Source organism: Somniosus microcephalus, chromosome 23 (genome assembly GCF_052327205.1).
Source record: "Somniosus microcephalus isolate GS21.2 chromosome 23, FLI_Smic_1.0, whole genome shotgun sequence".
Taxonomy (NCBI): Eukaryota; Metazoa; Chordata; class Chondrichthyes; order Squaliformes; family Somniosidae; genus Somniosus; species Somniosus microcephalus.
In genome coordinates, this window is record NC_141009.1 from 3,886,309 (window position 1) to 4,025,195 (window position 138,887).

At 53.3% G+C, this 138,887-nt stretch overlaps 1 protein-coding gene across 3 annotated transcripts; it reads left to right on the top strand.

Annotated features, from left to right (window-relative positions):
* Nucleotides 1–29,499: 29,499 nt before the first annotated feature.
* Nucleotides 29,500–120,421, top strand: sec16a (SEC16 homolog A, endoplasmic reticulum export factor). 3 transcript variants are annotated; one of them, XM_085965231.1, is made up of 32 exons: nucleotides 29,500–29,688; nucleotides 49,373–49,501; nucleotides 53,689–57,124; nucleotides 60,413–60,549; nucleotides 62,904–63,001; nucleotides 65,226–65,364; nucleotides 68,078–68,270; nucleotides 69,171–69,342; nucleotides 70,160–70,302; nucleotides 74,189–74,250; nucleotides 77,431–77,569; nucleotides 79,356–79,592; nucleotides 79,681–79,778; nucleotides 82,607–82,688; nucleotides 85,926–86,043; nucleotides 90,089–90,200; nucleotides 92,231–92,336; nucleotides 92,451–92,591; nucleotides 97,575–97,688; nucleotides 97,811–98,024; nucleotides 99,373–99,642; nucleotides 101,810–101,901; nucleotides 103,366–103,413; nucleotides 106,773–106,952; nucleotides 108,898–108,969; nucleotides 110,437–110,493; nucleotides 111,550–111,667; nucleotides 112,714–112,848; nucleotides 114,294–114,382; nucleotides 115,325–115,390; nucleotides 117,941–118,015; nucleotides 119,171–120,421. In XM_085965231.1, exons 3-32 carry the CDS (start codon nucleotides 53,753–53,755, stop codon nucleotides 119,237–119,239), a joined length of 6,948 nt encoding a protein of 2,315 aa, XP_085821357.1. In that variant the 5' UTR covers nucleotides 29,500–29,688; nucleotides 49,373–49,501; nucleotides 53,689–53,752; the 3' UTR covers nucleotides 119,240–120,421. The 3 variants fall into 3 exon arrangements, with proteins under 3 accessions (XP_085821357.1, XP_085821356.1, XP_085821358.1); XM_085965230.1 differs by lacking the exon at nucleotides 49,373–49,501; XM_085965232.1 differs by lacking the exons at nucleotides 49,373–49,501; nucleotides 103,366–103,413.
* Nucleotides 120,422–138,887: the final 18,466 nt, after the last annotated feature.

Sequence of the window (138,887 nt, forward strand, 5' to 3'; positions counted from 1 at the left end):
AGTGATAGCATTGGGGGTTGCTCATTTGTAGGTGATTCCAAAATTTGGTGGCTCTTTTTTGGATAGTGATTATTAATGGATATTGGCCTAGTTCCGCCCTGCATGCATTGTTTACTGTTTTCCTTTGAGTCCGGAGGATACTTTTACAGAATTCTGCATGTAGGATCTCAATTGGGTGTTTGTCCCATTTTGCAAATTCTTGTTGTGTTAGCGGTCCCCATACCTCACTGCCATAGAGTGCAATTGGTTCAATTACTGATTTGAAAATTTTGAGCCAAATGCTAATTGGGACTTCTATTTGGATTGATTTTTTGATGGCATAGAAAGCCCTTCTTGCTTTCTCTTTCAGTTCATTCACAGCCAGTTTGAAGTTTCCCGTAGAACTGATTTTTAAGCCCAAGTATGTGTAGTTAGTGGTTTGTTCAATTTTGGTTGTTCCTAGTGTGAAATTTATTTTGGGTCCCTGATGTTTGGATCTTTGCTGGGACACAAGGACTTTGGTTTTTTGGGGATTTATTGTCAGGGCCCAAGTCTGGCAGTACGACTCCAGCAGGTCCAGGTTCTGCTGTAGACCCTCCTTAGTTGGTGACAGCAGAACCAGGTCGTCTGCATAGAGGAGGAATTTAACCTTGGATTCATATAGGGTGAGGCCGGGTGCTGTAGATTGTTCAAGTAGTTTTGCCAATCCATTTATGTAAATATTAAAGAGTGTCGGTGAGATTGGCGAGCCCTGCGTCACCCCCTGCCCCTGTGGGAAGTATTTTGTTTGTTTGTCTCCAATTTTAACTGCACATTTGTTGTTTGTATACATTGATTTAATTACATCATATGTTTTTCCTCCTACCCCGCTTTCGATAAGTTTCAGGAATAAACCGTCATGCCAGATGGAGTCGAAAGCCTTCTGGAAATCTACAAAGCATGCGTAGATTTTGCTTTTGTTATGGTGAACGTGTTTGTCAATTAGGGTCTGTAGGGTGAAGATATGATCGGATGTTCTATAGTTTGGCCGGAATCCAATTTGGCTTTTACTCAAGACATTGTGCTCCTCAAGGAAGTTTATAAGTCTTTTGTTTATGATGCTACAGAATACCTTCCCCAGGTTACTGTTTACACAGATGCCTCGATAGTTGTTTGGGTCGATTTTGTCCCCACTTTTGTATATGGGCGTTATGAGTCCTTTGTTTCAGATGTCAGGGAAATAACCGACACTCAGAACCAAGTTGAAGAGTTTTAGGATAGCCAGTTTCATTTTGTCGTCTGTGTGTTTAATCATCTCGTTTAGTATGCCGTCTGTCCCGGAAGCTTTTCCTGTTCGCAGGTCCTTGAGTTTTTCAAGAAGTTCTTTTTCTGTTATTATGGCGTCTAGTGGGTTTTGGTTATCTTTTATGGCCATTTCTAGCTTTTCCAGTTTTTTGCATATTTGGTGTTGCTCTGGTCTTAGTGTGTTTTTCTGGTATAATTTTTCAAAGTGGTTTACCCATGTGTCCCCATTTTGAATGGCCAAATCGTCGTGTTGTTTTTTGTGTAGTGTATTCAAGTTGTCCCAGAAACAATTGGAATCAATGGATTCCTCCATGGAGCTGAGTGTGTTCTTAATATATTGCTCTTTTTTGGTTCTGAGTGTGTTTCTGTATTGTGTTAGTGTCTGACAATAAGTAAGGCGTAATTCCTCGTTTTCTGGATGTCTGTGTTTTTGGTTTGATATTTTTCTAAGTTTTTTCCTCATGTTATGGCAATCTGGGTCAAACCATTTTTCATAGTTTTTTGTTTTGGGTTTGTTCTTGCGAGCTTTCAAGTTTGCACTTGTTGCCAAATTATCAAAAATATTGTTTAGGTTAATAACTGCCCGGTTTACGCCTTCTTTATTGTGAGTGTATATGTTATCCAGAAAGGTGTCTAAGAGAGCTTGAGTTGATGCATTGCTAATTGTTTTCTGGTATTTTTCCGTGTCGTTTTTGGCCCATCTGTACGATTTTTTGGTGTTGTACAGTTTACTGGGTTGTGTTTCTATGTTGTTTGTTTCTGTCTTTTTGAGATACATAGTAATTTGACTGTGATCTGACAGTGTTGTTTGTGGTTTGACTGTGAATGCTTTGAAAGAGGATGGGTCCAAATCTGTAATCATATAGTCTACTGTGCTGCAGCCAAGAGGTGAGCAATAGGTCAATCTTCCTAGGAGGTCTCCTATGAATCTACCATTGACAATGTACAGACCCAGGTTTCGACAGAGCTGTAGTAGCTGTTTTCCATTGGTATTTGACTGCTTGTCGCAGTTATGCCTGTATGGAAGGGAAGGGATGTCAAAGTGGTTATTCCTGAATACGTAATTGTTTCCCTGATTATTGGTGAAGTCTGGTTCTTCGCCTGTTCTTGAGTTGAGGTCCCCACAGATCAACACGTTCCCCTGGGCCTGGTATTGGATAATTTCCCCCTCCATGTTGGAGAAGGTGTCCTCTTTAAAGTACGGGGAATCAATTGGAGGGATATAAAGTGCGCAAATGTAAACATCTTGGGTGTTTGAGGTAATCTCCCTCTCAAGTTTGAGCCACATGTGGTTTTCGCCCTTTTTTATAAATTTGATGTAATTCTTAAGTTCTGTTTTAAACCAGATCAGTATGCCTCCGGAGTCTCTGCCTTGGGTTACACTTGGTAATTTATTGGAGGGGACCACCAGCTCAGTGTACCCTTGGGGACAGCCAGTGTGTCCTTTTCCTTTATACCAAGTTTCCTGTAAAATGATAATATCTAGATCTTTAGTTTCATCTATGAACTCAGGGGTCCTACTCTTCACGTCTAGCATCGAAGAGCGTAGACCTTGGATATTCCAGGTCGAAATATATAAGGATTTCATGTTAAGTTTGATCTTTTACTATGATAGGTTAAAGAGTGGTACGTGTTTGTCGTGTCTAAGTGTGGGAAAAAAAGATCACTTCAGTTGTCTATAAAAGTTAATACTATTTGGTTACAGTTCTTTCTATTAATTAGTCCTTGATCCATAAGGCGGAAGTAGATGCTACTGCACATCTGCTTATTGTCTCTTAATGGATTGTTTCTGTCTGAGGTATTGCGTACGTCCTGTGCATCTCTCCCTCTGTCTGGCTGGGAGCGGTCCTGTTCACTCTCTCTGGCTATCTCTGTCTCTCGCTCTCTGTCTATCTCTGTCTGTCTCTCTGTCTGTCTCTCTGTCTCTGTCTATCTCTGTCTCTATCTCTCTCTCTCTCTCTCTCTCTCTGTCTGTCTCTCTCTCTCTGTCTACCTCTGTATGTCTGTCGGTCTCTCTCTCTGTCTATCTCTCTCTGTCTCTCTGTCTATCTCTGTCTCTCGCTCTGTCTCTGTCTATTTCTCTCTCTCTGTCTATCTCTGTCTGTCTGCCAGTCTCTCTCTCTCTCTCTCTGGCTATCTCTGTCTCTCGCTCTGTCTCTGTCTATCTCTGCCTGTCTCTCTCTCTGTCTGTCTGTAGAGGAGGACCAGGGGCGAGGTAGTGTCGATCTTTGGGGCGTGTTGGAGTGAACTATGAGAAGCTCGTGCAGATGTACTGAGTGGGCTGGGACAGATGTGAGTGGAATGTGGAGAGGGCAGTACATAGAATTACACAGAATGTACAGCACAGAAACAGGCCATTCGGCCCAACTGCTCAGTGCCGGTGTTTCTGCTCCACACGAGCCTCCTCCCACCCCTCTTCATCTCACCCTATCATCATATCCTTCTATTCCTTTCTCCCTCATGTGTTTATCCAGCTTCCCCTTAAATGTATCTCTGCTCTTCACCTCAACCACTCCCTGTGGGAGCGAGTTCCACATTCTCACCACTCTCTGGGGAAAGAAGTTTCGCCTGAATTCCCGATTGGATTTATTAGTGACTCTCTTATATTGATGGCCCCTAGTTCTGGTCTCCCCCACAAGTGGAAACATCTTCTCTACGTCTACCTTATCAAAACCACAGAGTTGGAATAAGGGGAGGAGATGGTGAAGGAGGATTGAATGGTCAAGTGTATCGAAGGCCTTGGAGAGGTCAAGGAGCCATTATACACCATGGTTGTGGTCACAGAGAATATCACATGGATCTTATGTCCAGTGTTCTCTGCAGCCACGACTGAGAGTTCCGAAGGTTGTGTTGCCTGCCTGGTGCCAGGGTTAAAGACATCTCCTCGCGACTGGAGAAGAACGTGGAGGGGGAGGATCCAGTTATCGTGATCCATGTTGGAACCAACGACCTAGGAATGAGGTTCAGCTGAGGGAGTTTGAGGAGCTTGGATCCAAATTAAAAAGCAGAACCTCAAAGGTAATAATCTCTGACCAGAGTGGTGTGGGAGGTTGAGGTTTCAGTTTATGGGGCACTGGCAGCAGTACTGGGGAAAGAGGGAGCTGCTCTGTTGGGGCGGGCTCCACTTAAACCAGGCTGGGACCAGTTTCCTGGCGAACCGAATAACTAGGGCAGTAGACAGGGCTTTAAACTAATGAAAGCGGGGCGGGGGGATTCAGGAAAGAGTAAATTTAAAAGCAGCGAGAGAAATGTCAAGGCTCTAGAGCAGAGTAGAGTTTTAGGTAAAAATCAGCAGAGTGGGTCAGGAAGAGACAGAGGGAGTAACACAGGTAAAATAGAAATAAGTCAAAGCTAAAGGCACGATATCTGAATGCGCGAAGCATTCGCAACAAAATAGATACATTAATAGAGCAGATAGAAATGAACAGGTTTGATCTAATAGCCATAACGGAGACGTGGTTGCAAAGTGGCCAAGGTTGGGAACTAAATATTCCAGGATACTTAACTTTTAGAAGGGACAGGCAGAATGGAAAAGTATTGCCCCTCCGACAGTGCGGCACTCCCTCAGTACTGCCCCCCCGACAGTGCGGCGTTCCCTCAGTACTGCCCCTCCGACAGTGAGGCGCTCCCTCAGTACTGCCCCTCCGACAGTGCAGCACTCCCTCAGTACTGCCCCTCCGACAGTGCGGCACTCCCTCAGTACTGCCCCCCCGACAGTGCGGCGTTCCCTCAGTACTGCCCCTCCGACAGTGCGGCACTCCCTCAGTACTGCCCCTCCGACAGTGCGGCACTCCCTCAGTACTGCCCCCCCGACAGTGCGGCGTTCCCTCAGTACTGCCCCTCCGACAGTGCGGCACTCCCTCAGTACTGCCCCCCCGACAGTGCGGCGCTCCCTCAGTACTGCCCCTCCGACAGTGCGGCACTCCCTCAGTACTGCCCCCTCCGACAGTGCGGCATTCCCTCAGTACTGCCCCTCCGACAGTGCAGCGCTCCCTCAGTACTGCCCCCCCGACAGTGTGGCACTCCCTCAGTACTGCCCCTCCAACAGTGCAGCGCTCCTTCAGTACTGCCCCTCCGACAGTGCAGCGCTCCCTCAGTACTGCCCCTCTGACAGTGTGGCACTCCCTCAGTACTGCCCCTCCGACAGTGCGGTGCTCCCTCAGTACTGCCCCTCCGACAGTGCACGCTCCCTCAGTACCGCCCCTCCGACAGTGCACGCTCCCTCAGTACCGCCCCTCCGACAGTGTGGCACTCCCTCAGTACTGCCCCTCCGACAGTGCGGTGCTCCCTCAGTACTGCCCCTCCGACAGTGCACGCTCCCTCAGTACCGCCCCTCCGACAGTGCAGGGCTCCCTCAGTACTGCCCCTCCGACAGTGCAGCGCTCCCTCAGTACTGCCCCTCCGACAGTGCGGCACTCCCTCAGTACTGCCCCTCCGACAGTGCAGCGCTCCCTCAGTACTGCCCCTCCGACAGTGCAGCGCTCCCTCAGTACTGCCCCTCTGACAGTGTGGCACTCCCTCAGTACTTGTACCGTTCTCCGCAGTCTGTGTCTTCTTATACACGGACGTAACATTGGCGACGAGGCAGGTTCGAACCTACCTGCAACTCTGCATCACCTCCCGGGGATTCGTTCCTGGAGATCAGTGGATTGGAGGTCAAGGCCAGAGACTCGGGCGTCGACCACGGGCAACCGCCCAGTCATCCAGCAGAGACTCGAGAATTGCGGGGGAGGCTGTCGAGAGCCAGGCTTGGCTTTCCAGTCGAGGTGGTCCAGCGAAACGGGCTGGCAACAGGTAGTGCGCAGACCCTTCCCGGACAGCGGCAGGCTAGAGCCCGACCGAGCGGCTCAGCAAAGGGCCGAGCAACGTCGACGGGAGAGAGAGAGGGCAGAGCGCACAGGGCGCAGCCGGTGTTCAGGGGCCGAGCAGCGTCGGAGAGAGGGAGAGAGAAGCGCGCGAAACCTACAGGGCGCCGCCATTGCCACGCGAACCGCCGGGAGCGGCGTCGGCAGCAGCGGGGGAGGAAGGAAAGCACGGGAGAAGCCATTTTAAGCCATTGGGAGATGCCATTTTAAACCACACACAAAATGCCGAAGAGTGGCAGTATCACCGCATTTGACAATGAAGTCGAAGATTGGACTACATATGTCGAACGAATAGAGGTGTACTGCAAGGCAAATGAGGTGTCAGATGACAAGAAAGCGTCGGTATTGTTAAATTTAATGGGTGCAAAAACGTATGGTTTATTACGAAATCTAGTAACCCCAACGAAGCCAATGGAAAAGAGTTTTGAAGACATAGTAACTGTTGTGTCGGTACCTTTCTACCTAGACACAATTTAGGACTCAGAACTCAGAGATTCAAACATGAAGTGCTTTATTGGAAGGAAAGGAAGTTCTGGAGCGTTCCGAACAAAGAGAGCTAAACTTAACAGAAAACACCCAACCATTTATCGCCTGTGACAGCGCCACCACAGGTGGGAGGAGAACACACAATAGAACACACAATACATAACATTTCCTCCCCTCTTAAATGGAAGGTCCACATTATTTCTCAACAGGTAAGTTACTTTCAATGCACTCAACGAACCTAGGGTAGACTGCCTCAAACCCTGACTTTACCCTGGGGTTTATTCTGCCCCAGTCTTGTGGGTAAGTCGCTAAGCCTACAGATCCAAGCGTGTTGGAGGCCGCCGCTCTCTGACAGGATACCAGCGGTCATCGCTGGCTTCCACAGCAGTAGGCATTGACACAGGCCTGGATGGAGAAGGTGCCTGTGTCAGTCGAAAGTCAGGAGTTTGCACAGGTGGAACAGTCTCTTTGACTTCCTGTGTTGGAGAAGAGCACTGTGGCAAAGGATGCTGGTTTGCGGTATCATCCGGAAACAGTTCAGGCCAACCAGCCGTTGGAGCCTCTGTGGCTGTCTCTGCTCCTAGCAACAGTTGATCTGTGTGTCTTCTCCAGACGACGTCCTCAGCAGTCTCAACCGTGTAAGACACAGGGCCCGTCTGCGCGATCACCGTAGCAGGAACCCATTTCGGTCCAGTGTTGTAGTTTCGAGCTAGGACGTGCTCTCCAGGGTGAAACCGTCTCTCCTTGGCTCTTTTCTCTCTCTTTTCAACTTGAGCTTGTTGTTGACAATGGACAACCTGTTCTGCCCTTGGAGGTTTGAGTAAGTTAAAACTTGTCCGCAATTGCCTCTTCATCATGAGCGAAGCGGGGGAAGTTTTGGTTGTGGCATGCGGCTCTATCCTGTAGGACAACAGGAAGCTGTTCAGACGTTGGTGGATTGAGCCCTGACCTTGCGATGCCTTCAAGGCGTGCTTCAAAGTTTGCACAAACCTTTCTGCCTGGCCGTTAGTAGAGGGATGATAGGGCGCAGACCTGATGTGTTGGACACCATTCACATGCAGGAAGGTTGCAAACTCCTGTGACACAAATTGTGGACCGTTGTCACTTACGAGTTGTTCCGGTGAGCCATAACGGCTGAACATCTCACCAAGTTTCTCAATTGTTTTCTCTGCCGTGGTAGACCTCATCACAGCGACCTCCGGCCACTTGCTACGAGCGTCCACAACCACCATAAACATCTTCTCTTCGAAAGGACCGGCGAGGTCCACATGTACTCGCTGCCACACTTCTGCAGGCCAATCCCAGGGGTGTAGGGTTGCCAGCTGTGGAACATTCCGGACCCTTTGACATGGGGAACATGTTTTGGCTTTCTCCTCAATATTCCCATCGAGACCTGGCCACCAGAAGTAGCTTCTTGCCATTTCCTTCATCCGAACCATCCCACTGTGGCCTGTATAAAGTTGTTGCAGTATAGGTTCCCTCAGAGGTGGCGGAATGATGACACGGCGTCCCCAAAGAAGACAACCTGCCTGGATGGAGAGCTCATTTCTTTTTGAAACGTAAGGTTTCAAACTAGGAGAATCTCCTATCGCTCTCCCTCGAATGACATCGTCCATTACCTCAGACAGGACTGGATCGTTGCGGGTGTACCTTCGCACCTGAACTGCAGTGACAGGTGCTCCCTCCACTTGTCTAAAGTAGAAGATGTCTATCTGACGAGGCTCTGGGGGAGTAACAGGCAAGGGTAGCCTCGAGAGACCGTCTGCGTTGTCGTGCAAGTCTGATTTGCGATATTTGATGTCGTATGTGTGTCCTGACAACAGTAAAGCCCATCTTTGCATCCTGCTTGCAGCGAGAGACGGAATTCCGGTGTGGGGCCCGAAGATTGAAGTCAATGGACGGTGGTCCGTCAGGAGTGTGAACCTTCTCCCAAACAGGTACTGATGAAATTTTCGAATTCCAAAAACGATTCCCAAGTCCTCGCGCTCGATCTGCGCATAGTTACTCTCGGCCTTGTTCAAGGTGCGTGGTGCGAAGGCGATAGGTTTCTCTTCACCCGAAGGCATGATGTGGGATATGACTGCTCCCACACCATATGGTGATGCATCACATGCTAGCTGCATGGGTAGCTTTGGGTCGAAGTGTGTCAGGACCTCCGATTTCAGCAATGCTTTCTTTGCTTGGGCGAAAGCTTCGTTGCACAGTTCAGTCCATTTCCATATTTTGCCTTGACATAGCAACTGATGTAACAGCTTCAGCAATGTTGCTAAGTCTGGAATAAACTTCCCATAGTAGTTAAGTAGCCCCAGAAATGAATGTAACTGGCTCACATTCTGGGGTGCTGGGGCCTCCACGATCGCCTTGACCTTTGACGGCGCCTTATGCAGGCCAGTAGTGTCAATCACATGCCCCAGGTACTCAACTGAAGACTGAAAGAATTCACATTTGTCTTTACGAACTCTGAGTCCGTACTCTTTCAGTCGTTGTAGTGTCGCATCCAAGTTCAGAAGATGATCCTCCCCATTTGTCCCAGTGACAAGGATGTCGTCCAGGTAGCACTGGACTCCTGGCAGTCCACTCAAAATCTGATCCATTGCCCTTTGGAATAGAGCAGGGGCCGACGTAATTCCAAACGGAAGGCGGCAGTACCTGTATAGCCCCTTGTGTGTCACAATTGTCAGCAGCTCCTTTGATTTGTCATCAACATGCATTTGTAGATAAGCCTGGCATAAGTTTATTTTGCTGAACTTTTGTCCTCCGGCCAGGCCCGTAAAAAGATCATCAATGAGGGGAAGAGGGTACTGTTCCACAGACAGCACTGGGTTAATAGTCACTTTAAAATCCCCACAGATTCGAACAGATCCATCCTTTTTCAGGACAGGAACAATGGGTGTGGCCCATTTGCTCACGTTCACAGGCTCCAGGACTCCATTCTCGACTAAGGCCTCCAAGTTAGCCTCAACTTTTGGCCTAATTGCATAGGGTACAGGTCGGGCTTTGTGAAACTTCGGCTTGCTGTCAGGTTTAATGTCCAGTCTCACGCTGATCTTTTTCATGCTCCCAAGTTCCCCATTGAAGAGTTCTGCATGTTTGTTTAACACTGCAGTCAGACCTGACTCCCCTTTTGACATCATGCGGACTGCAGGCCAGTCCAGCGTGATTTTCTCTAGCCACGCACGTCCCAGTAGCGATGGGTAATTTCCCTTTACCACATATAGTGGCCAAATGTAAGAAGTCACACAACACCAGGTTATTGTCCAACAGCTTTATTTGAAATCACAAGTGTAACCCCTTCACGGTTCTTTAGATATATGTGAGATGTGGTCTCTGTTGTAGACAGTATTCTATAGTCCAGTAAGGAGATCACTACTACAGTGGCTTAATTCTAACTATCTTACTTTATAGTTTTAACGTCAGACAGTATAAGAAGATTACAGGTCAATGAACTAAATTAGACATTTGCATACATTAGAATGACTCTAGACATAATAAACATACATTCTCCATTTACATGGATTCAAAGGACTGTCCCTGTGTCCAAATTCGAGTGCACTCTTTCGTTGGCGCGCTTAAGTTGGAGCTCATGGTATGTATAATGTCTGCAAGACTTATGACTCCGAACCCCTTCGTTGAATCCTCTTCACGATCACTGAATCCCACTTTGAGTTCTGGATGCAGAGCACACAGCAGCCGCTGGAGTTGGTGACTCTCTCTCTCTCTCTGCAGCTTTTCCAAGTAGCTCCCCATCAGCACGAGGCAAGCAGCTCTCCCCAGACCTCTGCCTTGCAGATCTGGGTTCAGACGACGATCCCCCGGTACTGGTGACTTGCAGCCAGCCAGTTCAGGATGCAGTGCTACTAATACGAAGGGCGGCGGCCGAGTTTGGAAGCCCGGGACGGGATGCGGCAGCCATTTGCCTCCTGAGCCCTCTTTTCAGAGCTCCTGCCCTCTCCTCTTCCAGTCGCTCTCTTTTTTCCCGCTCGAAACCCCGACTCCACCCCTTCCTCCTGGGGTTTCTGCCTGGAGACTGCGCAGCCTCACTGTCTGCAACAGTTGATACTGGTGCAGAATTATGGAAAGTCTGCTCTTAGTCACATTGTGTCCTTAAAAGTTCTTGCCGCACCTTCACATGGCAACTTTAACCCAGGGATTTATAACAATGATAATACAGTGTCTAAGTTAAAGATTGATAACCATACTTAGCGTACATAACATTTCCAGTGGGTATTACACTCCCCCCCTACCAAATATAGGCATGTCCCCATGACTAATGAACTTTACACATAAGTGGTTGCATGCTTCCCAACCATGTATAAAGGGAGGTAACATATCGAACCATAGGGGATATCATTACACTTGGCACTCCTAGTCACTTTGCATGTGAAACAGAGGAGCAACTCTTTTAGGTAAAGTCTTTCTCTGGACACAACGTGCACAGGGCTTGCAGAACTCCTCAACCGCAGACTTCATACACGGCCAATAGAATCTGTCCTTGACCATCCCATAGGTCTTATCTACTCCCAGATGACCTGCGTCATCATGCAAAGACTTCATCACTATTTCCCTGTACTTTTCAGGCAGGACCAACTGTGAATGACATGGTTTAGTGGGTGGGTGAGTGATTCTACACAACACTCCCTCTTTAATTTCCAAGTGGTCCCATTCTCTTAGGAGCAGACGACAGTCAGGATGTTTTGATTTGTCGATCTGTGTAATATCACCCAGACGGAGAGCTGAAAACACCTCATGAATACAGGGATCCTCCTGTTGTACTTTGGATATTTCAGATGAACACTGAATAGTCCCTGTTCCTGGGACTAGGGACAGGGTCACTGGCAAGGCTTGGAAGCTAAGCAGAGCTAGGCCTGGTTAGTACCTGGAGGGGGGAAGACCAGGTGCAGAAGGTCACGGAAGGAGCCCCGAGGAGGGGCGGTTGGTGAGAAGGTCATGGAAGGAGCCACGGGAGGAGCGGCTGGTGAGCAGGCCCGGGCGGTGAGCTGAAGATTGTCGGACAGGAGGAATGGTGGAAATGGAATGGCAGCGCACACCGACGCAGCAGCTTTGCTTCTCCCAGTCATGGGAGCTTGCAAGATCACATTTTGTTGTTCATGTACTTGTGCAATGACAATAAAAGTTGAATTATTATTATATTATTATTAACATGGGTAAGTTTTGTACATCCAAACTGGAAAGGCTGCAAAATGCCTGGGGAACAGCATGCACCGACGCTCCCAAGTGGTCAATCTCTCGGGCATGAAATGAATTCTTTGGTCCAGATACCACCGACATCTGACACATTACTTTCGCATCTGCTGAAGCAACATCTTTCCACTCTGGTTTCTGGTAGTGTGGGCGACGAGACAGAGCATCTGCGTCAATGTTCTGTTGGTAATTACGTGGTGGCCCTCGGCGGTGAGGGTTGTAGCGACGGCAACGATTTCGGTCCGCGGCATATCGGCTTCCTTGAACTGGAACTCCACCTGGACCAGTGACGTTTGCCGCCTCTGCACCCTTTTCACCTTCCACTACGTCAAACTCCACAGTTTCACCGTCACCAACACTGCGTAGATATTTCCGTGGGTTATTCTTCTTTATGGCAGTCTGATGTACAAATACATCTTCCTTTGTATCATTCCTGTTGATGAATCCATAGCCATTTCGTATGTTGAACCACTTTACTGTTCCAAGAACCTTTGTTGCGATGACTTTCTTCTCCCCTTGTCTATTATTGCACTTAGCGGAACGTGTCTTAACTACAGGGACAGCAGGCCGTTCCGTTACTGTGCCCCTTTGTAGTTTCCCGACTTCTTGGTAAGTTTTATGAGACGGTCATTTACTTTTTTTAGATTTTCCTCACTTCTACATTCTCGCTTGAAATGTCCATCCTTTCCACAGTTATAACAAAAGACTCCAGGTCTATCTCCTTCATGGGGATATCCTTTAGAGGAATCATTCATTTTGCTGTTAGACTTCGCAGGGTGTTCAACCTTTTGCACCCGTGCGTCATCCCTTTCTGTGTTGGGCTTAGACCGAAAATATGCCATCTCGGCTCTCGTGACATTTATTTCCTTCTTCAGCTGTTCCATCTCAGGGTTGACATCACCCTTAGGAGTAGGAACTGTAACAGGAGTCACAAGCTTGGACATCACAGCACTCTTTGCTACATTCTGGGCCTGAAGCATATCCTCCTCCTCTCTGACTTCCCTTAGCAGCTCAGTGAAGGTAGGTGGATCTCGCAACTTATGGGTCATGCGTATGCGAAGAGCAGTCACGTCTTCGAGCAATGCACCTCACACAGCCTGTTCAATGCGGAACCGATTCATTTCAGGCAACTCAATCCCTCTTTTCCGTAACATACAATGCAGCAGTTTGTCTATTCTCAGCAGATAACTGGACAGCTTCTCTCCCTCACACTGGAATGTGCTTCTGAATCTGACCATCAAATCTGAAATGGTTTCAGTAGTTCCAAAGGCAGTTTCTAGAGCCTGCATGTAGTCAAAGGAAGTAGCAGAGGTGTTCTGCGCCTTTAAGAATCTTACAATGTCAGCAGCAGGACCCTTAAGGCTTTCTACTATTCTCTGCCTCTTCACATTGTCACTGCACTGCCATTCCTCTAGCAGAGACAGGGTCTGCTCAGCCCAGGCGTCGTACTCCTCTTCCCCACTGGGAGTTGGTCTCACCCCCGGGGAAATATGGAGCTTACGGTATCCCTGAGCCTCGAAGGGCAGATTGGTGCATTTATCCACCAGAGAACTAATGGCACTGACCAACTGAGTGTTCATATTCAGGGCCGAAGGACCTATCAGACCTTTGACATCAGCAACAGTCTTTCCTTCTTGTCTCAAGAATGACAACAACTTGGTCTGAAACCCTTCTTCTTCCTTAATAGTAATAGGGACAAACTGAACTGGCCAGGGACCAGCCTCTTCAGAAAGCCCAACTGCCTCAGGTAAACCATGACCTCTCAGGTTCTCTGATGTCTGGATCAACACAAACTGCTTCTTGGTAGCTGTATCCAAGCAGCGCTCAACTATCCTAACCTTTCCAAAGGCTTTGACACAATTCAGAGCCCTTAGCAAGACATCATCAGGGTCATCGTTAGCAACACCATTCAGCACAATGGCATGGGTAGTAGCTATCTGCTTCCGTTTGCACCAAGCTTCAATCTCAATAACATCCATCTTTTATGCTCAAACAGCCCAGTAGAAACCACAAACCACTCTCTTAGCAATGAGCATTCAATACTGTTAGTTTACTGACATAAATAGACCACAATCCCGGACGAGCCCCCAAAATGTAACCCCTTCACGGTTCTTTAGATATATGTGAGATGTGGTCTCTGTTGTAGACAGTATTCTATAGTCCAGTAAGGAGATCACTACTACAGTGGCTTAATTCTAACTATCTTACTTTATAGTTTTAACATCAGACAGTATAAGAAGATTACAGGTCAATGAACTAAATTAGACATTTGCATACATTAGAATGACTCTAGACATAATAAACATACAGGCCTAGAAATTCGGTAGGCTTAGTGCCGCATTTGAGGCGCTAGAGGGCCTAGCGCCGGAGTTATGGCCAGTTGAGAAATTCCCTGGGGCCCTAAATCGGCGTTGCACCGGTAGCGCTGCGCCGGCACCAATTACGTCATCGGTGTGCGCAGCGTCCCGGTTGCCGAGGTAACCCGGCCCCAAGCCGAAATTCAGTTGCGCCCGCCTCGCCCGTGGCAGGCGCAACTAAGACTCTGGCAACAGAGTCTTCCCCCAGTGTGCGCCGGCGCATAAAGGTGGAGCGGCGGCCGCGTTCCCGGCGGCCGCCTGCCCGCACCTCCCTTCCCGGACTCCTGCATTCCCCCCCCGCGGCCCTGATCAGTGTCTGATGCGAGCCCGGCACTTCCCCGAGGTGCCGGGCTGAGATGCCGGGTCAATCCGCCGGACAGTTGTCGGCTGCAGGCAGCTCCTCCTTAACAGGAGGAGGGGGCCTGCAGTTCCCCCGCCTGCCGCACTGCATCGGGTGCCGCAGCGGGGGATTAGTGCCGAGAAACCCAAGTTCACGCCCGTTTTGAGGTGCTAAAGGAGGGTTTTAGCGCCCGCCGCCGTCTGGGCTCGGCGCACCCGAATTTTCGTCGCGCGCTGCCGCATTACCGCTGGCGCAAACTTTCTGGCGCTACAGCCCTGGCAAGACCAAAACCCAATTTCTAGGCCACATTCTCCATTTACATGGATTCAAAGGACTGTCCCTGTGTCCAAATTCGAGTGCACTCTTTCGTTGGCGCGCTTAAGTTGGAGCTCATGGTATGTATAATGTCTGCAAGACTTATGACTCCGAACCCCTTCGTTGAATCCTCTTCACGATCACTGAAGCCCACTTTGAGTTCTGGATGCAGAGCACACAGCAGCCGCTGGAGTTGGTGACTCTCTCTCTCTCTCTGCAGCTTTTCCAAGTAGCTCCCCATCAGCACGAGGCAAGCAGCTCTCCCCAGACCTCTGCCTTGCAGATCTGGGTTCAGACGACGATCCCCCGGTACTGGTGACTTGCAGCCAGCCAGTTCAGGATGCAGTGCTACTAATACGAAGGGCGGCGGCCGAGTTTGGAAGCCCGGGACGGGATGCGGCAGCCATTTGCCTCCTGAGCCCTCTTTTCAGAGCTCCTGCCCTCTCCTCTTCCAGTCGCTCTCTTTTTTCCCGCTCGAAAGCCCGACTCCACCCCTTCCTCCTGGGGTTTCTGCCTGGAGACTGCCAGCCTCACTGTCTGCAACAGTTGATACTGGTGCAGAATTATGGAAAGTCTGCTCTTAGTCACATTGTGCCCTTAAAAGTTCTTGCCGTACCTTCACATGGCAACTTTAACCCAGGGATTTATAACAATGATAATACAGTGTCTAAGTTAAAGATTGATAACCATACTTAGCGTACATAACATTTCCAGTGGGTATTACACAAGCTTTCGGAGCGCTGCTCCTTCGTCAGGTGAAGTGGAGAGATGCATAAAGACACAGCTTATATAGTCAGAGAATAATGTCAGATGTTTACAGGTAATCTTTCCAACTGCCATTTATCACACCTCGGCAGAGAGATAATCACAGCAATCAAAGGTGTGAATGGTGTCCAAACAGGTCAGTCAGGAAAACATTACATCAAAGAACAATGAGGTGGGGTCACAAGGGGTCAAATATTGCAAATGCTGGGGTCTGTATGAAAAACAAAAAAACAGACAAAAAACATTTTTTTTGCTGGAAATCACAGCAGGTCCGGCCGCATCTGTGTAGAGAGAACAAGCCAATGTCGACTCGAGTCTGGATGACCCTGCGTCAGGTGGGGTTACATGTAGCGTGACATGAACCCAAGATCTCGGTTGAGACCGTCCTCATGGGTGCGGAACTTGGCTATCAGTTTCTGCTCGACGATTTTGCGTTGTCGTGTGTGCCGGACCTGCTGTGCTTTCCAGCAAAAAAAATGTTTTTTGTCTGTATTTTTGTTTTTCATACAGACTCCAGCATCTGCAATATTTGACCCCTTGTGACCCCACCTCATTGTTCTTTGATGTAATGTTTTCCTGACTGACCTGTTTGGACACCATTCACACCTTTGATTGCTGTGATTATCTCTCTGCCGAGGTGTGATAAATTGCAGTTGGAAAGGTTACCTGTAAACATCTGACATTATTCTCTGACTATATAAGCTGTGTCTTTATGCATTTCTCCACTTCACCCGACGAAGGAGCAGTGCTCCGAAAGCTTGTGATTTCAAATAAAGCTGTTGGACTATAACCTGGTGTTGTGTGACTTCTTACATTTGTCCACCCCAGTCCAACTCCGGCATCTCCACACCACATATAGTGGCAGTTTTGCAGTCTGTCCGTTCAATTTAACTGTCACCTCAATGACGCCTCTCATGGCCACAGGTTCGCCGGTATATGTCTTTAGCGCTTGTGTCCACCTCCATCCGCACTGATTGTCCCTCCACCAGTGGTGACACCCAGTAGCCATTTGAATCACCTGCAACCGTCAGTATGTGCACCTCTTCCTCCTCAGAGGTGTCGCTCCCTCTGTTTTGCTTGTTCCATCATACTGCACTGAATGAACACTCTTTTTCCTCTCTTGTCCAAATACAGACATTTTGCTTCCATGCTTCCCAGCTCTGTCTGTTCTTTTTTTACCTCTACAGGCGCGTTCAATGTGACCCTTTTTGCCACAATTTCGGCATTCCAGCTCCGTACACCAGCAGTCATTAGCGTGATGGCCCGTTTTCCCACAACGGTAACATGTGCTGTTCCGCGCACCTTTAGGCTCAGACGACACCTTGTGAACTCTCCCTGTTGAACTCAACTGGTGAGCCTCCTTTTCCGCCATCTCCATGGAGACACTAACTTCAATGGCCTTTTCAAGAGTAAGGTTGTCCTCAGTAAGAAGGCGCTTCTGTGTGGCTGCATTTTGCAGACCACACACAAGTCTGTCTCTAATGGTGTCATTCAGCACCTCCTTGAACTGGCAGTGTTCCGACAACCTTTTTAAAGCAGCAATAAACATCATCACTGATTCCCCCTCCTCTTGATTCCGTTTGTGAAATCTAAATCTCTCAGCAATAACCAGAGGTTTTGGTGAAAAATGTGCTCCAAGAATTTCCACTAGTTGCTTATATGTTTTAGTTCCTGGCTTATCTGGCCGCACAAGGCTGCAAAGTAAATTGAATGTCTTCGGCCCGATTACACTCAAAAAGGTAGGCACGACCTTTTCATTTGCCACCACATTCGCCAATACAAAATAGTCAAAACGTTCCGTATATGCACTCCAATGCTCCACATTTTCATCAAAATCACCGATGTTTCCTACTATAGTAGCCATCTCACGTTTCAAATTAAATTTTCTGTTTACTCACTGCACCCGTAACGTACGCAGATTCATCCCATCCTCGTCGCCACTTGTTGTGTCGGTACCTTTCTACCTAGACACAATTTAGGACTCAGAACTCAGAGATTCAAACATGAAGTGCTTTATTGGAAGGAAAGGAAGTCCTGGAGAGTTCCAAACAAAGAGAGCCAAACTTAACAGAGAACACCCAACCATTTATCTCCTGTGACAGCGCCACCACAGGTGGGAGGAGAACACACAATAGAACACACAATGCATAACAGTAACGATACTAAAGGAACATTTAAACCCCACACCGCTGCTGATAGCAGAAAGATTCAAGTTTCACAAACGGAACCAGCATAAGGATGAAAGCAATGCTGATTATTTAACAGAACTGCGCAAACTATCGAAACACTGCCAGTTTGGCGCGGGACTGACAGATGCCTTAAGGGACAAGTTTGTGTGTGGGCTTCAAAGTGAAGGAACCCAGAAACAGCTTTTATCTGAAAAGGACCTTAAGCTAGAAAAGGCTTTCAGCATTGCGGTATCATATGAAGCAGCAGCACAGGGCGCTGCAGAAATACAACAGAGACCGCAAGAATATGGCACAAATGAAATGTCATATAGAACAGAGAAGTGCTATCGCTGCGGCAGAACAACACATGGCCAGAATGATTGCTGGTTCAAAGGCAAAGTGTGCAGACAGTGTGGAAAAGTAGGACACATAGCACGAGTCTGCAGGTCGGGAAAGAAAACCAGCAATAAGAAACCTACCAAAGAAAAGTACAAGAAGGTACATAAGATGACGGAGAATAGTTCAAACGAACAAAAGAGTGATAACGACTCCGAAAGCAGGGAACTGAGTTGTCTGAAACTACATAATGTGATCACAACGGAGGATCACCGAACCATTTGGGTCACTCTCAAGATAGCAGGAGTCCAGGTAAAGATGGAATTGGACACAGGATCAGCCCTAACAGTCATAAACCGATGGGACTACGAGCGGCTATTCTCACACATACCCTTGAGAGACACAAACATTATTTTGAAGACGTACACGGGGCAAAAAGTCTACCCCAAAGGAAAAATAAGGGTGACCGTTATATATAACGGTAAGGAAACACCAAAACTAGACCTGTATGTATTGCAAGATGGAGGACCACCATTACTGGGACGTGAATGGATCCGGAAAATACAACTGGATTGGCATTCCATACAGGCACTGACTGTGGCTGACAAAAAGGATGACGACGTCACACCTGGGCGACTGTCAAAGATCCTAACTGACGCGAAAGAAGTGTTCCAGCAAGGACTCGGAACACTAAAAGGCATGACAGCGATGATTAAAATTGAAGAAAACGCAAGCCGAAAATTTTTTAAGGCCAGACCAGTACCTTATGCGATCCGCCCAGCCGTCGAAGCAGAGCTGGAGAGTCTGGAACGTTCAGGTGTACTGTCCAAGGTAGACTGGAGCGAGTGGGCTACACCCATCGTCCCTGTGATGAAAAAGTCGTTGAGCAGCACGCCTGGGGAACCAAAGAAGGTTCGCATCTGTGGGGACTTTAAGGTAACAGTGAACCCGGTCCTTCACACCGTACAATATCCACTTCCGCGGATTGAAGATATTTTCGCCTCGCTATCTGGAGGGAAACGCTTCACTAAGATTGATCTGGCCCAGGCGTATCTGCAAATGGAGGTAGAAGAAGCATCAAAAAAATACCTCACAATCAACACCCATAAAGGTCTCTACCAATACAACCGGCTGGTATTCGGGGTAGCATCAACTCCGGCTATTTGGCAGAGGGCAATGGAACAAGTCCTGCAAGGGATCCCAGGGACCCAGTGTTATTTGGACGACATCCTGGTCACGGGCGAAAATGACAGTGATCACCTTGCCAACCTGGAGCAGGTGCTCACTAGATTGCAGGAATATGGGCTCCGAGCTAACCGCCCCAAATGCGAGTTTTTTAGAAAACAAATCTCGTATTGTGGCCACGTTATCGATAAAGAGGGGTTACATAAGTCCCCAGAGAAGATTGAGGCAGTAGTCAAGGCTCCAGCACCGGAAAATGTGTCACAACTGAGGTCGTTCCTCGGGCTGGTAAACTACTACCATAAGTTCTTGCCAAATTTGTCTACAATACTACACCCACTGAACACCCTACTGCAAACTGGGGTGCCATGGAAGTGGAGTGACGAATGTAGACGAGCTTTCCAGAAGAGCAAAACACTAATCACATCGAAAGAGGTATTGGCCCATTACAACCCAGCATTACCAATTCGGTTGGCATGTGATGCGTCACCCTACGGCATTGGAGCGGTGCTGTCGCACAAATTCTCAGACGACTCAGAGAGGCCAATAGCCTTTGCGTCACGATCACTAACCTCAGCCGAGCGTAACTACGCCCAGATTGACAGGGAGGCCCTCAGCCTAGTGTGGGGAGTGAAAAAGTTCAATCACTATCTGCACGGGCAGAAATTCACCTTGCTGACTGATCACCAGCCTCTTGTCTCCATTTTTAATCCGAAGAAGGGCGTTCCGGTGATGACTGCGCAACGACTACAAAGATGGTCACTTTTTCTAGGAGCGCACCACTATGAGATTGAATATAAGGGCACGAAACAGCATGGAAATGCTGATGGGCTATCACGCCTGCCACTGCCCACTGCGGAGGAAGCACCAGCAGTGGATCCTGTCGAAATATTCCATTCGACTATAGTTGAATACCTACCGGTAACTAACGCTTGTATCGAAAAGGAAACCCGAAATGACCCGACACTGTCTCGGGTATATGATTTGACGGTGAAGGGATGGCCAGCACATGGCGACTCACTGTTGCCAGCATTCTCGACAAGGAGAGAACAGCTGTCAGTGTGCCGGGGGACCTTGATGTGTGGATCCCGAGTGGTAATTCCACCCAAGTTAAGGGATAGAGTGCTCAATGAGCTTCATGAGGGTCATCTGGGAGGGGTAAAAATGAAAAGCCTAGCCAGGGCTTATGTGTGGTGGCCGGGAATTGATAAACAAATCGAGGACCTGACCAAGAGTTGCTCAGGATGCCAGAAAGTCCAAAATGCACCACCACAGGCCCCTCTACACCCATGGGAGTGGCCCTCATCTCCATGGCAACGGGTGCATATTGATTTTGCTGGTCCATTCATGGACTCAATGTTTTTAATAGCCGTGGATGCGCACTCGAAATGGCCTGAGGTCATCAAAATGTCCTCCACCACCACGGAGAAAACTATTGCAGTCCTACGGACCATTTTTGCCAGGAATGGCTTGCCAGAACAGATTTGCTCCGACAACGGACCACAGTTTGTGTCCGAAGAGTTCCGGATGTTCTTGAAAAAGAATGGGGTAAGGCATTACACATCCGCCCCGTATCATCGAGCCACAAATGGATTGGCTGAGAGGTTCGTACAAACCTTTAAGAAGGCAATAAAGGCTATGTACAATGACAACATTCTGCTGCAGCACAAGGTGGACAATTTCCTGTTCGCCTACCGGAATGCGACACATGCAGTCACCAACCAGGCCCCAGCCATGATGTTCTTTAACCGAAGGTTAAGATCTCGCCTGGATTTGCTCAGACCAAACGTACGAAGAGATGTTGAGAGTAAGCAATTCCAGCACATCCATGAGAAGCCAACAAGAAGCTTCAATGTAGGGCAACCAGTCTTGGCCCGCGACTACCGAACAGAAAAATGGCAGCCAGGAACGATATGCACACGGCAGGGCTCACTAATGTACACAGTGGACGTTGGGGAGAGCATCGTGAGACGCCATGCTGACCAGATCCTAGAGTCACAGGAACAAGTCAACCCCATGCCTCACCCATACGTACCTGGTGATGAACCCGACGTACAGGTAGCATCTACCCCAGAAACAGTAGCATCGGAAGCTGATGAACCAACCGACGACAGGGGGCCAGAATCGCCTCTGCACCAAGAGCAAGACACTCGGGAAAGGCACTATCCAGAAAGGATCAGGAAGCCTCCCCAAAGACTGAATTTATAAATAGACTATTTTCAGCTAATGTTGCATGTTAAAAGTGTTAATTGTAATTAGTTTGATATTTAATTGTTAAATGAGTGTTATGGTACTGTTAATCTAAAAGGGGAGGAATTGTAATGTATGTACCTTTAAGGGGGGGAACTACTTTTTACAGCTCATGTATACTGTAGTACCGGCAGTGACCGCACCTGTATATAACGCTGTGTAGTAATCTGTACAGATCAGTTGCAGGCTGAGCCACGTTGAGTAAACACCTGTTGTACCGTTCTCCGCAGTCTGTGTCTTCTTATACACGGACGTAACAATTTCCTGTGCTTTTTCAGTCTTGACAAAGGGTTTGACCCGAAACGTTGACTCTATTTTCTCTCCACGGATGTTGTCTGGCCTGCTGAGTTTTTCCAGCATTTTCTGTTGTTAGCCCCAATAATCTACCTGTTTTCTTCTTTCGTATGGTGGTAGCAAAGCAAATCAAATGTCAATATCTAAGTGAGATATCCAGGCCGAAGCTTCCGGTGTAACAGCGTGGATATCCTGTAGGCTGCCTGTGAATTTCCTCTGTGCTCAATGATGTGCTCCAGGGTCTGATCAGGAGCTCCACAGTCGCACGATGGAGATGGTTTAATCTTCCATCGATGGACAAGGTGGCAGCATCTACCATGGCCGGTTCTGAGGCGGTCGATGGTTGTCCACTGTTTGCGAGGAAGGTTTGATCCTTCAGCTTGTTCTGTGGGGTCCTCCATAAGGAATCCATTCGGTATGTCACTGTTCTTACAAGCATTTCGCCATCGGTCATTAAGGCTGAGGGGAGATCGCTGAAGGGCTTCCTGTAACGAGTAGTGATCCTGTGACCTACTGAAGTTACAGCCAGAACCCACCCCTGCACTGCACGAGGTGGGTCAGGCTCCCCGGTCGATGCCATGTTTAATGGGCCCGCTCCCTCTCCCCATCTCCTTGGACTTGGGTTCCGTGGGAAGGTGATGACACTGAGCCGGTCTGTACTTGGGCTTCACACATCAAAACCGGCCGGTGCAGGCCCACCTGAGCCAAGCCGAGAGACCCCGCAGAGGGCAGTGGGCTCAGTGTTTGGACCACGCTCGATCAGCTCCGATGGACGGGTCACATTGTCCGTATGCCCGATATGAGACTCTCAAAACAAGCGCTCTACTCGGAGCTCCGGCACGGCAAGAGAGCCCCAGGTGGGCAGAGGAAATGCTTCAAGGACACCCTCAAAGCCTCCTTGAAAAAGTGCAACATCCCCACCGACACCTGGGAATCCCTGGCCCAAGACCGCACAAAGTGGAGGAGAAGCATCCGGGAAGGCGCCAAACACCTCGAGTCTCTTTGCCGGGAGCAAGCGGAAGCCAAGCGCAAACAGCGGAAGGAGCGCACATCAACCCAAGCACCCCACCCACCCGCCCCTTCAACCACCGTCTGCCCCACCTGTGACAGAGACTGTAGGTCCCGCATTGGACTCATCAGTCACCTGAGAACTCATTTTTAGTGTGGAAGTAAGTCATCCTCGGTTCCGAGGGACTGCCTAAGAAGAAGAAGAAGAAGTTTGGGGAACTTTTCACGGGACACATCATCCTAAACTCAGCTCAGCACCAACATTTCTAAACCACTCCCTGAGCTCCGACTCAATGAAGGGGAGTTTACACGGAATGATAGAAATTACAGCACAGGAGGCGCACTCTCCTGTAACCCCATTGCCCCCAGGCCCTTTTATATTCCCCCTTTGCAAATATAAAAACATAGAAACATAGAAGATAGGAGCAGGAGTAGGCCATTCGGCCCTTCGAGCCTGCTCCGCCATTCAATGAGATCATGGCTGATCATCCAAATTCAGTACCCTGTCCCTGCCTTCTCCCCATATCCCTTGATCCCTTTAGCCTTAAGAAATATATCCAACTCTTTCTTGAATATACTTAATGAACTGGCCTCCACCGCCCTCTGTGGCAGAGAATTCCACAGGTTCACCACTCTCTGGGTGAAGAAATTCCTCCTCATTTCAGTCCTAAATGTCCTACCCCTTATCCTTAGACTATGACCCCTGGTTCTGGACTCCCCGGCCATCAGAAACATCCTTCCTGCATCTAGTCTGTCCAGGCCTGACAGAATTTTATAGGTTTCGATGAGATCCCCTCTCAATCTTCTAAACTCCAGTGAGTATAAGCCCAATCGACACAATCTCTCCTCATACGTCATTCCTGCCATCCCAGGTATCAGCCTGGTGAATCTTCGCTGCACTCCTTCCATGGCAAGAACGTCCTTCCTCAGGTAAGGCGACCAAAACTGCACACAATACTCAAGGTGTGGTCTCACCAAGGCCCTGTACAACTGCAGCAAGACATCCTTGTTCTTGTACTCGAACCCTCTTGCTACGAAGGCCAACATACCATTTGCCTTCTTAACCGCCTGTTGCACCTGCATGCTTACCTTCAGTGACTGGTGTACAAGAACACCCAGGTCTCTTTGCACTTCCCCTTCTCCCAATCTATTGCCATTCAAATAATAATCTGCCTTCCTGTTTTTGCCACCAAAGTGGATAACCTCACATTTATCCACATTATAGTGCATTTGCCATGTTTCTGCCCAATCACCCAACCTGTCCAAATCGTGCTGGAGTTTCACGACATCCTCCTCACAGCATACCCTCCCACCCAGCTTTGTGTCGTCTGCAAATTTGGAGATTTTACATCCAATTCCCTCGTCCAGATCATTAATATATATTGTGAACAGCTGGGGTCCTAGGACCGATCCTTGCGGTACCCCACTAGTCACTGCCTGCCACTCGGAAAACAACCCGTTTATTCCAACTCTTTGCTTTCTGTCCGCCAACCAGTTCTCTATCCAAGTCAATACCTTGCCCCCAATCCCATGTGCCTTAATTTTGCACGCTAATCTCTTATGCGGGACCTTATCGAAAGCCTTCTGAAAGTCCAAATACACCACATCCACTGGTTCTCCCTTATCTATTTTACCAGTTACATCCTCAAAAAATTCCAGTAGATTAGTCAAGCATGATTTACCTTTTGTAAATCCATGTTGACTTTGTCCGATCCAGTCACTGCTTTCCAAGTGCTCTGCTATTACATCTTTTATAATGGACTCTAGCATTTTCCCCACTACCGATGTCAAGCTTACCGGTCTATAATTCCCCGCCTTTTCTCTACCACCTTTTTTGAATAGTGGGGTAACATTAGCTACCCGCCAATCCATGGGTACCGTTCCAGAGTCTATCGAGTTTTGGAAGATGACCAGCAATGCATCTACTATTTCTAGGGCCACTTCCTTAAGTACCCTGGGATGTAGATTATCAGGCCCTGGGGATTTATCGGCCTTCAGTCCCATCAACTTTCCTAACACCATTTCCCTACAAATACTGATTTCTTTCAGTTCCACCCTTTCATCAGACCCTATGTTCCCCGGCATCTCTGGGAGGCTATTTGTGTCCTCCTTTGTGAAGACAGAACCAAAATATGTATTTAGTTGGTCTGCCATTTCTTTGTTCCCCATTATAAATTCCCCCGATTCTGACTGCAAGGGACCTACGCTTGACTTCACCAATCTTTTTCTCTTCACATATCTAAAAAAGCTTTTACAGTCAGTTTTTATGTTCCCTGCAAGCTTACTCTCATATTCTATTTTCCCTTTCTTAATTAATCCCTTTGTCCTCCTTTGTTGAATCCTAAACTGCTCCCAATCCTCTGGATTATTGCTTTTTCTGGCCAATTTATATGCCCTCTCCTTGGACCTTATGCTATCCCTAATTTCCCTTGTTAGCCACGGTTGGGTCACCTTTTTTGTTTTATTTTTATGCCAAACTGGGATGAACAAATTCTGTAGCTCATCCATTCGGTCTTTGAATGTTTGCCATTGCCTATCCACCGTCAACCCTTTGAGTGACATTCCCCAATCAATCCTACCCAACTCGCTCCTCAGACCATCGTAGTTTCCTTTATTTAAATTGAGGACCCTAGTCTCCGAGTCAACTACTTCATTCTCCATCTTAATGAATAATTCGATCATATTATGATCGCTCCGACCCAAGGGGCCTCGTACAACAAGATTTGCTTTTAAATGATGTTCTAGTCTCAGCCTCAGTAGTGCTGAAGCATCTCATGATCTAATAGCTCTCAGTGCAAAAACCTTCCTTCTCCCTTCCAGTCAGAATCCTCAGTATCCGTCCCCAGGGGAAACAATCTGTCATTGTTTTTTATTCATTCACCGGATGTGGGTGTCGCTGGCAAGGCCGGCATTTATTGCCCGTCCCTAATTGCCCTCGAGAAGGTGGTGGTGAGCCGCCTTGAATACAACTGAGTGTCTCACTAGGCCATTTCAGAGGGCAGTTAAGAGTCAACCACATTGCTGTGGGGTCTGGAGTCACATATCGGCCAGACCGGGTAAGGGCGGCAGATTTCCTTCCCTAAAGGACTTTAGTGAACCAGGTGTTTTTTTTTACGACAATCCGATAGTTTCATGGTCACCATTACTGATACTAGCTTTTTATTCCGGATTTATTTAATTGACTGAATTTAATTCCCCAGCTGCCATGGTGGGATTTGAACTCGTGTCTCCGGATCATTAGTCCCGGCCCCTAGACATTACCACCAGTGCTCCCGAGCCCCGTTTACCCACACTGATGTCCCCAGGTTTCACTCAGCCCTTTACTGGAAAAACCCAGCTCTGCAGGAAATGCTGGTCCCCGACCCCCGACCCCCATTCCCCAGACCCCCTCCCCCCACCCCCATTCCTCAGCTCCCCGACCCCGCACTCACATTCTCCAGGCCCCCTCCCCCACCCCCATTCCCCAGCCGCCCACCCTCGACCCCCATCCCCAGACCCCCTCCCCCCACCCCCATTCCTCAGCTACCCTCCCCCAACCCCCCTCTCCCACCCCCATTCCCCCGACCCCCCAACCCCATTCCTCAGACCCCCTCCCTCGAACCCTCATTCCTGTCTCCCTCTCTCCCCCAAGACCCCATTCCCCAGACTCCCTCTCTCCCCGAGCCCCCATTCCCCAGTCTCCCTCTCCCCCCGAGCCCCCATTCCCCAGTCTCCCTCTCCCCCTGAGCCCCCATTCCCCAGTCTCTCTCTCTCTCCCCGAGCCCCCATTCCCCAGTCTCCCTCTCTCACCTGAGCCCCCACTCCCCAGTTTCCCTCTCTCCCCCCCTGAGCCCCCATTCCCCAGTCTCCCTCTCCCCCCGAGCCCCCATTCCCCAGTCTCCCCGAGCCTCCATTCCCCAGTCTCCCTCTTCCCCCGAGCCCCCATTCCCCAGTCTCCCTCTCTCCCCTGAGCCCCCACTCCCCAGTTTCCCTCTCTCCCCCCCTGAGCCCCCATTCCCCAGTCTCCCTCTCTCCCCCCCTGAGCCCCCATTCCCCAGTCTCCCCGAGCCCCCATTCCCCAGTCTCCCTCTCCCCCCGAGCCCCCATTCCCCAGTCTCCCTCTCTCCCCCAAGCCCCCATTCCCCAGTCTCCCTCTCTCCTCTGACCTCCATTCCCCAATCACATTCTCTCCCCTCCATCCTCCAGCCCTCATTCCCCCTCTTTCTCACCCGAGATCCCATCCCTGTACCCCAGCACCTGGTCTCCTTCTTTTGCCAACTCCCAATTGTTTCCGGCACACCAGTCGGTCCCGGGGATGGGTTGACGGGGTGGGCGGGGGGGGGGGTCTGGTGAAGGGACGTGATGTCACAGAGTGGGGGTGGGGGTGCTGCAAGCAGTAGTGACCGGAAACCCAGGCCCCATTCTGGGAGGGTTGGCAAACATAGCTGGACAGAAAGTGGGCTGAAGGGGTTTAGATAGGAAGTGCTGGGTGGAGGACCCCAGGGAGGAAGGCGAGATTATGCAGATAGTCCGAGATAAAAGTAGACTCGGAAAAAGTCGGGAGACTGCATGGAGAGGTACTCTGCCCTGGGCTCTCGGACAGAATGCAGGGGAGTTAATCTGTTTAAGTTTAAGGTGACCCACTGAAGTGAGTTAGTGTAGCGTGTTCATTATTTTTATATCATTATGAAAGTAACGTTCACTGATAGAACTGTTGCTCACTATGTCCAGCCTTCAGCTGCCTAGACCGTAAGCTCTGGAATTCCCTCTCCACCTCCCTCCCTCTCTCTCAACAACAACAACTTGTATTTATACAGCGCCTTTAATGCTGTAAAACATCCCAAGGCGCTTCGCAGGAGCTATTATTGACAAAATTTGACACCGAGCCACATAAGGAGATATTAAGACAGGTGACCAAAAGCTTGGTCTAAGAGGTAGGTTTTAAGGAGCGTCGTAAAGGAGGAGAGAGAGAGAGAGAGAGAGGTGGAGAGGTTTCTCCTCATCTCTGTCTTAAATGGGCGACCCCTTATTTTTAAACAGTGACCCCTAGTTCTAGATTCTCCCACAAGAGGAAATTCCAGAGATTAGGGCCCAGGCAGCTGAAGGCACGGCCGCCAATGGTGGAGCGATTAAAATCGTGGATGGACAAAAGGCCAAAATTGGAGGAGCGCAGAGATCTCGGGGGGCTGTGGGGCTGGAGGAGGTTACAGAGAGAGGGCAGGGGGCGAGGCCATGGAGGGGTTTGAAAACAAGGATGAGAATTTTAAAATCTCTTCCTTTTTACAGACTCACTGACCAGATTTCCTGGTTCACCTTATCGAAACCCCTCAGAATTTTGAACTCCTGTATCGGATTTCACTTAGCCATCTTTCAAACAATAATTTCAAAATTATGAGGGGTTTTGACAGAGTAGATAGCGAGAAACTGCTTCCACTGGCCGGAGGGTCAGGAACCAGAGGGAGAGATGAGGAGAATGTTTTTTACGCAGCGAGTTGTTGTGATCTGGGACGCGCTGCCTGAAAGGGCGGTGGACGCAGATTCAATAGTAACTTTCAAAGGGGAATTAGATAAATAGAAACATAGAAACATAGAAGATAGGAGCAGGAGTAGGCCATTCGGCCCCTCGAGCCTGCTCCGCCATTCAATGAGATCATGGCTGATCATCCAAATTCAGTACCCTGTCCCTGCTTTCTCCCCATACCCCTTGATCCCTTTAGCCTTAAGAAATATATCCAACTCTTTTTTAAATATATTTAATGAACTGGCCTCCACCGCCCTCTGTGGCAGAGAATTCCACAGGTTCACCACTCTCTGGGTGAAGAAATTCCTCCTCATTTCAGTCCTAAATGGCTTACCCCTTATCCTTAGACTATGACCCCGGGTTCTGGACTCCCCAGCCATCAGAAACATCCTTCCTGCATCTAGTCTGTCCAGGCCTGACAGAATTTTATATGTTTTGATGAGATCCCCTCTCAATCTTCTAAACTCCAGTGAGTATAAGCCCAATCGACACAATCTCTCCTCATACGTCATTCCTGCCATCCCAGGTATTAGCCTGGTGAATCTTTGCTGCATTCCTTCCATGGCAAGAACGTCCTTCCTCAGGTAAGGCGACCAAAACTGCACACAATACTCAAGGTGCGGTCTCACCAAGGCCCTATACAACTGTAGCAAGACATCCTTGTTCCTGTACTCGAACCCTCTTGCTACGAAGGCCAACATACCATTTGCCTTCTTAACCGCCTGCTGCACCTGCATGCTTACCTTCAGCGACTGGTGCACAAGGACACCCAGGTCTCTTTGCACTTCCCCTTCTCCCAATCTATTGCCATTCAAATAATAATCTGCCTTCCTGTTTCTGCTTGAAAAGGAAACATTTACAGGGCTTTGGGTGAAGAAGCAGGGGTCTACTTGGACAGCTCTTTCAAAGAGCCAGCACAGGCTCGATGGGCTGAATGGCCTCCTCCTGCGCTGTGTAATTCTGGGACATGGTCCCTTTAAGAGGCCGAACTTCACTTCGGCAATTTTCGTCAAGGAAACCCGAAGCTATCAACCTTCTTCTTTCAGTTAAAAAAAACCATACTAGATTTATAAATAGATGGCGTAATGTAAAAAAAAAGTAACGATAGCTAAATATGTGGAGAAAAATAAATAAATATTTTAAAAAGAGGATTAACGGTCGAACGTCTCTCGTGTGGCGTGTGACGTCAGGATGTACACGTCGCCGATCGGCGGCTGAAGATGGCGGCCGGAGCCCGCTGACCCCGAGAGAGCGAGCAAGTGGCCGGAGCCCGCTGACCCCGAGAGAGAGAGAGCGAGCGGGCGGCCGGAGCCCGCTGACCCCGAGAGAGCGAGCGGCCGGATCGGAGCGGCGCGAGGTGAGGCGAGGCCAGCTGCTGTCCGTTACCGGGCCGGTGAGGTGCTCGGCGGCCGCCTCAGGACCGGCCCGGCCTGACCGGGAGAGGGGAGGGGAGGGACGGGATGGACTGGGAGCCCGGGGGCTGTGGAGCCGGGGCCCGGTGTGGTGGGGGAAGCTTAGGCCGCTGGAGAGGGTTGAGCTCAGTGGGGTGAGGGGATGTCTGGGGTGGGGTGAGGGATGTTTGGGGTGAGGAGATGTCTGGGGTGGGGGTGAGGGGTGGAGGAGGAGATGGGCTGGCTGGCTGCTGGGCAGGAGGCTGAGCTGAGGGTTGGGGTGAGGGGGAAGGAGTTGGAGGTTAGTTGGGGCTAGGGGCTGCAGAGTTGGGGTCTAAGGGGATGGGGGCTGGACTAAGTTGGGGTGTCTCTGGAGTGGGTCTGGGAGTCAGGGCTCGGGTTAGTGGCTGCAGGCTGGGCTTATGGGGGAGCCTCAATCCCCTCCTTGGAACCCTTTAATCCCATTTTATTCCTCTCTGATTATTTAGTAATATCTCCCTTTGCCTTTTGCTTTGTGCAGCTGATTTGTTCCACAGACAGCGATTGAACCCTGTCCACCTGCACAGCGCGAGCCTTTCCGAGGGGCACAGCCTTTTTAATGGCACACTAGTACTGAGGGAGCGCTGCACTGTTGGCGGATGAGATTAAACCCCGTCTGCCCCCTCGGGTGGATGTAAAAGATCCCATGGCACTATTTTGAAGAAGAGCAGCGAAGTTCTCCCTGGTGTCCTGGCCAATATTGATCCCTCAACCAACATTACTCATTGATTTATGGGGTCTAGTGTCACTTGTTTTTCCTCCCTCATATGCTACCTCTACTGGTTAAACATCCCACAAATATAAACCAGGGAGACTCTTAACTAAGATGATACAAAGGAGACCTTAGTTTTCATCAAAGCTGAGATTGCAAGATGTTTGTTAGGCAAGGAATATGGAACCAAGGCAGGTAGAGGGAGTTAAGAGACAGATCAGCCATGCTCTAACGGGCTCGAGGGGCTGAAAGGGCTACTCCTGTTCCTAAGTTGCTAACAACAAACCTACTGAATACTTGAAGCAGGAAGTGGAGGGGCGGGGGATTTTATACGGTGAAATTTTGATCAGAGGGGGTGCGGAGTTCCTGACTTTCATATTCGGCGGAAGGAGTGCACTGTCTTGAAGCTTTTGGTTCTTGGCCCCTTGCTGAAGACTGTGACTTGTGCTGGATTTAAGTTGGTGCCGGCTGCCCTCTGATACCCTGCCCAAGTGTTATTAGCAATGCTGGGCATTGCGTTTCAGCAGGGGCGGGGCATCACGGGCTTGCCCAGTGCCCCCGCCTGCCCCAGCAGTGTCAGTTGGGAGCGGGAAACCTGTCTGTGCTTTTTGTCAATTGTAGCACCCGAACTTGAGAGCTGCAAACTCCGCACAGACTGTGGATTCTCCCGGTCTGTCTGCCTCAGTACCATACCGATCAGGGCATTTATCTCATTAAAAAAAGACAGACTTGCATTTCTCCAGCGCCTTTCACCACCTCAGGGCGTCCCAAAGCGCTTTACGGCCAATGAAGTACTTTTTGAAGTGGAGTCACTGTTGTAATGTAGGAAACGCGGCAGGCAATTTGCGCACAGCAAGCTCCCACAAACAGCAATATGATAATGATCAGATAATCTGTTTTTTAGTGATGTTGGTTGAGGGATAAATATTGGTCAGGACACCAGGGAGAACTCCCCTGCTCCTCTTCGAAATAGTGCCCTGGGATCTTTTACGTCCACCTGAGAGAGCAGACGGGGCCTCGGTTTAAAGGCAGCTCCGACAGTGCAGCACTCCCTCAGATCTGCACTGGAGTGTCGGCCCAGATGATGTGCTCCTAAGAGACCATCCTTTTTTAAAATTTTTTATAAAGTGTTTGTTCTTGGTGAACTTTCATCCCTCCTCATCTAGTCTAGAACTGTTGTTTAATTTATTCTTGGGATGTGGGCATCACTGGTGAGGCTGGCATTTATTGCTCACCCCGAGTTGCCCTGAGACGGTGGTGGTGATGGTGAACTGCTTTTTGTAGTGCTTGTTTGCACAACTTCCTGGGCCACATTAGTTAACGAGGATCAGACCGGATAGGGATGGCGGTTCCCTGCCCCTGACGGACATTAGTGACAATCCGGCAGCTCTCGGATTCAGTCTTGCCCTGGTGGGATTTGAACGTGGCCTCTAGATTGCTAACTCCAGTACCGTAACCACTAGGCTACCGTCCCCTTAACTGTTCAGCTCGCTCCAAGACAGAATTCATGTAAAGAAAGACTTTGCATTTCGATAGCAACTTTCACGACCTTGGGACTCCCCAAAGTGCTTTACCCCCAATGAAGTACTTTTTTTGAAGTGTAGTCACTGTGATAATGTAGGAAATGCAGCAAGATCCCACAAAAGAGCGATGTTCTTTATTTCCTATCCACTTTACTTCCTTTCTGCCCACCATCATGAGCTTCCTCTCAATCTACTTCCTCTAACTTGTCTTTGGTGACCTCTCCTAGCTCTGGTCAGTGCTGGGTTCCTCCCCCACGCTGCCAGGAGTGTGCTGCCTGGTTGCCCGTGGCTGGGAGTGCTAATAGAGTAAGGAGAAACTGTTGGCGGATCACGAATGTCTGCGGACGCATGTGTGGGCGGAGACAAGTGGAGAGATCTGACTCTGGGCACCACACTTCAGGAAGGATGTCAAGGCCTTGGAGAGGGTGCAGAGGAGATTTACTAGAATGGTTCCAGGGATGAGGGACTTCAGTTATGTGGAGAAGCTGGGATTGTTCTCCTTGGAGCAGAGAAGGGTAAGGGGAGATTTAATAGAGGCATTCAAAATTATGAAAGGTTTTGATCGAGTAAATAAGGAGAAACTGTTTCCAGTGGCAGGAGGGTCGGTAACCAGAGGACACAGATTGAAGGTAATTGTCAAAAGAACCAGAGGGGAGATGAGGAGAATGTTTTTCTGCAGCGAGTTGTTGTGATCTGGAATGCGCTGCCTGAAAGGGCGGTGGGAGCAGATTCAATAATAACTTTCAAAAAGGGAATTGGAAAAATTTGCAGGGCTATGGGGAAAGAGTGGGGAAGTGGGACTAATTGGAGAGCTCTTTCAAAGAGCTGGCACAGGCACGATGGGCCGAATGGCCGCCTCCTGTGCTGCGTGATTCTATGCTGCCTGGCACATGAAGAAAAGACTATAGTATTATAGCTGATTGAGGGAGTCTTTGTTTGTACAGTAACAGTATAAATGTGAATTCAGCCAAGGTGCAACTGCAGTTAAAGTGGGAATAAGCACATCTGTCGCATCGAAATATTACTTGCCTCCTGTTTCCTAACGACGCTGACAGGACTGCGAGAGCAGGGTTTGCCTGGAGGCTGTACCAGGTTTTCCCATGAAGCCAAAATCCAGCGCACATTGATCTCTATTACTGAGTCCACAACAGACCCAGACATGAGGCGAGGAAAACCCCCAGTGGTGGAGAACTTTGAGAACCTTGGGTCCAAAGTCCTCCCGAGCTCGCTGCACTCGCCGCACATCCTGTCTCAAATTACTCGGATACCGTGTCCAAAAATGTTATTTTGGATGCTGCTGGCTCCGTTTATTTTAGTGGGAGGTACCCTGTTTGCATTCAGGCCTTCACTCTGGGAGAGCTCTTCCATATCGAACTGGATCACCTACCTCATCCTGGTGTATGTGCACACACACACGCCATCTGTGCTGGGGGCGATTCCTGGCTGAATTACTGTTCAGGATATCCGGCATGCCAGCACTGTGTTAAATGAGCCAGGGTGGCTCGAGCTCTCAGCGACGGCCCTTGCAGCTGGCGGCTTCAGTCCTTGGTCTTTGTAACGGGGGCAGATCATGCTTGGCTTCAGAGAGAGCAGGGTTCCTGCTCCTGATTGCTATCCAGTGATGTGCCCCTCCCCCTGCTGTATGTGTGTAAACATCATAGACTTGATGGGCCGAATGGCCGCCTCCTGTGCTGTATTATTCTATGATTCTAAGGTCAAGTGAGGTTGGGCTCAGCTGGGATATCTAACTCCCAACACCCGCTCGCCCCACCTCGCAGCATGGTGGAATAGCCTGCATGGGGTTACAGGGATAGGGTGGGATATGTGTCGGTGCAGGCTCGATGGGCCGAAATGGCCTCTATCTGCACTGTAGATTCTGTGACATTGGGAATAGGCCGTTCAGTCCCTCGAGCCTGTCTATCAATCCACCAGTCTCAGTCCTGAAAGTTTCAATTGACCCCAGCATCCACAGGCTCTCACATGATTAATTCCCATTACACTAACAGCGAGTTGCATTTATATAGCGTCTTTATAAACATCTCGGCGCTTCACCGGAACGTAAATCAGACAAAATGGACGCTGTGCTAAAGGAGGTGTTAGTACAGGTGGTAAACGGGGTGGGTCTTGGTGGAGAGGCAGGTGGAGGGGTTTAGAAGCAAGGTATGGGGAGAGTAAGCTGGTGCTTATGGCAGCTCTATCCCTGGGGTTGATATTTTCAGGACAAGAGGAAAGACTATTAGTTTGTTCAGTTGTTGTAGTTGATTCTGAATTCTGGGTCTGTCTTGGTTCTGTGCCTTCCCATGTCCCTATGCAATCAAGGCCAGGTTAACGGTGCTCTGTAACACTGCCGTTTAGGGTGGGTTACAGAGTTGGGAATCTGGGAAGTGGGAGCACTGCTGACAGTCAGATGAGTGGTTCCGGGGACTCCGAGGTTCGAAGGTTAGCCAGTCCTTGCAGTGTAAGGTGCATTGTATTATTGTGCCGGTGCATTGTCAGAAAAAGAGAACGTGCTCGAAAATGAAAGACTGACTTGTGTTTATATAGCACCTTTGACGACTTCAGGACATCCCAAAGCAGTTTACAGCTAATGAAGTAATTTTGGAGTTTTGTAATGTAGGAAACGCGGCACCAAATTTGCACACAGCGAGGTCCCACAAACTGCAATGAAATAAATATCCAGATAATCTGATTTAAGTGTTGGTTGAGGGATAAATATTGGCCAGGACACCGGGAGAACTCCCCTGCTCTTCTTCCAATAGTGCCATGGGATCTTTTACGTTATTTGAGAGTAGACGGGGCCTCCGACAGTGCAGCGCTCCCTCAGCACTGCCCCTCCGACAGTGCAGCGCTCCCTCAGCACTGCCCCTCCGACAGTGCAGCGCTCCCTCAGTACTGCCCCTCCGACAGTGCAGCGCTCCCTCCGTACTGCCCCTCCGACAGTGCGGCGCTCCCTCAGTACTGCCCCTCCGACAGTGCGGCGCTCCCTCAGTACTGCCCCTCCGACAGTGCGGCGCTCCCTCAGCACTGCCCCTCCGACAGTGCGGCGCTCCCTCAGCACTGTCCCTCCGACAGTGCGGCGCTCCCTCAGTACTGTCCCTCCGACAGTGCAGCGCTCCCTCCGTACTGCCCCTCCGACAGTGCAGCGCTCCCTCAGTACTGTCCCTCCGACAGTGCGGCGCTCCCTCAGCACTGCCCCTCCGACAGTGCAGCGCTCCCTCAGCACTGCCCCTCCGACAGTGCAGCGCTCCCTCCGTACTGCCCCTCCGACAGTGCGGTGCTCCCTCAGTACTACCCCTCCGACAGTGCAGCGCTCCCTCAGTACTGCCCCTCCGACAGTGCGGTGCTCCCTCAGTACTGCCCCTCCGACAGTGCAGCGCTCCCTCAGTACTGTCCCTCCGACAGTGCGGCGCTCCCTCCGTACTGCCCCTCCGACAGTGCAGCGCTCCCTCAGTACTGTCCCTCCAACAGTGCGGCGCTCCCTCCGTACTGCCCCTCCGACAGTGCAGCGCTCCCTCAGTACTGACCCTCCGACAGTGCAGCGCTCCCTCCGTACTGCCCCTCCGACAGTGCGGTGCTCCCTCAGTACTACCCCTCCGACAGTGCAGCGCTCCCTCAGTACTGCCCCTCCGACAGTGCGGTGCTCCCTCAGTACTGCCCCTCCGACAGTGCAGCGCTCCCTCAGTACTGCCCCTCCGACAGTGCGGCGCTCCCTCAGCACTGCCCCTCCGACAGTGCAGCGCTCCCTCAGTACTGTCCCTCCGACAGTGCAGCGCTCCCTCAGTACTGTCCCTCCGACAGTGCGGCGCTCCCTCAGTACTGCCCCTCCGACAGTGCGGCGCTCCCTCAGTACTGCCCCTCCGACAGTGCGGCGCTCCCTCAGTACTGCCCCTCCGACAGTGCGGCGCTCCCTCAGTACTGTCCCTCCGACAGTGCGGCGCTCCCTCAGTACTGCCCCTCCGACAGTGCGGCGCTCCCTCAGCACTGCCCCTCCGACAGTGCGGCGCTCCCTCAGCACTGCCCCTCCGACAGTGCGGCGCTCCCTCAGTACTGTCCCTCCGACAGTGCAGCGCTCCCTCAGTACTGTCCCTCCGACAGTGCAGCGCTCCCTCCGTACTGCCCCTCCGACAGTGCAGCGCTCCCTCAGTACTGTCCCTCCGACAGTGCGGCGCTCCCTCGGCACTGCCCCTCCGACAGTGCAGCGCTCCCTCAGTACTGCCCCTCCGACAGTGCAGCGCTCCCTCCGTACTGCCCCTCCGACAGTGCGGTGCTCCCTCAGTACTACCCCTCCGACAGTGCGGCGCTCCCTCAGTACTGCCCCTCCGACAGTGCGGTGCTCCCTCAGTACTGCCCCTCCGACAGTGCGGCGCTCCCTCAGTACTGTCCCTCCGACAGTGCGGCGCTCCCTCCGTACTGCCCCTCCGACAGTGCAGCGCTCCCTCAGTACTGTCCCTCCGACAGTGCGGCGCTCCCTCCGTACTGCCCCTCCGACAGTGCAGCGCTCCCTCAGTACTGTCCCTCCGACAGTGCGGCGCTCCCTCCGTACTGCCACTCCGACAGTGCAGCGCTCCCTCAGTACTGACCCTCCGACAGTGCAGCGCTCCCTCCGTACTGCCCCTCCGACAGTGCGGTGCTCCCTCCGTACTGCCCCTCCGACAGTGCGGTGCTCCCTCAGTACTACCCCTCCGACAGTGCGGCGCTCCCTCAGTACTGCCCCTCCGACAGTGCGGCGCTCCCTCAGTACTGCCCCTCCGACAGTGCGGTGCTCCCTCAGTACTGCCCCTCCGACAGTGCGGTGCTCCCTCAGTACTGCCCCTCAGACAGTGCGGTGCTCCCTCAGTACTGCCCCTCAGACAGTGCGGTGCTCCCTCAGTACTGCCCCTCCGACAGTGCAGCGCTCCCTCCGTACTGCCCCTCCGACAGTGCGGCGCTCCCTCCGTACTGCCCCTCCGACAGTGCGGCGCTCCCTCAGTACTGCCCCTCCGACAGTGCGGCACTCCCTCAGTACTGCCCCTCCGACAGTGCGGTGCTCCCTCAGTACTGCCCCTCCGACAGTGCGGTGCTCCCTCAGTACTGCCCCTCAGACAGTGCGGCGCTCCCTCAGTACTGCCCCTCCGACAGTGCAGCGCTCCCTCCGTACTGCCCCTCCGACAGTGCGGCGCTCCCTCAGTGCTGCCCCTCCGACAGTGCGGCGCTCCCTCAGTGCTGCCCCTCCGACAGTGCGGTGCTCCCTCAGTACTGCCCCTCCGACAGTGTGGTGCTCCCTCAGTACTGCCCCTCCGACAGTGCGGCGCTCCCTCAGCACTGCCCCTCCGACAGTGCAGCGCTCCCTCAGCACTGCCCCTCCGACAGTGCAGCGCTCCCTCAGCACTGCCCCTCCGACAGTGCAGCGCTCCCTCAGTACTGTCCCTCCGTACTGCCCCTCCGACAGTGCAGCGCTCCCTCAGTACTGTCCCTCCGGCAGTGCGGTGCTCCCTCAGTGCTGCACTGGGAGTGTCGGCCTGGATTGTGTGCTCAAATCTCTGGAGTGGGGCTTGAACCCATGACCTTCTGACTCAGGCGAGTGAGCTACCCGCTGAGCTACAGCTGACGCTTGGAAATGAAGAGGTTTTTAGTGCCTCATGTAACACGAACAGTCTGACAGTTGCCTCAAGTGTGGTGTGTGTTTAAAAGTGACATCTTAGCAGATGAAATTCAATGCAGAAAAGTGTGAGCTGATACAGTTGAGTAGGGAGAATGAGGAGAGACAATACGCAATCAATGGTACAATTTTAAAGAACACCGAGACCTGGGGGTGTTTGTGCACAAATCTTTGAAGGTGGTATAACAGGTTAACAAAGCAGTTAATAAAACACGTGGATCCTGGATTTATAAATAGAGGCAGAGAGTGGAAAAGCCAGGAAGTTAGGCTAAACCTTCATTTAAAAAAAAACTAGTTTGGCCCCAGCTGGAGTATTGTCAATTCAGCACTTTAGGAAGGATGTCACGGCCTTGGAGAGGGTGCAGAGGAGATTTACCAGAATGGTTCCAGGGATGAGGGACTTCAGTTACATGGAGAAGCTGGGGTTGTTCTCCGAGCAGAGAAGGTTAAGGGGAGATGTAATAGAGGTGTTCAAAATCATGATCGAGTCAGACAGAGTAAATAGAGAAACAGATTCCAGTGGCTGCAGGGTCGATAACCAGAGGGCTCAGATTGAAGGTGATTGGCAAATGAACCAGAGGGGACATGAGGAAAAACTTACACAAGTGGTTAAGATTTGGAATGCGCTGCCTGATAGGGCAGTGGATACAGATTCAATAACAGCCTTCAAAAGGGAATTGGAGAAATAGTGCTGGGGTATGGGGAAAGAGCGGGGGAGTGCGACTAACCGGATTGCTCGTTGTCAGAGCTGGCGCAGACTCCATTGAAATCCATTAAAGAAGCGGTATCAGGGCACTGTGAAAATCATAACCTGATTCGGCAGAGTCAGCGGGGTTTTATGAAGGGGAAATCGCGTTGGGGAAATCGTGTTTGACAAATTTATTAAGAGTTTTTTGTGGATGTAACTAGCAGGGTAGATAAAGGGGAACCAGTGACTGTAGTATATTTGGATTTTCAAAAGGCTTTCGATAAGGTGCCACATAAAAGGTTATTACACAAGATAAGGGCTCATGGGGTTGGGGGTAATATAGTAGCATGGATAGAGGATTGATTAACGGACAGACAACAGAGAGTAGGGATAAACGGATCTTTTTCAGGTTGGCAGGCTGTAACTAGTGGGGTGCTGCAAGGATCAGTGTTGGGGCCTCAGCTATTTACAATCTATATTAATGACCCAGATGAAGGGACCGAGTGTAATGTATTCACGTTTGCTGATGATACAAAGCTAGGTGGGACAGTAAGCTGTGAGGAGGACACAGACTCTGCAAAGGGATATAGATAGACTGAGTGAGTGGGCAGTAAGGTGGCAGATGGAGTATAATGTGGGGAAATGTGAGGTTATTCACTTTGGTAGGAAGAATAGAAAAACAATAGTTTTTAACTGGTGAGGAACTTTCAAATGTTGGTGTTGAGAGAGATTTGGGTGTCCTCGTGCAAGAAACACACAAAGCTAGCATGCAGCAAGCAATAAGGAAGGCAAATGGCCTTTATTGTAAGGGGGTTGGAGTATAAGAGGAAGGAAGTCTTGCTCCAATTGTACAGGGCCTTGGTGAGACCACACCTGGAGTACTGGGCACAGTTTTGGTCTCCTTATCTAAGGAAGGATATACTTGCCTTGGAGGCGGTGCAACGAAGGTTCACTAGATTGATTCCTGGGATGAGAGGGCTGTCCTATGATGAGAGATTGTGTAGAATGGGCCGATACTCTCTGGAGTTTAGAAGAATGAGAGGTGATCTCATTGAAGCATATAAGATTCTGAGGGGGATTGACAGGGTAGATGCTGAGAGGTTGTTTCCCCTGGCTGGAGTGTCTAGAACGAGGGGGCACAGTCTCAGGATAAGGGGTCGGCCATTTAGGGCTGAGATGAGGAGGAATTTCTTCACTCAGAGGAGTTGTGAATCTTTTGAATTCTCTGCCCCAGAGGGCTGTGGAGGCTGAATCGTTGAGTATATTCAAGGCTGAGATCGATAGATTTTTGGACTCTAGGGGAATCGAGGGATATGGGGATCGGGCGGGAAAGTGGAGTTGAGGTCGATGATCAGCCATGATCTTATTGAATGGCGGCGCAGGCTCGAGGGGCCGAACGGCCTCCTTCTGTGCTGTACTGTTCTGATTAGCACGATACAAGGCTGATGTAGCTAACGAGGAGATTCACTGTGCCATGCAGCACACTGCGTGAAGTCTGTCGTTTGGTCTGTGCTTTCTTTTGAAGGTGCTTATTTGTGCAAGTGTAGCCGTTCTTCATTGTGTGCACTTCGAGTGTTGGCAGGCTTCTCGGCTACAGTGGGCGTCACAGCTGAACTCGACCCTGTCCTCACCTGTCCATGCATGCAGATCCAAAGATGGTGACCAAGACCGGGTACCCTGGCTGCTCGTTCCCTCTCGTCAAACAAACCCAAGCCCACCTCTATCTGAAAATGTTAAAGCACCGGCATTTATTTCTAGGGATATAGAATTCAAAAGTGGTGATGTTATGTTAAACTTGTACAGCACCCTGGTCAGGCCGCACTTCGAGTACTGGAGAAAGTACAAAAGAGATTTACAAGGATGTTACCAGAACACTGAGATTACAGCTATCGGGAAAGATTGAATAGGTCGGGGCATTTTTCTTTAGAAAAGAGAAGCCTTGGAGATCTGAGAGAGCTCTTTAAAATTCTGAATGGGTTGGACAGGGTAGATGATGAGAGAATGTTTCCACCTGTGGGAGAATCCAAAACTAGGGGCCATAAATACAAGGCAGTTACTATTCAATTTAATCGGGAAATAAGGAGAAATGTCTTTACTCCGTGGTGAGAATGCGAATCTCACTACCACAGGAAGTGGGTGAGGCAAATAGCTTGGATGCTTTCAAAAGGAAACTAGATGAGCACACCGAATCATAACATAGCACAGCACAGCAGGAGGCCATTCAGCTCATCGAGTCTGTAGCGGCTCTTTCGCAGAGCAATCCCGTGAGAAAAGGGAATCGAAAGATATGCTGAGATGAGGTCGATGGGATGGGAGGAGACTTGTGTGGAGTGCAAACAGCAGCACAGACGAGTTGGGCTGAATGGCCTGTTTCTGTGCTGTATATTCTGTTTAGTTCTACGACTCTCTCCCATCACTCCGCGCAGACCATGGGTCCTTCCTGCTCGATCTGGCTGTGTTACGCACAGTATGGGGGCCTTTACCTTCTTGGACACTGGTGGGGCTCAGCCTCTTAAAGTACATAGGGCTGTATAAAAGCTGACTGGCGTGGAATGTCAGATTACTGTTGGTGCAAGCATTTAACCAAAAAAAATCAACAGCTTCATCGACGGGGCACTGATGTAGGGAAGCTTTGAATTGGTGAGGGATACAGTGCAGTTCACTGCAGCCACTGGGGGAGAGAGAGATTTACTGTAACTTGTGTGTAAGCTGTTTGGGGGGGAAAAAAGTTAGTTAGATTGTAAAAATAGAAATAGTTATAGGAGATCACTGGTTCGGCCTCAGCTGGAGTATTGTGTCCAATTCTGGGCCCCGCACTTTAGGAAGGATGTCAAGGCCTTGGAGAGGGCGCAGAGGAGATTTACTAGAATGGTCGCAGGGCTGAGGGACTTCAGTGATGTGGAGAGACTGGAGAAGCTGGGATTGTTCTTAGAGCAGAGAAGGTTAAGGGGCGATTTAATAGAGGTGTTCAAAATTGCGAAGGGTTTTGATTGAATAAATCAGGAGAAACTGCTTCCAGTGGCAGGAGGGTCGGCAACCAGAGGATCCGGATTTAAGGTGATTGGCAAAAGAACCAGAGGAGAGATGAGTGTTTTTCCGCAGCGAGTTGTTGTGATCGGGAATGCGATGCCTGAAAGGGCGGTGGAAGCAGATTCAATGGTAACTTTCAAAAGGGAATTGGAGAAATGTGCAGGGCTCTGGGGAAAGAGCAGGGGGGAGTGGGACTAATTGGAGAGCTTGTTCAAAGAGCCGGCACAGGCACGATGGGCCGAATGGCCTCCTCCCCTCCTGTGCTGTAAGATTCTATCATTAAAAGCCGTCAGAAAAGTGGCGATTAAACCCTGGGATTTACGGCCCATTGTTTAAACGTGAAACTTCTGCTCAATCTGCCATGATGGGCTCGAGACACTGTCCTGATGTCGAATCGTAGAAATCTGCAGCACAGAAGGAAGCAATTGGGCCCCTCATACCTGAATCAGTGCAAGCTCTCTACTCTCGTCCCAGTCCCTGCACCCTTTTATAATATCCTCATCCCAATCCCTTTTAAATGATGTTACAGCCTCTGTCTCAATAGCCACGTGTGGTCAAGTGTTCCATCTTCCAGCCATCCTCTATGAAGATAGTCCTCTCGTCACTCTCCCACTAGTTAGCCTCTTGAGTGAGCTGTCTAAACTGAGTTACTGTTGTGGTGAAACTGGCTGTAAATGGTTTTTTTCCTTTATCCTCCTAGGATGTGAAGGGGCTGTTTGGCTGTGTTACTGCACTGTCCAGGGTGCAGCACTGCGCTGTTACTGTACTGTCCAGGGTGCAGCACTGCGCTGTTACTGTACTGTCCAGGGTGCAGCACTGCGCTGTTACTGCACTGTCCAGGGTGCAGCACTGCGCTGTTACTGTACTGTCCAGGGTGCAGCACTAGCTGTTACTGCACTGTCCAGGGTGCAGCACTGGCTGTGTTACTGCACTGTCCAGGGTGCAGCACTGCGCTGTTACTGTACTGTCCAGGGTGCAGCACTGCGCTGTTACTGCACTGTCCAGGGTGCAGCACTGGCTGTGTTACTGTACTGTCCAGGGTGCAGCACTGCGCTGTTACTGTACTGTCCAGGGTGCAGCACTGCGCTGTTACTGTACTGTCCAGGGTGCAGCACTGCGCTGTTACTGCACTGTCCAGGGTGCAGCACTGCGCTGTTACTGCACTGTCCAGGGTGCAGCACTGCGCTGTTACTGTACTGTCCAGGGTGCAGCACTGCGCTGTTACTGTACTGTCCAGGGTGCAGCACTGCGCTGTTACTGTACTGTCCAGGGTGCAGCACTGGCTGTTACTGTACTGTCCCGGGTGCAGCACTGCGCTGTTACTGCACTGTCCAGGGTGCAGCACTGCGCTGTTACTGCACTGTCCAGGGTGCAGCACTGCGCTGTTACTGCACTGTCCAGGGTGCAGCACTGCGCTGTGTTACTGTACTGTCCAGGGTGCAGCACTGGCTGTTACTGCACTGTCCAGGGTGCAGCACTGCGCTGTTACTGCACTGTCCAGGGTGCAGCACTGCGCTGTTACTGTACTGTCCAGGGTGCAGCACTGCGCTGTTACTGCACTGTCCAGGGTGCAGCACTGGCTGTGTTACTGTACTGTCCAGGGTGCAGCACTGCCTGTTACTGTACTGTCCAGGGTGCAGCACTGCGCTGTTACTGTACTGTCCAGGGTGCAGCACTGCGCTGTTACTGCACTGTCCAGGGTGCAGCACTGGCTGTTACTGCACTGTCCAGGGTGCAGCACTGCGCTGTTACTGTACTGTCCAGGGTGCAGCACTGCGCTGTTACTGCACTGTCCAGGGTGCAGCACTGGCTGTTACTGCACTGTCCAGAGTGCAGCACTGGCTGTTACTGTAGTGTCCAGGGTGCAGCACTGCGCTGTTACTGTACTGTCCAGGGTGCAGCACTAGCTGTTACTGCACTGTCCAGGGTGCAGCACTAGCTGTTACTGTACTGTCCAGGGTGCAGCACTGCGCTGTTACTGCACTGTCCAGAGTGCAGCACTGGCTGTTACTGTACTGTCCAGGGTGCAGCACTGGCTGTTACTGCACTGTCCAGGGTGCAGCACTGGCTGTTACTGCACTGTCCAGGGTGCAGCACTGGCTGTTACTGTACTGTCCAGGGTGCAGCACTGCGCTGTTACTGTACTGTCCAGGGTGCAGCACTGGCTGTTGCTGTACTGTCCAGGGTGCAGCACTGGCTGTGTTACTGTACTGTCCAGGGTGCAGCACTGGCTGTTGCTGTACTGTCCAGGGTGCAGCACTGGCTGTGTTACTGTACTGTCCAGGGTGCAGCACTGGCTGTGTTACTGTACTGTCCAGGGTGCAGCACTGCGCTGTTATTGCACTGTCCAGAGTGCAGCACTGGCTGTTACTGCACTGTCCAGGGTGCAGCACTGCGCTGTTACTGCACTGTCCAGGGTGCAGCACTGGCTGTTACTGTACTGTCCAGGGTGCAGCACTGCGCTGTTACTGTACTGTCTGTTGTATCCGTGTGTTAATGGAGACATGGAATGCAGGAGTTGGTTTAACAGGTGTTTACTGAACAAAGTCTGGAGGTGAACTAAAAGATACAAGACACTATACAGGCTTATATACCCGAGTGGTCACTACCGGTATTACAGTACACAGGGGCTCTTAAAGGTACATACACCACAATTCCTCCCCTTTTAGATAACCAGTGCATAACATTTTAAGTAATCATTAATTAACATGTTTACAAGAACAATAATCTACACATTTGCTGCAGTTAATCAGTTATAAGTCAGTCTCTCTGGAGGCTTCCTGACTCGGTCCGGATAACGCCTCGGTGGTGTAGTAGTTTTCGGTGGTGTAGTAGGTTCTTTTGGCAAGGTCGATTCGGCTTGAATGCCAGTGTCGGGTTCATCTGGTTCCAGTATCACCGGATCGGAGGTAGATACTATGGGTATCTCTGCTTCATCATTAGGCGTATAGAGTTGTGGTGTAGGTTGTCCCTTTTCGGATGACTCTATGATCTGGTCAGCATGGCGCCTTATTATGCTTTCTCCAATGTCCACGGTATACATCAGCGGTCCTAGTCGTGTGCAAATAGTTCCAGGCTGCCATTTCTCGGTACGGTAGTCCCGGGCCAAAACTTGTTGACCTATCTGGGAGGTTCTAGTTGGCCTTTCATTCATGCCTTGAAATTGCTGGTTCTCTACGTCCCTTCTGATGTTTGGCTTGATCAAATCCAGCCGGCATCTTAGTCTTCTATTGAAAAACATCATGGCGGGAGTTTGGTTTGTAACCACGTGTTGCATTCCTGTACGCCAACAAGAAGTTATCTACCTTATGTTGTAGATTTATGTCTTCATTACCCATGGCCTTTATGGCCTGCTTGAAGGTCTGGACAAACCTTTCAGCTAATCCATTGGTGGCGGGATGGTATGGGGCGGATGTGTAGTGCTTAACCCCATTGTTTTTTTAAGAACTTCCTGAATTCTTCGGACACAAATTGCGGTCCATTATCAGAACAGATCTGTTCAGGCAGCCCATTCCTGGCAAATATGGTCCTTAATACTGTGATGGTTTTTTCCGTGGTGGTGGAGGACATCTTTATTACCTCCGGCCACTTGGAGTGTGCATCAACCGCGATTAAGAACATTGAGTCCATAAATGGACCAGCAAAGTCGATATGTACCCTTTGCCATGGAGATGAGGGCCACTCCCATGGATGTAGAGGGGCTTGTGGTGGGACGTTTTGGACCTTCTGGCATCCTAGACAGCTCTTGGCCATTTCTTCGATGTCTCCATCGATACCTGGCCACCACACAAACGCTCTGGCTAGGTTCTTCATTTTCACCCCACCCAGATGCCCCTCGTGAAGCTCCTTTAGCACTTTATCCTGGAGTTTGGGTGGAATCACCACTCTGGATCCACACATCAAGGTTCCTCGGCACACTGACAGCTGTTCTCCTCTTTGCGAGAATGCTGGCAACAGTGGTTCGCCATGTGCTGGCCATCCCTTCACCGTTAAATCGTAGACTCGTGAGAGAGTCGGGTCATTTCTCGTTTCCTTTTCAATGGTAGAATTTGTTACTGGTAGACATTCCACTATGGTTGAGTGGAACATCTCCACTGGGTCCACTGTAGGTGCCTCTTCTACCGTTGGCAACGGTAGGCGCGATAAACCGTCAGCATTCCCATGCTGTTTTGATCCTTTTGTATTCTGTCATATTGGTGTGCCCCTAGGAAAAGGGACCACCTCTGTAGCCTTTGCGCTGTCATAATGGGAACGCCCTTTTTAGGGTTGAATATGGAGACGAGGGGTTGATGGTCAGTCAACAAGGTAAATTTTTGTCCGTGTAGGTAATGGTTGAATTTCTTCACTCCCCATACCAGGCTGAGTGCTTCCCTGTCGATCTGGGCATAGTTACGCTCAGCTGAGTTCAATGAGCGTGACGCAAAAGCTATCGGCCGCTCCGAGCCATCAGGGAATCTATGCGATAATACCGCTCCTACGCCGTAAGGGGATGCATCGCACGCCAGTCTGATTGGCAGTGATGGGTTGTAATGAGGCAACACTTCCTTGGACGTGATCAAGCCTTTGCATTTATGGAAGGCACATTTACAGTCTTCGCTCCATTTCCAAATTACTCCCGTTCGTAGCAGTGCGTTAAGAGGGTGCAGAACAGTTGACAAGTTCGGTAAAAATTTATGGTAGTAATTTATCAATCCCAGGAACGACCTTAATTGTGAGACATTTTCAGGTGCTGGGGCTTTTATGACTGCTTCAATTTTTTTCAGGTGACTTATGCAACCCTTCTTCGTTAATTATATGGCCACAATATGATATTTGTTTCTGGAAAAATTCGCACTTGGGCCGATTTGCTCGTAGGCCCTGTTCGCTCAGCCTAGTGAGCACCTGCTCCAAATTGGCAAGGTGCTCGTTGTCGTTTTCTCCTGTTACAAGGATGTCGTTTAGGTAGCATTGAGTCCCCGGAATCCCTTGCAGGACTTGCTCCATAGCTCTTTGCCAGATAGCTGGAGCTGATGCTACTCCGAAAACCAGTCGATTGTACTGGTACAGGCCTTTGTGTGTGTTTATCGTGAGATACTTTTTAGAGGCCTCATCAACGTCCATCTGTAGATATGCCTATGCCAAGTCAATTTTGGTGAAACGTTTCCCTCCGGATAGTGAGGCGAAAATATCTTCTATCCTCGGAAGAGGATACTGTACTGTGTGAAGGACCGGGTTTACAGTCACCTTGAAGTCCCCACAGATGCGAATTTTTCTCTCCAGATTTATCATTATTCAACGTTTTCTTCATGACCGGGACGATGGGTGTTGCCCACTCGCTCCAATCTACCTTGGATAACACGCCTGCCTTTTCCAAATTCTCCAGCTCTGCCTCGACTGCTGGACGAATTGCGTATGGCACCGGCCTTGCCTTAAAAAACTTGGGAATTGCCGCATCTTCCACTTTTATTGAGGCGGTGACGCCTTTCAAGGTTCCTAGTTTCTGTTGAAACACTTCTTTGGCGTTGGCCAAGATGTCTTTTAATCGTTCAGGTATGACGTCATCATTTTTTTTCTTACTGGTCACCGTCAGTGCCTGAATGGAGTGCCAGTCTAAACGTATCTTCCTGATCCATTCACGTCCCAACAGCGGTGGACCACCATCTTGCAGAACGTATAAATACAACTTCTGTATTTCCTTGCCGTTGTATACAACAGGCACCCTTATTTTCCCTCTGGGGTATACTTTCTGCCCCGTATATTTCTTCAAGGTAATGGATGTGTCTTTCAAAGGTATATGCGGAAATAGCCGCTCGTAATCCCGTCGACTTATGATGGTCAGAGCTGATCCTGTATCTAGCTCCATTTTAACTGGGGACCCCGCCATCGTGAGGGTAACCCAAATGGTCTGGTAATCTTCTTTGGCAATTACATTATGTAATTTGAGACAGCTTAGTCTCTTGTTTCCGGAGTCGCTATCGCTCTTCTGGTCTTCGGAGCTACTGTCCGTCATCATTTGTACCTTTCTGTACTTTTCCTTATTGATTTTTTTTCTGTCAGTGGATTTTTTGTTTCCAGATCAGCATACACGTGCAATGTCCCATCTTTCCGCATTGCCTGCATGCTTTGTCCTTGAACCAGCAGTCCCTCTGGTCATGGGTGGATCTGCCGCAGCGATAACATCTCTCGAAACCCCGTGTCATTTCATGCGTGCCGAAGTCATGTGGCTTTTGCTGTATCTCTGCAGCTCCTCTTGCGGCTGCTTCGTATGATACAGCCACACTGAAAGCCTTGTCCAGTGTCAAATCTTTCTCAGAAAGTAGCCTTTTCTGTGTTCCTTCACTTAGGAGGCCGCAGACGAATTTGTCTCGTAGAGAATCTGCCAGTCCTGCCCCGAATTGGCAGTGCTTTGACAGCTTTCTTAATTCAGTGAGGTAATCAGCGTTACTTTCATTCTTGTGCTGATTCCTCCTGAAGAATTTGAATCGTTCCGCTATCAGCAGCGGTGTTGGGTTTAAGTGTTCCTGTAGGGTATCAACAATCTCCTTAAAATTCTTGTCCATCGGTTTGGCTGGAGTGATTAAGTTTCGTAACAGCCCGTATGTCCTTGCGCCCATCAGATTTAGAAGTACCGATGCCTTTTTATCATCCTCTACTTCATTCGCTGTGCAATATACCTCCACTCTTTCCACATATGTGGTCCAATCCTCTATATCACTATCGAAAGCAGTAATATTGCCAGTCTTAGGCATCCTGAAAATCAAAAATGGCGCCTCCCGCGCTTTCTCTTCTTCCCTGTCGAGTCAAGATGGCGCCTCCCGCGCTCCGCTGCCGCTGCTGACAACGCTGTTCTCCGCGGTTTTTATTTATACAGATATTTTTAATAGTTGGAGACTCGTTCCCGCCAGACTCTCTGGGACTATTCCCTCCCTCTGCTTGGTCCGAACGCCGACCTGCTTTGCAGCGTCGGCCATCTCCCGAGTGCTCCACCCTCCGTCTGTTTGTCTCTGCCTTCTGACTCGCTGCTCGGCCCCGCTGCAGAGCCACCCGATCGAGCCCCAGCCCGCAGCACAGGAAGGATTAGTGCAGTACCTGCCACCAGCCCGGCTAGCTGGTGAAACCACAGTTTTTTTTTTTGTTTTGTTTTCCTTTCTTCGACCTTCGTCTGAGGAATCGATCTCCTTGAGGTGCTGCCGAATTGCAGGTAAGTCCGTTTCCAATTCGTCGCCACTGTTGTATCCGTGTGTTAATGGAGACACGGAATGCAGGAGTTGGTTTAACAGGTGTTTACTGAACAAAGTCTGGAGGTGAACTAAAAGATACAAGACACTATACAGGCTTATATACCCGAGTGGTCACTACTGGTATTACAGTACACGGGCTCTTAAAGGCACATACACCACACTGTCCAGGGTGCAGCACTGGCTGTGTTACTGCACTGTCCAGGGTGCAGCACTGCGCTGTTACTGCACTGTCCAAGGTGCAGCACTGCGCTGTTACTGCACTGTCCAGAGTGCAGCACTGGCTGTGTTACTGTACTGTCCCGGGTGCAGCACTGCGCTGTTACTGTACTGTCCCGGGTGCAGCACTGCGCTGTTGCTGTACTGTCCCGGGTGCAGCACTGCGCTGTTACTGTACTGTCCCGGGTGCAGCACTGCGCTGTTACTGTACTGTCCAGGGTGCAGCACTGCGCTGTTACTGTACTGTCCCGGGTGCAGCACTGCGCTGTTACTGCACTGTCCAGGGTGCAGCACTGGCTGTGTTACTGCACTGTCCAGGGTGCAGCACTGCGCTGTTACTGCACTGTCCAGAGTGCAGCACTGGCTGTGTTACTGTACTGTCCCGGGTGCAGCACTGCGCTGTTACTGTACTGTCCCGGGTGCAGCACTGCGCTGTTGCTGCACTGTCCGGGGCGCGGCGCTGCGCTGTCCGGGGCGCGGCGCTGCGCTGTCATGCTTTGTTCAGAAATCCACTAACTGGTACAAGTAACTTTAACATTTAACTCGTGTGGCTTTGTTGATTATTTTTTAAAATTAATCCTCAGGCTGTGGGCGCCACTGCCAAGGCTGGCATCTATTGCCCATCCCTGCATGGGTTGCTAGGCCACCTCACAGGACAGTCAGTACGAGTCAACACGTTGGTGTGGGACCGGAGATACACAGGCCCAGACCGGGTAAGGATGGCAGGTTTCCTTCCCTGAAGGACATCAGTAAACCCGTTGTATTTTTACGACAATCCGACAGTTTCATGGTCACTCTTACTGATCCCAGCTTTTTATTTCCAAGATTTAAAAAAAACCTAAATTTGGATTTTCAAGCTGCCCGTGGTGGGACTTGAACTAGCGTTTGCTGGATTATTAGTCTAGTAACGTGACCATTGCACTTGATCAAATGATGTATTTAAGGGAAGTTGCTGTTTGAATTGCTGTAAGATGCTTAACCATGCTGAAGTGGTTAGCTTGTGTCCTGAGCCCAGTGGGTACAACAACTTACATTTATATAGCACCTTTAATGTAGTATGATGTCTGAAGGCACCTCACAGGAGCTTTATTAAACAAAATTTGCCACATAAAAAGCTATTCGGACAGATGACCAAAAGCTTGACGATAAATATTGGCCCAGGACTCCGGGGAGAACACCACAGCTCCTCTTCAAAATAGTGGCTGTGGGATCTTTTACATTAATTTGAGTCAGCAGACGGGACCTCGGTTTAACATCTCATCCGAAAGACGGCACCCCAGACAGTGCGGCACTCCCCCAGCGCCGCCCCTCCGGCAGTGCGGCACTCCCCCAGCGCCGCCCCTCCGGCAGTGCGGCACTCCCCCAGCGCCGCCCCTCCGGCAGTGCGACCCTCCCCCAGCGCCGCCCCTCCGGCAGTGCGGCGCTCCCCCAGCGCCGCCCCTCCGGCAGTGCGGCACTCCCCCAGCGCCGCCCCTCCGACAGTGCGGCGCTCCCCCAGCGCCGGCACTGCGGCGCTCCCCCAGCGCCGCCCCTCCGGCACTGCGGCGCTCCCCCAGCGCCGCCCCTCCGGCAGTGCGGCGCCGCCCCTCCGGCAGTGCGGCGCTCCCCCAGCGCCGCCCCTCCGGCAGTGCGGCGCTCCCCCAGCGCCGCCCCTCCGGCAGTGCGGCGCTCCCCCAGCGCCGCCCCTCCGGCAGTGCGGCGCTCCCCCAGCGCCGCCCCTCCGGCACTGCGGCGCTCCCCCAGCGCCGCCCCTCCGGCAGTGCGGCGCTCCCCCAGCGCCGCCCCTCCGGCAGTGCGGCGCTCGCTCTGTACTGGTACCAGGAGTGTCAGCATAGATATGAATGCAAGATGTTTTTGTAGTGGGGGGCGTTCTATATGACCCAAACACTCTGACAGTGGTTGCGACAGGGCTTGAATGGCCCATCACAACACACTGACGTTGCTCTGTGTGCGGTACTTGCCTTGTGCAGCTTGACACTAACTGGCGTTTGCCGAGATTTTTTTCAGCTGCCTAATTTCCTAAAGTGTCAGATTCTGGCATTGAGATACAATATAGAACGTTCTGCTAGAAGGCAGTGGAAGGGGAAGGGCGGACGTGTTTATATTTTTTGCACAGATCAAATTCCTTGTTTTTGTGAACTATGGATATTGGTTCAAAGGTCTGGCCAACTCCCAATGGAATAAGTAGGAGATTGGATGTCCTTTGTCCATCTGTCTGAGTGCTGAATGCAGACATAGAAACATAGAAGATAGGAGCAGGAGTAGGCCATTCGGCCCTTCGAGCCTGCTCCGCCATTCAACAAGATCATGGCTGATCATCCAAACCCTAGCACCCGGTCCCTACACCGACCGCCATCCCACCCAAGCCCTATCCCCGTAACCCCACGTATTTAATCCCCCCTAACACTAAGGGCCAATTTTTATCATGGCCAATCAACCTAACCCGCACATCTTTGGACTGTGGGAGGAAACCGAAGCACCCGGAGGAAACCCACGCAAACACGGGGAGAATGTCTGTGTGGAGTTTGCACAGTCACCCGAGGCCGGATTTGAACCCGGGTCCCTGGCGCTGTGAGGCAACAGTGCTAACCACTATGCCACCGTGCTGCCCGTGCTACAAAGTGGGGATAGACTGCCGGTCAGGATGCCTAGCCTGTGGCTGCAGGGGCTATATGTGCCCCCACCCCAGGCCCTGGTGATCACCGAGATCTCTTGGTGCCAGCAGCGGGATACCGGGAATGGACGGGGATTTAAACGTTACCCCGAGGACCCACGGTGCGCCCACCTGTGCTCGAGGCGCCCATTGTCGAGGGTACTGCCTGACACCTCCTATCTCGAACCCTCCCCCTGCTCTGTCACCCGATGGCTCGGTAGGTACGTTCCCCAACCACAACTTGCATTTATATAGCGCCTTTAACATAGTACAACGTCCCATGGTGCTTCACAGGCACCGTTATCAGACAAAATTTGACACCAAGTCACATAAGGAGAAATTAGGACAGGTGATAAAAAGCTTGGTCAAAGAGGTAGGTTTTAAGGAGCGTCTTAAAGGACTGGAGGAGGTTAGAGAAGGGAGGGGGGGGACTGTAGGAGCGCAGAGATGGCGGGGGGGACTGTAGGGCTGGAGGAGGTTAGAGAAGGGAGGAGGGGGGATTGTAGGGCTGGAGGAGGTTAGAGGAGGGGGGGGTTGTAGGGCTGGAGGAGGTTAGAGAAGGGGGGAGGGGGGGACTGTAGGGCTGGAGGAGGTTAGAGAAGGGAGGAGGGGGGATTGTAGGGCTGGAGGAGGTTAGAGGAGGGGGGAGTTGTAGGGCTGGAGGAGGTTAGAGAAGGCGTGGGCGAGGCCATGGAGGGATTTGAAGACGAGGATGAGAATTTTGAAATCAAAACTTTGCCAGACCGGGAGCCAGTGTAGGTCAGCGAGCACAGGGGTGAGGGGTGATGGGTGAACGGGACTTGGCGAGCGTTAGGACACGGGCAGCAGCGGGAGGAGGAAGGTGCCCAGGTCGTGCCCCTTTGGTCTGAGCCCAGCTGGGGCAGCCCTCTGGGTGCAACGATTGGCCTCTGCAGGTCAGAAAGGTGGTTGGGGGAGGTGGGCTGCAGGTTTTTGCTTCTGCTCACTATCCAGCCACCCCTGCTGGAAGGTGTACGAGTCCGTGTTGGGTGAGTACAGGATGGGGTTCCATTGTAAGGCCCCCATGGCCGGAAAACCCATGACATCCAGGCTTGCAGATCAGATAGTGGAAAGCTCCCGTTCACTCACGGCACGGGGAGGGGAGAGAAATTTGGGGGTGGGAGTTCTTGCCTCTGACTCAGAAGGTCGTGGGTTCAAGCCCCACTTCCGAGACTTGAACCCATAATCGAGGCCGACACTCCCAGTGCAGTACTGAGGGAGCGCTGCACTGTCGGAGGGGCTGTACTGACAGAGCTCTGCACTGTCGGAGGGGCAGTACTGAGGGAGCGCTGCACTGTCGGAGGGGCTGTACTGAGGGAGCGCTGCACTGTCGGAGGGGCTGTACTGAGGGAGCGCCGCACTGTCGGAGGGGCTGTACTGAGGGAGCACCGCACTGTCGGAGGGGCTGTACTGAGGGAGCGCTGCACTGTCGGAGGGGCTGGACTGAGGGAGCGCCGCACTGTCGGAGGGGCTGGACTGAGGGAGCGCTGCACTGTCGGAGGGGTGGTACTGAGGGAGCGCTGCACTGTCGGAGGGGCTGTACTGAGGGAGCGCTGCACTGTCGGAGGGGCTGTACTGAGGGAGCGCTGCACTGTCGGAGGGGCTGTACTGAGGGAGCGCTGCACTGTCGGAGGGGCTGTACTGAGGGAGCGCTGCACTGTCGGAGGGGCTGTACTGACGGAGCGCTGCACTGTCGGAGGGGCTGTACTGACGGAGCGCTGCACTGTCGGAGGGGCTGTACTGACGGAGCGCTGCACTGTCGGAGGGGCTGTACTGACGGAGCGCTGCACTGTCGGAGGGGCTGTCCTTTGGATGAGACGTTAAACCGAGGCCCCGTCTGCCCCCTCAGGTAAAGATCCCACAGCACTATTTTGAAGAAGAGCAGGGGAATTCTCCCCGATGTCCTGGCCAATATTTATTCCTCAATAAACATCACAAACAGATTAACTGGTGATTATCATATTGCTGTTTGTGGCCGCGTTTCCTACATTACAACAGTGACGACACTTCAGAAGTACTTCATTAGCTGTGAAGCGCTTTGCGAACTCCTGAGGTGGTGAAAGTCGCTGTACTTTAAACATCTGGCAATTGAATGTCGTGCCTAGTTTTCTATATCAATGCTTTGAGGGGGGTGCCAGTTTTCACCAGCCTGTGACCGGGAAGCTTCGAGACGCCTGTCCTGGGGCGCTCCCTCCTGTAAAACTAACCGTCTGTGTCTCTCTCCAAAAGGTACCGTGCTCGAGTGGCAGCCCCGCCAACTCCGGAGATCGTCTTTCACCGACTGCCAGCATCGATGCAGAGCCCGGCAATGCAACCGCCGCCACCCCGATCCTCACCTGGATTCGGCAGCACCGCTGGAGCCCCACCGAGCGGGGGAACCCCCAACGCTTTCCGTCGCAACGCCCCCTTCAGACGGCCCAACACCCCACTGTCGGGGGCCCCCGCCCCTCCGCCACCGGTCACCGATCCGTTCGGCCTCGGCCGGCCCACCCAATCTGGCTGTTCACCGTCACTGCAGAATGCCGCCAATGGAAACCCGCTGCCCCCTCCGCCATTCCCGAGCCGGCAAGACGGGGGTTACGTACTGCCTCGGTGGCCTGCGGACACTTTGCGCGGCGCCCAGGTGGCGTTTCCCGGGCCACCGGGGGAACGCTGCGAACCGTACGGCGCGCCGGCCCCTCTCCCCGCGCAGCTCGGCGAGGCCGGGCGATTTTCCCCTGCGCCCCCGACACGAGGAGCTGAAGCCGGACCAGGCCTGCCTCCGGAGCCCTCCTACTTCCACACGGGGCTGGGGCCAGGGCCAGAGAGCTGTGAGGCGGGGCCGCGCCAGGGCTCGGCCCCACCACACGCCAGACCCACCCACGGGCAGGAGGGGGGCCGGGAGCCCCTTCCCTTCCCTCCCGGCGTGCCTGCTTTCCCGCCGCAGTTCCAGCAGAACTCCTCCTCCCAGTGGGCGGCGAGTCACGGCAGTCGGCCTCCCTCTGTCCAGAACTACTTCCAGCCCAGCGACCCCCAGACGCAGGGGTTCGGCGGTTACTGCGCTCCCCAGCTCCAGCCGGTCCTGCCGCACCAAAACCAGGCGGCGGGCGGGCACTACCAGCAGCAGCACCCGCCGGAGCCCCTCGCACAGTTTGCCGGAGCTGAGCGCCAAGATGGCAGCCACGCAGCTCCCTTCCAGCAGCCCCCCCAGCAGCAGCACAGCTTTGCCAGCCCCAGCTTGGCCCGGCCGGAGGATTGGCTGCCCAGCCCCCCTCGGGAACCCTGCCAGCAGCAGGCCACGCTTCACCTCGGGCACCGAGTGGACCGCCCCGCCCCGCACTCGGGCCCGCCCCCAGACTCCGATCCGGGCACCGTCTCCATGTTTTTCAAAGGGGGCGAGGTGGAGAATGAAGAGACCCTGGTGGCCGAGGGGCGGCTTGGGACGTGCGCCGCGATCGGCGACGCCTTTCAGCCCAGCTCCGGGCAGTTCTTCAGTGCGCCGCCGCTGCCCGATCCGTGCGGCGCCGTGGAATCCCGGGGCTTCCTCCCACACCTGCCCGCCCCGTATGGCGTTTACAGCCAGGGGGGCGGGGAGCCCGGTGGGGCCACCGACCCCCCTCTGCCCCAGAGCGAGGGGCCGGCGCTAGAGAACGACGAGAATTCCGAATTCGTCCAGAACCAGGAGGTCCTGCCCAGCGAGCCCGACCGGATCCCCGCAGGATTCCAGCCCGTACCTGCGCTGGCAAACCAAGGGCTGCACGTCGCCAAAAGCCTCGGCGGAGCAGGGGGGGGGCCGCCGCCAAACCTGGAGACCCCTGACTCCGCGCCTCACCCGCTGCGCTCCGACAGCATTTCCTCGAACCACAGCAGCAGCGCCAGTCACAGCAGCGGCTCCAGCCTGAGGCGCTCCCAAGCCCCACCGAGCACTTTCATCCAGCAAGAGAGTGCGAAGCCTCCCGCCGACTCCCCCTCCCGCTTCTTCGAGCAGATTGACTCCTCCCCCCTGGGCCGGGACCCATCGCACCCGGGCAGGGAGGCGGAAAGCGCGGGAAGGGCGGTGTACTACAGCCAGCTGTCTCAGCCCCCCACCCCCAGCGCTCCCAAGCCCATGGCCACCTTCCAGGCCAGCGCCAACAGCTCCTTCGAGCCGGTCAGGTCACACAGCCAGCTGGTGGTCAAAGCTGCCGAAGTGGACCAGGCGAAGATGGTGATGGAGCTGAGCCAGGCAGCGGTGAGCTCCGCGGGGCAGCGGCAAGGAACCGGCGCCTCGGATGTCTCCCCCGGCAATCTGGAACAGCCGCCGGACAACTTGGAAAACATCCGCGCCCACCGGCCTCGCCTGAATCTATACGCCGGCCCGGGGGCCCCCGAGAACATGGCATGGCCTGCGTCAGAGGTGCCCGAGAAGCGACCATCCTCTAGAGCACACGGCGCCCGGGCAAAGTCGGAGAGCCCCGCCGCTACCCTTTGGGCGCAGAGCGAGCTGCCGAACTTCTGCGCCGGGATCGTGCTGGCGCCGGCTGCACCGGCAGTGCCCGCAGCAGCCAAGGAACCGAACGCCGAGGTGGTGCAGCCGCCAGAGGATGGCGGCAAGGCTCTGAGCTACCCGATGCTCCCGGGAAACATGGAGCACCTTCCCCAGGGGGCAGAAGACGGAGCCCCGACAAACCAGGCAAGTCCCAGCTACGCCACGCTGCTGGTCCCGTCTCCGGCCGCGCCGAGCCCGCCCGTGCTGCTCGCTCGGCCTCTTCAGACCTCCGCCACCACGCCCAGCCCCGACCGCCCTCTCCGAGACCGGGGCGACGGCCAAAGTGTGGCCTTGGCGAGCCCCGTCCCCCCGAATCCCAGCCTCGGACCACCGCCTGTCCAGACACCGCTCAACCTGGCCGTGGATGGCCGCCTCAACCCGCGGCTGGCCGGCGAAGGACTGACGACGGACCCCACCGCCCCTGCGAGCCCCCCGTCGAGCCGGGCTCCTGGTGCAACCCTGATTGCCCCAACTTCCAGTCTTCAGCCCGGTGATGCCAGCAAGGACGGCGCGAGGATTGGCGCCTTCCATCGACCCGAGTCGTCGGCTAACTGCGAGCTGCTTGATTTTACTCTGCGCCGCACTCCGCCTAATCAGCCCTTCGCCGGTACTAATCAGGCCACCTCCCTGTCGCTCGGCAGTGCCACGCAGCACCCTGCTCCCTGCCAGCCGTACGCCGCAGGGCTCTACACCAATGACAAACCAGGTTTCTATCTGCAGGTCACCAAAGACGTCCAACAGCAGCAGCAGCCGATCGCCGCGGTGACAGGACAGCGGGCAGCGCCTCCGCCGCCCGCGGCTCACGACCCAGCCCAGCGCCCGCCAGTGCCAGTCAGCGGGCAGTACCCGCCGGCAGGTTACGGGTACCCAGGCCCCGGTCCCGCCCAGCCTCCGGCGCAGCAGTCAGCGGCTCAAGCTCCGGTAACGGTCCCCCAGCCGCCCCCCCAGCACGAGGTGACGCCGCAGCACCCATACCCCCCGGCCCAGCCGCACGCAGGGTATGGTTACCCCTACCCGTACCCGTACCAGGATTACAACGCGGACCCTCAGCAGCCTTACACCGTGCCTTACCCGTCGTACCCGTCCCTGGACCCCAGAGCCAGCCAGCAGATGCCCTACCCACCGATGGATTCCAGAGGCAACCACCCGTACTACCAGGTAAGGCTCCCTTCTTTCTCTCTCTTTATTGTAGCTGTCGCTCCGTTCTGTAGCTCAGTAACTTGCCCGTGAGCAAGGTAGGTAAGTATCGAACGATGGCGAGGTTTTTTTTGTTGTATTTATAGAGCGCCTTTAACGTAGTAAAACGTCCCAAGGAGCTTCACAGGAGCGATTATCAAACAAAGTTTAACACCAAGCGACATAAGAGATATTAGGACAGGTGACCAAAAGCTTGGTCAAAGAGGTGGGTTTTAAGGAGCATCTTAAAGGAGGAGAGAGAGGCGGAGAGGTTTAGGGAGGGAATTCCAGAGCTTGGGGCCCAGGCAGCTGAAGGCACGGCCACCAATGGTGGAGCGATGGAAATCGGGGGATGCGCAAGAGGCCAGCATTGGAGGAGCGCAGAGGTCTCGGGGAGGGGGGGGGGGGGGGGGGGGCTGGAGGAGGTTACGGAGATAGGGAGGGGCGAGGCCACGGAGGGGTTTGAACACAAGGATGAGAATTTTAAAATGGAGGTATTGCCAGACCGGGAACCAATGTAGGTCAGCGAGCACGGGGGGTGATGGGTGAACGGGACTGGGTGCGTTCCTGCGATAGCTGGATTCTTAATGGCACCACCCAGCACAGCACTGAGCAGGAGGGTCCCGGGGACTGTGTGGGTGGTTGGGGTGGTGCAGTGAATCTAGTGAGGGGGAGGGCAGCCCATCAGCCAAGGTCCCTGCTCCAGCTCCAGCCTCCAGTGACTCCTGTTGCAATGTGCAGCTGTGGGAGTGCCGGGTGAAGATATGATTGAGCTCGATGCCCTCCACAGCTGAATAGCCTGTTGATACTCAGTTTAAAAAATGGCCACTTAACGTGAATTACGACCATCAGGAGAACTGGTGTGGGATAAATTGCTGAGTTGAACTCTGGCCATGACTTTCAAAAGCCGTTTTATTTCCCCTCCAGATCAATTCCCGAGTGTGTTCCGATTGAGGTACAGATCGGCCATGATCCAATTGAATGATTGATAAATGTTCGAGGGGCTGTTGGGCTCCTCCTGTGCTTATGATCGATAAGGAACTCTTAGTTTCGTGTAACAGAAACGGAAAATGCTGGGAACTCCCAGCGGGTCAGTTGGCTTGTGTGGAGAGAACGGAATAGTTAAAGTTTCAGGTGTGGGCCCTTCACTGGGAAACCTGTTCTGATGACTGGTCCGCACCTTAAACGTTAACTTCTCTCTCTCTCTCTCTCTCTCTCCTCGGATTCTGCCTGACCTGTTGTGTGATCCCAGCATACTCTGTTTCCATTTCAGATTTCCAGCACCTCTTCTTTTTTTGGTTTTATGCAGTGAGTCCTGCAGTTTATATCTGGTCACACGTCTGGGAGTGTTTGATGGGACAGTGTAAAGGAAGCTTTACTCTGTATCTAACCCGTGCTGTACCTGCCCTGGGAGTGTTTGATGGGGACAGTGTAGAGGGAGCTTTACTCTGTATCTAACCCGTGCTGTACCTGCCCTGGGAGTGTTTGATGGGACAGTGTAGAGGGAGCTTTACTCTGTATCTAACCCGTGCTGTACCTGCCCTGGGAGTGTTTGATGGGGACAGTGTAGAGGGAGCTTTACTCTGTATCTAACCCAGGCTGTACATGTCCTGGGAGTGTTTGATAGGACATTGTATCCATCTCTTGCTGGGAGTGCTTGATGCTGGCACTGAGCAACACAATTAGCTGAAGTGTTTCTCTCCTGTGCACTAACGTTCTTAATTCTGAGCACAGAATTCCCCTGCATATTGGAAAAAATAAATGACGTAGAATTGATGTATGGAAGAAGGCTGCTGGGAAAGACTGTCTGGCCTATCAAGCCCAGCCCAGCCCGACACTGCCACCACAACCGTTGATCCGACCCTTAACCACGCATTCTGCTGGGAGAGGGGAAAATCTTGAATTCAATTCATGAAGTCATCGAATGTACAGCACAGAAACAGGCCATTTGGCCCGACTGCTCTGTGCTGGTGTTTATGCTCCACACGAGCCTCCTCCTCACCCTATCAGCAGATCCTATTTTTTTCTCCCTCGTGTGTTTATCGAGTTTCTCCGTAAATGTATCTCTGCTGTTCGCCTCCACCACTCCGTGGTAGCGAGTTCCACATTCTCACCACTCTCTGGGTAAAGAAGTTTCTCCTGAATTCCCGGTTCGATTTATTAGTGACTATCTTATATTGATGGCCCCTAGTTTTGCCGCCCCCCACCCCCAACCAAGTGGAGACATCTTCTCCACGTCTAATCTGTCGAACCCCTTCCTAATTTTAAAACCTCTATCAGGTCACCCCTCAGCCTTCTCTCGTCAAGAGAAAAGAGCCCCAGCCTGTTCAGTCTTTCCTGATGGTTATAACCTCTCCATTCTGGTATCGTCCTTGTACAGCTTGGTATCAGCCTGGTAAATCAGGAGATTCCTCACTAACTCCCTACGGCAGTCAAACAAGGCTGGCGGAGACCACAGACCCTGAACTCTGCTTAATGCCAGCTAAGTGGCACCTTACCCCGTACACCTCAACCCTCATTGACCCGATACTGACTGTGCAGGGAGCTCTGCTCCTGAGGGCAGCTAACCTCACCCTTTGCTTGGTGTCTATCGGGGCCCTGCTGCACTAACCATCCTGTCCATCCAGAATAACCTATCTGGCCAGAGCTTCCAACCGTTCCATTTTAAAACTCTCAGCCTCTGTTTCTCTCGCCCTTGTGACCTGTTCTGAGATCTCCGAGTCCCAAGGCTGGCCATCATTCTGGCTCCCCCTTTTCTGCACCTTGCCCAGAGTGTCTCTCCTTCACTGTGAGCAGGAGTGATAAGTGGATGGGTACTCTCCATGTACGGCTGTGCTCCAGGGTTAGGTATCGTGCTCCTCATGGGCAGGTTATTCAGTAAGTATTCCGATTGCAACTGCATGCATTATGTGCTGATGGACCATCAGTGTGTGTTTTTGTTGGAAGCAATTAGAATAAGGTTTCCCCAAGAGCTGAGTTGGTGAAGATGATGTGTAGCCAAGCTGTACGGGCCAGGGAAGATCCCAGCTTCAATCGCTGGCCAGTGCTGAGTCCGCTGATCTCGGTCACGGCAGTGGTTGGGGTGCCTGAAATTGGCCTCGGAGCCTCCGGGTGTGACCCCTGTAATGGCCTCAACTGGCCGGGCGGGGCGCCCCGGTCTGCCGGGGACTGGCCGGGCGGGGCGCCGGGGACTGGCCGGGCGGGGCGCTCTGGTCCGCCGGGGACTGGCCACTGAGGTTTTAAGGAATGCTCATTTCTTCATTTCTTCAGGATGACCCGTATCGGCGTTACAACGTGCGATATGCTAGGTATGACGCCAATAACGTGGGTTACAAGGAGCCAGAGAGGGAAAGGACGAGTCGACCCAGCTCTCGAGCAAGTCAGTCCTCCGACCGGCCATCCTCCAGGTACGTTGCTCCATAAATGGAAAGGGTATTAGTCCTGACCCTGCAGGTGCTGATAGCAGCATTTCAGTGGATGGTCCAATTGGAAGTGGATTCAAAACTCACGATAAAACTTAAATTTGCTTCCCCATGTCTCCGCCCCCCCCCCCCCCCCAAACCTTTCAATGCTGGCTCCATCTCCCCTGAAAGGTGCTGCCTCTAGCTGGGGTAGGGGTTCCACAGGGGCAAACCTCCCTCCACTGGCCATCCTTCTGACGTGAGCCTCGGCAGGCAGGCAGACAGGCTCTTGAATCATTGAGGGCAACGCAACAGAGCCCGCTGCAGGTCTCGCCTGGGACCCACACACACATTGCTTCTACCACAGCACCTCCCAAACTTGTGACCTCTTCCACCTAAAAGGACGAGGGCAGCAGACACATGGGAACACCACCACCTCCAAGTTCCCTTCCAAGTCACACACCATCATGACTGGGAAATATATTGCCGATTCTTCGTCACTGCTGGGTTACAATCCTGGAACTCCCTCCCTAACAGCACTGTGGGAGCACCTTCACCACACGGACTGCAGCGGTTCAAGAAGGCAGCTCACCACCACCTTCTCGAGAGGCAACTAGAGATGGGCAATAAATAATGGCCTTGCCAGCGACGCCCACATCCCGAGAATAAATGGGGAAAAAATACTTTCCAGTATTTTTTCTGGAAAAATACTCCCCGATCCTCTAACTTCTACCGCTGCACTATAGAGAGCATCCTGACAAACTGTATCACGGTATGGTACGGCAGCTGTAGCTCCCATGACCGGAAAGCCCTGCAGCGGGTAGTCAAAACTGCCCAACGCATTACCGGCACCCGGCTACCGACCATAGAACATATATATCAGAAACGCTGCCTACGGAGGGCACGGTCCATCATCAAAGACCCTACCCACCCCAGCCACAGTCTGTTCGCCCTCCTACCATCTGGGAGACGCTACAGATGCATTCGCACCCGTACGACCAGATTTAGGAACAGCTTCTTTCCCAGGGCTGTCATCCTACTGAACTCCACAAATAAACACTAAAGCCTGCACAGCTGCCGATGCACTTTATTATGGTCATATTTATGCTAATATATATGTACAAATGTATGTTGAAATGTTTAAGTGTCCTAATCCAAATTGTACACTCTCGGGAGCCGCAAGCCTACATTTCGTTGTACTGCACTTGTGCACTAACAATGACAATAAAAGTTGATTTGATTTGAAATCCCTGGAGCGAAATCAGGAGCAGGAGCCCTGGCTCTTATTGTTACTGACCTCCGCAAAGCTCTGGTGTGGGTGGGACTGAGGGCAGTGGCAGCCCTCCCACTAACATTGCTGCCCCTCAGATGAGCTAGTTCAGCACCAGCCCGGGGTGCAAGCTGCCAACCCCTCTCATGTTCATTCACAAACCTCCCGTTAGTTTAATCCCTCTATCCCGGCCCCACTCTGAACAGGTTGATTGGAGATGATGGCGAGGAGTATTAGTATTTGGCCGCAATTTTCCTTCAAGCCTTCCGACTGAAATCTCGCTGAGGGGGTTGGGGTGGTGGGGGGGGGGAGAGTGGGGCTTTGGGGGGGGGGGGTGGAGAGTGGGGGGAGGTGGGGCTGAGGGGAGAGTGGAGCTGGGGAGGCCAGTGTCCCTATGAATGGTACAGCAGCACCAATCTGCCTACAAATTAAATTTTCTTCCTAAATTCTCCCCTCCTGAAGACATTGACCTTGCGAGGCTGCAGTGCCACTGCACCCTCAGCTCCCTCGCTAAAGTATCGCATCCGAGGACCCGTCTCGTCCTCGGCCGAATCCCAGACACGCTTCCCAGGATAGTGAGCGGGGAGCCTGGCTGGTTTGGTTAATTTCTCCATACCGTCTGCTTTTAAAAAGTGATCTGTGGCATCTTGCCTGCCCCCTCTCCTGTACACACACTCCCTCTCGCCCTCGCTCTCTGCCGCTCTCCTTAGTCCCACCTTGTGCTCTGTCTCTGTTGCTCGCTCTCACTATCTCTCTTCCAATCTTGCATCCCCTTAGCTCCACTCTGTTCTCTCATGCCTCACTGTCACTCGCGCTTTCTCACACGCACACACACACTTAATTCCACCCTGTGTGTTCTCTCATGCCTCACTGTCGCACGCTCGCTCGCTCTCACGTACATACCCTTTATACACCCCTCTGTTAATCCATGCGATATTGTCAGTGGGTGGGTTGTGTCTGAGGCCAGTCAGGCTGCAGGGGTGGCTGGGCTCAGACCTGCACTTATTACTCCAATCCTCAGTGAACTGGCAGCAAGCAGGCACCTTCGGCACGACATTCACTCCTCCTTTCTGTTTGGTGATCTCCTCAGGCAAGGGTGCACTGAAGACTCCTACGGTGGCAGAGGTGGGCGAGAGGCCTATGCTGGTTACTATGCGGATTATTACAGTGGGCAATATCCGTACAGAGGTAAGCAAGGATCACTTTTCTATCCTCTCCTTGTGAAGAGCTGGTTCTGTTGCACTTGGCAATGGTCAGTTAAGTGAAATGTCCAGTAACTTAGTGGAGTATTAAATCCCTGCAGCAGGTGATATTGGGATACAGATTCCTGAGGCGTTGTCTGCCCACCCCTGTGCTTCATGGCTGAGGCTAGACGTTGCGCATCAGGCAATTTCACTATGGGGGGGCACCACGGTCGACCCGATCCTGGTTTTCCCCTGACATGGAGCCAGTGCCCCGAGATCTTTAATGTCCGTCCGAGGCACCAGACAGGGCCTCGGTTTAGTGTCCCTTCTGAAGGACGGCGCCTCAGTACCGCGCAGGGCTGTCGGTCTAGGTTAGAGGCTCGAGTCCTGGGGTGGACGTCGACCTCGGGCAAGAGTGACACCACATCACTCGCTCGGTACGAGATCGAAGAGGTGAGCCGGTTGGGTGTAAAGCAGTTTCCTATTCTGACGGTGGCTGGGGTTGGACTTGTGCTGTCGGTGGGCCTAGTGCAGTGTGGCGGTTCTGTTACCGGACTAATAATCCAGGGAATGTGCATTCTGATCCCACCGCTGGCACTTTGAGAATTTGAATTCAGTTTATATATTAAAAAACTGATCCCAGTAATGGTGACCATGAAGCTGTTGGATTGTCATGAAAACCCAACTGGATCACGAATGTCCTTCAGGTAAGGAATCCTGCCGTCTTTACCAATGTTCCCTCTAACTTTTCTTTTGTGCACGGTTCCTTTAAACTGCTGCGCTGACCATTCAAATGTTGCACATGTGTGGTTTTTACAGTACAAAGGCTGGTGAGCAGCCTACGTGGGACCTCGGGCACTGCACATCCTTAGAGGAAACATTGATCCTGAACGGTCTGGGCCTATCTGGGACTCCAGTCCCACACCAAGGTGGTTGACTCTTGCCGCCCTCTGCAGTGGCCGAGCGAGATCCTCGGTTGTGGCAATAACGAATGGCCATTAAATGCCAACTTTGCCCATGATGCCCAAATCCTGAGCTGGAATTAAAAAGAAATAGACTGGACCATTGAGACCAGAGCACATTCGACAGTAACAGTTAATGGTGTCTTTTTTTAAACGGTCTTCTCCTTGCTCAGGTTGTCTCGGTCTGTGTGTCAATCTGAGTGGATAACTTGCTCCCAAATCACTGCTTGTCCGCTCGGAGTGACCGCTAGACGACTGGAGATTGTGCATTGAGTTTTACTCCCTCTAATTTTACCAAACCGTGCCTGGATTGGTTTAAGGAACGGAGGTGAGATATTGGCAGTTCATGTTTACTCTGTACTGCACCAGTAAGATCAGATACTGCAGGGAAAGCTTTGTGCAGGCTTCAGAAACATAGGCACAGAAACACAATCAATTCTAGACCACTGTTTTTCTCATGAGCCACCCAGTCTAATCCCACTCTCCCCCTCACTCCCCACACCCTTCAATATCCCACCCAGTCTAATCCCACTCTCCCCCTCACTCCCCGCACCCTTTAATATCCCACCCAGTCTAATCCCACTCTCCCCCTCACTCCCCGCACCCTTTAATATCCCACCCAGTCTAATCCCACTCTCCCCCTCACTCCCCGCACCCTTTAATATCCCGCCCAGTCAAGCAGGAGAGCCCCTTTGTAGGGCTGCCCACCATAGCCCAGTTCTGCATCACAGATGTTAACCTCTCTCTGTTGCTGACCGCCTTGCTGTGTTGCCAGTTTCTATACCAGAGGAGCTGATTGGCCATGATGTTGCTCCATGGTATCTGAGCAAGGTTGTGATGCTCTGCCGCTATGGTGGAGCTGTTTTTATCCTGGTCCGTCACATTCTCCCTCCCCATGTTGCTGTGCTCTGAGCTAAGGGTTCTTCCCTCTCGTGGACGTACAAGTACTATTGGAAGAGCAGCAGGGGAGTGTCCTGGACCAATATTTATCTCTCGGCCAACATTACTGAAAAAACAGATTATCTGTTCATTATCTCATTGTTGTTTGTGGGATCTTGCTGTGTGCAAATTGGCTGCTGTGTTTCCTACATTGCAGCAGTGACTCCACTGCAAAAAGTACTTCATTGGCTGTAAAGCGCTTTGGGACGTCCTGAGGTGGTGGAAGGCGCTGGAGAAACGCAAGTCTTTTTCCCTTTCCTTTCCCTCCTTGAAATGCCGCTTGCAGTGTGAGTCTGTGATTGCTGTGTTGTGTTTCTCTTTTGCTAGACCCAGCCCACTGGGACCGGTACGACCCCGCTGCCTACGATCCTCGATATAGAGACTACAGGGAGTACGACCGGCCGTACTGGTACTACGCACCTTATCAGGCACGGGAGCCTTATTACCGGGAGCCCTACACAGACAGGTGAATAACCGAGCTCCCGGGACCGGGCATTGCTCTGCAGCTCCTCTCCCACCGTTCGTTGTGTATCGCGGAGCCAAGACACTACGTGCCTCCTGAGATATGTTGCAGTTTAAGGATTGTGGGGGGGCATACTCTATGGGCCTTGGAGGGGGGGCAGCGCAGATTCACCAGAATGATACCGGGGCTAAAAGGGTTAAATTCCGAGGACAGGTTGCACAGACTGGGCTTGTATACCCTCGAGTTTAGAAGATTAAGGGGTGATCTAATCGAGGTGTTTAAGATGATTAAAGGAGTTGATGGGGTCGAGAGAGAGAAACTATTTCCTCTGGTGGGGGGAGTCCAGAACAAGGGGGCAGAACCTTAAAATTAGAGCCAGGCCGTTCACACAAAGGGCAGTGGGAATCTGGAACTCTTTCCCCCAAAAAGCTGTCGAGGCTGGGGGCCAATTGAAAATCTCAACTGAGATCGACAGATTTTTGTTGGGCGAGGGTATTAAGGGTAACGGAACCAAGACGGATAGATGGAGTTAAGATACAGATCAGCCCTGATCTAATCGAATGGCGGAACAGGCTCGAGGGGCTGAATGGCCGCCTCCTGTTATGTATATTGGGGGGGGGGGGGGGCGGGGGTGGTGAAAGAAGGCAGCACCTCCCAAGTGAGAACTCCAATTCTGCTCTTGCAGTTTAACGTGATACGTGTCCTGTACCCTTCATGGAGTTTCTGTGTCTGTTTTGGCTCCGGTTTATTTGGTAGCTCTGTTCTCCCTCTCTGGTGAGGGAGATGTTACTGGCGATCGGATCTCTGGGCATCCCTCGTCCACTTCCTCCAGTCCTGAACAGTGTCGCCCGGGTGCGAAGTGGGTTTCCAGGATTCCTCCCCAAGGCTGAGAGGGGCAGTGGGGTGTGGCCGTTCTTTGGAGGAGCCTGGGTTTGGAGAATGGTTGTGATGGTTCACTAGTAGGATCAGAGTGGCCTTGGCTGGCGGACTGCGAATAGGTCTCCAATCGTGTGGCGTGAGGATGGGGGCGATAAACATCGGGACATCGGTTATCTTGGGATGGAGGAGGCGTGTGTGGAGAGAGTGACGCTTCAGAAGGCAGTGCAGCAGGTGTTTTGTTTCTTTGTCCTATTCTCCCCTCTTCTGCAGGCATTGACTCGAGCTGGGGGCAGTGCCCTGCATCACTCGAGTGCCAGTCCTTTCATTGGGCAATGAATGTCAGCAGGCTATTTGGCTGTGGATGGCATCACAGCCAAGTCCAATCCTGTTCCCCGGAGATTTGCACGCATGCACTTTCCAGCAAGGGTCACTGGGTTGTTCTGGAGCAGGAGCCCTGGCTGATTGTCCTTCCTGTCCCTAACCCAAGGCCATTGAGACCAATCGCAGCACACTCACTCCAACAGACGGGCAGGGAAAGACCAGCTGATCCATCTTGCCTGCACCACACCACGACGTCAGCTGTCGGAAGGTCGTGGGTTCAAGTCCCACTCCAGAGACTTGAGCATAAAAATCTAGGTTGATACTCCCAGTGCAGTACTGAGGAAGCGCTGCACTGTCGGAGGGGCAGTACTGAGGAAGCGCTGCACTGTCGGAGGGGCAGTACTGAGGAAGTGCCGCACTGTCGGAGGGGCAGTACTGAGGGAGCGCCGCACTGTCGGAGGGGCAGTACTGAGGGAGCGCCGCACTGTCGGAGGGGCAGTACTGAGGGAGCGCCGCACTGTCGGAGGGGCAGTACTGAGGAAGCGCTGCACTGTCGGAGGGGCAGTACTGAGGAAGTGCCGCACTGTCGGAGGGGCAGTACTGAGGGAGCGCCGCACTGTCGGAGGGGCAGTACTGAGGGAGCGCCGCACTGTCGGAGGGGCAGTACTGAGGGAGCGCCGCACTGTCGGAGGGGCAGTACTGAGGGAGCGCCGCACTGTCGGAGGGGCAGTACTGAGGGAGCGCCGCACTGTCGGAGGGGCAGTACTGAGGGAGTGCTGCACTGTCAGAGAAGCTGTGTTTCAGGTACGATGTTAAACCGAGGCCCCGTCTGCCCTCTCGGCTGGACATTAAAGATCCCACGGCACTATTTTGAAGAAGAGCAGCGGGAGTTCTCCCCAGTGTCCTGCGGGCAATGTTTATCCCTCAGGCAACATCACCAAAACACAGATTATCTGGTCATTGTCACATGGCTGTTTGTGGGAGCTTGCTGTGCACAAATTGGCTGCTGCGTTTGCTACATTATGACGGTGACTACGCTTCAAAAAGTACTTCATTGGCAGTAAAGCGTGTTGGGATGTCCAGTGGTCGTGAAAGGCGCTGGAGAAATGCAAGTCTTTTCTTTTTCATGACTAGACACTTCCCCTCCCCCCCCCCCCCCCCCCTCCGCAGCCGTGTAATCTCATGGCTGTGGGGGGGGGGGGAAATCTGTAAAATTCCTCTGACCCCCTCAGGTGATGGAAACCAGTCCATCACATTGCCGATGCGTGTGTGAACCGTTAAACAACTTATCTTTTATATGATGCGATCTCTGCCCCAGTCAGGAACCGGTCCAGCTCCTATCTAATGCAGCACAGAGGAATCGAGCCTGAGCTCTTGCAGTCTGAGGCTTGAGGGGGTTGGGGGGTGAGGAGGAGTCGTCGTCTGAGGCTTGAGGGGGTATGGGGGGGGGCGGGGGTTGTCCTGGCAGAGATTTCCTTCAAGCTAAAGATTAACCGAACAACCTTCTGTTTAAAAGGCGGAATGGGTACGAGGACCTCTGGCAGTACGACCCTCGATACGACGCCAGCTTCGATGAATGCAGCCGGCGGGACCCATACAGCGACGAGTTTGATCGGCACAGCACGCACAGCGAGCACTCGGCTCACAGCGCACTGAGCTCGCACAGCGTGAGGAGCCGGCGGAGTAGCTTCAGCTCCCAGTCTCAGCAGGTGAGGCGTGCTGGGGGCCCCCTGACTCCCATCAAGTCAGTCTGTGCTCGTCCAGGAGCCGGTTCCCAGTTTTCCTGCTGCTGGTCTTCGAGGGATCTTGTGCACAGCTTGCCTTCATTGTTCACCTGGTAAAAAAAAAAACGGGGAGCGGCTATAATATATTAAGAATCTTACTGCTGCATGCACTTCCTGAAGAAAGGTTGAGCAGGTTGGGCCTATACTCATTGGAGTTTAAAAGAATGAGAGGCGACCTTATTGAAAAGATTCTGAGGGGGCTTGACAGGGTAGGTGCAGGGAGGATGTTTCCCCTCGTGGGGGAATCTAGAGCTAGGGGGCACAGTTTCAGGATAAGGGGGCACCCATTTAAGACGGCGATGAGGAATTTCTTCTCTGAGGGTTGTGAATCTTTGGGATTCTCTACCCAGAGAGCTGTGGAGGCTGGGTCATTGAATATATTCAAGGTGGAGATGGACAGATACTTGAGGTACAGGGGAGTCTGGGGTTATGAGACGGGCAGGGAAGTGGAGTTGAGGCCAAGATCAGATTGGCCATGATCTTATTAAATGAAGGGGCCGAATGGCCTACCCCTGCTCCTAATTCTTATGTCCTGTCAACTACTTCTATAATACATTCCTACGTTCTCGTTTAGAATGCAAACTGCCTATGTAAACCTGTCATGCTGTAATTGCACCCTCCTGCCAGTGGTGGTGCAGCAGCGTCCCTTCTGGCAGGAGGGTGGAATTATAGCGTGATGTGTTTACATAGTTTCCCATTATAAATCTGGACATGGGAATTTATAATGGGACTGTATGAAAATAAGGATGTGGCATGCATGACTTTAAAATGCACACCCTGGTCCAAATATCCCCCACCCTCTAACCCCACTTTCTTCTTTTGCAGAGCCAGGTTTACAGGAGTCAGCAGGACTTGGCTGGCCCCTATGAAGCACCGGGTCAGGCAGCCACCGCTGATTTCACTTACAGCCAGTACGCGGAGAACACGGTACACCCGGGATACTCGGATTACCAATACGGGTACCCGGCAGAAACCGGGTGGCAGCCTGTGGAGAAAGGTGTGTTCCTCGACACCGTACGCTACTAATCTAATCGAGGGGTTTGGGGGGGTTTATATAGAATAACAGATTCCTGGGAGTGAGTTACAGGCTGGAATCTAATCGAGGGGTTCGGGGGGGGGGGGGTTTATATATAGAATAACAGATACCTGGGAGTGAGTTACAGGCTGGAATCTAATCGAGGGGGTTTATATATAGAATAACAGATACCCGGGAGTGAGTTACAGGCTGGAATCTAATCGAGGGGGTTTATATATAGAATAACAGATACCTGGGAGTGAGTTACAGGCTGGAATCTAATCGAGGGGTTCAGGTGGTTTATATATAGAATAACAAATACCCGGGAGTGAGTTACAGGCTGGAATCTAATCGAGGGGGTTTATATATAGAATAACAGATACCCGGGAGTGAGTTACAGGCTGGAATCTAATCGAGGGGTTCGGGGGGGTTTATATATAGAATAACAAATACCCGGGAGTGAGTTACAGGCTGGAATCTAATCGAGGGGTTCAGGTGGTTTATATATAGAATAACAGATACCCGGGAGTGAGTTACAGGCTGGAATCTAATCGAGGGGTTCGGGGGGTTTATATATAGAATAACAGATACCCGGGAGTGAGTTACAGGCTGGAATCTAATCGAGGGGTTCAGGTGGTTTATATATAGAATAACAGATACCCGGGAGTGAGTTACAGGCTGGAATCTAATCGAGGGGTTCGGGGGATTTATATATAGAGTAACAGATATCTGGGATAGAATCTAACTTTTTGTTTAGCCTATTCCATTCCTTTTTTTTAGTTTTTTTTTTTTTCCCCAGCTCCACCGAGACCGGTGACCCCAGAGAAATTCATGGTTCCTCACCTTTGTGTCCGGTTCAGCCCCGGAGGGCAGTTGCTGAAAGTGTTGCCTAACCTCCCTTCAGAAGGACAGCCTGCCTTGGTGGAGATACACAGCCTGGAGGTAGCTTGGGGAGTGAGGGAGGCTGGGGTTGTGTGTTCATTATATACAGGACGGAGGCAGGAATCCTGTGTTCCAATATCCGTGCTGTAGTTATTGCAGCATGTCACTCAGCGCTCTCGGTACTGCTCCAACCCCTGTCTCTGACCCATCCAGATATCTGCCGTCTGTGTTAGACCCCAGTATTGCACGTGGCCGCTCGGGCTACGGATGTTGGGACACTGGTTTCCACGGATGAATTTTCACCGTGTCCCGGGCCGTAGATTTGAATGTTGAGATGCTGGAGAGCAGACCAGGTGACTGCCCACGAGGAGAGGGGGGAGCACTCCAGGGGTTTCCCCCTCGCTGTCGCTCTTCGTTCAGTGTTGGCAGAGGCCTGGGGGAAGAGTTGCTCACCCACCACCTATCGGGTTGCGGGCGGTGTGTTGATGTGCTTATTCCAGTTCTCGGGCACTGTGCAGGGGAGCCGTTGAGTGTAATGCTGCCGGCCGTTTTTGGGACTGGGAAGTGAATGTTTAAATCCCGATGTTAAAGGTTAATAATTGGAAGTAAAATCAGAAAATACTGGAAATTCCCAGCATCTGAGAAAGGGTTTAACCTTTCACCTCTGCACCCGAGAGGGGTTAACCTTTCACCTCTGATGATGGGTCACACCCAGAAAGACATAGGGGCAGAAATTCGGGTCGGGGGCTTGCCGCGCGTGCAAGCCCCCGATCTGCACTTACCCGACGCGCCTGCCGTTCACCTCCAGGGACGCCTGGAATTCTTTTTTGAAAGAGAAGAATCCCGGGCAGCTTCTGACGTCACGCCGCCCAGGAGTGCAGCCAGCGCGAAGCCTGGAGCGCGCAGTGCAACTGAGACACGCCCCTTGAGGTCTGAGTGTAATAGGACACGCCCCTTGAGGTCTCAGTTTAATAGGACACGCCCCTTGAGGTCTCAGTTTAATAGGACATGCCCCTTGAGGTCTCAGTTTAATAGGACACGCCCCTTGAGGTCTCATTTTAAAAGGACACGCCCACAATGTTTCTCACAAGCTGCTAAGCATTTTTACATGGCGAGCAGCATTTCAAATAGGTTTTTGGTATTTTTATGAAGCTTTTGGTAACTTTTATAAACTTTTAAAAACGTTTACATTATTTTGAAGAATCTGAAGTAGTTTTAAACAGAATTAAAGCAATTTAAAGACTTTTAAAAGCCCTGAGAATTTTTTTCATTCCATTTATTTATTTAGCAACGTCGTCGTCATACGTGTCTTCACACTGTTCCCTTTGGGGAACTGTATGAAGTGGTGGAAGGATTTATGGCCGTGATTAACGCTCCTTCCGTGACCGTAACCATCTTTGTACCAGTCATTAGGGTGGTTAGTCCTATGGCGGGAGGGTTTTACGGGCTCCCACAAGCTATACAAGGAGGGGGGGCCACCCACACCCACGGACGCAAATATCCCACTGGGTGTCAACCCAGAATTTAGAGCTGGAGCTCCGACTCCACTTGCCGGGACTGTCTGGAGCGGGGTTCGAAACCCTACCCCGTCTGGCCCAGCGACGGGGATCCTACCGCTACGCCAAAGGCCCACTCCGATTAGCAACGTGAAATGGCTGGAATGAGCACAATTCATGGCATTAAAAGAACTCACAATTGAACTGATGATGACCTCGGCAATCTCCTCAACGAGGTGGAGGCGCAGCGCCTGCTCATCATTGGTAATGAGAAGCCCAAGGCGCCGCAAAAAGGACAGATGCTAGCTTGGTCTTTCAAGTGGCAGCATAGGGCTCCAGTCACGGGGAGGGAAAAGGCGCAGGAAACGTATGGGTGTCACCTTTTGCGCGGAGTGGGCCTTTTGCGTAGCGGTAAGCATCCCCGCCGCTGGGCCAGAAGGAGTAGGGTTTCGAACCCTGCTCCAGACAGTCCCGGCAAGTGGAGTCGGAGCTCCAACTATAAATTCTGGGTGGACATCCAGTGGGATACTTGCGTCCGCGGGTGTGGGTGGCCCCCCCCCCCCCCCCCCCCCTCAGATGGGTTGTGGGAGCCCGTAAAACCCTCCCGCCATCGGACTAACCACCCTAATGGCTGGTATGAAGATGGTTACGGTCACGGCAGGAGCGTTAACGTGGCCAGAAATCCTTCCACCACTTCATACAGTTCCCGAAAGGGAACAGTGTGAGGATACGTACGACGATGACCTCTTGCGCAATGCACCTCCTTGGACCCTCAGTCGCAGATGCGAGGGGGCAAATCGTGCAATTGTTAAATTTTTCATTTTATTGACATGTAAAATGTTGGCCCAGTAATTCCGTTCCAAACGCGTGAGTACGGTCGGGGTACTCGCGCGTCTGGCCGGAGGAAATGCCGGTTTTCAGCATGCACAGCGCATGCGGGGAAAACTGGCATTTCCTGTCCTCTGAACGAAGGGGTTCAGAGGCAGAACGCGTGCGACTGCACAGGCAGCGCGTGCGCAGTAAAATTCGCCGGTTTCATTCATGCTTTCAGTGAGGTTAAGTCCTTACAACTTACACATGAAAAAAGCATGAGTACAGTTGCTCCAGAGGCTGCGGAGGAAGATATATTTTATTGTGGAGCCTCTGAAAGGCAATATTTTTGTTTGGGAAAGGGAGGAAAGTTATTTTAAGAAATGCTGAGGTAAGTTTTAAAGTTTATTTTTGTTTTTTAAAACGGGTTTTCAGTACTGTCGGTAGAAGGAGCAATTGTGGCTATGTGAATTGAATTTGCTGTGTTTATTAAATGTGAAAATGACTCCAACATTTTTAAGAGAAACTTTTCATCAGTAATATATTCTTTTAAGGAATTATGTATGTATGTCTGTATATATTCCTTTGCGTATATGTATGTATGTATATATTCTTTTACTTATGTGTATGAATGTATGTATTTAATTATGACTTTCAGAGAAAGTAACTTATTGGAAAATCATAATTAAATACATTTCATACACAAGTAAAGGAATATATACATACATACATATACGTAAAGGAATATATGTGGACATACATACATAATTACTTAAAAGAATATATTACTGATAAAAAGTTTCTTAAAAATGTTGGAAATGTTACATTACTCATTTTAGAAGTCATTTTCACATTTAATAAACACAGCAAATTCAATTCACATAGCCACAATTGCTCCTTCTACCTACAGTACTGAAAACCCGTTTAAAAAAAATAAAAAATAAATAATAATAATTAAACTTTAAAACTTACCTCAGCATTTCTTAAAATAACTTTCCTCCCTTTCCCAAACAAAAATATTGCCTTTCAGAGGCTCCACGATAAAATATATCTTCCTCCGCAGCCTCTGGAGCAACTTTACACATGCTTTTTTCATGTGTAAGTTGTAAGGACTTAACCTCACTGAATCCATGAATGAAATCGACGAAGTTCACTGCACACGCGCTGTGCCTCTGAACCCCTTCGTTCAGAGGACAGGAAATGCCGGTTTTCCCCGCATGCGCTGTGCATGCTGAAAACCGGCATTTCCTCCGGCCAGACGCGTGAGTACCCCGACCGTACTCACTCGTTTGGAACAGAATTACTGGGCCATACTTTTCTCCGATGCAGCCCGACCTCTCGGATATTTCTAGCATTTCCTGATGGTTAACCATGCCCAGGGATCTGGGTTGGGACTGGCCTATGAAGGAATGCAGCATCTGCCATTAGAAGGTAATGCTGGCCGGCCGACCTGTCCCGACCGGTCCTGTCCTGTCCTGTCCCGACTGCGGAGGTTAGTGCGGGAGTCCAAACACTGGATGGCTGTTTAAGTTACAGCGGGTGCAGTGTATTTGACATGAGATCGGGCATTTTGGTTAATCTAAAAAAGTTTTGAACCTGCTTATGATTCTGGCTGACGTGTGGACTGTTCCGTTTCCCAGATGATACTGCAGCACATGCCCGAGCAGGAGGAGCTGAGGAACTTCCCAGGGCCGCTAACGAAGTAAGTCTCTTAACGTTACACCTCCTCAGCGGGTCCGCTCGTTTACTGGTTCTATTACTGGACCAGTAATCCAGAGAACGCAAGTTCAAATCCCAGAATTTGATTTCGGTTTAAAATATCTGGAAATAAAAAGCTGGGATCAGTAAGACCATGAAGCTGTCGGATTGTCGTAAAGACCCATCTGGTTCACTAATGTCCTTTGGGGAAGGAAACCTGCCGTCCTTACCCGGGCTGGGCCTGTCTGTGACTCTATACCAATGTGGCTAACTCTTCCTTCTGAAGTGGCCGAGTGAGCCACTCTCTTTAAACCTGGGACCCTCTGGTCTACTTGGCTCAATGTCGATACAGTCGGTCTACGTAACAGCCACAGCCCCAGAAGGGGAGCACTTTGAGCGGTTTGGGAGACGTGATGAGGCGCTGTAAATACAAGTCTGCCTTTCACTGTGCCTCTGTTAATATGAAGGTTTGCCATTTATAAAAGCCAAATGGAAAAGTAAAGTCCTGTGTTTGTTGGAAGAGTTTATGAAAGGATTGTTGATTCTAACACTGCAGTTCGGGATCATAGGAACAGGAGGAGGCCATTCAGCCCCTCGAGCCTGTTCCGCCATTCCATTAGATCATAGCTGATCGATACCGTAACCCCATTTACCCGCCTTGGCTCCCTATCTCTCGATACCCTTGCCTGATCAAATATACCGCTCTCCGTCTTGAAATTTTCAATTGACCCCACCAGCCTTTTGGGGAGAGTGTTCCAGATGTTCACCACCTTTTGTGTGAAGTGCTTCAGGTTTTCACTCCTGAACGGCCTGGCTCTAATTTTAAGATGTTGCCCTCTTGTTCTGGAGCACCCCCGCCCCTCCCAGAGGAAATGGGGTAGATCGAGAGAAACGATCACATTTTGGAATCATTTTAAATACCTCAAGATCTCCCCTCAACCTTCTATAGTCGAGGGAATTCAAGCTTAGTCTGTGCAACCTGTCCTCGTAATTTAACCCTTTCATTCTGGTGAAGGGGGACTGCAGTTTGACATGGAAGACCAGAGGCGGAGATTCCCCCCCCCCCCCGGGGTGGGGAGGGGCCGTGCAGGTGGATTTCCACCCCCCCCCCCCCCCCCGCAAAACCCCTTCTCCTTCCTGGGGTTTTCTGGCCTTCTTTCCCCCCTCACCCACCCCCTCTGCCTTCCCTGGCTGGATCAGCAGGCGAGGCTGAGGCTTGAGGCCCAGTCCTGGGGCAGCGGCCAGGGGATTTGGGGCCATTACCTGCCAGTGTAATGTTGGAGTATAAGAGGAAGGAAGTCTTGCTCCAATTGTACAGGGCCTTGGTGAGACCACACCTGGAGTACTGTGCACAGTTTTGGTCTCCTTATCTAAGGAAGGATATACTTGCCTTGGAGGCGGTGCAACGAAGGTTCACTAGATTGATTCCTGGGATGAGAGGGCTGTCCTATGATGAGAGATTGTGTAGAATGTGCCGATACTCTCTGGAGTTTAGAAGAATGAGAGGTGATCTCATTGAAACATACAAGATTCCGAGGGGGTTTGAGAGGGTAGATGCTGAGAGGTTGTTTCCCCCTGGCTGGAGTGTCTAGAACCAGGGGGCATAGTCTCAGGATAAGGGGTCGGCCATTTAGGACTGAGATGAGGAGGAATTTCTTCACTGAGGGTGGTGAATCTTTGGAATTCTCTGCCCCAGAGGGCTGTGGAGGCTCAGTCGTTGAGTATATTCAAGGCTGAGATCGATAGATTTTTGGGCTCTAGGGGAATCGAGGGATATGGGGATCGGGCGGGAAAGTGGAGTTGAGGTCGATGATCAGCCATGATCCTATTGAATGGCGGAGCAGGCTCGAGGGGCCGAATGGCCGACTCCTGCTCTTATTTCTGGTGAATCTGCGCTGCCCCCCCTCCAAGGCCAGTGTACCCTTCCTGAGGTGCGGTGACTCCAGGTGGGGGTCTGCCCAAGACTGAACAGCTGAAGCATCGCTTCTTCTCTTTGTATTCCAGCCCCCTCGAGATAAAGGCCAACATTCCATTCTCATTTTTGATATCACTTTATATCTGCACCAGCTTCTAGTGACTTGTGTACCTGGACACCCAAATACCTTGCCTCTTCACAGCTCCTTCTCTCTTGCCATTCAGAAAATATTCCCATTTATCTTGGATTTTTAAAAATGGTTTTATTCATTCACGGGATGTGGGCGTCGTGGCAAGGCCGGCATTTATTGCCCATCCCTAATTCCCCTCGAAGGTGGTGGTGGTGAGCTGCCTTGAATACAACTGCGTGGCTCGCTGGGCCATTTCAGAGGGCAGTTAACAGTCAACCACATTGGTGTGGGTCTGGAGTCACATATAGGCCAGACTGGGTAAGGGCGGCAGATTTCCTTCCCTAAAGGACTGTAGTGGACCAGGTGGATCTTTACAACAGTCCATAGTTTCATGGTCACCGTCACTGCCTTTTTATTCCAGATTTATTTAATTAACTGAATTTAAATTCCCCAGCTGTTGTGGTGGGATTTGAACTCACGTCTCTGGATCATTAGTTCAGTAACATAACTACTATATTGCTGCACCCCCAAAGTGGATGATTTCACACTTCCCCACAGTGAACTCCATCTGCCGCAGTTTGACCCGCTTATTCTATGTCCCTTTGTAACTTCCTGCTCCCGTCTACACTACTTACTGTGCCTCCTAACTTAGTGTCGTAAGAACATAACGAGAATTAGGAGCAGGAGTCAGCCGCCCGGCCCCTCGAGCCCGCTCCGGCCCCTCGAGCCCGCTCTGCCATTCTATAAGATCATGGCTGATCTTCGACCTCAACTCCACTTTCCCACCCGAGCCCCATATCCCTCGATTCCCCTGGAGTCCAAAAGTCTATCTGTCATCTGCACATTCCTTCCTGAGTCATTAATATTTATGGTGAAAAGCTGAAGCCCCAGCACAGATCCCTGGGGAACACCATGTGTCCCATCCCGCCAATCGGCGCGTTCCCTTTATCCCCGCTTTGTCTCCACCCCCACCAATTATCGACCCACGTCACAAGGTTACCTCCAATTCCATGCGTTGCTCATCTCCTTCCCCACTGCTGCTTACACCAGCGCTGTGCGTGTGTATTAATCACTGAATTCAAGGTTCCTTTCTGTTTATGTTCAGGGTTCAAGGTTCCTTTCTGATTATTTTTTTTCAGGGAAGAGACACACAAAGTTGACGTTATCAACTTTGCTCAAAACAAGGCCACGGAATGCCTGAGGAATGACGAGCTTCTGGATAAGGAGTCTGCCAACCTATTGTGGGAGCTGATTGTGCTGCTGTGCAGGCAGAACGGGGTGAGTCTCTGTCCTGTGCACCTCCCAGAATTAAAGTTCTCCTTTAGCACCTAGTCCCACCCATATTGGCTGCTTTGTAACAGTTGATAAACAGCATCTTGTACTAGGGAGCTCATGCTGTGACATGAGCCACATGTCAGACGGGAGTGAATCATTCCCTTTTACCCGCTGTGTACTGTACATGTACAGGAGCACACACACGCCGTACAGTACCAGACGGGAGTGAATCGTTCCCTTTTACCCACTGCTGTACATGTACAGGAGCTGACACTGAGACACACATGGACCGTACAGTACCAGACGGGAGTGAATCGTTCCCTTTTACCCACTGTGTGCTGTACATGTACAGGAGCGGACACTGAGACACACATGGACCGTACAGTACCAGACGGGAGTGAATCGTTCCCTTTTACCCACTGTGTGCTGTACATGTACAGGAGCGGACACTGAGACACACATGGACCGTACAGTACCAGACGGGAGTGAATCGTTCCCTTTTACCCGCTGTGTGCTGTACATGTACAGGAGCTGACACTGAGACACACATGGACCGTACAGTACCAGACGGGAGTGAATCGTTCCCTTTTACCCACTGCTGTACATGTACAGGAGCGGACACTGAGACACACATGGACCGTACAGTACCAGACGGGAGTGAATCGTTCCCTTTTACCCGCTGTGTGCTGTACATGTACAGGAGCTGACACTGAGACACACATGGACCGTACAGTACCAGACGGGAGTGAATCGTTCCCTTTTACCCGCTGTGTGCTGTACATGTACAGGAGCTGACACTGAGACACACATGGACCGTACAGTACCAGACAGGAGTGAATCGTTCCCTTTTACCCACTGTGTGCTGTACATGTACAGGAGCGGACACTGAGACACACATGGACCGTACAGTACCAGACGGGAGTGAATCGTTCCCTTTTACCCGCTGTGTGCTGTACATGCACAGGAGCTGATGGGTGTATCATGGGAGTCACTGAAAGCTTTCAAAATGCTTTTGAAGAGGAATGTTGATCTCTTTCATCTCTCTCCTCCCTTGGTCTCGAGAGTGGGGAATGGGAGCAGAGAAACTTGCTCCTTTGAGTTACAAGAACAGCCTGTCGGCAATCAGTGCTCTGGTTCACCTCCATCCCAGCCTGCCTGAGATGAACAGCTCAGCATACAGCTAGGTGGGTAGCGCTCTCGCCTCGGAGTCAGAAGGTCGTGGGTTCAAGTCCCACTCCCACTCCAGAGACTTGAGCTCATAATCCAGGCTGACACTCACGATACAGTACTGAGGGAGTGCTGCACTGCTGGAGGTGCCGTCTATCAGATGAGATGTTAAAACGAGGCCCCACCTGCCCTCTCGGGTGGACTTAAGAAATCCCACGCCACTCTTTTGAAGAATAGCTGAGGAGTTCTCTCCGGTGTCCTGGGGCCAATATTTATCCCTCAACCAACATCACTAAAACAGATAATCTGGTCATTATCACATTGCTGTTTGTGGGTGCTTGCTGTGCGCAAATTGGCTGCCGAGCTTCCTACAAAACAGTGACTACACTTCAAAAAGTAATTAATTGTCTGAAAGGCGCTATAGAAATGTAAATCTTTTTTAACCCCTGTACGTGTGGTTTATTTCCAGTTCCCTCTCCTCTCCCCTCCTGAAAGCGCTGGCTCTTGCTGAGGTGCAGTTCCACGGCCACTGTCTGCCGCTATGGCCAGAGCTTGTCAATGTAACTTTGGACGCACTGACCTCTGTGTGTTAAATGTTTAACGCCGTTAACGTGTCTTCCAGACGGTGATTGGTACGGACATCGCAGAGCTGCTGCTGCGGGAGCACCGGTCCGTCTGGCTTCCCGGCAAATCGCCAAACGAAGCCAACCTGATCGACTTCAACGACTTGGTCCCACGCGCAGAGGATGAGTCCTGCACCTCCCTCCTGGCCGACAGCTTCCTCGACCACAACACCACCGAGAGCACCGGCAAGGACACCGAGCGCTTCCGGGAGCTGCTGCTCTTTGGCCGCAAGAAGGTAAACTTCCGAGCCAGACCCTCGGTGACCCTGTGTGCGTGCGCTGGAGTGATCCCACTGTTGACTGGCGCTGTGTGTGTGTTTGCAGGATGCCCTGGAGTCTGCCATGAAGCACGGGCTGTGGGGTCACGCTCTGTTACTGGCCAGCAAAATGGACAGCCGGACACACGCAAAGGTCATGACCAGGTAGGGTTCACATTCAACATTGACCGACCGTGCCAGTTGTGTCTGATACTAGAGGGATGGAACTGAAAAGTGGAGAAGTTATGTTAAACTTGTATCGAACCTTGCTTCGACCACACTTGGAGCACTGTGCACAGCTCTGGTCTCCGTATACCTTGGTTAGAACACACTTGGAGCGCTGTGCACCGTTCTGGTCTCTCTAAACCTTGGTTAAGCCACACTTGGAGCACCATGCACAGTTCTGGTCTCCGTATACCTTGGTTAGAACACACTTGGAGCGCTGTGCACCGTTCTGGTCTCTCTAAACCTTGGTTAGGCTACACTTGGAGCACCATGCACAGTTCTGGTCTCCGTATACCTTGGTTAGAACACACTTGGAGCGCTGTGCACAGTTCTGGTCTCCATATACCTTGGTTAGAACACACTTGGAGCGCTGTGCACAGTTCTGGTCTCCGTATACCTTGGTTAAGCCACACATGGAGCACTGTGCACAGCTCTGGTCCCCGTATACCTTGGTTAGAACACACATGGAGCACCGTGTACAGTTCTGGTCTCCGTATACCTTGGTTAGAACACACATGGAGCACCGTGTACAGTTCTGGTCTCCGTATACCTTGGTTAGAACACACATGGAGCACCGTGTACAGTTCTGGTCTCCGTATACCTTGGTTAGAACACACTTGGAGCGCTGTGCACCGTTCTGGTCTCCGTATACCTTGGTTAGAACACACATGGAGCACCGTGCACAGTTCTGGTCTCCGTATACCTTGGTTAGAACACACATGGAGCACCGTGCACAGTTCTGGTCTCCGTATACCTTGGTTAGAACACACATGGAGCACCGTGTACAGTTCTGGTCTCCGTATACCTTGGTTAGAACACACTTGGAGCGCTGTGCACCGTTCTGGTCTCCGTATACCTTGGTTAGGCTGCACTTGGAGCACCGTGCACAGTTCTGGTCTCCGTATACCTTGGTTAGAACACACTTGGAGCGCTGTGCACAGTTCTGGTCTCCGTATACCTTGGTTAGGCTACACTTGGAGCACCATGCACAGTTCTGGTCTCCGTATACCTTGGTTAGGCCACACCTGGAGCGCTGTGCACAGCTCTGGTCTCCATATACCTTGGTTAGAACACACTTGGAGCACTGTGCACAGCTCTGGTCTCCATATTACATAAAGGATATAGAGGCATTGGAGAAGGTGCAAAAAAGATTCCCAAGGATGATACCAGAACTGGGAGGTTCCACCCATCAGGGAAGACTGAACAGGCGGGGGCTCTTTACTCTAGAAGCGAGAAGGCGGAGGGGTGACCTGATCGAGGTCTTTAAGATTATGAAGGGGTTCAATCAGGTGGACGGAGAGAAGATCTTTCCACTTGTGGGTGGAGACCAGAACTAGAGGCCATCAATATAAGATAGTCACTAATAAATCCAACAGGGAATTCAGGAGAAACGTCTTTCCCCAGAGAGTGGTGAGAATGTGGAACTCGCTACCACAGGGAGTGGTTGAGGTGAATAGCAGAGATACATTTACGGAGAAGCTCGATAAACACATGAGGGAGAAAGGAATAGAAGGATAGGCTGTGATGGGGTGTGATGGTAGGGTGGGAGGAGGCTGGTGTGGAGCATAAACACCGGCACGGACCTGTTGGGTCGAATGGCCTGTTTCTGTGCTGTAATTTTCTGTGTAATTCTATGTTCGAGTCGGCTTGTCAGAGGGCGGAGGAATGATTGGACCGAGCCCCCGTTTTAAAGTTGTACATTCTGTCCCTATTTTTATATATTTCCGTTACGAATGTAGATCTCCGTCAGTTCCATTATCAGTTTCTATGTAAACCAGTCACGCTGTAATTACACTCTCTTGCCAGTAGTATTGCAGTGATCCACTGGAGGGGGCAGCGTAATTACAGCGTGACAGTTTGCATAGAAAGTTGCCAATATAAATGTTGACATGGGAATTTATAATGGAAAAAAGCTGATGAGCCGTGCGTGCAGATGCCAGATTTTTAATACTTAAAAGATGGCTGTGGTTCTCTCTTTAGATTATGACCTTTGTTAGTTATCCATACAACAGGCTCCATCTCTATCCCGTGGGCTGGTAAATTCAGAGTTGCCCCTGGCCCATTTTCCTACCCCCATACCCCTCCTGCATAATCGGGGTAATAAGTCCATGGGGTGTGCATGGCTGAATCTGGATTTATTTTTGCTCGCTAGCTCCCCCAGTGGGTAAATGCGTGGCGTGCTGTGGTACTGAGCCAGACGGGCCGTGGTCTGTGCCGACCTCGGCTGGGACAACACACTCCTGGGCGCTGCAACTGGCCTTGTCCAGGGAGAAGGGGCAGAATCCACCCGGGGCTCCTGCTGTAGATTGCTATCCAGCCACCCTTACTGCGTGTGTGTGTGTGTGTGTGTGTCAGGCTCTGCTGCGATGGCCCACGCAGTCGAATAGCTTGCTGCACTCCGCGCCTGGGCTCATGATGCCTTCAATCCCGTACCCCCGAGCAGGGTGTTGGCAGCTTCAGGACTGGAGAAAAGAGGGGAAGCCTCTGCTCCCAAGAGGTTGCATCGCAGCGCCCCGCTGTTCAGTACGGGGTAGTGGAGGGAGGGAGAGGGGCCCTTTAAAGTCCCAGGTACCCCAGCAAGTGTCAGCGCCTTCAGAAGAGGCAAGGAAACTGGAAATAAACCACACGTACCGAGGTTAAAGAAAGGCCTTGCATTTATACAGCGCCTTTCACGACCTCAGGATGTCCCAAAGCGCTTTACAGTCATCGAATCCTGCACAGTGAGAGTTCCAGGCTGATGATTTACATTCTCTCCTCTCCGTGTGTAGGTTTGCCAACAGCCTGCCCATCAACGACCCTCTGCAGACGGTGTACCAGCTGATGTCCGGGCGCATGCCAGCTGCAGCTACGGTCAGTCCAGTCACTGTTACTGAACCTTGTGATCAAAGCCCCCTCCACACTGTCCCCTCAAACACTCCCAGGGCAGGTACAGCACGGGTTAGATACAGAGTAAAGCTCCCTCTACACTGTCCCATCAAACACTCCCAGGGCAGGTACAGCACGGGTTACATACAGAGTAAAGCTCCCTCAACACTGTCCCATCAAACCCTCCCAGGGCAGGTACAGCACGGGTTAGATACAGAGTAAAGCCCCCTCCACACTGTCCCATCAAACCCTCCCAGGGCAGGTACAGCACGGGTTAGATACAGAGTAAAGCTCCCTCTACACTGTCCCATCAAACACTCCCAGGGCAGGTACAGCACGGGTTAGATACAGAGTAAAGCTCCCTCTACACTGTCCCATCAAACACTCCCAGGGCAGGTACAGCACGGGTTAGATAGAGTAAAGCTCCCTCTACAATGTCCCATCAAACACTCCCAAGGCAGGTACAGCATGGGTTAGATACAGAGTAAATCTCCCTCCACACTGTCCCATCAAACACTCCCAGGGCAGGTACAGCACGGGTTAGATACAGAGTAAAGCTCCCTCTACACTGTCCCATCAAACACTCCCAGGGCAGGTACAGCACGGGTTAGATACAGAGTAAAGCTCCCTCTACACTGTCCCATCAAACACTCCCAGGGCAGGTACAGCACGGGTTAGATACAGAGTAAAGCTCCCTCTACACTGTCCCATCAAACATTCCCAGGGCAGGTACAGCATGGGTTAGATACAGAGTAAAGCTCCCTCTACACTGTCCCATCAAACACTCCCAGGGCAGGTACAGCACGGGTTAGATACAGAGTAAAGCTCCCTCTACACTGTCCCATCAAACACTCCCAGGGCAGGTACAGCACGGGTTAGATACAGAGTAAAGCTCCCTCTGCACTGTCCCATCAAACACTCCCAGGGCAGGTACAGCACGGGTTAGATACACAGTAAAGCTCCCTCTACACTGTCCCATCAAACACTCCCAGGGCAGGTACAGCACGGGTTAGATACAGAGTAAAGCTCCCTCTACACTGTCCCATCAAACACTCCCAGGGCAGGTACAGCACGGGTTAGATACAGAGTAAAGCTCCCTCTACACTGTCCCATCAAACACTCCCAGGGCAGGTACAGCACGGGTTAGATACAGAGTAAAGCTCCCTCTACACTGTCCCATCAAACACTCCCAGGGCAGGTACAGCACGGGTTAGATACAGAGTAAAGCTCCCTCTACACTGTCCCATCAAACATTCCCAGGGCAGGTACAGCACAGGCTAGATACAGAGTAAAGCTCCCTCTACACTGTCCCATCAAACACTCCCAGGGCAGGTACAGCACGGGCTAGATACAGAGTAAAGCTCACTCTACACTGTCCCATCAAACACTCCCAGGGCAGGTACAGCACGGGGTTAGATACAGAGTAAAGCTCCCTCTACACTGTCCCATCAAACACTCCCAGGGCAGGTACAGCACGGGTTAGATACAGAGTAAAGCACACTCTACACTGTCCCATCAAACAATCCCAGGGCAGGTACAGCACGGGTTAGATACAGAGTAAAGCTCCCTCTACACTGTCCCATCAAACACTCCCAGGGCAGGTACAGCACGGGTTAGATACAGAGTAAAGCTCCCTCGACACTGTCCCATCAAACACTCCCGGGGCAGGTACAACACGGGTTAGATACAGAGTAAAGCTCCCTCTACACTGTCCCATCAAACACTCCCAGGGCAGGTACAACACGGGTTAGATACAGAGTAAAGCTCCCTCTACACTGCCCCATCAAACACTCCCAGGGCAGGTACAGCACGGGTTAGATACAGAGTAAAGCTCCCTCTACACTGTCCCATCAAACACTCCCAGGGCAGGTACAGCACGGGTTAGATACAGAGTAAAGCTCCCTCTACACTGTCCCCATCAAACACTCCCAGGGCAGGTACAGCACGGGTTAGATACAGAGTAAAGCTCCCTCTACACTGTCCCATCAAACACTCCCAGGGCAGGTACAGCACGGGTTAGATACAGAGTAAAGCTCCCTCTACACTGTCCCATCAAACACTCCCAGGGCAGGTACAGCACGGGTTGGATACAGAGTAAAGCCCCCTCTACACTGTCCCATCAAACACTCCCAGGGCAGGTACAGCACAGGTTAGATACAGAGTAAAGCTCCCTCTACACTGTCCCATCAAACACTCCCAGGGCAGGTACAGCACGGGTTAGATACAGAGTAAAGCTCCCTCTACACTGTCCCATCAAACACTCCCGGGGCAGGTACAGCACGGGTTAGATACAGAGTAAAGCTCCCTCTACACTGTCCCATCAAACACTCCCAGGGCAGGTACAGCACGGGTTAGATACAGAGTAAAGCTCCCTCTACACTGTCCCATCAAACACTCCCAGGGCAGGTACAGCACGGGTTGGATACAGAGAAAATCAACCAGGTTTCCAACTCCTGATTATCTTTTTTAATTTGTTCTGAGGATGTGGGTGTCGCTGGCAAAGCCGGCATTTATTGCCCATCCCGAGTTGCCCTGGGAAGGTGGCGGTGAGCCGCCTTTTTCCTGAACCGCTGGTCGCGGGTTTGATACAAACTGAGCGACCACTTCAGAGGGCGGTTTAGAGTCAATGACGTTGGTGTGGGACTGGAGTCACCTATAGGCCCAGACCGGGTAAGGACGGCAGGTTTTCTTCCCTAAAGGACATTAGTGAACCCGTTGGGTTTTACGACAATCCGACAGCTTCATGGTCGCTCTTACTGATCCCAGCTTTTTATTTCCAGATATTTTTTTAACTGAATTCAAATTCTCAAACTGCCCACAGTGGGATTTCAACCCACGTTCCCTGGATTAATGCCCTCTGCTACAAAATGGCCGTGAGTCGATTTAGGGGAAAGGGGGATCGTGGGGAGAAGGACGTGATCAGCCTTGGTGATGATGCTTGCTGTGGCCGACTAGCCCCAGTTTAGCCCAACACTTTGAGGTACCAGGGACTGCTGTCTGCGAAATGTCATCACTTTCAGCCAAGGACTGGGCTGAGAACTGACTTTGAAGAAAATGCTTTTAAACCCCCCCCCCCCAGGTCCCCATGTTGGTTCCTGATGCATTGTACTATAGTATGCCTGTTCAGGGGCACTATATAAAACCAGGAACCTCGGAGGAATGAGTTCAGGGATTACCGGCCTGTAACCTGGCAGTCTGTTGTGTTTTTTTTTTACATCGCAGTGTTGTGGAGATGAGAGGTGGGGAGACTGGCGGCCCCATCTCGCCATGGTGCTGTCCAACCTTTCCACCGGCCCAGACCTGGACAGGAGGACCATCACGACCATGGGAGACACGCTCGGTAGGTTGCAGCTCTGTCAGCTCCTGACACTTGGGGGGTTTCTCTCTGGCATTTTCTATTGCCTCCCCTTTGGTGGGGATCTCAATTCCCACCCCACTCTTCCTCTCCTTCCCCCCCCCCCCCCCCCCCTCTCTGCTGTGGGTGAGAGGACTTGCTGCTACTGCCCTCGCCCAGTGCTGTGAATTGCAATCAATTTGAGGGTTGATTTAAGAGTCTTGAACAGTATTATAGTGATAGATGAGATATTTCCTGTATGATATTGGCGCGAGTGTGGCAATGAATATTAACACTTCATACCCAATCAACCTGGGTCAGCCCGCTGGGGCCTCCCAACACCTGTGACACCCTCACTACTAATTTTTAAACCTCCTTTCTCAATTTCTCCCCTCTGCTCCCTGCAGGTGCTGGCTCTCACTCTGGTGCAGTCTCTACGGGCTCCAGCCGGTGTCTGGTGCCTCGAGCAGCTGTCGCTCTCTGCGTGTGAGCCCAGAGCCGGGGTGGGGGGTGCTGGCTGCACTCGTGGCATCCCCGCCATCCCCCTCGGCTGGCCGAGCACTGACCCTGGGGTCTGTGGGTGGTGGGGGGAGAGACATCAAGGACTTGCCCCACCCTACTGGAAAGGTAGCCTAGCAAGATGCATTACGCCGGAGAACTCTCAACACCCTTATGTCCTGGGGTTAGTGTTAGCGGGAGAGGTGCGTGTGGATTCTGTCCGGGGTTAGTGTTAGCGGGCGAGGTGCGTGTGGATTCTGTCCTGGGGTTAGTGTTAGCGGGAGAGGTGTGTGTGGATTGTGTCCTGGGGTTAGTGTTAGCGGGAGAGGTGCGTGTGGATTCTGTCCTGGGGTTAGTGTTAGCGGGAGAGGTGCGTGTGGATTCTGTCCTGGGGTTAGTGTTAGCGGGAGAGGTGTGTGTGGATTCTGTCCCGGGGTTAGTGTTAGCGGGAGAGGTGCGTGTGGATTCTGTCCTGGGGTTAGTGTTAGCGGGAGAGGTGCGTGTGGATTCTGTCCTGGGTTAGTGTTAGCGGGAGAGGTACGTGTGGATTCTGTCCTGGGGTTAGTGTTAGCGGGAGAGGTGCGTGTGGATTCTGTCCCGGGGTTAGTGTTAGCGGGAGAGGTGTGTGTGGATTCTGTCCTGGGGTTAGTGTTAGCGGGAGAGGTGCGTGTGGATTCTGTCCTGGGGTTAGTGTTAGCGGGAGAGGTGCGTGTGGATTCTGTCCTGGGGTTAGTGTTAGCGGGAGAGGTGTGTGTGGATTCTGTCCTGGGGTTAGTGTTAGCGGGAGAGGTGCGTGTGGATTCTGTCCCGGGGTTAGTGTTAGTGGGAGAGGTGTGTGTGGATTCTGTCCCGGGGTTAGTGTTAGCGGGAGAGGTGCGTGTGGATTCTGTCCTGGGGTGAGTGTTAGCGGGAGAGCTGCGTGTGGATTCTGTCCCGGGGTTAGTGTTAGCGGGAGAGGTGCGTGTGGATTCTGTCCTGGGTTAGTGTTAGCGGGAGAGGTGTGTGTGGATTCTGTCCTGGGGTTAGTGTTAGCGGGAGAGGTGTGTGTGGATTCTGTCCTGGGGTTAGTGTTAGCGGGAGAGGTGTGTGTGGATTCTGTCCTGGGGTGAGTGTTAGCGGGAGAGCTGCGTGTGGATTCTGTCCCGGGGTTAGTGTTAGCGGGAGAGGTGCGTGTGGATTCTGTCCTGGGTTAGTGTTAGCGGGAGAGGTGTGTGTGGATTCTGTCCCGGGGTTAGTGTTAGCGGGAGAGGTGTGTGTGGATTCTGTCCCGGGGTTAGTGTTAGCGGGAGAGGTGCATGTGGATTCTGTCCCGGGGTTGGTGTTAGTGGGAGAGGTGTGTGTGGATTCTGTCCTGGGTTAGTGTTAGCGGGAGAGGTGCGTGTGGATTCTGTCCGGGGTTAGTGTTAGCGGGCGAGGTGCGTGTGGATTCTGTCCCGGGGTTAGTGTTAGCGGGAGAGGTGCGTGTGGATTCTGTCCTGGGGTTAGTGTTAGCGGGAGAGGTGCGTGTGGATTCTGTCCTGGGGTTAGTGTTAGTGGGAGGTGCGTGTGGATTCTGTCCTGGGGTTAGTGTTAGCGGGAGAGGTACGTGTGGATTCTGTCCTGGGGTTAGTGTTAGCGGGAGAGGTGCGTGTGGATTCTGTCCCGGGGTTAGTGTTAGCGGGAGAGGTGCGTGTGGATTCTGTCCTGGGGTTAGTGTTAGTGGGAGAGGTGCGTGTGGATTCTGTCCTGGGGTTAGTGTTAGCGGGAGAGGTGCGTGTGGATTCTGTCCTGGGGTTAGTGTTAGCGGGAGAGGTGCGTGTGGATTCTGTCCCGGGGTTAGTGTTAGCGGGAGAGGTGCGTGTGGATTCTGTCCCGGGGTTAGTGTTAGTGGGAGAGGTGCGTGTGGATTCTGTCCTGGGGTTAGTGTTAGTGGGAGGGGTGTGTGTGGATTCTGTCCTGGGGTTAGTGTTAGTGGGAGAGGTGTGTGTGGATTCTGTCCCGGGGTTAGTGTTAGCGGGAGAGGTGCGTGTGGATTCTGTCCTGGGTTAGTGTTAGCGGGAGAGGTGCGTGTGGATTCTGTCCCGGGGTTAGTGTTAGTGGGAGAGGTGCGTGTGGATTCTGTCCCGGGGTTAGTGTTAGCGGGAGAGGTGCGTGTGGATTCTGTCCCGGGGTTAGTGTTAGCGGGAGAGGTGCGTGTGGATTCTGTCCTGGGGTTAGTGTTAGCGGGAGAGGTGTGTGTGGATTCTGTCCTGGGGTTAGTGTTAGCGGGAGAGGTGCGTGTGGGTTCTGTCCTGGGTTAGTGTTAGTGGGAGAGGTGCGTGTGGATTCTGTCCTGGGGTTAGCGGGAGAGGTGCGTGTGGGTTCTGTCCTGGGTTAGTGTTTGCGGGAGAGGTGCATGTGGGTTCTGTCTGGGGTTAGCGGGAGAGGTGCGTGTGGATTCGGTCCTGGGGTTAGTGTTAGCGGGAGAGGTGCGTGTGGATTATGTGGTGAGTTCGTGTTAGCGGGAGAGGTGCGTGTGGGTTCTGTGGTGAGTTCTTGTTCGTGGGACTCTTCTGCCCTCGCTGTGAGGTCGAGGTTTGATGAATGTGCTCGTGTTGTCCCTCGCTCCGACCTTGCTGGTCTGGCTTGTCCTTTGCCCCACTGTCTCTCCCCCCGTTATCTATGTAGCACTTTTCAACAAAAGAAAGCGATATGTTCCAGCAAGGAGATTGGAGTGAGTCGAGAGGTGATGAGATGTACCAGACAGGTCAGGCGAAGAGGCGTGGAAACTGTTCTGACACACTCCATTCTTGTGAACAAGTCTAGGGGCCAATGTTCTCTCTAAGCTGTGTGCATGCGCGTCCACGCAGTAATCTGCAAGCTACTGCGCAGGCCGCTCAAGCTCTTCCATTGGAGAAACCGCACATGCGCTGAAATTTAATGGGACTTGCATTGAAATAAACAGGCCGTGGAGAACAAGACGCAGCTTCGTGGGACCATTGCTTGGGAGAAATGGGGGGCGGGGGAGGGATTGTGTGAATTCCGATACACACTCGTTCTCTCTCTGGTTCACTCAGCTCGTTGTGTATACTCTGGCTTGGCGCAATCTATCTAGATTCCTGTCTGCACTAGAACAGGAATAGGAGTAGTCCATTCAGACCCTTGAGCCTGCTCCGCCATTCAATTAGATCATGGCTTATTTGTATCTCCGCTCCATCTACTCGCCTGAATTCCTTTAATACCCAACAGAAATCTAGCAATCTCAGTTTTGAAATTTTCGACTGACCCCCCGCCTCAACAGTTTTCTGGGGGGGGGGGGGGGAAAGAGTTCCAGATTTCCACTACCCGTTGGGTGAAGAAGTGCTTCCCGACATCACCCCTGAACGGCCTGGCTCAAAACTGAGGTCGATAGATTGTTGGTGGGTAAGGGTTACGGAGCCAAAGGCGGGTAAATGGAGTTAAGATACAGATCCGCCGTGATCTCATTGAATGGCGGAACAGGCTCGAGGGGCTGAATGGCCTCCTCCTGTCCCTATGTTAGCGGGGCTGAGCGGAAGATGTGCAGATGTTAACAGCGGAATTCCTTCCCTTCCAGCTACCAAAGGGCTGTTGGTCGCCTCGCACTTCTGTTACCTGATGGCACAGGTTGGATTTGGAGTGTACACCAGGAAAACCACCAAGCTCGTTCTGATTGGCTCAAATCACAGGTGAGCTCTCGTGTGCTGTCTTGTGCTGGCCAAGCAGTTATGAAAGAACTCTCATTTCTACAGCTCCTTTCACATCCTCTGAACGTCCAAAAGCACTTCGCCGCCAATGAAGTGCAGTTACTCTCGTTTGTTGACAAATGCGGCAGTCAATTTGCACACAGCAAGATCTCACAGACATTAAATGTGACAATAACCAGATAATCTTTCTTAGTGATGTTGGTTGAGGGATGAATATTGGCTAGGAAACTGGGGAGAACTCCCCAGCTCTTCTTTGAAATAGTGCCATGGGATCATTTACATCCACCTGAGAGAGCAGACGGGGCCTTGGTTTAACGTTGTCTCTGGAAAAACGACACCTCCGGCAGTGCGGCGCTCCCTCGGCGCTGCCCCTCCGGCAGTGCGGCGCTGCCCCTCCGGCAGTGCGGGCCTGGATTATGTGCTCGAGTCTCGTACATTAAGTAGTCAAAGCAATCTGAAGAGACCTGGATCGCTCCCTGACTCTCTCTCGCCTTCCTTGTGAGGACTTGTTCAGCCTTTGGTTGGCTGCGAGCCCAGCCCTGTGTGTAATTGCAGCCTCCCCACTCTGCGCTCTCGCCTGTACCCAGAATCTCTCGCCTGGGGCATTATTTATTTTTTCAAATGTTTAACTCGCCACACACGAGTCGACACTTAATCCGAAGGGTTAGTCACTGGTTTATTGGAGATGGTGGCCCTGGTTAGTTGTTTACTCTGGGCTCTGTGGCCAAGGTTCTCCCTAAAGTTTTTTGGGGTGTACGACTCCTTTAAGGAGCTGCATGGTCCCGTCACAGTTTTGAGTCTGAGAAATTTAACATTGGAAAAGCCAGTCCCGAGCTGCGTGGGAACTTAGGGGGAATGTTGGTCTTGGCACATTTGTTGTCTAGTTGGGAGCAGGAAGTTTACAAAGGGGGAGTTCAGAACTCTGGGCTATCAACATAAGATAGCCACTAATAAATCCAACAGGGAATTCAGGAGAAACTCCTTTCCCCAGAGAGTGGAGAGAGTGTGGAACTCGCTCCCACAGGGAGTGGTTGAGGCGAATAGTAAAGATACATTTAAGGGGAAGTTGATTAATACATGAGGGAGAAAGCTTTGAAAACTGAGGTTGATAGATTTTTGTTGGGTAAAGGTGTGAAGGGACATGGGGCGAAGGTGGGTAAATGGGGTTGAAGTGTAGATCAGCCAGGATCTAACAATGGTGGAACTGGCTCGAGGGGCTGAATGGCCTCCCTATGTTCCAAACTCCCTGAAAATGTGGGTCTGGGGTTACACTGTCCGGGTACGGCCGGCTGTGAGCAGCTCCCTCATGTTCACCCTCTGGGTCTCGGTGAAGCCCGGCATGTCTGCAGAGATCGGCTCCTGACTCGGAACACACAACCGGGAGAGCGGCGGATGGAGGTCACGGGAGAGCCGGGATCCTGGGACAAGATGGTTTAAGTGTGAAAAGAAAGACAGACTTGTATTTATAAAGCGCCTTTCACCACCTCGGCGTCCCAAAGCACTTTACAGCCAATGAAGTACTTTTTGAAGTGTGGTCACTGTTGTAATGTGGGAAACGCGGCAGCCAGTTTGCGCACAGCAAGCTCCCACAAACAGCAATGTGATAATGGCCAGATAATCTGTTTTAGTGATGCTAATTGAGGGATAAATATTGGCCAGGACACCGGGGAGAACTCCCCTGCTCTTCTTCAAAATAGTGCTGTGGGATCTTTTACATCCACCTGAGAGAGCATCTCATCCGAAAGACGGCACCTCCGACAGTGCAGCACTCCCTCAGTACTGCACTGGAGTGTCGGCCTGGATTTTGTGCTGACGTCTCTGTGAAGGGTGTTGAGAGTTCCTGGTTAGAGTGGGTGTAACTCCTCTTCACCTTTCTCCTGTATGTACGCGCTCGGAGATCTCACAACCTCGCACATTCAAAGCAATGAGGAAAGAAAAGGAAAAGGTGCTTGGTTTTTTATATTAATAAAGAAGGGGCCTTGTTCCGAAATGGTTCTTTTTACTGTCTTCAGCTGGTCGTTTCTGAAGTTTGCTTCCAACGAAGCCATCCAGTGCACGGAGGCGTACGAGTACGCCCAGGCTCTCGGCAGCCAAGCCTGCTTCCTCCCCAACTTTCAGGTAGGAGATGAACTTCTGCTAAGATTTACCACCTTCCCCTCCCCGGTGATTGGATCTGGGACACTGTTGATGTGTTTTGGCTGTAATGGAGAATTTTGTTCCCTTCTGTCGCAGGTGTTTAAGTTCATTTACGCTTGTCGACTGGCGGAGATGGGCTTGGCAGCACAAGCCTTTCACTACTGTGAGGTCATCGCGAGGACCGTTCTCAGGAATCCAGCCTATTACTCACCGGTGTTCTTGGGCCAGCTCGTTCAGGTACGATGACCGACTGTGAGGTGCATGTATTTCCATATTTAAAAAAAGTATGAAGCTAATAAACTCTCCCAAAAAGCCCAGGGGCCAACAGTATAAGATAGTCACTAATAAATCCAACAGGGAATTCAGGAGAAACTTCTTTACCCAGAGAGTGGTGAGAATGTGGAACTCGCTACCACAGGGAGTGGTTGAGGGGAATAGCAGAGGTACATTTAAGGGGAAGCGAGATAAACACGAGGGAGAGAGGAACAGAAGGATATGCTGATAGGGTGAGATAAAGAGGGGTGGGAGGAGGCATAAACACTGGCACGGACCAGTTGGGTCGAATGGCCTGTTTCTGGGCTGTAATTTTCTGTGTAATTCTATGTTCTAGTTGGCTTGCTAGTTGGGTTAGAGGGCGGAGGAATGATCGGACCGGGGTACACAGACATAATTCAGCCCCCGTTTTAAAGTCGTACATTCTGTCCTTATCTTCTATATTATTTATTATATATATATAAAAGTGTCTGTCTGTGTCCATCACTCAAAAGTTATAGAGCGTACCTACACATGTTATATCAAAAGAAAGGTTATGATTAGGAGGGTGTCCTAGGCATATTTACTTTTTGGTCAGACAAAAATTGTTCGGACAGTATACAAAAAACGGCAAAATTCCGCTCATTAGCGGTTGACCAATCCTACCGCTCATTAGCGTTGAGTGACGTGAAGGTTGACCAATCCTACGGGGGGGAGCGCGCTGCGTCACGGGCGTTTCATGGTGTGGGGGGGCGGGGCCTAATCCTTCAAACTGAAAAACAAGCGGCGGCCATTGTTTGTGATGGAGCAACTCTGCCTCTGTCTGACCATGGGCCCCAGTCCCACCCTCACCCTCCTCCTTCTCTCCGCTTTCTCCCCTCTCTCCTGTCACCCCAGCCTCTCCGCTCGCGGGTTGTTTGCATCCACGGTGGATGAGCTGCCTGCAGGCCTCAGGCCTCGAAGCCTCGGCCTCTCCTCGCCAGCCACGCCCGAGCTAGGCACCGCCCGTCCCGCTGAGCCCGATTCCAAACCAGCGGCCCGCCATCTTGGTAAAGGCTGGCCTCCTCCTTCTCTCCGCTTTCTCCCCTCTCTCCTGTCACCCGGGCCTCTCCGCTCTGCAGGATGTCACTGCCGAGCTCTTCGGGTCGGAGGGAGCGGGAGCTCAGCTCTGGTGACTCGGGCCGGGCCTCGGGCGCTACGCCGCCCACGGGGTCTCCGCCGCTTTCTCCCCTCTCCTGTCACCCTGGCCTCGCGGAAGTAGGAGCAGCGATGATGGGCCGGCGGGGAAGGAGCTGCTGCTCGGGGCCGCGGTCGCTGCCCTTCGCCCAGAGGCTCGCCTACTTTGACGGCCATTTCGAGCGGCTGCGCCGGCTGCCCGCCTCTGAGCCCGAGTGGCGCCGGGTGCTGGAGCCTCTGCTCCGCTGCGGGGCTGCACTGACCGGCGCCTGGGCTCGCTCGGGCCGCTGCACCATGGCGCTGTGCATTAAAATCCTGATAATTGGGGAAACAGTTTATCCGCAGTCGAGGTTTTGTATTGAAGTGTTGTGTTTGGATCAGAGATTCCACACAAGGAGTGAATGGGGTGGGGGGAGGGAGGACTGCAAGCTTCTATTGGAATTCTGCTTGGACAGCGTCTGAGTTCATGAAGCCAGCCAAAGATAACTGTGTTCCTTAAGAATATTTCTTATTTGAAGATATTATTGTTGGATTTTTCTATTTTTTGAGAAAAACATTTTCATAAGTTAAAACCAGACTCTGTTTGCACAGACCCTAATTACAAGGAAAATTGGGCCCATCAAGGAGCCAGTTAAAATAATCTTGACGTGTGTCTTCATTAATTCCAATTCTTCTCAAAATTGGGGTTTGTTTCCCCAATTTTCTCCTTTTACTCTCCTGAAGGCACCAACTCCTGCTGGAGCACAGATCCATAGGCACTCTCAGTGCTGCAATAAAGTGGCTCTACTTCACGTGTCAACCTTGACATTGAGTGTCGCCAGGCTATTCAGTTGTGAACTGTATTGAGCCCGAGCCTGAGCCCCCTTTTCTCCCCCAACACCCCTTTCCCCCGCAGACAGACAGACAGACAAACTCATATATATATATATATATATATATATATATATATATATATATTTATTTATAAATTATTTGTACTTTTTTCATAACATGCCCTCAAAAAACCCTCGGCACCGCCGGGCACTCCAGCTATTTTTATATATTTCCGTTACGAATGTAGATCTCTGTCAATTCCATTATAAGTTCCTATGTAAACCAGTCACGCTGTAATTACACTCTCTTGCCAGTAGTGTCATTGCAGTGATCCACTGGAGCAGGCAGCATAATTACAGCGTGACAGTTTACAGAGATGCATTTAAGGAGAAGCTCGATAAACACATGAGGGAGAAAGGAATAGAAGGATATGCTGATAGTGAGATGAAGAGGGGTGGGAGGAGGCTCGTGTGGAGCATAAACACCGACACAGACTGGTTGGGCCGAATGGCCTGTTTCGGTGCTGCACACTTGATATAATTCTAAAAGCCTAGTTAGTACACTGCACAGTGTGGTATTGAACCAGATTGCCCCAGGTGTGGTGTGTGGAGTCCATTGATCTCGGTGGGGGTGCAGGGGGAATGGTGCGCTCCAGTTGAACTCCCTGGTGAGGGAGGGGATGAAAGATCAGCCTGGGGTTCTGCTGCTGCCGCCGGGCAGACGCAGGGCTGAGAGTAGACGTCCTTGCGAGCTGGGTACCCTCCTGGTATGGTGAGGGTCCCTAGTTCAGGGTAGGCTTCAATCTCTCTGCCGCCCCTCTCTTAATTTTGTGCCAAAGATATTGTCAGGAGCTGGGAGTGACATCACTGTGATTGTGATGTCGGACTGGGGGTGTGATCTGCACTTTATATTGAGCTTGCTCTGCTGTGTCTGCACTGTGGGGCTGGAGTAACTGGTGGGAGGAGGCAAGCAGCTCACGGTGAGCCCAGGCACGTGCTCTGTAGACAGATGCGAGCGGGATCGCGCCCCGTGTTCCACAACACTCCGAGAGACGGCGTGACGGAGATTGTATGCATGGGCTAACCCCTCACGCGATGGCTCAATTTGGTAAACGCAGCCAGTAATTGGTGTTTACAGACCAGGAAACCGCCGCAGGTTAGTTAGTGTGTCGTCGTCGTCCCCCACCTGGGCCAGTGCCGAGTCAGCTGACGGGAGTTGAGCGCGTTACGGTTAGCCTACTAGCGGGATTAGAACATAAGAATTGAGCAAGAGTCGGCCATACGGCCCCTCGAGCCTGCTCCACCATTCAATAAGATCATGGCTGATCTTCGACCTCAACTCCACTTTCCTGCCCGATCCCCTTATCCTTTGATTCCCCTAGAGTCCAAAAATCTATTGATTTCAGCCTTGAATATCCTCAACGACTCGGCATCCACAGCCCTCTGGGGCAGAGAATTCCAAAGATTCACCACCCTCCTGAATGAAGAAAGTCCCCCTCATTGGGCAGGGGACAGAGAATCAGTCAGGATCCCTGACCCTGCTGGGAAGTGTGTGGATATGGGGTGAGGACAGGAGCAGGCTCGGCCTTCACCCCATGGTCAAATAGCCCACTGACTGCTCTCCTGGCCCCTCACGTTGAAGAATGAAGGCTTGGGCCTCTGGTGCCAATGGAGCTGTTCCACAGCGGGAAGCGGCACCTGCAGGAGAGATGGGATGAGGTCCGGTGCAAGACGTGTGTTTTAAGGAAAGTAAATATTTCCACTGGGCGAGGAGGGCGAATGAGTCATGCCATTAGTGTCACTAACGCAGTCCGGTTCTGTCGTGGTTCCGATCCTGGACCAGCAACCAGAGGTCGGGAGTTCACATCCCACCGGGCGAGTTGTGAAACTCCGTTCAATAAACCTGGCAACTTGTAGGTTGGCACCAGGAAGGAAAGCTGCCTATAAACCCCAGCTGGGTCACTGCTGTCTCATTCTGGGCACCGCACTTTAGGAAGGGTGTGAAGGCCTTGGAGATTGACCAGAACGGTACCAGGGCTGAGGGACTTCAGTTATGTGGAGAAACTGGGGCTGATCCTTGGAGCAGAGCAGGTTAATGGGAGATTTAGTAGAGGTGTTCAAAATTATGAGGGGTTTTGATAGAGTAAATAAGGAGAAACTGTTTCCAGTGGCAGAGATTTGGTAACCAGAGGTCAGATAGAAAGTGATTGGCAAAAGCACCAGAGGGGAGATGAGAATTTCTTTACACAGCGAGTCTGAAAGGGCGGTGGAAGCAGATTCAATAGTAACTTTCAAAGGGGAATTGGAGAAATACTTGAAGGGGAAAAATTCGCAGGGCTGTGGGGAAAGAGCAGGGGGAGTGGGACTAATCGGAGAGCTCTTTCAAAGAGCCAGCACAGGCACGATGGGCCGAATGGTCTCCTGTGCTGTACGATTCTATGTCCTTCAATGAAGCGAACCTGCCGTCCTTCCCAAGCCGACCTACGTGTGACTCACCGAGGGGGTTGACTCGATGCCGCTCGCTTGCTCTGAAGCACTCTGGGCAGCTCTGGGGTGCCGGGGTGGAGGCAGTGCCTGCAGTCTTGCTCCTGGGAGCAAATTGGGAGCAATTGCTTTGCTGGAACTGTCTGAGCCACAGTTGAATATTTTGTGTGTCTCTCTCTCCCTTCCCCCCCGGCTCGCGCGCTCCCTCTCCCTCTTTTCCCCCCCCCCCCCCCCCCCCACTCGCTCTCTCCCTCCCCCCGCTCTCTCCCTCCCCTCCTGCTCGCGCTCTCCCTCCCTCCCGCTCACACTCTCTTTTTTCCCCCCCCCTCCCCGCTCGCTCTCTCCCTTCCCCCCCCCCCCCCCGCTCGCGCTCTCCCTCCCCTCCTGCTCACTCTCTCCCTCCCCTCCTGCTCACTCTCTCCCTCCCCTCCTGCTCGCTCTCTCCCTCCCTCCCGCTCACTCTCTCTCTTCCCCCCCCCTCCCCGCTCTCTTGCAGATTTCCTCCCAGCTGCAATTCTTTGATCCTCAGTTGAAGGAGCGATCGGAACAAGAGCTGCACATGGAGCCGGATTGGATTCAGCACCTCAGACATACGGAAGCCCAGGTGAAGGTGAGACTCCACCCCTGTGCTCCTCTGCCCGCGACACACTTCGCCCCCCCTCCCCCCCCCCCCCCCCCCCCCCCAAACACTGCCTGCTCACCCTCTTCTCTTTCGCTGTTTTTTCTCTAAAGGACGGTGCGTTTGTTTGTGGCTCGGACCGAGCCACGCCCCAGCCTTTCTGCTCCAGCACCCCCAGTTCGGAGTACGACCAGGTCAGCCATTCAGATGGGGGGCTTGCGACAGGCCCCCAGGAAGAGGCCACGGGCATGGAGAATCCACTGATGACCTCATTTGTGCCAGACACAGGATCGCCAGGAACGCCCGGCGTGCAGCTCATGCCACCAGGTATCTGACGGGTACAAGACGCCAGGCGCACTACCCCACGAGATAATAGGGCAGGTGACCAAAAGCTTGGGCAGAGGTAGGTTTTCAGGAGCGTCTTAAAGGAGGAGAGGGGTGGAGAGGTTTAGGGAGGGAGAAGGCACGGCTGCCATTGGTGGAGTGATTAAAATTGGGGATGCGCAGGAAGCCAGGAGGAGGAGCGCAGAGATCTCGGGGAGGGTGGGTTGTGGGGCTGGAGGAGGTTACAGAGATAGGGAGGGGACGAGGGCCAGGGAGGGATTTGAAAACGAGGATGAGAATTCTAAAAACGAGGTGTTGCTGGACAACGGCGAAACCTAGTCGGACAGAGTAGAAAGGCTGAGTGGGCTGGAAGCTCGCTAAGGGGGGGGAGGAAGAAAATTAAAAAGGAGCTGAATAATTAAATAAAAGTAACTTTAAAAAAAAAAAATTGGAAAATATGTACAAAAAATGTAATGGCCGCCATGTGTGATTGGTCCACGATGACCAACCAAACGTGGTTCACATGCCATCCCAAACACACAACCGTTGACTTTGGAAGGACAAGGGCAGCAGGCGCATGGGAACACCACCACCTCCAAGTTCCCCTCCAGGTCACACCATGCCGACTTGGGCATATATTGGCCGTTCCTTCATCGTCGCTGGGACAAAATCCTGGAACTCCCTCCGTAACAGCACTGTGGGAGCACCTTCACCACACGGACTGCCGCGGTTCAAGAAGGCGGCTCGCCACCACCGCCTTCTCGAGGGGCAATGAGGGATGGGCAATAAATGCCGGCCTTGCCAGCGATATCCTGAATGTTCAGCAAGGCTGGAGGGACACCCCTACAATTGAGGGAAGTACGTTGTCATTCATTTAAGTAGATCAAGTTCATTGCAAGTTGCTCCATTTATGAGGCAGAACCTTAAAATTAGAGCCAGGCCGTTCAGGGTGATGTCAGGAAGCACTTCTTCAAAGAAAGGGTGGTGGAAATCTGGAACTCTTTTTTTTTTTTTTTTTTTTTTTCCCCCCCCCCCCCCCCCCCCCCCCAGAAAAGCTGGTGAGGTTGGCGGTCAGTAGGAAATTTCAAAACTGAGATTAATGGATTTTTGATAGGCAAGGGTATTAAAGGTTACGGAACCAAGGCGGGTAGATGGAGTTAATGTACAGGTCCGCCATGATCGAATGGAATGGCGGACCAGGCTTGAGGAAGCTGACTGGCCTCCCCCTGTTCCTCTGTAACAGGCTCGAAGGGCTGAATGGCCTGTTCCTGTGTAACAGGCTCGAGGGGCTGAATGGCCTTCTGTTCCCCAGTCCTTCCTATTTCCTGCGAGTGTGTTTGTTTTCTTGCAGCTCCTCCTCACGCTGTACTGGACGGGAGGACGATGACGGCCCCTCCCCCGCAGGTGATGGCAGATGGCAGCGTTCCCCTGTACTCGCCGACCCACACCTCACCCGGCTTCCCAGGACAGTCCCCCAACTCCGCCTTCAGGCAGCCTTATGATCCGGCTAAAGGCCCCCTGTACACAGGACTGGCTGGGCCGCCTCCGCCTCCTCCTCCTCCGGGCCCCCCCGCAGAGGCTCTGCAGACTGTGCAGGAGCAGCAAGGACCCGAGCACGCAGGTTAGTACACGGGCGTCCGCACCGGCAGGCGGGAAATGGGGGGTGGGGGCCAGAAGGAGCGTTCAAATGTTCCGGAGATGAAACTCGAGTGTCTGTCGAGAATTCATTAACGTGCCTATGTATCTAACCAGACCTCCACATTTGTGCTGCTTTTAAAAGAATTTGTGTATCAAGTTTGGATTCGTTTGGGTTTGATACAGCGCTATGTGGAGAGAGCAGGGCAGTGGGATTAGTTTGGGGATTGATACAGTGCTATGTGGAGAGAGCGGGGCAGTGGGATTAGTTTTGGGATTGATACAGGGCTATGGGGGGAGAGCGGGGCAGTGGGATTAGTTTGTGGATTGATACAGGGCTATGGGGGAGAGAGCGGGGCAATGGGATTAGTTTGGGGATTGATACAGGGCTATGGGGAGAGAGCGGGGCAATGGGATTAGTTTGGGGATTGATACAGGGCTATGCGGGGAGAGCGGGGCAGTGGGATTAGTTTGGGGATTGATACAGGGCTATGGGGAGAGAGCGGGGCAGTGGGATTAGTTTGGGATTGATACAGGGCTGTGGGGGGAGAGCGGGGCAGTGGGATTAGTTTGGGGATTGATACAGGGCTGTGGGGCAGTGGGATTAGTTTGGGAATTGATACAGGGCTATGGGGGGAGAGCCGGGCAGTGGGATTAGTTTGGGGATTGACACGGCTATGGGGAGAGCGGGGCAGTGGGATTAGGTTGGGATTGATACAGGGCTATGGGGGGAGAGCGGGGCAGTGGGATTAGTTTGGGGATTGATACAGGGCTATGGGGAGAGAGCGGGGCAGTGGGATTAGGTTGGGATTGATACAGGGCTATGGGGGGAGAGCGGGGCGGTGGGATTAGTTTGGGGATTGATACAGGGCTATGGGGGGAGAGCGGGGCGGTGGGATTAGTTTGGGGATTGATACAGGGCTATGGGGGGAGCGGGGCGGTGGGATTAGTTTGGGGATTGATACAGGGCTATGGGGGGAGAGCGGGGCGGTGGGATTAGTTTGGGGATTGATACAGGGCTATGGGGAGAGCGGGGCAGGTGGGGATTAGTTTGGGGATTGATACAGGGCTATGGGGGGAGAGCGGGGCAGTGGGATTAGTTTGGGGATTGATACAGGGCTATGGGGGGAGAGCGGGGCAGTGGGATTAGTTTGGGGATTGATACAGGGCTATGGGGAGAGCGCGGGGCGGTGGGATTGATACAGGGCTATGGGGGGAGAGCGGGGCAGTGGGATTAGTTTGGGGATTGATACAGGGCTATGGGGGAGAGGCGCGGGGCAGTGGGATTAGTTTGGGGATTGATACAGGGCTATGGGGGGAGAGCGGGGCAGTGGGATTAGTTTGGGGATTGATACAGGGCTATGGGGGGAGAGCGGGGCGGTGGGATTAGTTTGGGGATTGATACAGGGCTATGGGGGGAGAGCGGGGCGGTGGGATTAGTTTGGGGATTGATACAGGGCTATGGGGGGAGAGCGGGGCGGTGGGATTAGTTTGGGGATTGATACAGGACTATGGGGGGAGAGCGGGGCGGTGGGATTAGTTTGGGGATTGATACAGGGCTATGGGGGGAGAGCGGGGCGGTGGGATTAGTTTGGGGATTGATACAGGGCTATGGGGGGAGAGCGGGGCGGTGGGATTAGTTTGGGGATTGATACAGGGCTATGGGGGGGAGAGCGGGGCGGTGGGATTAGTTTGGGGATTGATACAGGGCTATGGGGGGAGAGCGGGGCGGGTGGGATTAGTTTGGGGATTGATACAGGGCTATGGGGGGAGAGCGGGGCGGTGGGATTAGTTTGGGGATTGATACAGGGCTATGGGGGGAGAGCGGGGCGGTGGGATTAGTTTGGGGATTGATACAGGGCTATGGGGGGAGAGCGGGGCGGTGGGATTAGTTTGGGGATTGATACAGGGCTTTGGGGGGAGAGCGGGGCGGTGGGATTAGTTTGGGGATTGATACAGGGCTATGGGGGGAGAGCGGGGCGGTGGGATTAGTTTGGGGATTGATGTAGCAAAGAGACACGATGGGTCGAATGGTCTCTTGTGTTGTAAACGTCTCTGGTTTTTGAAGAAAAAAACTTGGTTGGGGAACAAAAACCCCTTTCAACATCCTGTGCAACGACCTATTTTTCTCTACTCTTCCCCACGCTCTCCAGAATTTAATTCTGTCAACCACCAGATGTCGCCTAAAAGACACAGCTTTGGAGAGATGGGACAGCTGGATTTCTACGATCACATGGCCAAAATGGTAATGCTGCCTGCATCTGTCTCCAATGACCTTTCGGTTAAAATCTGTACATTGGGAAAATGCGTGGGTTCCTTCCCGCACTCGGGCAGGTGTGTGAACGTGTGTCACATTGTCAAACCCCCCTCTGCTGCTCTGTGTAGAAGACCTGCTGACTGGACCTCAGTGGAGCAATGCTAAAATGGTGCTTTGGTGAGGTGTGCAGCATGAGTCTTGGGATCCCTGGGGGTGGGGGTCCCCCATGAGGAGCTTCCCTTCCCCCACGGCCCCTGCCAATAGATAGACCTCCTCCGCAGTGCAAGTGGGGAGGCTGGCCTCCTGTACCCTCCTCACAAGCCAGGAGATGGTGATGTTAGTGTTGCTATCCCTCTTTGGGGCACAGCTCGTGTTGGCTGGACTCTGGTTTTGAAAAGAAAATATCCCTGAGGGTTACTGGTGTGGGGTTGCAAGCTCCTTGTGGATGTTGAGTTCCCTATCTCGGCCATGCGCTCTCTTTCTCCCCCACCCCCCCCCCCCCCCCCCCCCCCCCCCGGGGTCTCATGAACTGCTCTGCCAGATGACCTCGTGAGAAATGCGCATCGTCAGTGGAACGGTCCATTGAGAGTAGGGGAGCAAGACTGAAACTGGTCGTTCAAGATACAACATGGAGAATGGGCCTGATCCACAATCTTTAAATCTTTAATGTGCCAACTGAACTGTGCCTCACTGAGAATAATTGCATTATTTTAGCCACTGCAGTCTATTGTAAAGTGTTGCTTTTTTACTAACTAGCCTCGTAAGCTGATCTCTGATTACAGACTCGCTCTGGCTCTGTGCCCCCGGGCTCAGTTTCATGCCGGATGTGTGAACAAGCGCTCCTTTGCATGAGTTTGGCTGGAATTCTGACCAACACTGCCGTTATTTTGACTCGCTGACGATGCATGCGCTTCCTCCCTCTCTTGTCTGGGGCTCCAGAGGGGAGGAGTAAGCCCTAAATCAGATTTATTCGACTCTGTCTGCTACCCGTGTCTCCTAAAGACATTGACTTTGCTGGGCTGCAGTCCACAGCCACCCCAGTACTACAATCAAGTGGCCGTACTTCATATGTGAGCCTTGGTAGCAAGTGTCAGCAGACTTTTCACACTCGCTGCCTCCCTCTGGGTGTAACCCTGGAGTAGCCCAGTGCGACGGGGCAGTGACAGGTCTTCACCTGCTGCAGGAGCTCACCCTGACACTTATTTCAGAAAGTGGTATGTTGAGGTTTACGTTAAGTGCCTGGCGAGGAAGTGCTCGTCCTTGAATCATAGCGAGGGCGCCATTTTAATACAACGGCGAATAGGAATCGCAGTTGGGACGCTGGTAATTTGTGCTGGAGTTCCTGCCTCAGCAGAGGGCGTGTACCACACTGACTGAACCTGCAGGTGAGCCTGTTTAACTGTGCGTGCAGCAGCATAAGGTTAACGCAGCTGAACGTTTGTGTCTGACCAGGCCCCAGGAAGAAGATCGAGGTCAGCGTCTCAGTCGTCTTTGCACATGGTATGCAATAGCTGATTCCTCGGTGTTAAGGTTCTGGTGATTCCCTTCTCATTCTTGCCTGGTGCTCATTTGGTGGTGGATCCCACTCTCCCTCTCCCTCCCTCCCTCTCTCTTTTCCCCCCCCCCCCCCCCCCCTCTCTCCGCCAATCAATCATTAACGCTTGTAGCTTTGATTGCGAGTGCACTCGCTGACAATCTTTGCACGTGCGTCGGATCGTTGGGCATCCAAGTGGTCCTTCGCTCTGCAGTGGGTGGGGGGCGGCCAGGGGTGTTGGGGGTTGCGTTGCCTGGGCTGCCCCACGCGGTGTGTTCCCCGATCTCACTCGGGCCTTTGCGAGGAAGGTGTAAGCTTGCGCACTGCTCCACAGTAGAGCGAGTCAAAGCATATGGTGGTCCTACGCCCCTCTCTCTCTCCTTGGGTGGATTACTGAATTCCGTGCTGTGGAGCCAAGTGGTGCGAATTAAATACATAGGTTCTGTCTTCACAAAGGAGGACACAAATAACCTCCCAGAGATGTCGGGGAACATAGGGTCTAATGAGAGGGAGGAACTGAATGAAATCAGTATTTGTAGGGAAATGGTGTTAGGGAAATTGATGGCATTGAAGGCAGATAAATCCCCAGGGCCTGATAATCTACATCCTAGGGTACTTAAGGAAGTGACCCTAGAAATAGATGCATTGCTGGTCATCTTCCAAAATTCGATAGACTCTGGAACAGTACCCATGGATTGGAGGGTAGCTAATGTTACCCCACTATTCAAAAAAGGTGGTAGAGAGAAAACAGGGAATTATAGACCGGTAAGCCTGACATCGGTAGTGGGGAAAATGCTAGAGTCCATTATAAAAGATGTAATAGCAGAGCACTTGGAAAACAGTGACAGGATTGGACAAAGTCAACATGGATTTACAAAAGGTAAAATCGTGCTTGACTAATCTACTGGAATTTTTTGAGGATGTAACTGGTAGAATAGATGAGGGAGAACTAGTGGATGTGTTGTATTTGGACTTTCAGAAGGCTTTCGATAAGGTCCCGCATAAGAGATTAGCGTGTAAAGTTAAAACACAAGGGATTGGGGGCAAGGTACTGACTTGGATAGAGAACTGGTTGGCAGACAGGAAGCAAAGAGTTGGAATAAACGGGTCTTTTTCCGAGTGGCAGGCAGTGACCAGTGGGGTACCGCAGGGTTCGGTGCTAGGACTCCAGCTATTCACAATATATATTAATGATCTGAACGAGGGAACTAGATGTAATATCTCCCAAGTTTGCAGACGACACAAAGCTGAGTCGGCGTGTGTGCTGTGGGGAGGATGCCGAGAAACTCCAGTATGGTTTGGACGGGTTGGGTGATTGGGCAGATGCAGTATAATGTGGATAAATGCGAGGTTATCCACTTTGGTGGCAAAAACAGGAAGGCAGATTATTATCTGAACGGCAATAGATTGGGAGAAGGGGAAGTGCAACGAGACCTGGGTGTCCTTGTGCACCAGTCGCTGAAGGTAAGCATGCAGGTGCAGCAGGCAGTTAAGAAGGCAAATGGTATGTTGGCCTTCGTAGCAAGAGGGTTTGAGTACAGGAACAAGGATGTCTTGCTGCAGTTGTACAGGGCCTTGGTGAGACCACACCTTGAGTATTGTGTGCAGTTTTGATCACCTTATCTGAGGAAGGATGTTCTTGCCATGGAGGGAGTGCAGCGAAGATTCACCAGACTGATACCTGGGATGGCAGGAATGACGTACGAGGAGAGATTGGGTCGATTGGGCTTATACTCGCTGGAGTTTACAAGAATGAGAGGGGATCTCATTGAAACTTACAAAATTCTAACAGGACTAGATGCGGGAAGGATGTTCTCGATGGCGGAGGAGTCCAGAACCAGGGGTCACAGTCTAAGGATAAAGGGTAGGCCATTTAGGACCGAGATGAGGAATTTCTTCACCCAGAGAGTGGTGAACCTGTGGAATTCTCTACCACAGAAGGCAGTTGAGGCCAATTCATTAAATATATATAAGGAGTTAGATATATTTTTAAGGCTAAAGGGATCAAGGGATATGGGGAGAAAGCAGGGACAGGGCACTGAGTTTGGATGATCAGCCATGATCTCATTGAATGGCGGAGCAGGCTCGAGGGGCTGAATGGCCTACTCCTGCTCCTATCTTCTATGTTTCTATGAACATTCCCTCAGATTTTCCCTCTCTGGGGAAACGTCAACAAATATTTAACGGGAGTGGGGGGGTGAGCAAGGTCAAAAGGCTTTGCTTGAAGTGTGAGGGAGGTCGATGCCAGGCAGCAGAACCCCCCTCCTCCCTTCGCCTCTGGTTGTGGAATTAAGCAGTGTCCCCGACTCCCACCATAAGCCGCTGCGCTGCCGCGTCATTTCCATCGCTCCCACCAGCCATCCTCGTGGCTTCTCGAAGTTTAAATCGCTGCTGAATTGTCAGCACTTTGGTGCCGGCTCGTAAGGCAGCACAAGTTCGTGGTCCTTTCGGGCCCCATCTCCCTGTTCAGGCGGGTGTTAAATATCAACTCCCCCCGCCACTGAGCCAGGAGCAGAGCGTTCTCCTGGAGGAACATGGGAATTGCTAGACGGAAAGAGACCGCGGCCCCTCTAGTTCACCCTCCACCTTCGTCGCAGGATCCAACGATAATGGAGTTATTGACCAATCAATCTCCATCACCGAGTCTACCACAGACCCAGACATGAGGTGAGGGGAACCCCCAGTGGTGGAGAGCTTTGGGAACCAGAGATCCAGAGTCACCTCTTTCAACTAACATTTCTCCCTTAACTAACACGACCAAAAATAAAGCTGCTCATTCATCAGATTGCTCTTTATGGGATGGATTGGCTGCCGGATTTATAGTCACTGCATTTCATAGGAACAGGAGGAGACCATTCAGCCCCTCGAGCCTGTTCCGCCATTCAGTTAGATCACGGCTGATCTGTTTCTCAACTGCATTTACCCACCATGGTTCTGTAATCCTCAATACCCTTACCCAACAAAAATCTATCAATCTCAGTCTTGAAATTTTCAATCGACCCACAGGGTCCAGAGCGCTTTTGGGGTGAGGGTGGGAGAGCAATTCATGTCGTGAAGCGCAGTGGAATGGTTTAAGCACGCGTTGAGACAGATCAGTGCAAGAATTTCTCTTCCTTCCCCCTTTCACCTGCAGAGAGAGGAGGAGAGTGTGGTTCCCTCTGTGCTGGACTCCAATCCGGAGGGCTGGTGGTTTATGTTGAGTAATGGAGTGGGGTGCGGCTGTTTTATTGGAGGGCGGGAGGGGTTTTCGATCTGGGCGATTGCTGCTGAGAGCTCGGCTTCTGCGCGCCCTTCAACGCGCTCACGTCGGATGGTCTTGTTTCAGCCCTACGGGAGACGCTCACGAACCACCTCCGAGTCGTCGGTCCACAGCATGGGCCGGGAGAGACATCACTCAGCAGCCAACCAGCCGTCATTCCCACCTCAATCGGAGGCCATCGCCAGCACCGCCCCGGAGAGCAAGAAAGAGCCCAGGCGGGAGCAACCCGAGAGCAAAAAGACAAAGGTAAAGTGACCAGGTGCCCAGGGCGGCTGCATTTTAAAATATTTATTCATTCTTGGGATGTGGGCATCGCTGGCAAGGCCAGCATTTATTGCCCATGAGAAGGTGGTGGTGAGCCGCCACCTTCTTGAACTGATGCAGTCCATCGTAGCAGGTTTTTTTTGATCTGACTGGCTTGGCAGTGGCCATTTCAGATGGCAGCTAAGAGTCAGCCACATTGCTGTGGGTCTGAAGTCACACATTACACAGGATATACAGCACAGAAACAGGCCATTCGGCCCAACCAGTCCATGCTGGTGTTTATGCTCCACTCGAGCCTCCTCCAGTCTTTCCTCATCTAACTCTATCAGCGTAACCCTCTGTTCCCTTCTCCCTCTTGTGCTTATCCAGCCTCCCCTTAAATGCATCGATACTATTCGCCTCAACCACTCCGTGGTGGCGAGTTCCACATTCTCACCACTATCGGCCAGACCGGGTAAGGGCGGCAGATTTCCTTCCCTAAAGGACATTAGTGAATCTGATGGGTTTTTATGACCATGCTGTAGTTTCATGGTCACCATTACTGATGCTTTTTATTCCAGATTTAATGAATGAACTGAATTTAAATTCCCCAGCTGCCATGTGATTTGAACTTGCGCCTCTGGATTCCTAGTCCAGTAACGTAACCACGAGGCTACCGTACCCCGTGCACCTCTTTCATGCCGGTTCCTGAGACGTGGGCGACACTGGCAAGGCCGACATTTATTGCCCATGACCCTGCAACGCTGATGTTTGGGCCGCCTCCTCCTTGAACTGCTGATGTCCATGTGACGACGGTGGTAGTTGGCAAATCACATTAACACTACATCAGCGAAGGTTAAGGGGAAATTTAATGGAGGTGTTCCAAATCATGAAGGGTTTTTAATAAGAGTAAATAAGGAGAAACTGTTTCCAGTGGCAGGAGGGTCGGTAACCAGAGGACACAGAGTGAAGGTAATCGGCAAAAGAACCAGAGGGGAGATGAGAGATTTCTTTACGCAGCGAGTTGTTGTGATCTGGAATGCGCTGCCTGAAAGGGCGGTGGGAGCAGATTCAATAGTAACTTTCAAAAGAGAATTGGAGAAATACTTGAAGGGAAAACATCTGCAGGGCTGTGGGGAAAGAGCGAGTGGGACTAATTGGAGAGCTCGTTCAAAGAGCCGGCACAGGCACCATGGGCCGAATGGCCTCCTCCTGTGCTGTGTTGGTAATACTTGGGGCAAAGCTTCCATGGGAAAGTTTCAACACTTTGTAAGTTAATGGAACCCTGTGGCAAATGCTTTGGTTCAAAATGATGATCCAGGTTTGTTCCACCTTTGGAGATGTTATCCGATTGTGCAGATGATTCCTTTAGGGGACATCTGTGCTGTGATTTGATGATTCTAAACCGAGAACTGAGAACCAAAGGAGTTGAAGGGAGATCTCCTGCTGCTGCAAGGCCCTCTTCCACAGCACGGGTTAGATACAGAGTAAAGCCCCCTCTACACTGTCCCATCAAACACTCCCAGGACAGGTACAGCACGGGTTAGATAGAGTAAAGCTCCCTCTACACTGTCCCATCAAACACTCCCAGGGCAGGTACAGCACAGGTTAGATACAGAGTAAAGCTCCCTCTACACTGTCCCATCAAACACTCCCAGGACAGGTACAGCACGGGTTAGATACAGAGTAAAGCTCCCTCTACACTGTCCCATCAAACACTCCCAGGACAGGTACAGCACGGGTTAGATACAGAGTAAAGCTCCCTCTACACTGTCCCATCAAACACTCCCAGGGCAGGTACAGCACGGGTTAGATACAGAGTAAAGCTCCCTCTACACTGTCCCATCAAACGCTCCCAGGGCAGGTACAGCACAGGTGAGACCGCCGCCCGCCCCCATAAGGTTTTCTTTCACACCGACATTAATGGTTTGTTTTGCCTGTTCCTCAGGGTGGGTGGCTGAGCTGGTTACGGACCGGCAGGAAGAACGAAGCCCATTTACCAGACGACAAAAACAAATCGGTGAGTGATCGGCCAGCACCGGGGCGGAGGGGGTGGTGGGCGAGGGGCGCGGGCACTGCCCACACCAGGCGCAGGACGCACAAACGGATCCACGCTACACACACTGCGAAATGCTGCCTCTGAGTGAGGAAATGCCGAATGTTTCCTCCCTCCAGGCTTAACTAGCGCAGCACTCCCCACCTACAGTTGTCTGTGCAGAATCTGCTGCTCATCATCCCCGCTTTTAAAATTGTTTCTGGGATGTGGGCATTGCTGGCAAGGCCGGCATTTGTTGCCCTGCGAAGGTGGTGGTGGTGGTGGGCCGCTTTGAACTGCTGCAGCTCACAATGGTGTTAGGGAGGGAGTTCCAGGATTTTGACCCTGCGACGACGAAGGATCAGCTGATATCTCTCCAAGCCGGGCTGGTGTGTGACTTGGAGGGGAACTTGGAGGTGGTGGTGTTCCCATGCGCCTGCTGCCTTTGTCCTTCTAGGTGGAAGGGGTCGCGGGTTTGGGCGGTGCTGCCAAAGAAGCCTTGGTGAGTTGCTGCAGTGCATCTTGTAGATGGTCCGCACTGCAGCCACGGTACGCCGGTGGTGGATACAGATTCCCTTCCTGTAGGGCAGAATCTAACTTGTGCTCAGTGCCTCCCTCTGGCCCTGCAGCGAATTACAGGGCGTGCTGGGTTTTGGTGAGCTTTCTTTATTTAACCCCTAGGTTTTCCGTTCAGAGCCACCAGTGGCATAGTTGCTGCCCCGTGACCCCCTAGGGTGGTGGTCTCCCCGAGGGGCGCACCCGACTGCTGTTGCGCACGGTGGACAATCTGACGGTGGCGGTGTCGTTGCTTTTGTATCTTTGATCTTCTCTGGTGCACAGTGTGAAGTATGGAAGGATTTGCGGGCTGTTTAACAGGTCGTGACATGAACACTCCTTCCATGGCCGTGACCATCTTTAGCCCAGCCAATAGGGGGTTAGTGCTGTACGGAGGGGCCGGGTGGGGAGGGGGGCAGTTTATGGGCTCCCACAGCCCATACGATGAGGGGGAGAAAGACCCACACCAAGGTTCCCTCTAATTTTTTTCGGGTGCGTGGCCCATTCAAAATTCCGCGCATGTGCTGTTTTTCCATTTAAAAGCTGTCTCACCGGCTACGCGGGACCTCGAACGCTGTGCAGTCGCGCAGCTTAAAGGGAACATTGACCCACACCCACTGGGTGCAAGGATCCCGCTGGATTCGGACCTGGAGCTCCAGTCTCCACTCACCGGGACCTTCTGACCCGGAGGCGGGAATGTTACCGCTGCGCCAGTGTTGGGTGAGGGCAGGATCGGACTCGGCTGTGGTTCCTCGGACCCGAGCCCGCACCTCGAGCATGGCCCCCCCCCGCCCGAGGGTGATTGGACATCCCGTACCCCAGTGAGAGTCGGTGCCCTCTGGGGAGGGAGAGTAAGAGGATGGAATCTGAACTGTTTGCCTCCTGTCTTGTGCACAGATTGTGTGGGACGAGAAGAGGCAGCGATGGGTTAACCTGAATGAACCTGAGGAGGAGGTAAGCGTCCAGTCCAGAGATTCTCCAGCTTGATACCGATTTATATTTATTCGTGTGGGGGGGGGGGTGCGGAGCTGGGGGTTGGAGTGGGGTACGGGGGGGGCGGGGTGCGGGGGTACGGGGGGGGTGCGGAGCTGGGGGTTGGAGTGGGGTACGGGGGGGGCGGGGTACGGGGGGGAGCGGGGTACGGGGGGGGCGGGGTACGGGGGGAGTGGGGCACGGGGGGAGTGGGGCACGGGGGGAGTGGGGCACGGGGGGAGTGGGGCACGGGGGGAGCGGGGTACGGGGGGGGCGGGGTACGGGGGGAGTGGGGCACGGGGGGAGCGGGGTACGGGGGGAGTGGGGCACGGGGGGAGCGGGGTACGGGGGTTTGCCATGTCGGGCGACCAGCTCTGAAGTGAAGCTGTGATACTCATGAGATCAGCAGGCCAATCACGACAGCTGTGCCTGTCTCCTCGTGTGTGTTTAAAGCTGTTGGAAATAACATTGCCCTGAAATGGCTGACCTTTGAATACTCCAGCTGCGCCAGTCAGACTCCCGATCTAACCGCAGGGCCGTTCTGCGCCTTGCCCCCCCACCCCCAGCCTGCGACTCTGGGCAGACCTGCAGTGTTCCGTGGCTCTGGACTCCATTCTCCAGCCCGCCGCCTGGGGCTGGGACTCGCCGCTCTCCTCCCGACAACCGGCCCAGCTCCCGCAGCAGGTGTAAGGATCCCGGATAGATTAAAAACCCTTCGATCGGACTGTGGGGAGGCGGGGGATGTCTCCCCTGGGCCTGGCAGCAGCTCACAGCGACCCAACTGTAAGCAGCAGTTCACTGTGTGCGGAATCGCAGGGACGGACGCACATGGCCCATGCAGAGTCTCAGCGGGCTCGGGTTGATTCCTGGTGCGGGGGGGGGACAGCAGGGGTTTGTTGAGGCTGGAGGCCCAGCCTGGTATGGGAGGGAGGGAGGGAGGGGCAGGGAAATTTCGACATCATTTCCCCCACTCGAGTCGAAGCGTGGAGTGAGCGACAGTTGCCAGATGTTGGAGTAACATTGCTTGTATAATTGCAGAGCAAGCCGCTTCCTCCTCCGCCGAGTTTCCCCATGGCTGTACATCCCTCGGGTTCCACGCCCTTGCCTGCTCTCGCAGGTGGCCCTCCGTCTGTCAACAGGTTCTCCAGGAAAGCAGGTGAGGTTTTGGGTCAGGGCACGACTACTGTGTGGTGTGGGTGTGTGTGGTGTGCTCTCGCTGTCGGCTCTCTCTCTGGCGCTCTGTCGTCGGGGAGAACTCCCCTGTTCTTCTTTGAAATAGTGCCGTGGGAGTCTGTTACCTCACCTGAGAGAGCAGACGGGACCTTGCACTAACACCCCTCACCTTGACAAGCCCAATAATAGACTAGCGATCGCACCGAGGACCACTCGTCTATAGGAAGATAGCAACAGGAGTGGGCCAGTCAGCCCCTCGAGCCTGTCCCGCCATTCAGTTAGATCTTGGCTGATCTGTATCTTAACTCCATTTACCCGCCTTTGCTCCGTGTCTCTTGATAGCCTTGCCCAACAAAAATCTATCGATCTCAGTCTTGAAAATTCCAATTGACCCCCAGCCTTTTTGGGGGGGGCGGGGGGAGTTCCACATTTCCGCTACCCTTTTCTGTGATTTCACTTATAAACAGCCTGGCTCTAATGTTAAGATTGTGCCCCCTTGTTCTAGCCTCCCCACCAGAGGAAGTAGCTCCTCTCGATCTACCCTATTGCATCCTTTTATAATTTTAAACACCTCGCTCAGATCTCCCCTTAATCTCCTAAACTGAAGGGAATACAAGCCTATGTAAACTGTCCTCATATAATTGAACCCTTTTAGCCCCGGTATCATTCTGGCGAGTCCGCGCTGCTCCCCCTCCGAGGCCAATATACCCTTCCTGAGGGGCGGGGCCCGGAACTGAGCCCAGTTACTCCAGGTGAGGTCTGACCAGAGCTCTGTACAACTGAAGCATCACTTCCTCACTTCTGTATTCCAACCCCCTCGCGATGAGGGCCAGCATTCCATTAGCCTATCTGATTGGGTGTTTTGTAGATGTTCACTAGCATTTAGTAATGTGTATGTGGACTCCTAAATCTCTGCTCCTCCACAGTTTCTAGTTTCTCACCATTTAGAAAATTCTCCGATTTGTCTTCTGAGGCAATACCTTCATGCGCGTCCTGTTCACCTGCTGTTTCTCTCTGTCTCCCCCACAGGTACAAAGGCTCGTTACGTCGATGTCCTGAATCCCAGTGGAGCCCAGCCTGGTGGGGGTCTGCCGCCCCCGGTGGACCTGTTCGCCCCCCTAGCACCGATGCCCATCCCCACCAATCTCTTTGTACCGATGCCAGGTATGATGTGTTGCTGCGGCGGTCAGTGGTGTTAGTATTAAAGTATTCCTCCTCGTGCCGTGGTGAGTTTCCCCCCCCCCCCCAATAAAGTTATACGTACATTTCTACAGCACCTTTCACAACCTCAGGACGTCTCAAAGAGCTTTACAGCCAATTTGGCTGGAGTCTAACACAAAGGAAGATGGTTGTTGGAGGTCAATCATCACAGCCCCAGGACATCTCTGCAGGAGTTCCTCAGGGCAGTGTCCTAGGCCCAACCATCCTCAGCTGCTTCATCAATGACCTTCCCTCCAACATAAGGTCAGAAGTGAGGATGTTCGCTGATGACTGCACAGTGTTCAGCGCCATTCACAACTCCTCAAATAATGAAGCAGTCCATGCCCGCATGCAACAAGACCTGGACAACGTTCAGGCTTGGACTGATAAGTGGCAGATAACATTCGTGCCAGGCAATAACCATCTCCAATAAGTGAGAGTCTAACCACCGCCCCTTGACATTCAGTGGCATTACCATCGCCGAATCCCCCACTATCATCATCCAGGGGGTCACCATTGACCAGAAACTTAACTGGACCAGCCACATAAATACAGTGACAACAAGAGCAGGTCAGAGGCTGGGTATTCTGCGGCGAGTATCTCACCTCCTGACTCCCCAAAGCCTTCCCACCATCGACAAGGCACAAGTCAGGAGTGTGATGGAATACTCTCCACTTGCCTGGATGAGTGCAGCTCCAACAACACTCAAGAAGCTCGACACCATTCAGGACAAAGCAGCCCACTTGATTGGCACCCCATCCACCACCTTAAATAACACCTTAAACATTGGCCCAGGACGCCGGGGAGAACTCCGGTGCTCCTCTTCGAATACTGCCATGGGATCTTTTACATCCACCTGAGAGAGCAGACGTGGCTTTAACGTCTCATCTGAAAGACGGCCCCTCCGACAGTGCAGCGCCCCCTCCGTACCGCCCCGCCGACAGTGCGGCGCCCCCTCCGACAGTGCGGCGCCCCCTCCGTACCGCCCCTCCGACAGTGCGGCGCCCCCTCCGTACCGCCCCTCCGACAGTGCCAGACTAGATTGTGCTCAAGCCATGGATTGGGACTTGAACCCATGACCTTGTGACTCTGAGGCGAGTGTGCTGACCACTCGCCACAGCCGACACCACTGGGAAAGGAGGGGGGTTGTTTAATGTCAAAGGACAGCATCTCTGACAGCGAAGTACTCTGCTGGGGTGTCCATCTAGATTATGGCTCAAGCCTTGGTGAGTGGGACTCCACGCTGCCACCCTCTGACTTGGAGGTGATGGTGCTCTCGACTGAGCCAGGCTGATGCTCAGGATTGTGGCCACTGCTGCACTGGACCCTGGGTCAGCCCTTCAAACTATCTGGGGAATCACTGCTCCCGGCCAGAGAGAGACTAACGCCAGTGTTTGTCATGTTTGCAGGCGAGGGATCTCAGCCTCCAGAAGGAAGCCCAGCGGAGAGTTCGCAGCCCATGGAACAGAAAAACCCCGAGGCAATCGCACAGCCCCAGGTACCAGGCCACAGTGTGTCGTTTACATCGAATGTCCAGCACCGAAACTGGCCATTCGGCCCAACTGGCCTGTGCCGGTGTTTCTGCTCCACATGAGCCTCCTCCCGCCCTGCTTCATCTCACCCCATCAGCATATCCTCCTATTCCTTTCTCCCTCGTGTTTATCCAGTTTCCCCTTAAATGTATCTGTACTATTCACCTCAATCACTCCCTGTGGTAGTGAGTTCCACATTCTCCACTCTCTGGGTAAAGAAGTTTCGCCTGAACTCCCGATTGGATTTATTAGTGACTATCTTATATTGACGGCCCCTAGTTCTGGTCTCCCCCACAAGTGGAAACGTTCTCTCTATGTCTACCCTATCAGGTGGCCCTCAGTCTTCTCTTTTCTAGAGAAAAGAGCCCCAACTTTGCTATAGAGCCTCAGTCTTGGGACTGACAGACTCTCGATCTGTGATCTCCCTTCACTTTTTTTATTTTCTTCCCCCCATCTCCGTTACCGAGTCTCGCTGGGGTGCAGGTTCCACAGGAGTCTGGTGGCCGTGACAGTGAGAACCCAGACAACACATGTTGGCCAGCTGTTCAGCTGTGGGGGCATCGCAGGCAAGCCCTGTATATTGAATCCTGCTCAGGAGTAGAAACCCCGGCTGATTTCTCTCCCTCCCAGTTACCGACCCACTGCAGCTTCCCCAGCTGATTGGACATGGCCCGGGGAATCAAAGCCGGTACTCTCTCCAGCCTGTGGGGCTTACTCCCCCACACCAGCATACCTCTGAACACTTGCCAATAGGTGGAGACTGGTATCGTACTGCCCGCGCACCACATTCCCCCCAGCTATATGGGGAATTAAACCTGGCGCAGACAGACTTGAGGGGAGAGGAGGGAGAGAACAAGACGGAAACCAATTTCATACTGAATAACTCGCACATCGCTTCTCCTTTCTAGTTTTTTAACCCAGCACCAAACGTTGATTCATCGCCTTCTGAGCCCGAGGGTTTGCAGACTGGAGAGGTAAGCGATGCCACTGCTGAGCCGCGCCATGTTTAATGGCCGCAGGGTTTATTGTTGAAAGATGTGGTGCATTCCTCCCACTGACGGTAGCCAGCTCCCTGACTGGGAGCGTCGCCCATTCTCCCATCTCCTCTGTTACCCGTTCAACCGACAACCTTAATTTAAAAAAAAAAAATGATGCTTATTTAAGTTTGAAACTGTCTCTCTCGTTTTTCTCCCACTAACCATCTCCCCTCCTGTCCTGACGCGCCTCCTTTCACTGGGGTTCGGGTTCCACGGGTACCGGCTGGCTTCAGCCTCACCCCAGTGACTGTACCTTAAAGCGTGAGTCTAGATCCCGAGAGGGCTATTCGCCCATTGAAGGCATCGCAGCCTAGCCCGATCCTGCCCTTCCCAGCGTTCCACGCATCCACAGTTCCCAGCGGGAAGCTGAGCAGGAGTCCTGGCTTATTAATCATCCGTTCCCAAGCCCAGGCCACTGGGATTGATTGGGGCACCCGGACACTGACTGCGATCGACTAACACCAGCTCTGCAACCCAAGCTGCTCGGGACCTAAGCCAGCTGAGTCTTCGGGGAAAATTTCAATTTGCTGATCCAGTAATTTCGTCGTCGTCTTTACATTAAAAAAAATCTTGCATTTCTATAGCGCCTTTCACGACCTCACAACGTCCTAAAGCACTTTACAGCCAATGAAGTACTTTCGCAGTGTCGTCACTGTTAGAATGTGGGAAACGCGGCAGCCAATTTACACACAGCAAGCTCCCACAAACAGCAATGAGATAATGACCAGGTAATCCATTCTAGGTGGATAGCAAAATACTGCGGATGCTGGAAATCCGAAATAACAACAGAAAATGCTGGAAAAACTCAGCAGGCCAGGCAACATCCGTGGAGAGAGAGAGAGAGAGTTAACGTTTCAGGTCTGGGACCCTTCATCAAGACTGCTTCAACCTGAAACGTTGACTCTCTCTCTCTCTCTCTCTCTCTCTCTCTCTCCACGGATGTTGCCTGGCCTGCTGAGTTTTTCCAGCGTCTTATGTTGTTAATCCATTTTAGGTGTTGGTTGAGGGATAAATGTTAGCCAGGACACCGGGAAGAACGCCCCTGCTCTTCGTCCAATAGTGCCGTGGGCGCTCTAATGACCATTCCAGAGGGCAGACGGTTTTAACGTCTTATCCAAAAGACAGCACCTCCGACAGTGCGGCGCTCCCTCGGTACTGCCCCTCCGACAGTGCGGCGCTCCCTCGGTACTGCCCCTCCGACAGTGCGGCGCTCCCTCGGTACTGCCCCTCCGACAGTGCGGCGCTCCCTCGGTACTGCCCCTCCGACAGTGCGGCGCTCCCTCGGTACTGCCCCTCCGACAGTGCGGCGCTCCCTCGGTACTGCCCCTCCGACAGTGCGGCGCTCCCTCGGTACTGCCCCTCCGACAGTGCGGCGCTCCCTCGGTACTGCCCCTCCGACAGTGCGGCGCTCCCTCGGTACTGCCCCTCCGACAGTGCGGCGCTCCCTCGGTACTGCCCCTCCGACAGTGCGGCGCTCCCTCGGTACTGCCCCTCCGACAGTGCGGCGCTCCCTCGGTACTGCCCCTCCGACAGTGCGGCGCTCCCTCGGTACTGCCCCTCCGACAGTGCGGCGCTCCCTCGGTACTGCCCCTCCGACAGTGCGGCGCTCCCTCGGTACTGCCCCTCCGACAGTGCGGCGCTCCCTCGGTACTGCCCCTCCGACAGTGCGGCGCTCCCTCGGTACTGCCCCTCCGACAGTGCGGCGCTCCCTCGGTACTGCCCCTCCGACAGTGCGGCGCTCCCTCGGTACTGCCCCTCCGACAGTGCGGCGCTCCCTCGGTACTGCCCCTCCGACAGTGCGGCGCTCCCTCGGTACTGCCCCTCCGACAGTGCGGCGCTCCCTCGGTACTGCCCCTCCGACAGTGCGGCGCTCCCTCGGTACTGCCCCTCCGACAGTGCGGCGCTCCCTCGGTACTGCCCCTCCGACAGTGCGGCGCTCCCTCGGTACTGCCCCTCCGACAGTGCGGCGCTCCCTCGGTACTGCCCCTCCGACAGTGCGGCGCTCCCTCGGTACTGCCCCTCCGACAGTGCGGCGCTCCCTCGGTACTGCCCCTCCGACAGTGCGGCGCTCCCTCGGTACTGCCCCTCCGACAGTGCGGCGCTCCCTCGGTACTGCCCCTCCGACAGTGCGGCGCTCCCTCGGTACTGCCCCTCCGACAGTGCGGCGCTCCCTCGGTACTGCCCTGGGAGTGTCAGCCTAGATTCTGTGCTCAAGTCTCTGGAATGGGACTCGAACCCACGATCTTCTGACTCGGAGGCGAGAGCGCCGCCCCTGTCGTGACCTGCTCCTGCCCCAGTTGAGACCATCACAGACTGGGGATTGAACCTGGAGATTACAACAGTGACCACACTTCAAAAGTACTTCATTGGCTGTAAAGCGCTTTGGGACGTCCCGAGGTTGTGGAAGGCGCTGGAGAAATGCAAGTTCTTTCACATTCTTTTTATGCCTTGTGATCTAACGCTGTTAAATATGCGTCTGTTTTCCAGGCCCCAGCACAGCCTTTGCAGGGAGGCCCTGCACCAGGAGCCGTGCAGTTTTACAATCCTGCCCAGTTCGCACAAGTAAGTACTTTGTTTTTTATTTCTTTTTTGAAAGTTGTGCATTACGATATTCTGTTTAAACCTGCGGTGGATGTTAATCCCCGTTGTGGGGGGAGTGCATGTGTGTGTTGGACTGGCAGCAAAACACTCGACTGCAAATATTTGATGGGACAGTGTAGAGGGAGCTTTACTCTGTATCTAACCCGTGCTGTACCTGCCCTGGGAGTGTTTGGGACAGTGTAGAGGGAGCTTTACTCTGTATCTAACCCCGTGCTGCACCTGCCCTGTGAGTGTTTGATGGGACAGTGTAGAGGGAGCTTTACTCTGTATCTAACCCGTGCTGTACCTGCCCTGGGAGTGTTTGATGGGACAGTGTAGAGGGAGCTTTACTCTGTATCTAACCCTGTGCTGTACCTGCCCTGGGAGTGTTTGATGGGACAGTTTAGAGGGAGCTTTACTCTGTATCTAACCCGTGCTGTACCTGCCCTGGGAGTGTTTGATGGGACAGTGTAGAGGGAGCTTTACTCTGTATCTGACCCGTGCTGTACCTGCCCTGGGAGTGTTTGATGGGACAGTGTAGAGGGAGCTTTACTCTGTATCTAACCCGTGCTGTACCTGCCCTGGGAGTGTTTGATGGGACAATGTAGAGGGAGCTTTACTCTGTATCTAACCCGTGCTGTACCTATCCTGGGCATGTTTGATGGGACAGTGTAGAGGGAGCTTTACTCTGTATCTAACCCGTGCTGTACCTGCCCTGGGAGTGTTTGATGGGACAGTGTAGAGGGAGCTTTACTCTGTATCTAACCCGTGCTGTACCTGCCTGGGAGTGTTTGATGGGACAGTGTAGAGGGAGCTTTACTCTGTATCTAACCCGTGCTGTACCTGCCCTGGGAGTGTTTGATGGGACAGTGTAGAGGGAGCTTTACTCTGTATCTAACTCGTGCTGTACCTGCCCTGGGAGTGTTTGACGGGACAGTGTAGAGGGAGCTTTACTCGGTATCTAACCCGTGCTGTACCTGCCCTGGGAGTGTTTGATGGGACAGTGTAGAGGGAGCTTTACTCTGTATCTAACCCGTGCTGTACCTGCCCTGGGAGTGTTTGATGGGACAGTGTAGTGACCGACTCCCTCCCCCATGTTTCCCGTTCACTGATCGGTGATTTGACCTCTAATTACAGTCCTCGACTGGCACTGCTGGCTCTCGACCGGGACGGTTCGGCCAAAGGAAATATCCGGCGTTAAAGTGAAGAGACGTAGAGAGAACCTGAAATAAACGGAATTGTAAACCCTTAATGGGGACGGTGCAGGTGACATTTGCAATTGCAGACGATTAAACCAGAGGGGTGTGTGTGTTTCAAATCATTCTCTCAATTACAGGGGCCTCCAGAAATACTGGCAATTATTGAGCTGCAAACCCCTTTGAGAGGGGCTGAGGGACTGAAAGTGAAGCTGTGTGGAATGTAATTTTCTCCTCTCCAGGTTTAGCCAGCTAAATAATAAAACCGAGCTTAAAGGAAGCTGTAGCTACAAGGCTAAGTTTACAATGCAACGTGATATTAAAACCACACCCTCTGAAAGTGGCTGTAAATGTCAGCATCTACCGCACGGCGGAATTGGCGTAAACCAAATGTTGGCACGCCCAGAAAAATGCCCAGCACCGAATCATTTTTTGATTGCTGTAACTGTTCCGTTTTAAATCTGCAAAAGTGTGTTTGGGTGGGGAGGGTTTTGGGGGGGCGGGTAAGGGAGAGAAATGCTGAAAGATTTGTCCCTGATTGTATTTAGGTAATATATATAAAAGGCTGCTGTAAAAGAGTATTGTATAGCCAGACACACCTGTTGTACATTAATACTTTGAAATATCTGGAGGACTCTGTGAATAAATTTTAACACGTGTAATATAGGCGTTCTCTTTCTCTTATTCCGGGAGAGGATCTGACAGCACACGGCGGGGGTGGGAGGAGGAGAGCTACCCCAGAGCGGCTGTGAAGGGCTTGGGGTCCCTTCCGAGGATCATGCCTGCCCTGTGTCTCGTGAGATTAAACAGTGTTCTAAAGGTGATGTGTCCGTTTGCCTCTGTCAGACAGCAAAGTTAAAACCCGCCACAGAAATGCAGTGTAATTTGGGAATGGTGTTGTACAGAATGAAATCTGCTGATCTCAAGCCCTTCAATCAATGTGATTCTCCCCCCCCCCCCCCCCCCCTTTCCCTCTCCCCAATCCCGCTTGTCTATAACAGTATCCCGTTCCCCCTTCCCCTCTCCTGTAGTTTAGCACCGTGCATTCTTTCTCTCGCGTCGACTGCGGCATATTTCAAATTCAGAGACTCCCCTGTTGTCTGAGGAGTTTATTTTCTTAAATGTTTTAAGGATGCACACTTGTAAATTCTTGAAAGGAAATAAAATATTTTGCGTTCTGGAACACTTTCAACCTCTTGCCGGGCTTGCGTTTTGTTAATGAGCCGGTGATCGCACCTCCATCAAGCTCGTCCCCCACCCCCCCCCCCATAAAACCCGGCTGCCCTGGGGACGGGTAAACGTCTGCATGGGGTAGGCCGCAGCTAGCCTGCTGCCTCCAGTTTGGAGCGCCCTAACTTAGGATGGATGTAAAAGCCACGGGGGGGGGGGGGGTTGGAAGAGATTTATTGGGATGAGAGGATTTAGCTTTGAGAAAGTAGGGCTTTTTTTTTTTAAAGCACTCAAGATATCTGATCGAGGGGTTTTGATGAGGTGAATTAGGGATAAACTAGTTCCACCGATCAGTGAACAGATTCGGTGCGGGGAAGATTCGGTGCCCTAGTTAGAGGGCACTGAATCTTCCCTGCTCCTCCTACAGGGCTGTTAGACATGGGGTGCCCAACCTGAAACAGTGGGGGAGGCAGAATCTTTAAGAGCTTTCTAGAAGGGAAGAGGATAAATATTTGAGGAATTTAAAAGGGTATGGGGAAAGTCTGGATGAATGGCATTAAATGGCGAGCTCGTTCAGCGATCCAGCACAGACACGACGGGCCAAATGGCCTCCTGTGCTGTAAATTCTTCGATTCTAAATGATGGCTTTGCCTGTTAACGTTTCCAGACACAGTAAAATGTTGGCGGTATTTTGTATTTATACAACACATTATGGTCTCTGTCAGCCCAAACATTTTGTGCACAGTTAAATACTTTGCACTGCAGTCACCTTTTTATATGGGTAGCAAGATCCCACAAGCAGCAATTAGAGTAACCTTACAAGCGGATTTGAGTACAGGAGTAAAGAAGTCTTACTCCAATTATATAAGGCCTTGGTGAGACCACACCTGGAGTACTGTGTACAATTTTGGTCTCCTTACTCCAATTTTGGTGGTAATATTTGAAGGAGGAATGTTGGCCCAGGACATAAGAAATAGGAGCAGGAGTAGGCCGTTCGAGCCTGCTCCGCCATTCAATGAGATCATGGCTGACCTGCCTCAACTCCATTCACCGGCCCTATCGCCATATCCCTTGATGCCTTTACTAGTCAGAAATCTATCGGCTTCTGTTTTGAACAATGACTGAGCCTCCACAGCCCTCTGGGGTAGAGAATTCCAAAGATTCACCACCCTCTGTGAAGAAATTTCTTCTCATCTCAGTCTTGAATGGCCTATCCTTCATTCTGAGGCTGTTGCCCCTGGTTCTAGACTCCCCAGCCAAGGGAAACATTCTCCCAGCATCCACCCTATCAAGCCCTGTAATAATTTTGTATGCTTCATTGAGATCCCCTCTCATTCTTCAGAATTCAAGAGAATACAGGCCTAGTTTACTCAATCTCTTCTCATACGACAGTCCCGCCATCACAGGAATCAATCTCGTGAACCTTTGTTGCACTCCCTCTATGGCAAGTATATCCTTCCTTAGGTAAGGAGACCAAAATTGTACACAGTACTCCAGGTGTGATCTCACCAAGGCCCTATATAATTGGAGAAAGACTTCTTTACTCCTGCACTCAAATCCTCTTTTGTAATGAAGGCCAGCATGCCATTTGCCTTCCTAAAGGCTTGCTGCACCTGCACCTGAACTCCCTGCTCCTCTTCCCACAGTGCCGTGGGATCTTTAACATCCACCTGAACAGGCAGGTGTCAAACTTGGTTTACTATTTGCAAAGGACACTGTCTCTGACAATGCAGCATTCCTTCAGGAAGAGGGAAGCTGGTGGGAGAAGGAGGGGGCGGGGGGGTGGTGTGGTGACAGACTCTGAGAGGTCGGTTTTAAGGAGCATCTTAAAAGAGGAGAGAGAAGCAGAGTGGTTCAGGGAGGGTTTCCAGAGCTTGGGATCTAGGCAGCTGAAGGCACAGCTGCAAATGGTGAAGCGATGGAAATTGGGGATGTGCAAGAGACCAGAATTGGTGGAGCACACAGATCATGGAGGGTTGTAGGGCTGGAGGAAGTTAGAGATAGGGACGCGGCCATGGAGGGTGAATTTTAAATCGCGGCATTGGTGGACCGGGAGCCGATGTTGGTCAGTGAGCACAGGTGATGGGTGAACGGGACTGGGTGAGAGTTAGGACACGGGGCAGTGAGCACGGGTGATGGGTGAACGGGACTGGGTGTAAGTTAGGACACGGGGCAGTGAGCACAGGGGGTGATGGGCGAACGGGACTTGGTGCGAGTTAGGACACGGGTCACTGAGCACAGGGGTGATGGGTGAACGGGACTGGGTGTGAGTTAGGACACGGGGCAGTGAGCACGGGGTGATGGGTGAATGGGACTGGGTGTGAGTTAGGACACGGGGCAGTGAGCACAGGGGGTGATGGGTGAACGGGGCTCGGTGTGAGTTAGGACACGGGGCAGTGAGCACAGGGGGTGATGGGTGAACGGGACTGGGTGTGAGTTAGGACACGGGGCAGTGAGCACAGGGGGTGATGGGGTGAACGGGACTGGGTGTGAGTTAGGACACAGGGCAGTGAGCACAGGGGGTGATGGTGTGAACGGGACTGGGTGTGAGTTAGGACACGGGGCAGTGAGCACAGGTGATGGGTGAACGGGACTGGGTGTAAGTTTGGACACGGGTCACTGAGCACAGGGGTGATGGGTGAACGGGACTGGGTGTGAGTTAGGACACGGGGCAGTGAGCACGGGGTGATGGGTGAATGGGACTGGGTGTGAGTTAGGACACGGGTCACTGAGCACAGGGGTGATGGGTGAACGGGACTGGGTGTGAGTTAGGACACGGGTCACTGAGCACAGGGGTGATGGGTGAACGGGACTCGGTGCGAGTTAGGACACGGGGCAGTGAGCACAGGGGGTGATGGGTGAACGGGACTCGGTGCGAGTTAGGACACGGGGCGGTGAGCACGGGGTGATGGGTGAACGGGACTGGGTGTGAGTTAGGACACGGGTCACTGAGCACAGGGGTGATGGGTGAACGGGACTGGGTGTGAGTTAGGACACGGGGCAGTGAGCACAGGGGGTGATGGGTGAACGGGACTGGGTGTGAGTTAGGACACGGGTCACTGAGCACAGGGGTGATGGGTGAACGGGACTGGGTGTGAGTTAGGACACGGGGCAGTGAGCACGGGGTGATGGGTGAACGGGACTGGGTGTGAGTTAGGACACGGGGCAGTGAGCACGGGGTGATGGGTGAACGGGACTCGGTGCGAGTTAGGACACGGGGCAGTGAGCACGGGGTGATGGGTGAACGGGACTCGGTGCGAGTTAGGACACGGGGCGGTGAGCACAGGGGGTGATGGGTGAACGGGACTGGGTGCGAGTTAGGACACGGGGCGGTGAGCACGGGGTGATGGGTGAACGGGACTGGGTGTGAGTTAGGACACGGGTCACTGAGCACAGGGGTGATGGGTGAACGGGACTGGGTGTGAGTTAGGACACGGGTCACTGAGCACAGGGGTGATGGGTGAGAACGGGACTCGGTGCGAGTTAGGACACGCGGGGCAGTGAGCACGGGGGTGATGGGTGAACGGGACTCGGTGCGAGTTAGGACACGGGGCGGTGAGCACAGGGGGTGATGGGTGAACGGGACTGGGTGTGAGTTAGGACACGGGTCACTGAGCACAGGGGTGATGGGTGAACGGGACTGGGTGTGAGTTAGGACACGGGGCAGTGAGCACAGGGGGTGATGGGTGAACGGGACTGGGTGTGAGTTAGGACACGGGTCACTGAGCACAGGGGTGATGGGTGAACGGGACTGGGTGTGAGTTAGGACACGGGGCAGTGAGCACGGGGGTGATGGGTGAACGGGACTGGGTGTGAGTTAGGACACGGGGCAGTGAGCACGGGGTGATGGGTGAACGGGACTCGGTGCGAGTTAGGACACGGGGCAGTGAGCACGGGGTGATGGGTGAACGGGACTCGGTGCGAGTTAGGACACGGGGCGGTGAGCACAGGGGGTGATGGGTGAACGGGACTGGGTGCGAGTTAGGACACGGGGCGGTGAGCACGGGGTGATGGGTGAACGGGACTGGGTGTGAGTTAGGACACGGGGCGGTGAGCACGGGGGGTGATGGGTGAACGGGACTGGGTGTGAGTTAGGACACGGGGCAGCGAGCACAGGGGGTGATGGGTGAACGGGACTGGGTGTGAGTTAGGACACGGGGCAGTGAGCACAGGGGGTGATGGGTGAATGGGACTGGGTGTGAGTTAGGACACGGGGCAGTGAGCACAGGGGGTGATGGGTGAACGGGACTGGGTGTGAGTTAGGACACGGGGCGGCGAGCACCGGGTGATGGGTGAACGGGACTGGGTGCGAGTTAGGACACGGGGCAGTGAGCACAGCGGGTGATGGGTGAACGGGGCTTGGTGCGAGTTAGGACACGGGGCAGTGAGCACGGGGTGAACGGGACTGGGTGTGAGTTAGGACACGGGGCAGTGAGCACGGGGGTGATGGGTGAACGGGACTGGGTGTGAGTTAGGACACGGGGCAGTGAGCACGGGGTGATGGGTGAACGGGACTGGGTGTGAGTTAGGACACGGGGCAGTGAGCACGGGGTGATGGTGTGAACGGGACTTGGTGCGAGTTAGGACACGGGGCGGTGAGCACGGGGTGATGGGTGAACGGGACTGGGTGTGAGTTAGGACGCGGGGCAGTGAGCACGGGGTGAAGGGTGAATGGGACTGGGTGTGAGTTAGGACACGGGGCTGTGAGCACGGGGGTGATGGGTGAAAGGGACTGGGTGTGAGTTAGGACACGGGGCAGTGAGCACGGGGTGATGGGTGAACGGGACTGGGTGTGAGTTAGGACAGGGGGTGATGGGTGAACGGGACTGGGTGTGAGTTAGGACACGGGGCAGTGAGCACGGGGTGATGGGTGAACGGGACTGGGTGCGAGTTAGGACACGGGGCGGTGAGCACAGGGGGTGATGGGTGAACGGGACTGGGTGTGAGTTAGGACACGGGGCAGTGAGCACGGGGTGATGGGTGAACGGGACTGGGTGTGAGTTAGGACACGGGGCAGTGAGCACGGGGTGATGGGTGAACGGGACTGGGTGTGAGTTAGGACACGGGGCGGTGAGCACAGGGGGTGATGGGTGAACGGGACTGGGTGTGAGTTAGGACACGGGGCAGTGAGCACAGGGGGTGATGGGTGAACGGGACTGGGTGTGAGTTAGGACACGGGGCGGTGAGCACAGGGGGTGATGGGTGGAACGGGACTGGGTGTGAGTTAGGACACGGGGCGGTGAGCACGGGGGGGTGATGGGTGAACGGGACTGGGTGTGAGTTAGGACACGGGGCAGCGAGTACGGGGGGGTGATGGGCGAACGGGACTTGGTGCGAGTTAGGACACGGGTCACTGAGCACAGGGGTGATGGGTGAACGGGACTGGGTGTGAGTTAGGACACGGGGCAGTGAGCACGGGGTGATGGGTGAATGGGACTGGGTGTGAGTTAGGACACGGGGCAGTGAGCACAGGGGGTGATGGGTGAACGGGGCTCGGTGTGAGTTAGGACACGGGGCAGCGAGCACAGGGGGTGATGGGTGAATGGGACTGGGTGTGAGTTAGGACACGGGGCAGTGAGCACAGGGGGTGATGGGTGAACGGGACTGGGTGTGAGTTAGGACACGGGGCAGTGAGCACAGGGGGTGATGGGTGAACGGGGCTCGGTGTGAGTTAGGACACGGGGCAGCGAGCACAGGGGGTGATGGGTGAATGGGACTGGGTGTGAGTTAGGACACGGGGCAGTGAGCACAGGGGGTGATGGGTGAACGGGGCTCGGTGTGAGTTAGGACACGGGGCAGCGAGCACAGGGGGTGATGGGTGAATGGGACTGGGTGTGAGTTAGGACACGGGGCAGCGAGCACAGGGGGTGATGGGTGAACGGGACTGGGTGTGAGTTAGGACACGGGGCAGTGAGCACGGGGTGATGGGTGAACGGGACTGGGTGTGAGTTAGGACACGGGGCAGCGAGCACAGGGGGTGATGGGTGAATGGACTGGGTGTGAGTTAGGACACGGGGCAGTGAGCACAGGGGGTGATGGGTGAACGGGACTGGGGAGAGTTAGGACACGGGGCAGCAGAGTTTCGGATGAGCTGAGGTTTACCGAGGGTGGAAGGTGGGAGGCCGGCCAGGGGAGTGCTGGAATAGTCATGCCTGGAGATAACACTGGCATAGCTGAGGGTTTCAGCAGTAGATGAGCTGAGGCAGGGGCAGAGACGGCCGATGTTCGAGGTCGAAGTAGGCGGATTTGGTGATAGACCGGATATGGGGTTGAAACTTGGCTCGGTCAAAGTGAACGGTGAGGTTGCGAACAGTCTGGTTCAGCTTCAGACAGTCGCCAGGAGTGGGATGGAATCTGTGAAGTGTACACAGTTTGTCGGTGGGGCCGAAGACGATGGCTTCGGTCTTCCTAATGTTTAATTGGCGGAAATTGCAGCTGATCTAGGACTGGATGTCGGAAAACAGTCTGCCCGAACAGAAGCAGTGGAAGGGTCGAGAGAGGTGGTGGTGAGGTTCAGCTGTTGGCTTATCCAAGAGCGAATCAAGCTTTAGAGTAAGAAAGTCGAATATTGAAGGGTTCGGATAGGGATTTGATACGGGGGTGATGGGTGAACGGGACCTGGTGCGAGTTAGGACACGGGCAGCAGAGTTTAGGATGGGTCGGGGGGGTGGGTGTAAAGTACCCGAGCGGGGAGAAATGACTGGATTACAGGAGAGAGATGTAATGGGCATCGGTCTGGAGCAGCAGCCACAATGCACGAGAATGGAAACAGGAAATTCAGCTTCTGTAGGCATATCAAAGATTAGGAGAGAGGTGTCCTGGTTCTAAACTGAGACTCGGGCGGAGACGAGAGAGTCCAGAGTGTGAAGAACTCCCTGATAGCGCAGTGTCTGAAATTTGCCTGTCACCGGTTCGAAGCTTGACCTTCAATCACGCCGATTCCCATTGCCCCTTTCTGTTCCTCTGACCGGCCTTGGGCGATGATATTAGACCTCTGGAACCCTCTTATCCGCCCCTCTCTTCCCCTGTCCCCAGGTCATGGTCCCCAATTGGTGGTCTGTACACTCGAGTGGGCCCGGGCTGGCTGCCCTTTGCCAACCACCAGGAATGCTCCAATGGGGGTGAGGCTGCCTCTCTGGGTTGCCAACTCTGGCTTGACGTCGTCCTGGAGGTGTCACTGATGACAACCTGGCTCCAACCACCCCCACATGTCTTTCAATGTCCCTGTGATTGTTCCTTGGGTTTGCTTGGCAGTGTCTAGCACATTTATCTTTCATTCCTGGAGACTCTAGGCAGTGTTAGCAACTCCAAGCGGGAGGTCGAAGCGCCCTGGGCCCTCCAGCCTTTTCTCTGATCCTGAGGATCAGCCTCAACCCCCACTAAAGACCCCCAAAGTCCAGCGCTTGTGAAAGACTTTGCACTGAGGATGACGGCCTGGCCTCCCTAAAATCAACTCCCATTACCAGCTAGCGCTTCCTTTACTAAGATGGCTGCCCGTCGCCTTCAGTTGGAGTCCTCCAGTATCCCGGAATACATTGCGGCCTAGGGCTGGGAGGAGTCCTCCAGTATCCCGGAATGCCACGCGCTGGAGTCACTGCTGCACCACTGGCGTTGCTAAGGGCCGCAGGCGGTTTCCAGGCCCCCGGGACAGGGCCTGGCGGACACGGGAAGCCGGAGTGTGAGGTAAGCGAGGCCGGCGGCCCCTTCCCCGCGGGAAATGTCCGTCCTCCCGGGAACTCGAACCCGGTGCTGGAGCAGTGTCAGCGGCCCAGCCTGGGAGTCACTCCCGTCCCAATTCCCCGGGCTGAGAGAGAGGGCGGGATATTCGACTGTGTGGGCATCGCAACTCCACCGCCATTTCCTCAGGGGTCACTGCGCAGGCGCGGGAGCTCCTCCCTCCCTGAGCCGAGGGTGCTGAGGCCAACTGTGGTCCCGCCCCCTGCCCCGGGGTTCCAGCAGGTGCCAGACCGGGGGGCGCCTGGGCCCTTGCCCAGGACTCGGTGGGCAGATACCCGGCCTGATGTGGTACTGAGGCACACGGAGCCGGAAGGGCCCAAGTCCCATCACCCAGTCTGTGCCCGGTTAGTTGGCCTCAGCACCCCTGGGTGGCGCAGGAGTCAATGGGCCGGGGGCTCCTGCTCCTGATCGCTCTCCTGTGACCAGCGGGGTGAAGCTAGGATCAGTTGTGATGCCCTACACGGTCCAATAGCTCGCGGACCCTCGCCGTCAGTATCGGGGGGAGGGTGAAACATAGAAACAAGGAGCAGGAGTAGGCCATTCGGCCCCTCGAGCCTGCTCCGCCATTCAATGAGATCATGGCTGATCATCCGAATTCAGTACCCTGTCCCTGCTTTCTCCCCAGATCCCTTTAGCCTTAAGAAATATATCGAAGTCCTTCTCGAATATATTTAATGAATTGGCCTCAACTGCCTTCTGTGGTAGAGAATTCCACAGGTTCACCACTCTCTGGGTGAAGAAATTCCTCCTCATCTCTGTCCTAAATGGCTTACCCCTTATCCTTAGACTGTGACCCCTGGTTCTGGACTCCCCCGCCATCGGGAACATCCTTCCTGCATCTAGTCTGTCTAGTCCTGTTAGAATTTTATGTTTCAATCAGATCCCCTCTCATTCTTCTAAACTCCAGCGAGTATAAGCCCAATCGACCCAATCTCTCCTCATATATCATTCCTGCCATCCCAGGTATCAGCCTGGTGAATCTTCGCTGCACTTCCTCCATGGCAAGAACATCCTTCCTCAGATAAGGCGACCAAAACTGCACACAATACTCAAGGTGCGGTCTCACCAAGGCCCTGTACAACTGCAGCAAGACAGCCTTGTTCCTGTACTCGAATCCTCTCACTACGAAGGCCAACATACCATATGCCTCCTGTTGAGCTGTGACCTGGGTAAGAGTCGCCGTTGCCACCGGCACCAGTTATGCTGATTTCAGACTCTGACTGTTCCAACGCTCCCCTGGCCCGGCCTCCCATCTTCCACACTCCGTAATCCTGAGCCAATCCAAATCTCTGCTGCCCCCGTGTCCGAACTCACACCCAGTCCCGTTCACCCCTCACCCCCTGTGCTCACTGCCCCGTGTCCTAACTCACACCCAGTCCCGTTCACCCATCACCCCCTGTGCTCACTGCCCCGTGTCCTAACTCACACCCAGTCCCGTTCACCCATCACCCCCTGTGCTCACTGCCCCGTGTCCTAACTCACACCCAGTCCCGTTCACCCCTCACCCCCTGTGCTCACTGCCCCGTGTCCTAACTCGCACCAAGCCCCGTTCACCCATCACCCCCTGTGCTCACTGCCCCGTGTCCTAACTCGCACCCAGTCCCGTTCACCCATCACCCCCTGTGCTCACTGCCCCGTGTCCTAACTCGCACCCAGTCCCGTTCACCCATCACCCTCTGTGCTCACTGCCCCGTGTCCTAACTCACATCCAGTCCCGTTCACCCATCACCCCCTGTGCTCACTGCCCCGTGTCCTAACTCACACCCAGTCCCGTTCGCCCATCACCCCCTGTGCTCACTGCCCCGTGTCCTAACTCACACCCAGTCCTGTTCACCCATCACCCCCTGTGCTCACTGCCCCGTGTCCTAACTCACACCCAGTCCCGTTCACCCATCACCCCCTGTGCTCACTGCCCCGTGTCCTAACTCACACCCAGTCCTGTTCACCCATCACCCCCTGTGCTCACTGCCCCGTGTCCTAACTCACACCCAGTCCTGTTCACCCATCACCCCCTGTGCTCACTGCCCCGTGTCCTAACTCGCACCCAGTCCCGTTCACCCATCACCCCCTGTGCTCACTGCCCCGTGTCCTAACTCACACCAAGTCCCGTTCACCCATCACCCCCTGTGCTCACTGCCCCGTGTCCTAACTCACACCCAGTCCCGTTCACCCATCACCCCCTGTGCTCACTGCCCCGTGCCCTAACTCACACCCAGTCCCGTTCACCCATCAACCCCCGTGCTCACTGCCCCGTGTCCTAACTCACACCCAGTCCCGTTCACCCATCACCCCCTGTGCTCACTGCCCCGTGTCCTAACTCACACCCAGTCCCGTTCACCCATCACCTCTGTGCTCACTGCCCCGTGTCCTAACTCACACCCAGTCCCGTTCACCCATCACCCCGTGCTCACTGCCCCGTGTCCTAACTCGCACCCAGTCCCGTTCACCCATCACCCCCTGTGCTCACTGCCCCGTGTCCTAACTCACACCCAGTCCCGTTCACCCATCACCCCCTGTGCTCACTGCCCCGTGTCCTAACTCACACCCAGTCCCGTTCACCCCTCACCCCCTGTGCTCACTGCCCCGTGTCCTAACTCACACCCAGTCCCGTTCACCCATCACCCCCTGTGCTCACTGCCCCGTGTCCTAACTCACACCCAGTCCCGTTCACCCATCACCCTGTGCTCACTGCCCCGTGTCCTAACTCACACCCAGTCCCGTTCACCCCATCACCCCCTGTACTCACTGCCCCGTGTCCTAACTCACACCCAGTCCCGTTCACCCATCACCCCCTGTGCTCACTGCCCCGTGTCCTAACTCACACCCAGTCCCGTTCACCCATCACCCCCTGTGCTCACTGCCCCGTGTCCTCACTCACACCGAGCCCCGTTCACCCATCACCCCCTGTGCTCACTGCCCCGTGTCCTAACTCACACCCAGTCCCGTTCACCCATCACCCCCCGTGCTCACTGCCCCGTGTCCTCACTCACACCGAGTCCCGTTCACCCATCACCCCCTGTGCTCACTGCCCCGTGTCCTAACTCACACCCAGTCCCGTTCACCCATCACCCCCTGTGCTCACTGCCCCGTGTCCTAACTCACACCCAGTCCCGTTCACCCATCACCCCCTGTGCTCACTGCCCCGTGTCCTAACTCACACCCAGTCCCGTTCACCCATCACCCCCTGTGCTCACTGCCCCGTGTCCTAACTCACACCAAGTCCTGTTCACCCATCACCCGCTGTGCTCACTGCCCCGTGTCCTAACTCACACCCAGTCCTGTTCACCCATCACCCACTGTGCTCGCTGCCCCGTGTCCTAACTCACACCGAGCCCCGTTCACCCATCACCCCCTGTGCTCACTGCCCCGTGTCCTAACTCACACCCAGTCCCGTTCACCCATCACCCCCTGTGCTCACTGCCCCGTGTCCTAACTCACACCCAGTCCCGTTCACCCCTCACCCCCTGTGCTCACTGCCCCGGGTCCTAACTCACACCAAGTCCCGTTCACCCCTCACCCCCTGTGCTCACTGCCCCGTGTCCTAACTCACACCCAGTCCCGTTCACCCCTCACCCCCTGTGCTCACTGCCCCGGGTCCTAACTCACACCAAGTCCCGTTCACCCCTCACCCCCTGTGCTCACTGCCCCGTGTCCTAACTCACACCCAGTCCCGTTCACCCATCACCCCCTGTGCTCACTGCCCCGTGTCCTAACTCACACCCAGTCCCGTTCACCCATCACCCCCTGTGCTCACTGCCCCGTGTCCTAACTCACACCCAGTCCCGTTCACCCATCACCCCCTGTGCTCACTGCCCCGGGTCCTAACTCACACCAAGTCCCGTTCACCCCTCACCCCCTGTGCTCACTGCCCCGTGTCCTAACTCACACCCAGTCCCGTTCACCCATCACCCCCTGTGCTCACTGCCCCGTGTCCTAACTCGCACCGAGTCCCGTTCACCCATCACCCCCTGTGCTCACTGCCCCGTGTCCGAACTCACACCCAGTCCCATTCACCCATCACCCCCTGTGCTCACTGCCCCGTGTCCTAACTCACACCCAGTCCCGTTCACCCATCACTCCCTGTGCTCACTGCCCCGTGTCCTAACTCGCACCCAGTCCCGTTCACCCATCACCCCCTGTGCTCACTGCCCCGTGTCCTAACTCACACCGAGCCCCGTTGACCCATCACCCCCTGTGCTCACTGCCCCGTGTCCTAACTCACACCCAGTCCCGTTCACCCATCACCCCCTGTGCTCACTGCCCCGTGTCCTAACTCACACCCAGTCCCGTTCACCCATCACCCCCTGTGCTCACTGCCCCGTGTCCTAACTCGCACCCAGTCCCGTTCACCCATCACTCTCTGTGCTCACTGCCCCGTGTCCTAACTCGCACCCAGTCCCGTTCACCCATCACACCCTGTGCTCACTGCCCCGTGTCCTAACTCACACCCAGTCCCGTTCACCCATCACCCCCTGTGCTCACTGCCCCGTGTCCTAACTCACACCGAGTCCCGTTCACCCATCACCCCCTGTGCTCACTGCCCCGTGTCCTAACTCGCACCAAGCCCCGTTCACCCATCACCCCCTGTGCTCACTGCCCCGTGTCCTAACTCACACCCAGTCCCGTTCACCCATCACCCCCTGTGCTCACTGCCCCGTGTCCTAACTCACACCCAGTCCCGTTCACCCATCACCCCCTGTGCTCACTGCCCCGTGTCCTAACTCACACCCAGTCCCGTTCGCCCATCGCCCCCTGTGCTCACTGCCCCGTGTCCTAACTCACACCCAGTCCCGTTCACCCATCACCCCCTGTGCTCATTGCCCCGTGTCCTAACTCACACCCAGTCCCGTTCACCCATCACCCCGTGCTCACTGCCCCGTGTCCTAACTCACACCCAGTCCCGTTCACCCATCACCCCCTGTGCTCACTGCCCCGTGTCCTAACTCACACCCAGTCCCGTTCACCTATCACCCCCTGTGCTCACTGCCCCGTGTCCTAACTCACACCCAGTCCCGTTCACCCATCACCCCCCGTGCTCACTGCCCCGTGTCCTAACTCACACCAAGTCCCGTTCACCCATCACCCCCTGTGCTCACTGCCCCGTGTCCTAACACACCCAGTCCCGTTCACCCATCACCCCCTGTGCTCACTGCCCCGTGTCCTAACTCGCACCCAGTCCCGTTCACCTATCACCCACTGTGCTCACTGCTCCGTGTCCTAACTCACACCCAGTCCTGTTCACCCATCACCCCCTGTGCTCACTGCTCCGTGTCCTAACTCACACCCAGTCCCGTTCACCCATCACCCTCTGTGCTCACTGCCCCGTGTCCTAACTCACACCCAGTCCTGTTCACCCATCACCCCCTGTGCTCACTGCTCCGTGTCCTAACTCACACCCAGTCCTGTTCACCCATCACCCCCTGTGCTCACTGCTCCGTGTCCTAACTCACACCCAGTCCCGTTCACCCATCACCCCCTGTGCTCACTGCTCCGTGTCCTAACTCACACCCAGTCCCGTTCACCCATCACCCCCTGTGCTCACTGCCCCGTGTCCTAACTCACACCCAGTCCTGTTCACCCATCACCCCCTGTGCTCACTGCTCCGTGTCCTAACTCACACCCAGTCCCGTTCACCCATCACCCCCTGTGCTCACTGCTCCGTGTCCTAACTCACACCCAGTCCCGTTCACCCATCACCCCCTGTGCTCACTGCCCCGTGTCCTAACTCACACCCAGTCCCGTTCACCCATCACCCTCTGTGCTCACTGCCCCGTGTCCTAACTCACACCCAGTCCCGTTCACCCATCACCCCCTGTGCTCACTGCCCCGTGTCCTAACTCACACCCAGTCCTGTTCACCCATCACCCCCTGTGCTCACTGCCCCGTGTCCTAACTCACACCCAGTCCTGTTCACCCATCACCCCCTGTGCTCACTGCCCCGTGTGCTAACTCACACCAAGTCCCGTTCACCCATCACACCCTGTGCTCACTGCCCCGTGTCCTAACTCACACCCAGTCCCGTTCACCCATCACCCCTGTGCTCACTGCCCCGTGTCCTAACTCACACCCAGTCCCGTTCACCCATCACCCCCTGTGCTCACTGCCCCGTGTCCTAACTCACACCCAGTCCTGTTCACCCATCACCCCCTGTGCTCACTGCCCCGTGTCCTAACTCACACCCAGTCCTGTTCACCCATCACCCCCTGTGCTCACTGCCCCGTGTCCTAACTCACACCCAGTCCCGTTCACCCATCACCCCCTGTGCTCACTGCCCCGTGTCCTAACTCACACCCAGTCCCGTTCACCCATCACCCCCTGTGCTCACTGCCCCGTGCCCTAACTCACACCAAGTCCCGTTCACCCATCACCCCCTGTGCTCACTGCCCCGTGTCCTAACTCACACCCAGTCCCATTCACCCATCACCCCGTGCTCACTGCCCCGTGTCCTAACTCACACCCAGTCCCGTTCACCCATCACCCCCTGTGCTCACTGCCCCGTGTCCTAACTCACACCCAGTCCCGTTCACCCATCACCCCCTGTGCTCACTGCCCCGTGTCCTAACTCACACCCAGTCCCGTTCACCCCTCACCCCCTGTGCTCACTGCCCCGGGTCCTAACTCACACCAAGTCCCGTTCACCCATCACCCCCTGTGCTCACTGCCCCGTGTCCTAACTCACACCGAGCCCCGTTCACCCATCACCCCCTGTGCTCACTGCCCCGTGTCCTAACTCACACCCAGTCCCGTTCACCCATCACCCCCTGTGCTCACTGCCCCGTGTCCTAACTCACACCCAGTCCCGTTCACCCATCACCCCCTGTGCTCACTGCCCCGTGTCCTAACTCACACCCAGTCCCGTTCACCTATCACCCACTGTGCTCACTGCTCCGTGTCCTAACTCACACCCAGTCCCGTTCACCCATCACCCCCTGTGCTCACTGCCCCGTGTCCTAACTCACACCCAGTCCTGTTCACCCATCACCCCCTGTGCTCACTGCCCCGTGTCCTAACTCACACCCAGTCCTGTTCACCCATCACCCCCTGTGCTCACTGCTCCGTGTCCTAACTCACACCCAGTCCCGTTCACCCATCACCCCCTGTGCTCACTGCCCCGTGTCCTAACTCACACCCAGTCCCGTTCACCCATCACCCTCTGTGCTCACTGCCCCGTGTCCTAACTCACACCCAGTCCCGTTCACCCATCACCCCCTGTGCTCACTGCCCCGTGTCCTAACTCACACCCAGTCCTGTTCACCCATCACCCCCTGTGCTCACTGCCCCGTGTCCTAACTCACACCCAGTCCCGTTCACCCATCACCCCCTGTGCTCACTGCCCCGTGTCCTAACTCACACCCAGTCCTGTTCACCCCATCACCCCCTGTGCTCACTGCCCCGTGTCCTAACTCACACCCAGTCCTGTTCACCCATCACCCCCTGTGCTCACTGCCCCGTGTCCTAACTCACACCCAGTCCCGTTCACCCACCACCCCCTGTGCTCACTGCCCCGTGTCCTAACTCACACCCAGTCCCGTTCACCCATCACCCCGTGCTCACTGCCCCGTGTCCTAACACACACCCAGTCCCGTTCAGCCATCACCCCCTGTGCTCACTGCCCCGTGTCCTAACTCACACCCAGTCCCGTTCACCCATCACCCCTGTGCTCACTGCCCCGTGTCCTAACTCACACCCAGTCCCGTTCACCCATCACCTCTGTGCTCACTGCCCCGTGTCCTAACTCACACCCAGTCCCGTTCACCCATCACCCCGTGCTCACTGCCCCGTGTCCTCACTCGCACCCAGTCCCGTTCACCCATCACCCCCTGTGCTCACTGCCCCGTGTCCTAACTCACACCCAGTCCCGTTCACCATCACCCCCTGTGCTCACTGCCCCGTGTCCTAACTCACACCCAGTCCCGTTCCACCCCTCACCCCCTGTGCTCACTGCCCCGGGTCCTAACTCACACCAAGTCCCGTTCACCCATCACCCCCCGTGCTCACTGCCCCGTGTCCTAACTCGCACCCAGTCCCCGTTCACCCATCACCCCCTGTGCTCACTGCCCCGTGTCCTAACTCACACCGAGCCCCGTTCACCCATCACCCCCTGTGCTCACTGCCCCGTGTCCTAACTCGCACCCAGTCCCGTTCACCCCATCACCCCCTGTGCTCACTGTCCCGTGTCCTAACTCACACCGAGCCCCGTTCACCCATCACCCCCTGTGCTCACTGCCCCGTGTCCTAACTCGCACCCAGTCCCGTTCACCCATCACCCCCTGTGCTCACTGCCCCGTGTCCTAACTCACACCCCAGTCCCGTTCACCCATCACCCCCTGTGCTCACTGCCCCGTGTCCTAACTCACACCCAGTCCCGTTCACCCCTCACCCCCTGTGCTCACTGCCCCGTGTCCTAACTCGCACCAAGCCCCGTTCACCCATCACCCCCTGTGCTCACTGCCCCGTGTCCTAACTCGCACCCAGTCCCGTTCACCCATCACCCCCTGTGCTCACTGCCCCGTGTCCTAACTCGCAACCCAGTCCCGTTCACCCATCACCCTCTGTGCTCACTGCCCCGTGTCCTAACTCACACCCAGTCCCGTTCACCCATCACCCCCTGTGCTCACTGCCCCGTGTCCTAACTCACAACCCAGTCCCGTTCGCCCATCACCCCCTGTGCTCACTGCCCCGTGTCCTAACTCACACCCAGTCCCGTTCACCCATCACCCCCTGTGCTCACTGCCCCGTGTCCTAACTCACACCCAGTCCCGTTCGCCCATCACCCCCTGTGCTCACTGCCCCGTGTCCTAACTCACACCCAGCCCCGTTCACCCATCACCCCCTGTGCTCACTGCCCCGTGTCCTAACTCGCACCCAGTCCTGTTCACCCATCACCCCCTGTGCTCACTGCCCCGTGTCCTAACTCACACCCAGTCCCGTTCACCCATCACCCCCTGTGCTCACTGCCCCGTGTCCTAACTCACACCCAGTCCCGTTCACCCATCACCTCTGTGCTCACTGCCCCGTGTCCTAACTCACACCCAGTCCCGTTCACCCATCACCTCTGTGCTCACTGCCCCGTGTCCTAACTCACACCCAGTCCCGTTCACCCATCACCCCCTGTGCTCACTGCCCCGTGTCCTAACTCACACCCAGTCCCCTTCACCCCACCACCCCCTGTGCTCACTGCCCCGGTGTCCTAACTCACACCCAGTCCCGTTCACCCATCACCCACTGTGCTCACTGCCCCGTGTCCTAACTCACACCCAGTCCCGTTCACCCATCACCCCGTGCTCACTGCCCCGTGTCCTAACTCACACCCAGTCCCGTTCACACCATCACCCCGTGCTCACTGCCCCGTGTCCTAACTCACACCCAGTCCTGTTCACCCATCACCCCCTGTGCTCACTGCCCCGTGTCCTAACTCACACCCAGTCCCGTTCACCCATCACCTCTGTGCTCACTGCCCCCGTGTCCTAACTCACACCCAGTCCCGTTCACCCATCACCCCCGTGCTCACTGCCCCGTGTCCTAACTCGCACCCAAGTCCCGTTCACACCATCACCCCCCTGTGCTCACTGCCCCGTGTCCTAACTCACACCCAGTCCCGTTCACCCATCACCCCCTGTGCTCACTGCCCCGTGTCCTAACTCACACCCAGTCCCGTTCACACCCTCACCCCCTGTGCTCACTGCCCCGTGTCCTAACTCACACCCAGTCCCGTTCACCCCATCACCCCCTGTGCTCACTGCCCCGTGTCCTAACTCACACCCAGTCCCGTTCACCCATCACCCCCTGTGCTCACTGCCCCGTGTCCTAACTCACACCCAGTCCCGTTCACCCATCACCCCCTGTGCTCACTGCCCCGTGTCCTAACTCACACCCGAGCCCCGTTCACCCATCACCCCCTGTGCTCACTGCCCCGTGTCCTAACTCACACCAAGTCCCGTTCACCCCATCACCCCCCTGTGCTCACTGCCCCGTGTCCTAACTCACACCCAGTCCCGTTCACCCATCACCCCCTGTGCTCACTGCCCCGTGTCCTAACTCACACCCAGTCCCGTTCACCCATCACCCCCTGTGCTCACTGCCCCGTGTCCTAACTCACACCAAGTCCCTGTTCACGCCATCACCTCCCCTGTGCTCACTGCCCCGTGTCCTAACTCACACCCAGTCCCGTTCACCCATCACCCCCTGTGCTCACTGCCCCGTGTCCTAACTCACACCAGTCCTGTTCACCCATCACCCCCTGTGCTCACTGCCCCGTGTCCTAACTCACACCCAGTCCCGTTCACCATCACCCCCTGTGCTCACTGCCCCCGTGTCCTAACTCACACCAGTCCCCGTTCACCCCATCACCCCCTGTGCTCACTGCCCCGTGTCCTAACTCACACCCAGTCCCGTTCACCCCATCACCCCCTGTGCTCACTGCCCCGTGTCCTAACTCACACCCAGTCCCGTTCACCCATCACCCCCTGTGCTCACTGCCCCGTGTCCTAACTCACACCAGTCCCGTTCACCCCTCACCCCCTGTGCTCACTGCCCCCGTGTCCTAACTCACACCCAGTCCCGTTCACCCCATCACCCCCTGTGCTCACTGCCCCGTGTCCTAACTCACACCCAGTCCCGTTCACCCCTCACCCCCTGTGCTCACTGCCCCCGTGTCCTAACTCACACCCAGTCCCGTTCACACCATCACCCCCTGTGCTCACTGCCCCGGGTCCTAACTCACACCAAGTCCCGTTTCACCCCCTCACCCC

Bases quoted from the DNA above. Each gene is read 5' to 3' on its own strand.
- sec16a (XM_085965231.1), top strand. From the start codon at position 53,753: ATGCAGAGCCCGGCAATGCAACCGCCGCCACCCCGATCCTCACCTGGA. The intron at 69,343-70,159 runs GTGTGTTCCTCG...TTTTTTCCCCAG, and splicing joins GTGGCAGCCTGTGGAGAAAG to CTCCACCGAGACCGGTGACC. The intron at 82,689-85,925 runs GTCAGTCCAGTC...TTTACATCGCAG, and splicing joins GCATGCCAGCTGCAGCTACG to TGTTGTGGAGATGAGAGGTG.